Source organism: Chenopodium quinoa, unplaced genomic scaffold (genome assembly GCF_001683475.1).
Source record: "Chenopodium quinoa cultivar QQ74 unplaced genomic scaffold, ASM168347v1, whole genome shotgun sequence".
Classification (NCBI taxonomy): Eukaryota; Viridiplantae; Streptophyta; class Magnoliopsida; order Caryophyllales; family Amaranthaceae; genus Chenopodium; species Chenopodium quinoa.
In genome coordinates this window covers 3,225,290-3,368,851 of record NW_018743175.1, presented here as the reverse complement: position 1 = coordinate 3,368,851, position 143,562 = coordinate 3,225,290, and the positions used below count along the sequence as shown (strand labels likewise).

The 143,562-nt window shown below is 35.6% G+C and overlaps 15 protein-coding genes, 1 long non-coding RNA gene and 1 other non-coding gene across 20 annotated transcripts in view; 8 read left to right on the top strand and 9 right to left on the bottom strand.

Moving 5' to 3' along the window:
- The window catches only part of LOC110732522 (cytochrome P450 710A11-like), a 2,734-nt gene extending 173 nt beyond the window's left edge, over nt 1-2,561 (bottom strand). The window contains exon 1 of the mRNA XM_021912474.1: nt 1-2,561. This exon is cut by the window's left edge and continues 173 nt beyond it. Coding sequence (XP_021768166.1) covers nt 497-2,044 — 1,548 coding nt within the window. The 5' untranslated portion in view covers nt 2,045-2,561 and the 3' untranslated portion in view covers nt 1-496.
- A 4,376-nt stretch (nt 2,562-6,937) lies between these two features.
- On the bottom strand, nt 6,938-11,507 carry LOC110732521 (protein LOL1). Of its 2 annotated transcripts, none has more exons than XM_021912472.1 (6): nt 11,266-11,507; nt 10,638-10,819; nt 10,202-10,315; nt 8,985-9,098; nt 8,759-8,868; nt 6,938-7,296 (listed from the first exon to the last, which is right to left on the bottom strand). In XM_021912472.1, exons 2-6 carry the CDS (start codon nt 10,699-10,701, stop codon nt 7,255-7,257), a joined length of 444 nt encoding a protein of 147 aa, XP_021768164.1. In that variant the 5' UTR covers nt 10,702-10,819; nt 11,266-11,507; the 3' UTR covers nt 6,938-7,254. The 2 variants fall into 2 exon arrangements, with proteins under 2 accessions (XP_021768164.1, XP_021768165.1); XM_021912473.1 differs by having other exon boundaries at nt 10,638-10,816.
- A 19,909-nt stretch (nt 11,508-31,416) lies between these two features.
- Nucleotides 31,417-36,921, bottom strand: LOC110732520 (eyes absent homolog 4-like). Its single transcript, XM_021912470.1, has 6 exons — nt 36,808-36,921; nt 35,609-35,900; nt 35,293-35,460; nt 34,950-35,043; nt 33,499-33,660; nt 31,417-31,836 (listed from the first exon to the last, which is right to left on the bottom strand). Exons 2-6 carry the CDS (start codon nt 35,858-35,860, stop codon nt 31,556-31,558), a joined length of 957 nt encoding a protein of 318 aa, XP_021768162.1. The 5' UTR covers nt 35,861-35,900; nt 36,808-36,921; the 3' UTR covers nt 31,417-31,555.
- Nucleotides 36,922-41,204: 4,283 nt separating this feature from the next.
- Nucleotides 41,205-53,067, bottom strand: LOC110732519 (plant intracellular Ras-group-related LRR protein 5-like). 2 transcript variants are annotated; one of them, XM_021912468.1, is made up of 3 exons: nt 52,294-53,067; nt 41,592-42,508; nt 41,205-41,500 (listed from the first exon to the last, which is right to left on the bottom strand). In XM_021912468.1, exons 1-3 carry the CDS (start codon nt 52,556-52,558, stop codon nt 41,360-41,362), a joined length of 1,323 nt encoding a protein of 440 aa, XP_021768160.1. In that variant the 5' UTR covers nt 52,559-53,067; the 3' UTR covers nt 41,205-41,359. The 2 variants fall into 2 exon arrangements, with proteins under 2 accessions (XP_021768160.1, XP_021768161.1); XM_021912469.1 differs by having other exon boundaries at nt 41,592-42,505; nt 52,294-53,059.
- A 3,996-nt stretch (nt 53,068-57,063) lies between these two features.
- On the top strand, nt 57,064-60,003 carry LOC110732516 (putative disease resistance protein RGA3). Its single transcript, XM_021912466.1, has one exon. It carries the CDS (start codon nt 57,677-57,679, stop codon nt 59,969-59,971), a length of 2,295 nt encoding a protein of 764 aa, XP_021768158.1. The 5' UTR covers nt 57,064-57,676; the 3' UTR covers nt 59,972-60,003.
- Nucleotides 60,004-60,014: 11 nt separating this feature from the next.
- LOC110732517 (putative disease resistance protein RGA3) lies at nt 60,015-61,414 on the top strand. The gene has a single exon (XM_021912467.1). The coding sequence runs from the start codon at nt 60,047-60,049 to the stop codon at nt 61,205-61,207; it is 1,161 nt and encodes a 386-aa protein (XP_021768159.1). The 5' UTR covers nt 60,015-60,046; the 3' UTR covers nt 61,208-61,414.
- Nucleotides 61,415-64,428: 3,014 nt separating this feature from the next.
- On the top strand, nt 64,429-65,406 carry LOC110732851 (putative disease resistance protein RGA4). The gene has a single exon (XM_021912851.1). The coding sequence runs from the start codon at nt 64,429-64,431 to the stop codon at nt 65,404-65,406; it is 978 nt and encodes a 325-aa protein (XP_021768543.1).
- Nucleotides 65,407-65,482: 76 nt separating this feature from the next.
- LOC110732850 (putative disease resistance protein RGA3) lies at nt 65,483-66,886 on the top strand. The gene has a single exon (XM_021912850.1). The coding sequence runs from the start codon at nt 65,483-65,485 to the stop codon at nt 66,884-66,886; it is 1,404 nt and encodes a 467-aa protein (XP_021768542.1).
- Nucleotides 66,887-67,853: 967 nt separating this feature from the next.
- On the bottom strand, nt 67,854-70,350 carry LOC110732849. The gene is made up of 2 exons (XM_021912849.1): nt 70,346-70,350; nt 67,854-68,586 (listed from the first exon to the last, which is right to left on the bottom strand). The coding sequence occupies exons 1-2, from the start codon at nt 70,348-70,350 to the stop codon at nt 67,854-67,856; spliced, it is 738 nt and encodes a 245-aa protein (XP_021768541.1).
- Nucleotides 70,351-71,255: 905 nt separating this feature from the next.
- Nucleotides 71,256-77,694, top strand: LOC110732515 (pyruvate kinase isozyme G, chloroplastic-like). The gene is made up of 12 exons (XM_021912465.1): nt 71,256-71,719; nt 72,006-72,269; nt 73,232-73,397; nt 74,181-74,315; nt 74,407-74,517; nt 74,601-74,689; nt 74,799-74,861; nt 75,356-75,531; nt 75,673-75,778; nt 76,126-76,274; nt 77,078-77,186; nt 77,273-77,694. Exons 1-12 carry the CDS (start codon nt 71,471-71,473, stop codon nt 77,384-77,386), a joined length of 1,731 nt encoding a protein of 576 aa, XP_021768157.1. The 5' UTR covers nt 71,256-71,470; the 3' UTR covers nt 77,387-77,694.
- A 658-nt stretch (nt 77,695-78,352) lies between these two features.
- On the bottom strand, nt 78,353-85,647 carry LOC110732514 (protein NRT1/ PTR FAMILY 7.3). The gene is made up of 5 exons (XM_021912464.1): nt 85,495-85,647; nt 84,785-84,902; nt 80,590-80,807; nt 79,789-80,348; nt 78,353-79,601 (listed from the first exon to the last, which is right to left on the bottom strand). Exons 1-5 carry the CDS (start codon nt 85,519-85,521, stop codon nt 78,725-78,727), a joined length of 1,800 nt encoding a protein of 599 aa, XP_021768156.1. The 5' UTR covers nt 85,522-85,647; the 3' UTR covers nt 78,353-78,724.
- A 17,772-nt stretch (nt 85,648-103,419) lies between these two features.
- On the bottom strand, nt 103,420-103,491 carry TRNAC-GCA. Its single transcript has one exon. It is a non-coding gene; the product is annotated as a tRNA-Cys (tRNA).
- Nucleotides 103,492-103,842: 351 nt separating this feature from the next.
- LOC110732513 (glutamate receptor 2.1-like) lies at nt 103,843-115,563 on the bottom strand. The gene is made up of 5 exons (XM_021912463.1): nt 115,211-115,563; nt 111,967-113,303; nt 111,540-111,852; nt 104,915-105,321; nt 103,843-104,648 (listed from the first exon to the last, which is right to left on the bottom strand). The coding sequence occupies exons 1-5, from the start codon at nt 115,527-115,529 to the stop codon at nt 104,181-104,183; spliced, it is 2,844 nt and encodes a 947-aa protein (XP_021768155.1). The 5' UTR covers nt 115,530-115,563; the 3' UTR covers nt 103,843-104,180.
- Nucleotides 115,564-121,959: 6,396 nt separating this feature from the next.
- LOC110732511 (sister chromatid cohesion 1 protein 2-like) lies at nt 121,960-130,689 on the top strand. The gene is made up of 13 exons (XM_021912461.1): nt 121,960-122,357; nt 125,961-126,222; nt 126,327-126,364; nt 126,440-126,483; nt 127,373-127,533; nt 127,645-127,949; nt 128,122-128,233; nt 128,484-128,620; nt 128,701-129,026; nt 129,785-129,830; nt 129,980-130,004; nt 130,104-130,233; nt 130,398-130,689. The coding sequence occupies exons 1-13, from the start codon at nt 122,123-122,125 to the stop codon at nt 130,500-130,502; spliced, it is 1,926 nt and encodes a 641-aa protein (XP_021768153.1). The 5' UTR covers nt 121,960-122,122; the 3' UTR covers nt 130,503-130,689.
- A 128-nt stretch (nt 130,690-130,817) lies between these two features.
- LOC110732512 (glycine cleavage system H protein, mitochondrial-like) lies at nt 130,818-132,202 on the bottom strand. The gene is made up of 4 exons (XM_021912462.1): nt 132,000-132,202; nt 131,738-131,826; nt 131,367-131,537; nt 130,818-131,074 (listed from the first exon to the last, which is right to left on the bottom strand). The coding sequence occupies exons 1-4, from the start codon at nt 132,106-132,108 to the stop codon at nt 130,949-130,951; spliced, it is 495 nt and encodes a 164-aa protein (XP_021768154.1). The 5' UTR covers nt 132,109-132,202; the 3' UTR covers nt 130,818-130,948.
- A 1,806-nt stretch (nt 132,203-134,008) lies between these two features.
- Nucleotides 134,009-139,832, top strand: LOC110732510. The gene is made up of 3 exons (XR_002513498.1): nt 134,009-134,899; nt 135,895-137,607; nt 138,164-139,832. It is a non-coding gene; the product is annotated as an uncharacterized LOC110732510 (long non-coding RNA).
- A 1,721-nt stretch (nt 139,833-141,553) lies between these two features.
- LOC110732509 overlaps nt 141,554-143,562 on the top strand; it is a 7,141-nt gene continuing 5,132 nt past the window's right edge. For both annotated transcript variants that reach the window (XR_002513497.1, XM_021912460.1), the window contains exons 1-2: nt 141,554-141,831; nt 141,952-142,084. Coding sequence is in view for 1 of the 2 variants with exons in the window: in XM_021912460.1 (XP_021768152.1) it covers nt 141,718-141,831; nt 141,952-142,084 (247 nt within the window). In the remaining variant the exon portion in view is untranslated. The remainder of the gene's footprint in view (nt 141,832-141,951; nt 142,085-143,562) is intronic.

Genomic DNA, 143,562 nt, shown 5'->3' with positions numbered 1-143,562 from the left:
AAGGACTAAACCACTAAATAAATAAAAATTTATCTAGTGGTTAGTATACAAAAATGACTTGGCGGGAAATAATGTTCATTACATTATTAACATTCAAAATAAAAATTGCCCCCAAAAAACAGCAATATAATTCCAAAAAATACAGACTCAATTTCCAATAATTAAGCGAAAAAAGAAGAAAAAAATAAAATAAAAGCAAAGAGCACTCTTTAAAAGAGCAAAATGACATACACCAAAAGACATCCAACTGTTCCATATAAAATATAAAAAAGTTAAAAAAATAAAAAAAAAAATACAAAACGTCACTTACAGTCTCAATAATAATATTTTTACACATTAATAATCAATTTAAATGCTAATTAGTACTTGACTACTATTATGTAGAGACTGAATCTAATGACATAATGTTCTTAGAATTATCTAAAAAAAACATTGAATCTTCTTTAAAAAATAATCAAGGAAAAAAGAATCATACGAGGGTAATAATGTCCATTCACTAGTCTTGGTCAAGGGAGAGCGAAAGCATAGGGAATTTGGAACACCTTTTAGAGAGAGAAACCAAACAATCATCCTTAGGGCAAATAGTGGGACAGAAATTGAGACCATCGCAGCCGTCAGTACGGTGTCGTTTAAAGTCCATCAACGTGGCGAACATCGCGATGAACACCACGAGCAAGTTGAGCGCGTACTTTTGCCCTACGCATTGGTGAGCCCCCGCGCCAAACACTAAAAAATTCCTCTTGAATAGCTGCTCTTCCCTCCTTTCCTCGGAATAGAAGCGGTCCGGGTCAAATCGGTCCGCTTCGGAAAACCCTTGAAAAGAAGACTCGTAAACGGAAGGAAAGACGATTGTACCCTTAGGAACAGTATAATCTTCTGAAATTTGAAACTCCTCGCACGCCACGTGTGGAACGAGCGTAGCGGGGGCGCGGTACCTCACGACCTCACGCGCCACAGCTTGCGTGTATTTCATTGAAATTAGCTGATCAGGTGTAATGAATGAATTCAATTCAATATTCCATATTGACTCAACTTCTTCTCGGACCTTCTTCAGAACTTCCGGGTGTGAATCCAACAAAGCGACGGCCCACAATAGCGACGACGTCGACGCATCTTGCGCCGCGAATAGAAAGTCAAACACATGAGCTCCGATCTCACGGTTGCTGCAATTCGGCGGCGGAGAATGCGGCGGTTGTTCCATTTCTCTCTCCTCCCTCACCATTTCCTGCATCCAAAAATCAACCAAACACTCAGGCTCTTCATTCTTCTCCATCTTCTTCTTACTCTCCTCAACGCAACCCGTAAGCGTTTCGACGAGTCGATCCACCGCGAGCCTCGCGTTTCGAAACGCGAAACCCGGGAAATCAAGTGGAAGAGCAATAACACCAACATTGAAGTAGTTATAATCAACCTTAAACCTCTCACGCGCTTCCTTCCCTAAATACGGCCCCGCGAAAACATTCTGAGAAGTTTCTAGATTCATCTCACGAGCCAAAAGCCGCAACCCTACCGGACAATGCGACTGATTTTCACTCCAAGAAATTAGATGCTTGAGGATCACTACTTGCTGGATATTCGAGTAAGTAGCCAACGCCTTCGGGGTGAAGTTCGGAGCAATCCGACGCCGAAGATCTTTGTGTTCTTGACCGTATAAATAGATCATGTTGTGCTCACCAAATAGCTTCTTCCCAAATGGGTGGCCTACTAGTTGGAATGCATTAGGCCGGACATTGGCGAATATCTTGTGACTCATCTCGGAGTTTCGAATGAAAACGAAAAACTTTCCGATGATGTAATTGACGGATATTCCGAGAGGGGTTGATTTGGCGTAGTCCGCTTGCTCGTCCCAGAACTTCTCCGGATCCCGAACTAACCCGACGACATTACCGAGAAATGGGAGTACCAGGGTTGGCCCTGGTAACCTTGATTTCTTCCTTAAGTACACGATTTGCTCGATTAGAATTATTAATGCGAGTAATGTTGCCAAATATGGAGTCGCCAACTTAAGAACACCCCAAATTTCAGATAAAATGGAGTAGTTCATGGCGGCGAGGAGATGATGAAAATATGTAATATACCAACAAATTTATTTTGGTTGTTGGGTTAAATAGGTTTAGCTTTAGCCCTTTAGATACGGGTTTTTTTTTCGACAACAATTTTTTTGTGGGTGTGGAAGGTTTTGAGAGGAGAAAAACAAGGAAAGGGGTGTTTCAAATATTTTTGATTCAAATAGGGTATGTGAATTCGGGTTAACACTTTTTCATTTATATTTATAATTTTAAGAAAAACGAATTAATTTAAGAATTTGGACCTCTCCTTCTCTCTCACTAAAGCTGTGGGAAGATGAAGGAAGATTAAGGAGAGAGAAAGTCAGAAGTTTTGAGCTGGAAAACGTTTTTCAATGGAATGCCAAAGAAGAATGGTGACTTGACCGACTTTAATTAAATAATATAATTGCGGAATAATATACACAAGCATTCCTTTCGCTTGCTGGCATGGGCGCACGGTAGTACTCCGTATTATTTTTGTTTAATTACTTGTTTTTAATTTAATACGAGTAGGAATTTATTAACATTGTAATGTACGAAGATAATGTAATCCATCAGTTTATGTGTTTGTTATATTGGAATTAATTAATAATCTTTTGCATATGATGTTAGTTGTTCACTTACCTTTTGATTTGATTGCGTAAATAAGATTTTGTTCGAGTTGAAATCAACCTCACAGGCTCACAGTACAAATGAAATCATGAGATTCATCGTTGACAATGTATTTGATCACATTTTTTGTATGGGATTCTTGTTTAATTGTTTGAAATTTACAGATAGTAAAGCATTTGATAAAGTCACAAGAGGAAAGCTTTATAGATTTGTTTTTTATGCCAAATGCATGTAATAAAGCGCTTGTCTTGGAGATTATATGGTAATACATAAATTAATCATTTCCAGGTGATACTTCATAGTTCATACTGCATTTCACTGGATGAGGGAGTGTTAAATAGTACATCCATTTTCCATGTTTTCCAAAGTTGCACGTTATTGTTCTCATTTTACATACCTGATTGCTTTGCATTTCAGGATAATAAACCTAGTACTTGGTATATATTTGACGTCTTTTCTATTTCTTATTAAGTGTACTGTCTACATTAATATTATTTTAGTTGTTGCCTTGATATTCATTACTACTTAATTAGGTAAATGACACAGTCTGACATTGAATCGGCAACAAATTATTCCTTAGTGCTTTAAAAGACAAAACACAATCAGATAGACTAAAAACAAGTTAGGTGGATAGGTAACTAAAGATGGAGTATTGTCTTGGTCATTATTGTCTCATTAAATCAAATCTTAGAGATTGGTTTATTAATATGATGCCTCACTTTGGTAAGAAAGTATAGCATTTTTTGTTTCTTTTGAATTAGTATGCCTCACTTTGGTAAAAATTAAATTGGTTCAGTTGGAGATGTAAGCTTAAAATAGCTTTTCTACATTATAATGTACTTCCTTTACTGTCCCTTGGAACGCTTTTATGTACTCCATACATTTTTAGCAATCCGGCCTTGTATTTATTGAGTGAACTATGAGATTAAGGTGATATATTCATATACGACTAATACGAGTATATATGAGGTTTAAGTTTCATGTGTGACCTCATAGACCTGAACAAGATCAGCTGACTTAAATGAGACACAGAGTGACTTAACATGCCTCACTCTATATACGTTTATCTAATTTAAGAAGCCTTTCTTTTCTAATACATATATTTCTCTTAACTACAGGTATAGTTAATAATATAAGGGGTTTGTGTACCCTTTTTCGTCATAATCTGAGTTATTATGCTATTAATGGTATGTTGGGTTCCTTTTTTTCCCCTTTTGGGAAATGGTTGACATGGACACATGGTTGGGATTTGGTCGAGGAGGGGTGCAACTAGTGCAAGCAAGAAGAGGAGAATGAAGCTCCATTGAACATTCTTAAGTACTTTAATCTTGTATTATTCTTGGATTTGTGGGACATTTTTCCCTGCTCGTAACCTGTTCCTATATATGAAGAATCAATGCAAGTATGTTAGCAATTGCAGCCCTTGCTATTGACAAGCTCTTTTAATAGATACTTTGTGCTGCAAGTTGTTGTACTAGCTATGTTGTCCGTGTCAAATCTGGACAACTCCGTCAACCTTATGCACTCGGAATATCTGCTGAATTAAAAGCTCAGGTAGTTTGGGTCAAGCTAAAACAAGTTTGATGTTGTACACTAGAACATCTGTTTGAATATTATATATTGAACCCACAAGCTGAGGGTCTTCTATATAATTGGACATTTAGTAGCTAATGAACTCATCAATCCAATGTATTATATTTCTAGCAAAAATCATTCTCAGGATACAAATCAAAGGTGAAGATATGGATTTTGACTGATAAAGAAGCCTTTTTTACGATAAAATTCTGATTAATTGCTGCTATTCTGATGGCATTGCGAGAAGCAGGGTTGATACTTGGTTGTATATTTCAAATGAGTACATAATTTTGGCACAATGAATTAAGCTAAAATGTAACATAACTGGATTGGACCAGTTTGTAATTAACTGAATGTGAGAAGATCCTGTAAGCTATCCTGTATTCCTGTTTAACTTCCTAATAGAATTTAGGAGGCTACATTGGATCTATATGATACATGTATTTTCTTGTATTTATCCATTTTATATCCACATTCTTCCCCCCATTTGTGTAATTCTTGATGTAAACCAAGTGTTTATAATTTTTTTTTTCAAATTCTGTATTGGTAGCTTTAGGCTTCATGCTTATTTATTGTTGAAGCCCTTATAATGACTGAGGCACTTTAAACTGAAAGATGTATAATAATTGCAGGTCTAATTGCTTCATTTTGGGAGACATTTTGCTTGTGGTCCAATTGCAAGTTGTCAAATATAAGCCACTCAAAAGTTACATTGTTGTAATCTTGGGGGTATGGTGGGAGAGAGATGTTAAGCCATAATGGTGGTGGTGAACTGGTGACCCTCAACTCTCTACAGCTCGATAATGCTCCTCATGAATCATGTGCAGGAAATGGATGATTACGCATTGGAGTTGGCTTTAGATGATGAATAAACGAGGTCCTCATTTCCTCAGGGCTGAAGACATATTCAAGGGCATGAAGTATTGACTCACTTTTCAACTTTCAGGACTCAGGTGTGTATCTTCAGACCTTCAGTGCAGCAAGCTCACTTAACTGATAACTGTCTAGAGTCTTTATACAATCAGGATTGTGTACTGACATTAGGAAGTCCTGTCTCTGTTGCGTAAAGATAATCGAATTTAGGGGTTCTTTTTTTTCTACAATAGGTTATTCTGATGTAATCCATGTGTAGTTTATAAGTGCATCCTGCTCTTCTTAAGTGCTTACTGATAACTGTAGAATAATTGTTCAGAATTTGCAAGTCATTGCCCTGTTATCACATTTGCTGTTCTTAGTTTTCCCATTGACTTTGCATTTCGTGGTTACGTTAAATAGGACTTTACATCATCTGCTAATCTGCACTTGATCTTGAGCTTAATTATCAGGATCATCAGGTATATGCGTGGATCTAATGGTTGTGTGCATCTATCTTCAGGCAATATGTGTATGTGGTGGTGTAATTCAAAGTGTCAAGTTGATTGACACATTGTACCCATTGGTTAGTTATGCGTACTTCAAGTCTTCAACCCATTAAGAATACAGTTATTAATTATGGTTATGGTTATGAAACTGTGTAAATCTTCTAGGAAAATCTCATTCTAAAGTCCGCAGTGATACTGTGATACTATATACCATTAGGTATACATCTATAATTGTGATGAGTGAAAGATAACATGAACTAGGAAAGTACATATGAGAGTAGAGTTGCATGCTCTTGGACATTACCATTAACCTTTCTACTAATCCACCGTCCATCATCATTACCATCTACCAAACAAAAGGGGTAAGATTAAAGAGTCCGAGTAACATAGATCAATCGAGTACAAGTAGCAAAGTACATATCAGAGTAGAGTTGCTTTCTCTTGGACATTACCATTGATCCTCTTACTAATCCACAGTCCGTCATCATTACCATCTACCAAAACATTATATTAAAGGTCGGATTAAAGAGTATGAATAACATAGATCAAGTTTAGACACCTTGATGTAAATTTCGGACTGTGTGTTCTGAAATGGACACTTTCTACCTGAATTATTACTATGGAGTATTATCTGATAGTTGATTAAACAAGAGGAATTGGCTATTTCCAAATCTGCAGCAAGATATGCAAGAATACATTCAAGTCAAGTGGAAATTTTTTTCATGTCCTTATTGTGATAGAGCACTATCGGTCTAGAAAGGACTTTGTTGCGCTATTTTTGTAACTGTAAGCTTGGTAAAGGAGGGCCTCACAAAATTTTGTCCTGCTTTTTGCTACATTTTCAGAGTTTTGTGGATAAAATGACCCTGTTTTGGCAGTAATCTGGATGTTTCTTTCATTAAGTCCTTACCTCTCAATTAATTTTCCACCCACAAATATCTTGGTTTCCAATCAGTGAGTAAATCTTGTTTTTAGTTTGTATGACGAACTTGTTAACCTTTGTCTGAATTTTTGTAATAATGTCGTTGCTAACATTTGACTTATCTTAGTTTTATCTCTAAACTTTGTTGTAAGGTAAAAAGAACAGAGTCTAGCAACATTGATACGTAATACCTATGATTTAAAAAAGACACATGTTGTAGAATGAACGTAATAATTTGATTTGATTGTAAATTTCATAATCCAGAACTGGGAGAATGGTGAGTTATTGATGGTGACTTTTTTTAGCAACATAATACAAGTTAGAAAAATGAGTAACATAATAAGTATACTATTAATAATAGCTAGAAACTATTTCATACTATAATGAGCATGATGTATTAAGGATTTGAACCCTAATGATGAGCTAGTTGAAGATTAATTTGTATTAACGGAAGCTATAATCACACATCAAAAGACAATACAAACCCATTGAAATTGAAGTTTCTTTCACACAGACTAACACCTTTTAACCTATCTTAATCTACCCTTTTACAAAACGGTATTAGCCACTAGGCGAAATTCGACGAAAATCGCTTATTTTTTCTTGGAAAAACCTCAAGGGAAAAACAGGAAAAGAATATTAACCTCTATATACCAGAAGATTTATGCCAATGGAGACCTAATTGCCGGATAATAATACAAATAAATTTGTACTCATAGTAGTTTTCTCTTTTTTATCAGCTGTTGTTGAACTTCTGTTCTGGAATACTTGCTGATGCCTGCATTTCATTTAGCAATTAAATCAAATCCACAACATATAAATATAATTTTCCTCCAAATCTATACCATCAATTTTAAAATTAATAGCGCCTTTTTACACTTAAAATCATTAAAATTTAATACGACGTAATTTGGAAGACATGTAATAGGAAAAAAACTTTAATACAAGGGGCATAATTGTTATTAGTAATTGTTGGTTTCTTAGCGACATAATGATTTGATGATTCATATATTATTGAAAGTAACATTTGAGGATGATGAGATTGTACAAACAACAACTAAACTGGAAGAAAACAACTTTGTGCAGAAAATTTGTCCAAAATTTGGATAATCATATTAATGTGACATTAATGTTATGCTAACTAAAATTTAGAGATATAATTAAAGGTGTAATTCTTATCACAATATGACGGCATCATGACTTAAGCCTCACTCAAATTAATTATCAAAATAATAAGGGTGACTCTTAAAATTGACACTGAATATTTTTGTTTTAATTTAATTTTCATCTATAGGATAAGATTGGAACAGATCAACAAAAAAGACTTCACATGTCATATGTTATGACTTATGAGTAATCTAAAAAGTTGATTTGACTAGGAAAACTTGACATGATGCCATCAATCCATCTTCTTGTGAGTTTGGAAATTGAGTTAGATACACCAAAATTTAATTTTGGCCAATCTATTATAAGAGCATAATTTTCAATGCTATTTTTCTACTTTGATATGTGTTAATATTAATTTTTAGTGTGCCAAAATTATTTTTTAATAAATTTGTATCACACACTACTCCTAATCCTAAACTTGTCATGAATCAAATTAAGTAGCAGATTATGTTGTTTCATTAAGTCATTTCAAACAAATTTATTTGAATTTAAACTCATTTGTAATTACTAAATTTTCTTTTTTGTTGTTCTCTGATTAGTTAGATTATAGTTTTAAAAGAAGACTCTCTTTAACTTTGTGTATCAATCTTAACTTCTGATAAACTAATACTAGTATTTGTTATGATGTCTTAGGCTTACATCATTTTTATTAATCTACATTTGAAAATTGCATATGAAGTCTCTTATTTGAAAAATCCTAGGCGCCATATAGGAATGATGAATCAAAAGTATTTTCAAATAATTATGTAGAATATGCAAGTCAATTCACATTGGATCCATAGTTCCACAATTGATGGTGAAAAAAGATAATATCCATAATGTGAATACTACATTCTACCAAGAAAAAGAGGAAGAGTATGATCACAATTTTGACGTTGTTGCTTATATAATTATTTTGACCCTCTAACCTCTTGCTTACAACCCCATTCATTTCAATTACTACTGCTAATTCGATAACTTCAGAAACCAACATTGTTGTTAAATCATATCTTTGACACAACACTTAAATTGCACGAGATTAAAAAGCGAGTGTCTAGTTTCTACACCGTTAATTAAAAATCGTATCGACTTACCCCAACTGAAGTGACAAAATTACAGACCGCACATTTTACCGATCGTGCTCCATATTGGTACATCAATAGCATCCTACAATTCCCGCAATTCACATGTGCCACTTGATTTGCTACCAGGACAAAAAATTACGAATTGCAATATTAATTTTTATTTCCATACTCCTGCAATTAATCAAAAAATAAAGATCAAATTATTAACTTGATTCAATTTTTATTTACAATTTACCTTCCAATGCTAGATTAACGGTATGACAACAAGAACATTGTACGCTTGTTGCTCCTCGGATGTACATTAGTAGTGTGTGGCATCCGGCACATACTAATTGAGCCATCTCTGTCCCTGTTTCATCAAGGTACTTTCATCAATTCAACATATTTGCCTAACATTTAGCCAGCCATATTGACTTATACGACGTATCTAGATGGTTCAAGAGGTGGCGATTCACATATCTGATACATACATTCGTATTTTATGACATATCTTATACAAAGTATGTTGTAAATTTTTTAGAAGCTATTTGTCAACGACATATTACAGTACCCTGTTGCGTTAGGAATTTTCCGAAGAAGCCTCAGTTAATCAATTTGATAAACAAAATTTGTTTATCAAATTGCAAAATGGTAAATAAAACAACATAAAAGTCCAGTCAGCATGACATTTTCGTAAATATATCAATAACAGTGGGACCCGTATTTAAAAAAAAGTTGTCAATTTATTTACAATTTTGCCATTTGATAAACAAATTTTGTTTATTATTTTGATAAACTGGTATTTTCTGGGAATTCCCTTAGAAGGGGTTCTTAACGTTTTCCTTATTTGTCTTACCTTTAAAAAAAAAAATATTATAGTACCCTGTACCCATATTGACATATTGTATTCATACATGTGTTCGTGACACGTGGATAATAGTTAGACACCTTAGAATTAATTTATATGTAATTTCCAAATTTATTATTTTCTCCCTTCAAAAAAATAAAAATTTAAGTTCTCATATGATACATTAATACATACTTCGTATTATACTATGATCACTAGGAAAAGGTTTTTCTGATTTGGTTACAAATTCAAATATATTCTGTACTTCATACTTCGTTCCTAGTACTATTAAGTTGATGATATGTTGAAAATTTGCATTTTACAACTAAGAGGTTATGGGATCAAACCCTATTAGAGGCATTTTGGGGTGGGGATTCCTTTATCCTTTTCCCTCACTCCTAAAGTGTGTAGCCTGTTAATTCGGATCAGAAGGACATGTGAGAGGTTCCAATTCAATAGAGCTCTTCTCCTTACTAACAAAAAAAAATAATTGCAAAGTTTCAATGAAAAAAGTATTTAAAAATTGCATCTTTGCATCACATGGGTCAAATTGAAAGTAGCTCCTAATTTAAAATGGCTCATGAAATTAATCTTATAAGAAAATAACAAAGGAAAAAAGAAATTACCAGGGGGTGGGACAGCAGTAACAGCATTGCACACAGCACAACACACTGAAGTAGCTCCAGCAGGGTATAGTAGAAGATTTCTGCATCCTGAGCATACTAATTGACTCTGTGCTCCTGCTCATCCATCATTCAACACTCACATCATCACACTATTTTCATATGCAATCCCAATTATTCTCATTTCTACGTAGGAAAACCATCACCACACTAGTCAGGAAGCCGATATAAACTTCCTTTACATTACCAATTCAAATTATATCATCATCACGACTCTCAAATCTATATAAAGGAAACAGATTTTCATAGTTTCTTATTTTTTTTCAAAGAATCTCATTATAATGAAAAATTTAATCTATATAGAATTTTTATAAGAAAATTCATTTCTATAAAAGAATTTCACATTGTTAAGTAAATAATTATAAGCTAAAGAAATTACCATTTGCAGCAGGTGGAGTGAAAGGTACTGGGGGAGTTGGATATGGAGCAAGAGGAACTGGCATCCTTGGATTTCTTACTCTTTCTTTTCAACAATAAAAACAATTCCTCTCTTTTATTTGCCTTGATTCCTCAAGCAACTTCAATCTCAATTAAAAGAAGTTTGAATTTCATTTTTACCTGCTAATTTTTCATCATAAATAAAGAATAAGGCATGACTTTTAATGAGATTATATATGCTTATATTTGGAATAATATTCAAGAGAAAAAGTACACAATTTCTGCTTTTTTGGACATCTACACACCACAAAAACAACAAAGAAAAAGGTGAAAGCTAAAGAAATGTAGGGGTAGTAGTTTGGTGAATTACATAATTGCATAATTCACCAAACAACAAATAACAAAATGGCAGCTTTTGTCCTGTAAAAAGCCTAAGAAAGAGGTAACATGAATGGAAAGAATGCGAGTGATACATAGCACTTAGAAAAGCAAACATATGTTTTGATTTAATTGATTGCGGGGTTTGAACTAGTAACGTGACAATTGATTACAAGTGTTGACAAGAACTACAAAACTTTTCATCATTGTTTTCATGGGAATAACTTCATGAGGAAAATTAATAGACATACCCATCATCAACAGAGTCATAAATAATCAAGAACAGATTTTGGAGGTGTGGCAGCAGTGGGAGTTGAGTTGGTGTGGGGGCAAAAGCATAGCAGAGAATTGATGAAGTTATGGGGAGTGAAGGAGACAGGGAAAGGGGGGATATAAGTGGGCAAGAGTCATATAGTGGGAAGGGGGGAATTGAAGGGGAGAGGGGAAAAAGGTCGGGCATAAAAAGGTGGAAGGGTGATCTAATATTAAAAGGCGTTACTTTTCACATAACCTCGATATGTTATGTTATTCTTACCTAAATTCGCTACGTGGCAATAATTAGGAAAATAAACTATAATTTACAAACTTTTATACTAGTAATCATTCTATTTCAAAGTCGAATTTTAATTAAGTTAAATGAGATAACAAAAGTTGAAATATGGTTAATAGTCTTTCTACTAGTATACTATGATTGTTTTTCATAATACGATTTAAAATCTATAATTATTCTAAGCAAATTTGTTTGTAGGGATAAAAAAAGGTATAATTAAATCAATAAGGAAATTTGATGTCATATTTAGGGATATAGTTAGTAGACTAGTAGTATACCTGTTAAGAGCTAATTGTACTAGTTGACATCCATCTTTTTAAGTATTTCAATGGAACATACTATTTGTATTGACTGCATAAGAATCTACCTTGCTTATGTTTTAAGTAGCCTCGATACAATTTTAGGGTGCAAGGTAGCCATCAAATTGGAGCAATATTCTCAATAATCTTTCCTCCTTTTCGCTCATATTGGCCTATTGATAACGGATAAAGTAACTTTGCCTTTTGCCTCCATTTTCCTTTTTAAAGTTGAGGGAACTTTGCAAATGTCGAATTTTTTTTTTTTAAAAAAGTGAATATAAATGTCAATTAGACCGTACTTTTTCTTAAGAAGCGAAGTACATAATTTCTGATTTTCTAACCTACTAATTTCGACAAATAAATTCACAATGTATTAAATTAAATGGGACCACATCTTTAATATATGAAGTAGTATATATTGATGAGGCAAAGTAGTACAAAATCTGTAGGTTTATTGGCCACCTCCTCTCTTCTTATTGGCCCACAACCTTTCCTCTACAATACTACCTCCATTTCACTATAATTACGTATAATACTAGCATATGCGTAATACTCCATAATACGGAGTACAATTTTAGGCAATAGAAGAAAGACAACTCAACTTATGAAAGTATGTAAAGTACAAGTCTGAAATAATGGATGATCAAGCTCAATTCACAACTGAAATAAGTTTTACAATAATAAATTTTGTGTAGAGAACAAATTACTGTAAGAGATTAGCTAGATGAATAAACTAAGTTGATGAAAATTGAAGTAGTTGTACTTTGTAGGCTCAAATAAGCGAAATTCAAGTGATCAAAAATCTTCCCCCATATGTCCATACCTAATTGACAACCTAGCAATCTTCAATTAAATACAACCGCAAGGTTTTAATTTGTTAGATGGTAAGATGGTTTTAAATCCTAAAAAGGATTTAAAATACAACTATATGATAATTTTACGTGTAAACAATGTCAGATATATAACTTCACATACATTGCCAGCCAACAATTTCTACTAATGGTGGTGCTAGTGCTCCAAACAATTATTTCGATTAATATGCTAATGTTCATAATATAGCTACTTTGTTTAAGATTGCATCTCATTATATGGTTACTACAAAATACTCTTGTATATATATTAATATATGCACATAAATTACAAATTGGGCTCTATTGTTGGTTGTCCTGAGATATAATGAAGTACAGGGTTTTTTTATTGATACATCTTAAAATTTCTTACAAGTTTTTTTTTTTTGGACATTTCGAAAAAGCGAACAATAATTGAATTAGAAGTCATTTCAACATTATTTCAACATATAATGGATATATACTTCGTACTTAAACCAAACACTATTGAGAGACCAAAAATTACAAGTTTCTGTTCGTTAATAAATGAAGGTAAAGTAAAACAGCATTGCATATAGAAAGAGTGGCATTTTGATATTTATAAAAAAAAAAAGGAAAAAAAACTTTCTGAAAAATGAGATCTTGCTTGTTTAAGAACCAACTATAAATGTATTAATTTTCTAAGATCAAGTTAGTTGTAGCAAGTTCACGCGATTTGTTTAATAGAAACATTAATTTTCTCTAGTGTAAAAAAGATTTGAATGAGTATAGATGGTGATCAAAATAAATTTTTTTCTCTCTAATTTAAATACATGTTAGACCCACTTAAGTCATGTATTTATATCTGATCTCCTTTCTTCTATACTAGTGCAAATTCGTGTTAAAAATAAATGAGAATTTAATTATAAAATAGACAAAGTATTTAAAATTGTTGACATCTACTAGTACGACTTGTAACAATAACTAAAATGAATCGTTTTAAGGATGCAAAAATTAATGGGCACAAGGGATCTCAAGGATGCAAAAAAACAATGGGCACAAACAATAAATAGAATCCACTAAATTAGCTATAATAGTAGGTGTTTGGGTCCAATTTAGTCCAATTGGGCCTAAGCACTAAATGATCCAATCAAAAGCCCAAGGTCAAGGTTCAACTCTCCAATTGTGCTAAAGTCAAAGGTCAGCCCACAAAGCAAGCCAATTGGGCTAAGGCCCAACCTCTCCATGTATGATGAGGTATAAAAGCCATCATATTGATACATTCAAGGGAGAGATTCATTCTGATTCATTCATAGATTCATATGTTCATTCATATATTCTGATATATTCCATGAAAGCCTCAAGCAACAAACTCTCTTGCATAGTTTCTTCTTCTTACACATTGTACTGACTTTAGCATCGGAGGGGCCTTCCTCGGCAACACCCCCGAGGCTAGTTTACGTGTGTTTACTGTGCAGGAAACCTTCGGCCCAACATAACTTGGACCGAATCCAGCCTTCTCCATTTCAGCGGACCTTCGGCAAGGTCCCATTGTTTTCACCCGAAACAATTTGGCGCCGTCTGTGGGGAAGGCTTTCAAAAATCTTTAAGCCAAATTCCTAATCAAGATCATCTTGCAATTATCTTAGCAACAATGGCTAAGAACCGCAAGAGCAAAAGCCTCCGTCAAGGAGCGGGCGAAAAGCCTAAAACCCCTACACCATCGCCCTCGCCGGACCGGAACTCTCCCAAGGGTGCCGGCTCGAGGGGAGGATCACACAAGGAGGATTCCCTATCTCCCGTAATTCATGACTCTCATTATAGGCCGGGCCACTCTCGGTCTAGCAGGGGTGAGTCCGATCATAGGACATATTCAGTGTCCCAAAGCCAACCATCGGCTGCGCGCCCTCATTCCCACACTCGGTCGAGGACCCCTTTGACGGGGCCCAGCTCGGAAGAGGTGGCAAGAGCGCTGGCAGTACTCATGGAGGCGATGAGGGCACAAAATATGCCACCACCTCGTGATCGAACTCCTCCGCATACCCGGCATCAGCGGAGGAAGTTAGACCATGATGGTGGGAAGCTTCCTTCCTTCCGGGAACTGGAAGAGTGGGAGGAGGATTCCTGGAAAAATGAAAAACAGAGGAAAAAGAACCCTCAATTTTTAAAAGGATCCTCATCCTCAAGACCAGAAGCGCATAAGAGCAGCAACTCAGCTTCTCGGCCAGAATCTATTCACCGAGAACCTGAGACTGTTCGCAGAAGCGTCCTTGACCGACTCGGCGGCCAGGAACCGAGCGTGCGTAGTCGCCTCTCGTTCCCTGCAGCCGAGGCCCAGACTTCCCAGCTAGGGACGAAAACCACTCCTACCTCTCTAAGAGGGCGGAGCGCGGTCCCTTCGGCCAGGAACAAGGGCAAGGCCGTTATGCTACCCGCTAGTTCACCATTCGAGCAATGGATACTGGAAGAGCGCGTACCCACGGTTAAAATACCGTCGCACATCACATATGACGGGACCACGGATCCGAAGGATCACGTGGCCTCGTATGAGACTCATATGCATCTTTGCCCCAGATCCGAGGCGACTTGGTGCAAATATTTCCCAACCACTCTCAAGGGGGTCGCGCAAGCGTGGATCTCCAAGGGAGTAAGGCAAGGCTCCGTAACAGGGTGGGATGATCTGTCCTCCAAGTTCAGGAGCAAGTTTTCCACGGCAAACCGCCGAGAGAAGACTACCGCAGAGCTCATGAGTCTGCAACAGGGGGAAACCGAAAGCCTCCGAGACTACCTGACCCGTTTCAGTAACGAGTCATCAAGCGTCTCCCAGCTGGACCAGGGGCTAGCCGTTTTCGCAATGCAGAATGGCCTTCAGCCAGGAAAGTTCCTAGACTTCATGGTCATGCATACCCCGCAGACCTTGGAGGAAGCTCTTAGTGCTTCGGATAAGTTCATCCGAGCCGAAGAATGGAACAAAGCGAAAACCCAACCTCAATCCGGGGGAGGGAAACAGAGGCAAATACCCTTGTCTGAAGGCCAAGGCCATAAGGCAAAGGGAAAGTCAAAGGCCCCGGAGCAATCTTTGGCCAACGACCCAAAGAAGGAAAGATTTGCCTCATACACAGGCAGATACGAGTCCTACACTCCGCTCTCTCTTCCACGCGCCAAAATTTACAGCGTGACGAAGGAGGAGCAGAGTTACCGAAAGCCGAGACCACTCCCAGAGTGGTATCAGCGAAAAAATAAAAATCAGTGGTGCGAGTTCCACGAGTCTTCGGGACACAACACTGAGGAGTGTATCCAACTGAAGGACCAGATAGAGGACATGGTCCGGAAGGGATACTTGAAAAAATACATCGCGGATCACCGCGAGAAAAAAGAATCCGAGAGGTCAGCAAAGGACCCTCGGCAGGACCTCGACTTCCCCCGGAAAAACAGTAAAAAGCCGTAGGGGAAATTCCCTCCGATCAATGTTATCTCGGGAGGAATATACTCTCGGAGGGAGCACAAGCGCCACCTTAGAGCTTTGACTCACCAGGTGAACAACGCTGACATTCAATCTCCCCAGTCGCCGGTGCCGAACATGACGTTCACAGCCGCCGACTGCCGGGGGATTACATTCCCTCATGAGGATCCGTTGGTGATCATCGCCACGGTGGCCAACCACGACGTCAGTAAGGTCCTTGTTGACGGTGGCAGTGGAGCAAACATTCTGTTCCGAAAGGCGTACAATCAAATTAAGCTGAAGCCCAAGCACCTTACGCCGGTACCCTACCCGGTATCCGGGTTCAATGGGGCTTCAACTTATCCAGATGGGAAGGTAACACTTCCTGTCACCATCGGTTGCGATGAGGCAGCCCGGAACGTCATGATTGAATTTTTGGTCATCGACGCTCCTTCAGTGTACAACGTGATTTTGGGGAGACCCATAATTCACGAGATCCAAGGGGTCGTCTCAACTTATCATCAGCTGATGATTTACGTCTCAGACGCCGGCTTCCCCGAAAGGATACAGGGCAACCAAAAGGACGCCCGAAGGTGCAACTATCTCAAGCCATCCAGTAGTCGCCCAGATGACGACAAGGATGAGGAGGAGAAAGAAAAAGAGAGAGAGCCAAGCACAAAAAAGCCAAAAGGCCTAAGTGCTTCGGCCCAAGGATCTGTGCCCAGAGAAAAAGGGCCCGAAAGGGAAAAGGCTAGCTCTTCAGCTGAGCCGCAAGACTCAGAGAGCCAGCCGAAGAACAAAAAGACTGGGACACCTGCTGACATTGGCAGCAGGCCAGATTCTGAAGAGTCCATTCCATCGGCAATGGACATGGACCAACAGACTGAAACAGTTGAGTTGGCCGAAGGAGACGGTGAGAAATGTGTAGCAATTGGGATGGACCTTGATCCGAACACCCGTTGTGAACTTATTCAGCTCCTTCGGGACAACAGAGATGTGTTTGCTTTCTCGGCAGCTGATATGCCCGGGATAAGTTCAGACCTCATCTCCCATAAGCTTAATGTTGACCCGACGTGTCGACCAGTTAAGCAAAAGAAGCGGAATTACTCCGCCAATAAGAACCGAGACATCGCAGCCGAGGTCAAAAAATTATTGGAGGCAGGATTCATCGAACCTTGCCAATATCCAGAATGGCTGGCAAATGTGGTGATGGTTCAGAAGCCCAATGGTACCTGGAGGATGTGCGTTGACTTCACGGACCTAAATAAGGCTTGTCCAAAGGATTTCTATCCCTTGCCGAGGATCAATCAGCTAGTCGATTCGACAAGTGGCCATGCCTTGCTTAGTTTCATGGACGCATTCTCGGGGTATCATCAGATCTTTATGCACCCCGACGATCGAGCCAAGACAGCATTCGTCACGAACGCTGGGGTGTACAATTACAAAATGATGCCCTTCGGATTGAAAAATGCGAGGGGCAACCTATCAAAGGCTGGTGGATCAAGTTTTCGCCGATCAAAAGGGCCGAAACATGGAAGTCTATGTTGACGATTCGATCGTCAAAAGCAAAAAACTAGAGGACCATGTAAAGGACCTGGCTGAAACTTTCGCCACCTTGAGAAAGCATCAAATGAAGCTGAATCCGAAGAAGTGTGTCTTCGGCGTGAAGTCAGGGAAATTCCTTGGGTTCATGGTCAGCAAAAGGGGGATTGATGCCAATCCCTCTAAAGTCAAAGCGGCGCTTGACCTTCCTGAGCCGAAAACGAAGCGGGATGTTCAGCGGCTCACCGGAAGAATGGCAGCCCTCTCGAGGTTCATTTCCAGAGCTTCGGATAAGGGGTTACCTTTCTTCAAAGCCCTGAAACTCCCGAAAACAAAAGAGCTCGTTTGGGAGGAAGAGCAAAAAGACGCCTTTAAACAGCTTCGGGAGCATCTGGCTCAACTCCGAACGCTGGCTAGCCCAGCTGAAGGAGAAACTTTATACCTATATGTGGCCGTTAGCCCAGCCACCATCAGCGCAGTATTGCTGAAGGAAGAGAGTAAGAGTCAGCAACCGATCTATTTCGTCAGTCATACACTGACGGATGCCGAGACTCGCTATCCTCTACTCGAGAAAGTTGCTTTCGCGGTAGTAGTGGCTGCTCGGAAGCTGAGGCCCTATTTTGATTGCCATCAGATAGTGGTCTTAACTGATCAACCGTTGGAAAAAAATCTCGGCAAGGTTGAAAAATCTGGTAGGCTAGCCAAGTGGGCTTTTGAGCTCACCGAATTCAGCATCAGCTACCGTCCGAGGGCTGCCATTAAGGCTCAAGCTCTAGCAGATTTCTTGGCCGAATGCTCATACCAAGAAGCGCTAGACAGTGAAAAGAAAGTCTGGACCGTGTTTACGGATGGATCTTCCACCGAAAACGGTTCGGGGGCAGGGGTAGTGATAACTTCTCCCGAAGGCAAATCCTTTGAGTATGCACTAAAGTTTTCTTTTAAGGCCTCGAACAATGAAGCCGAGTATGAGGCAGCAATCGCCGGCCTAAAATTGTGCATCTCCTTGGAAGCCGATCATGTCTGCTTAAAAACAGACTCTCAGCTAGTTGCATATCAGATCAGTGGCAGCTACGAGGCCAAAGAGCCCTCCATGATAGCTTATCTTGCCAAGATCAAATCAGTCATTGCAGAGCTGAAGGCTTTTGAGGTTCAGCTGATCCCAAGGGGTCAGAATACTCAAGCCGATGCACTCTCCAAACTTGCTAGTTCATCTTTTACCGAGCTGAACAGATCTGTATATGTAGAAGTGCGTCGAGAGAGAAGTGTCGACGAAGCACCTGAAGTGTGCTGCGCTGACCCAGAGCCTAGTTGGATGGACCCCATCCTAGCTTTCAAGCTTCGGGGAGAAACTCTAAAGCTTTGGCCTCCAAGATGAAGAGAACCAGCTCTAGGTTCATTGTCTTCAGGGGGGAACTTCTGAAAAAGTCCTTCTCAGCCCCATTGCTGAAATGCGTGGGACCAACAGATGCAGATTATATCCTACGGGAGATTCACCTCGGCATCTGTGGGAACCACATTGGGGGAAGAACCTTAGCCCACAAGGCATTGAGGGCTGGATATTACTGGCCCACCATGATCGCAGATGCTAAGGAGCTGGTTCGGAAATGCAAAAAATGTCAAAAATACGCTCCAGTTATCCATCAGCCAGCAAGGGATCTTCAGCAGATCCTTAATCCACTCCCGTTTGCCCAATGGGGACTGGATATACTGGGACCATTTCCAGAGGCTGTGTACCAGAAAAAATGGCTGATAGTTGGTGTCGACTACTTCAGTAAATGGATCGAGGCCGAAGCAGCCTCGAACATTACAGAGCAAACTGTCAGAAAATTTATCTGGCAGAATATCATCACTCGCTTTGGCATCCCGAGAGTATTTGTCTTCGATCATGGGAGGCAATTTGATAACTTACCGCTGAAGCGGTATACAGATCAGTTCGGCATCAGACTGGCATATTCAGCGGTATGCCACCCGCAAAGTAACGGACAAGCCGAAGCTGCAAATAAACAGATCTTAAATGCCCTCAAGAAGAGGGTGGAAGATCAAAAGTCCAAATGGCTAGAGGAGCTCCTTGGAACCCTTTGGTCCCTTCGGACAACTGAAAAAGAGGCGACGGGCCGCTCACCTTTTGAACTGGTGTATGGTGCCGAAGCTGTCCTTCTAGTGGAAATTGGCTCTGAGAGCCTTCGAGTGCACCACTTCTCGGCTGAGAATGAGCGACTGATGAGGGAATCTCTCGATTTTCTCGACGAAGTAAGAGACTCAGCCCGAGATAGAATGGCCGCCTATAAGCAGAGAATCAGCAAATTTTATAACCGAAGGGTCCATGCAAGGCTTCTCAAAATTGGAGACCTTGTCCTTCGGAATGCTGCTGCAGTTCAGAAAGGCCGAATCCATGGGAAACTCTCAGCTGCATGGGAAGGACCTTATGAAATTTATGATGAGCTTCAGCCAGGGACATACCGACTTCGGCAGTTGGATGGAACTGAGTTGAAAAATCACTGGAACGCCGATGTACTGAAAAAATACCATGTGTGAACCCTTCGGGGAAGAACTATCTTTGTAAGTACATTTTGAACTAATGAAAGGCCTGGGAGCAGCCATTTATATAAATGTCTACTTTTTATCCTTTCAAAATTTTCTTTGTTCTATCTACTCTTTAAGGGTTTTTTATTCAGCCTCGTCTGAAACCTTCGCCTTCGGGTAACTTGGTTTCAGATTGCTGACAAAACTCGTCTTTTTAAAGAACACTGGTCTTTCAGCTGAGGTCAAACTTCAGTAAGACTTGTTCTCCAAAGACATGAGTCCATGGACAATTCTGGGATATTGCCTTAACTGAGCCTTGTATCCCAGAGAGCCATTATCCGAAACATTGCCTTAAGTTGGCCCTGTGTTTCGGGTATCCATTTTTCAAAGATAGACAGAAAATCAAGGATAACAACAACAGTTGAAAATTTTTAAATCAGCCTCGTCTGAAACCTTCGCCTTCGGGTAACTGGGTTTCAGATGGCTGACAAAACTCGTCTTTTCAAAGAACACTGGTCTTTCAGCTGAAGTCAAACTTCAGTAAGACTTGTTCTCCAAAGACATTAGTCCATGGACAATTCTGGGATATTGCCTTAACTGAGCCTTGTATCCCAGAAAGCCATTATTCGAAACATTGCCTTCAGTTGGCCCTGTGTTTTGGATGTGCGTCTTTTTAAAGAACACTGCTCTTTCAGCTGAAGTCAAACTTCAGTAAGACTTGTTCTCCAAAGACATGAGTCCATGGACAATTCTGGGATATTGCCTTAACTGAGCCTTGTATCCCAGAAAGCTAATATCCAAAGCATTGACTTCAGTTGGCCCTGTGTTTCGGATATCCAACTTTCAGATGAAGTCAATCTTCAGTAAGACTTGTATCCCAGAAGCATTGCCTTCAGTTGGCCCTGTGTTTCGGATACCCATTTTGAAGAAGTGAAGAAATTGCTTATTCCGCTGAAGTCATACTTCAATTTCTGGGGGGCAAGAAGCACTCTCAGTGCAAGTATGTACGGCAGAATTGAAGAAACAGAAACAGTAAAGCATTCAAAAACAAAGCAACTGAAGAAAAGAGCATCAGATTAATAATTCATGCTCAGAAATTGAGCTACAAGTTCAATTAAACTGTATCGGCAGCCGCCCACAAGCGGAAAATAACAGCTGCCGAAATACGTACATAAGCAAAAAAAAAAATAAACTGTTGTACGACAAGGCAAAAAAATCAGAAAGCGGCAAGTCTAAAGTTAAGCACATGATGAACCGCAAGATTCTGAAGACGACTGCCCGAGTTCCTATGCTTCAGCCTGAGGATCAGACTGATCAGCGTTGAGCCCCATGGTGGCCTCAGCCCCAGCAGCAGAAGAAGCGGGCTTTGCACTCTGCCGAGCCTCCCTTTCCCTCTGTTCAGCTTCCAACTCCATTCTCTCAGCTTCCTCTTCGGCTTCCTCAGCCTTAAGGATTTCAGCTTCGACTGGAGTTGCATACTTCATATGAGGGTCTTCGGGATTCTGGACCCATTCAGCACATTTAGACCAGTCCAGCTTCGGTTCAGCATGAAGGCAGACTCTTCGGCATACTCGGAACCCGTTTCTGAAACCCATCTCATATTCCTCTTGGGTATAGACACGGACTTTGAGTAGAGCCTCAGCATCAGCCAGCTTCTTCTGGGTCTCCTCCAAGTCTTCCTTGGATTTCTTCAGCTCGTCAGCGAGCTTGGAGGAGGAACCTTTCAGCTCATTCAGCTCCTGCTGAACTTGGGAAGCCTTTGTCTGAGCTTGGGCCACTTCAACTTTTTGGGTCATCAGTTGATCCTCAGCCTCATGGAGTTTAGCTCTCTGAGCTTCGGCAGCAGCAGCAGCCTCTGAGAGTTGGACATCTTTGGCCTGGAGCAGCTCTTCAGCAGCCATTCGGCTGGCTTCAAGAGCTTCTAGACGTTGCTGCACTTCAGCTTGTGCAACAGCTCCTTCCTGAATACGGCTCTCAACAGCAGCCTTGAATTTGGAGACGTCCACTCCCATATGCTCCTGGAGGAATTTTTCCCCTTCCATCAGTGGGGGAAAAACTTCCTTCTCCATAGCGTCGCAGAAGGTTTTGAGGACTTCAGCAGCTCTTTTCTCATACTCCTCACCCTTCTGCTGCTTCTCTTCAGCTGCTGCTTGCTTCAGCTTAGCAAGCTTTAATTCCTCTTCAGCTACCTTCTTGTCGTGCACAGCAGCGTCTACCCTATCTTGTAGGGTATCTATCAGCTCTACAGTGAGAGTCTGATTGTGCACGAACTGAAAACAGGAAGACAAAAAAAAAATAAATAAATAAAAAATATATAGAGCTGAATTTCAGAGGAAATGAAGACAAGGAAAATTACCTGCATCATCAGCAGTTGGTTAGACCTGGCTGGGTCAGGAACTGATCTGCTGGATTCGCCCATCCCAGCAGTGGCCTTCAGCGACCAGATCCTTGCCCTATCTACTTCGGACATGGCAGCAAAATCGCCGAAGTAGGCTGCAGCTCCTTCTCGGTTCTGACCCCATATGAGGTCCCAGATGTGGTCTGGGATTGGAATTCGGGGGGCCGAGAAACCCATTTCTCCAGATTGCAGAGTCTGGAAAGAAGGGAAGGATGACGATGGAGCTTGATTAGCTTTGGATGGCTCAACATCATCCTTCTCAGAGGAGCCAATTACTATGACCTCCTCTTCTTCAGGGGTGAGGACGAAAGCCTCAACCTCTCTTGCGATGTCTGCCGTGAAGCCCTCAGCACTGGACATCACGTCATCCTTGTTTTCGTGCTCAGCAGCACTCTCCTTAATTTCTTCTTGGACCCCTCCCTTAGATTCGGGAGTTCTCTGATCCACCTCCATCTCAGGAGGTGGCGGAGGGGTCTTTTGAGGTGATTGGGGTGGTGGCCGGGGAACCCTCGGCGATCCATTGCCTTCCTCGGGTTCCCTTATTGCAACGCCGATGGTCATCGGCCTCCGCTGAAAGTCATGAGGGCCGATGATGGTCATCCTTCGGCGCCTTTTCAGAAGGGGCTGCTCGTCCATATCTGAGTCTGAAGACTCTCCTTGTATTTGGTCTTCGGGACGAACAGGAGCTTTCCCTTCTCTATGTCTGTTACTCTCTTCAGACTGTAACAGACAGGGGGGAGGAAGAATGTGAGTAAAAAAAAAAAAAAAAAGAAGAAAAGAAAAAAGAAAAAGTTAAGTCTGAAAGCTCACCGAGGTCTTCAGCAAAGCCTCGTCTTCTTCAGCTGCTCTAGCTGCAGCTTCTGCTTCAGCAGCTCTGGAGGACCCTTCTCCTCCTTCGCAAGCTTCGAGAACCCGTGCAACCTCTTCGGCTGTGCGGGCAGCTTCAGCTTCTTCGTCCAGCAGCTGAAACCAGGGGTCTCTCTTCTTCCACCAAGGCTTCTGCCTCTGATACAGAGCAACAGCCTCAATTTGGAAGTGGGAAGAGTCTAGATGAACTTCCCTATGCCTCGGCTCAGTGATAGACGGGGCCCGTTCAGTTACAACTCGTTCTCGGTTGACACCAAGACGAGCGTAGTTAATGCCAACGTTGGTCTCGTCCCGCTCTGAAAAAGGAAAGGGGAAAGGTTAGTTCAGATAGGTTGGCACAACATAAAAAAGCGAAGCGAGAGAAGAAAAAGAGATAGTTAAAAAGCCTCGGCCCCAGCCGAAGAAGCTTACCATCCTTAAACTTTCGGCTGAGGCCAACAGCTGCTAGCATGTTCTCTTGGAAAACGTAATGTGTATCGGGGAGCCAAGTCTCCGGGATATGCTGCATTCGGCCACTGCCCTCCCGGTTCGGCAGCTTGCCGAAGATATGTTGCTGATCCAGGTTCGGATCCGCCCCGTTATCTGCGGGGGGACCTAGACTTCCCATTTCGGGATCAGGCTCAGCAAGGTACCGGGGAGCGCTGAAGACGCAAGGGTGGCCCGGATCTGTGGGTGCCCTAACCCAAATCCATTGACCTCTCCAGTCCTTGTCTGAAGAGTCGTTTGGCCACATGGTTAGGTATTGGGGCCGGGACTCAATCCGGTACCACCCAGAACCATGGCTTCCGTGCCCACTTTGAATATTTGGCACTAGTCGATGGAGCTTTTTGAAGCAGTGCAGGTTCGGCACGTACTTGAAGAACTTGCAGACCCATAAGTATGTCATCACCCTTCGGATGCTGGTGGGAGTTAACTGACATAGAGAGATGTTGTAATGGATCAGCAAGTCTCGGACGAATACGTCCAAAGGGAACCTCAGCCCGTACTGAAGCTGTCTTGTGTACACCCCCACATACCCCGGGGGTGGACGATGGATTCTATCGGATGCCGAGGGCATTCGGCACCAATACCCATCAGCTTCAAAAATGCCGTAATGCAACTCAATTTGCTCGGCAAATCGATATTGATCGGCATTCTCCACCCACCATGGGTAGGGGCGGTTCTTTATCATGGCCGAAGCAACTTCGGCATTCTCCCATTCTGAAAACCCGGGGAGGATATCCCAAAGGACAGCGAGAACTTCATCATCCCGTCCAGAAGCGCTCGGCTCCTCCGTTCTCTGAGGAGGAGCCGAGGAAAGGGGAGTCGCCCTAATCCCTTCAGCAGGGTCAGACTCTGGCCTTTGTCCATTCCAGGTCCCAATCCTGTTCCTAGGATCGGGAATCGGCCTTGCTCTTCTTGGAGCACGGGCTCTACCTCTAACTCCTCTTGCCATTGATTATTTCGAAGAAAAAAGTCGAAAGAAAAGGGGAAGGAGTTCGAATTCGAAGAAAAATAAACTGAAATCAAAGGAATTTACCTTAATCTGAAGCGAAAGTTGCCGATTTACGAGTTCGTAGTGGCAAGTCTCAGTTTCTAAGCTTAATGCTCGGGGAATTTGCGAAGTTTTGATGCGGGTTCTTAGTTTCTCTCTCGAGAATTCTGGGTTTGTGTTGGTGAATAAGTGAGGAGAGATGACGCGCCTCTGTTTATATCTCCAGGTATGGGATACGAGGAGTCTGCGTTTTAATTTCTCTTAAATACTCCACTAAGTAACCGTTAAACACATGATCTTGTGATTAAACTGCCCATTATCCGTCCAACTTCCACAATCATCTGCCTTAACCGTTGTTATCTCATTAATTACGGTTTAAATTCAAATTTTTGGATTAATTAAATCATTTACATCCCTCCTTTTCTGAATTAAATCAAACCCGACCCGTCATCCTTCCAAATCGGGTCTGGGGGGCAAGTTGTTTGGGTCCAATTTAGTCCAATTGGGCCTAAGCACTAAATGATCCAATCAAAAGCCCAAGGTCAAGGTTCAACTCTCCAATTGTGCTAAAGTCAAAGGTCAGCCCACAAAGCAAGCCAATTGGGCTAAGGCCCAACCTCTCCATGTATGATGAGGTATAAAAGCCATCATATTGATACATTCAAGGGAGAGATTCATTCTGATTCATTCATAGATTCATATGTTCATTCATATATTCTGATATATTCCATGAAAGCCTCAAGCAACAAACTCTCTTGCATAGTTTCTTCTTCTTACACATTGTACTGACTTTAGCATCGGAGGGGCCTTCCTCGGCAACACCCCCGAGGCTAGTTTACGTGTGTTTACTGTGCAGGAAACCTTCGGCCCAACATAACTTGGACCGAATCCAGCCTTCTCCATTTCAGCGGACCTTCGGCAAGGTCCCATTGTTTTCACCCGAAACAGTAGGTAAAGTTTATAATTGAAACAAAAGCAAACACAATATAGTCATCCTCACAATATATTAGAAATGAATAAATCGATTGATTATTTGATATGATATGACATGGTAACATTTATTTATTGATTGTTGCAAATTGCACTGCATTTAGGGTACTAGTAGCCCAACCATTTTAGACATTTCTGTCAGGACTCCACATCCATGAACCTATATAGTTTTACAGACCTAGCAAATGGGTTATTCGGGTCAGGTACGGGTCGGGTCATTTTGGGTCAGTTAACATTCGGGTCAGTTACGGGTCCGGTCGGGTCATTTCGGGTTTCGGGTATGTTCGAGTCAAACCATTTTCAAGTTTAGTATATACGGGTCATATTCAGGTCGAGTCATCTTCGAGTTGTTCCATTTGTGGATCAAGCTCAAATAATCAATAATTTTATATTTTGTTATTGTTATAATAAGAACTATTAATTCGGTTTATGAGTTTGGTTATGGTTGAAGATGAACAATTTGAGTTATTTATGGCACCAAACATTTTTAGTTCAATTATAAGGTAATTTTAGTTCGCGACATTTCGGGTATCGGGTCTATCCAGGTCAATTCCGCGTATCGGGTATGTTCGGGTCAAACATTTCGGATCAATTTCAGGTTGGATCAACTTCAGATCGGGTCAGTTCGGGTGTTGGGTCAAGATCAGATCAACTCCATTTTCGAGTCGGTATAAATCGGGTCGAGTCGGGTCAAGTTCGGGTCGATATTTTTGAGTCAATATCGGGTCATCGCGCCTGGGTCATGATTGCCAAGTCTAGACTTTTACTGCACGATTTTATTTTTGTTATGTTACATGGGTAACCTAGCTTGCTAGAATGATCTCTATATTTACAGTAACCCTAGATTAAAACTACAATACATTCGGTGTCCCACTAACAGTCTAACACTTCATTATGTTATTTTAAAGAAAAATATATACACCATGCAGTTGTTCTCAAATGGCCATAGTTATCAATCGTTATAACCTTTATTGTTTTTTTATGTCCGACAAAAATTAAACATGTTTTCTTATAATGTTAATACTACCTCCGTTTTTAAGTTAATCAGTTATTAATTACGTTGTATAGTTGATATCCAAAATTTAAAATTGAATCTGATCAACATCAGTCTCCCTCGCTCCCCCAAAAAAAAATATCTTACGATGTACCTATTATTTTGTTAATTAAATTTGTTTTAATGTTTTATTCACCGATTCAATAATCAATAGGCTATCAATCGGTTTTGATCAACATTAGCCTCCTTTATACACCCAAAAAGGCCAAACAAAGAATTATCTTATTGTGTGCTTATCTTATTTTGTTAACTTTGTTTTATTCATCAATTCAATAATCAATAGGCTATTACACGTCGATTTGAGAAGGAAAGACGGAACATTCGCAATCTAAGATAAAGTCAAGTGGAAAAATAGTGAGAAAATTGGAGAGTAAGAACAAAAAACTAAAATAAGAAAATGGAAGCATGGGCAATGGCAAAGCGGGGGGCTATAAGAGTGTTTGGAAAGACGTATGAGAAACTCGTGGTGTAAATATAGCCATGCACACTTAGGGTCCACTTTCATTATACTTTTCGTTTTTCTCTGTATCCCACATTTTTATGCACTATCCCAATTTATCGAATTTACTTTTGGAAATTCTTGCCAATTATTTACGCATTATTAGAAACGTCCATCGACAAAATGCCATTATCATAAACTATATACGTAGTATTAGCATTACATAATGTCAAAAACCAATCTCATCGTATGCATGACATGATATTGAATCATGTTATAGGGAGATCTTCGAACCAATGTGAACCCGATGAGAAGATATTGAGTTCTCTTTAATTAGTAGTATGTAGCTAAGGTTCAATCATGTTCAACCTGTATCACTAGACCAAGACAAACTTAATATCTTGCTCATAACAGTTATAACATTGGTTATTTTAATCCGCTAATTAAAATGCACGCACCTATGAAATAATGCATTGAAGCAAACAATACACAACTATATACTTCGTATATGATTTTCAACATTAAATAAGATTCAAACTACAAGTAGACCCTGATGAAATGGTGAATCTAACAACAAAACCACCACCTACAAGTACATCGCCGAGATGTTTCCATATTGGAAACTCCCCATGTAATTGTCTACGTCATTCTTTCACCATTGTCCACCTCTTCCCTTGAACAATACCAACACTTGTTGGTGTCATCACAATTATTGATTATTGTAATTATACTTCTTAATTATATTTTTGTTTAATTTGAATACATATTTCAACTTTGATGATTTTCAAAGATCTTATTGATCACTTTAATAGATTATTTTTAGAAAGATTGTTAATTATGTCAATTCAGAAGTTTGAAAAAATTGTTATTGACATGCCATAATTGCTTACAAATTCAATGTGATAATTTAGAGAGTAAAGCACACAAGAGTACAGTGTGAGCAAAAAATTTTGGTAAACGTATTTTGTCTAGAAACTAGAAAGTAGGAAGATATTTGCGGCATACAAATATAATATGAAAGTAACAAATTGATGCTCCCTCTACATTTTTATTAATTAGTTGTGTTTACTCAACCTTAATTTTTAAGTCCATGTCTCAATCATCATAATAAGTTTTTAAAAAAATTAAAATCATTAAATTAATGGAAAAATGGCACAATAAGCCTATTCAAAAATAAAAATGGCATAATAGGAAAGTAGAACTCTAACATAACATTACAATTGCGCGGTCTCCAACGAACATCTTTGACCATAAATAACTTCGGTTGGGTATAAGTGAAATTTGTAAAAAGTTGATACTTGGATTATTTATAATAAGGGGAATCTAATATGATCCCACATGCTAATTTATTTATATTGTATAGCTCATAAAATGTGGTCAAAGTTATTTTATTTTGATCACATGAATAATAAGTGAGTCGAACTTATCGAATGTAGTATATACTTTATAGACTGTACCAAAAAGTAAAGCTTCAATACTTTAAAAGAAAAAATAAAATCAAATATCTAAAACTGACACTTAAAAAAACATATTTACATGAAATTGAACTTATCGATCCATTTAAATTTGTTTTTCTTAAACTAGACTTATTAATTGAACTTTTTTTTTTCTCTCTTGAACAGGATATATAACATATTTTAATTGTGAATTATAGTAAATAGCCTATTATCATTTGAATGACCGAGCTTACATTATTTGAATTGAGCTTGTATATAGCTAAAATTTTCTTTTTTCGAACTTATTAACTTATTTGAAGCTAATTTTCTACAAAAATTAAGGTGAGCACAATATAGAAGAGCATTAAAAATGGGTTGGGAGTAGTTAAATTGAATATTGACAAATTATAGTTTATCAATTTGACACTCAATAGCACATTAGTTCTCCATCTTTATCTACAAGATAATGTAAAGATCTGGCAGCCAAGATAATTGTGGCTTTAATTAGAGTAAACCTTGGATAAGATAATAATAATCCTATTAACGAATTGTGGCTCTAATTGTACAATATTTGGAGCTAGTCAAATTGTTTGTGCAGAAATCACGATTGGAATACTAATAGAATAGAATTCAGTCCAAAAACGGAAAAAGAACAAGGTTAGATTTATTTTAACATGTGATAATTGATAGCTACATTCATTTATGACTATGGGATACATCAATATATCGATATTTGTAATAGTATCCACTATGTATGAAAATGAACTTTTTTTAATGCTTTGATATATTGAAGTTTATTAATGCTACTTTGATTTGAAAAACTAAATACAATACATAAGGACAACAAATTATCCTAGAAATATACTTCAACGTGTTCGGCAAAATGTAGTTGTACAATAACATATAGTGATGGTTGTTACCTGTGGTAGTAGATGTTAGTTGTGAGAGTAACTATTAGTCTTCAATAATAACAAATCGTTAGCTATGAAGATAGACAATTAAGTATGAGTGTTTGGTAAAATATAGCGATTGACTAGGTGAGACTCAACTTTGAGTATTGAAATACAAAATGAGTTGTTTTTTACCTCCAATGTTGATACCGTACCCAATCCACTTCTCAATTTAGCAACTCATGTGAAGTCTAATTTTCCAATGGCTAGACTCTCTAAAGTATACTAATGTCAATTTCAATTTATTGCCCACCAAATCCGTATTATAAGTTTTTCAAAAAAAAAAAAAAAAAAAAAAAAAAAACCTTAAATAAATTACAAATATATTATAATATTGGTAAAGGGCTCACACTTTTTGTCAAATGAGATTCAAAGCTGAGTATCTAAACTTAGCAACTTTCCTTTGGAGTTGCTTAGTTTAGATATCAGCTTATTGGTATCCTTTGCAAAAAATACTCTCTCTCTTCTAAAAAAAATCCTTCAAGTCTCACTATTGGAGATGGTCTTAGAAGCTTCTACATTACAACTACTACAACCTATCAATTTATTATAAAAAAAAAATGAAACAATTATAAATAGCTTACTAATAAATGGACTCCTACATTGAAATATGATTAGCCAATGTTGAACCGGTATTATATCATAATTTTGATGAAAATCTAACATTTTAAAATTACAAATATTTTTGGACAAGGTGCATAATTCTTATTAATATTTATCCATTTTTTTTAAAATGTACAAATTACAAAAATAGATTTTATATAAACCGTGCATTGCACCAGTTATATCCTAGTGTATGCTATAAAAACATTTTTTATTTTTATTTTAGGATCACCAAATAATACTCGTACCGTAATTGTCAAAATTGGGCCTCATAACAAAACTAAAATACGGAAATTGAGACAAATTGTTTGAAAGAAGGGAGCCCTCAAAAACTCAAATTGAGAAAACAAACAATAAAGAACTTTTGATAAGGTTGTTGCAGCAACTTTAGACCACATTTATGCCCCATTAAGCAAACTGAAAATTGTCAAACACATGAAATATTTCATTAAATTTGCACTAAACAAAAAATCTCTAACGGATAAAACTTAAAACAGTGAAATTTCACGTGAAGAGGCCCATTTAGAACAACCAAGTCACATGGATGAATGCCCACAATTGTGGCCAACACAAGCACAAAGATGGTGACAAGTTTTCATTTGTTTAATGTCAAAATTTTGGCAAAAATATGTACTGTAAGTGATTTAAGAATTTATAATTTCAATTATAAGTTTTGAAAAATACTAAGTAGTTTTAATTATGCATAGTGTTATGACAATGTGTCCAACATGAAACTTTAATGGTAGGTCGTTTATAAAGAACACACAGAGTCAAAACGTATCGAGCATTAAAAAAAATATTTAAAATTGGAAAGCTAATTTCAATTACTCTTAATAACATTCAGTTATGACATGTCATAAGCATCTTGCTCAAATTGGCAAATACGAAGTATGATTTAAAATTTAGGTTAAAAGATCAAATCATAAATATTCATTTGAATTTCTTGATTTCCTTCTTTTTGTAGAAATTGACCAATTTCATAAAATTAAAAAAAAAACAAAAAAAAAATGAAGTTACAAAACAAATCAATGGAAAAGGAAATATACCAAGTGCTGAATACCGAAAAAATGAAGAAATGTTGGTCGACGAAATCATCAAATCCTTACGTTGTTACAATTTGCTAACATATAGACCTGATCTATACAAGAATAGATCTCATAAAAGCTTTCTACGTCGTAGAGGATGTGGTGTCTTGATCTTCAGTTTCAGCATCAGGACGTCCATAAACAACAGAGAGATAATGGCCTACGGTTTCTTTAGTGAGGCCAGGAAACCTGTGGAGGCCGTCTGGTTTTGGGTCAATTTTCACAAACGGCCACCTCAGAAACTCGGCAGCTTCACACTCTTCCCATCCATCCCCAATCACACAGAACTGAACTTCGGGTCCACCAAAACGCTCCTTGATCCACGAGAAACAACGAAGCTTCCCTACATCCCATGCACTATATACTGGGAAAGTTTTATTATACCCAATATCAGTACTTATCTCAGTACATACAAACAGAAGCAGAAGAGAATTAAGGACTCAGAAAAACTATACACGACAGGGAACTCGGATGCTAAGAGGCCCGGCCTGCAAAAAGCCATTTGATTGGTCATTAATACTTGCTTTTGGGCTGGGCCAGTTCATCATCCCTTCCAGTTTCCACAGTACTAGTCTAAGTGGAGAGCTGTACTAAGGTGATTTCCTCACCTACCTTATCATCTTCGCAGATTAACTAGTACCTAAACAGGCCCCTTACAGCAATTAGCATGTTCATGAAGATGATGATGCATATCTATATAGAGAAGTGACATTGGAACGAAAATCCCAACCAAAAAGGCTTTGATACATTGAATTACCTCTTGAAAATGTTATCTTGCTCTCTCTGCCAAATAGGAATTGCTCTAAAAACAAAAAATTCAAAATATCCCATCCTGGAATATCTCATAATAATTCTCATTACATAGCATCTGGCTCCACCCTCTTCAATGCCGTCTCTTTAAAAAGCATTGCCATCCACAATAATTAGCGACGTACAGAGTTGAGCTGGCTTTAAGCCTTACTCTGGATAGGTCCTACTAGTGAACAAAAGCTAAGATTCCTATCATCAAATGAAGCATTATGCTATGAAACCTTTACAATTTGATGTTCAGACTAAGTAAAAGCCCCAACAATATCAGTGTTGATAAGACATAAAACAGGTATGAACAAGGGATATGGGACCAACTTGAGGGAGAGAAATGGATGCATCCAGGAAACAATAAGAGGAATCAGGCTTATCTTCTTTCTCTCTCTCCCTAACAAAGTTTCCATTATTTATAAGCTTAACAGATCTGGAATTTATTCGAAGATCCTTCTTCACTACTTAAACTTTCTCAATAATTGAAGCCATTAATCAATGTAAGGATTTATTGTAGATTTAGAGCATTATACAGAGAGGCATCCCCAAGGCCCATAAAGGTGGTATCAATATAATCGATGAAACTACAAAAAATGGTGTGGAGAAATTCCTAGTGTCATTATTACTTTCCCTATGATACTTCTGTCCTATAAAATTTCTTAGAGCTCGTAGGCAAACAAGTACAATGGAACTATTGAAAGAATGGATAACTTTAGTTTCAAAGGATGAGAAAGATCCATTAAGGTTCACCCACATTATTACTATATTAATATTACATCTGCCAAGCTGAAAAAAGAGTACAGGGACTCTTAGCTGCAAGGCATTTTCTGCAGCAACTAAGCAGGTTTATGCTAATAAGTCCAGATTAATTTCCTACATATTTTTCAGTAGAAAGAGATATGCTTCTTACATATTAAGAAATTATTAGTGATCACATCGTAGCCAAACTTATAAAGATGGTTCCAAAACTAGGAACTAGCATTTATATATAAATTGTCTATCTCATCCACTCAGTATCATAGCCTTATAGGAGCTGTTAGCCAATATCTGACATTTTCCAGGAATGAGCTTTTGACTATCACTATATAGTTGTATAATTCTATGGGAAAACTATATAGCAGAGATATCAAGAACTGCAAGGATAGCATAGAGGCATTATAGGCCCAACAGAGGATGATAATTTCAGCTGGAAGATGATGAGCAAAACGATAGTTAGAAGGGAACTTACTATTTTCACAAGTTAACAAGCTGTCCAATTTAAAGAGTAAACATTTGACTAGGCTCGGAATCAGTGATCCAGCAGTCACTAAGATATTAATACATTGGAACTCTTCACATCCAGTGGTTACCAATTCCCTATCACCTGAACAATGCTGCAGCAAGGCCCGTGCTGCATCAAAACAAGAGAATGTTTTCATGTATGCTGTCAGAAGTTAAGGCCTGCAAGCACTATTAAATAGGAGTCCGCAATGCAACAGTGAGGCAGTGACACCAAAGTGCTTCAGCAGTACAGCAAGTGATTGAGCAACAAGAGTATCATTTATTCCCAAGAGGCCAAGACTACAGAAATAACTAGATATAAAAGTTCCCATCAATGGCATGATCATATGTTTGACAACAGTTTCGGTCCATTATCTCATTTTAGAAAAAAGTTAAATCAAACCATCTCATTAGTAAAATGCTTGAATCAGAATTTGGTATGTTTGTAGAATAGTGAAGACAAGCAAGCACAATAATACTACATTCACAAAACAAGGAAGGTTCATTAAATCATAAGAAACAAAAATCTCAAGATAAGAATCTTCAGGATCCACGTCAATAGTCAAATTTGAGACAATTACTACACTAACTATATCACGTATGCTTTACAGAAAAATATTCCCAGGAAAAAAACCTGATGCTAACATGGCTTTTCCCTAGCTCTTTCTTTTCTTTGTTCTTAGCTACTCTAGCTTATACTCTATGTCCATGTTGCAGATAAAAGTGGCCCAGAATGACCATGACTTCATGAATAATACAGAGTAAACTAATGTTTAACTGCAAAATATTGGAAGCAATTGTTACAACATGCAATGAATTCACGGATGTGCCCACTTATGACATACACAAAAGATTTCAATTCTATCTTCATGCCAAGACAGTGAGAAATGACATTAACCCAAATTTTCAACAAGTAATACAAAAAAAATTATGATTCTATCACAAATGATAAAGCTTATAAAAAGAAACTTGCAAGTAACACCAAAAGGTTAATAAATAGCAGCTGTCACAAGTTATATTTGTATGCAAAATCTTCTGGCATTCAACAGAAATTTTAAGCTTCCTCTCTGTGATTCACTCATTAATTAGCTCTTATATTAGGTTTATTGCGGTGTGTGGAGGGGAAGAGGGTGGATGAGGAAGGTTTATTTAATTACATCATCCACAAGTGTAGTCAGTTCACTAAGCCTTCACGAGGAAAAAAATTAATCCAGTAACCCAGCCTGATGAAGCAACAGTGAAACTCTAGCAGACACTAAGTATAGGTTTTTTCATTTTTTATAGTGTGTGTGTATATATATATATATATATATATATATATATATATATATATATGTTTTTCGTCTTATTCTCAGTTCATTTACGGTGCAGAGGGATGCAGTGACCAAGTATGCATTTCACCCAGAGAATTATACATACCAGAGGAAAGCCATCCATCAGTGTAACTATCGGTAATCTCATACAGATTATTCCAAAGTTCAAATTTCTTCTGGTCAAGTATAGAATGCAAGCCCTGAAAGAATCAGAGAAATTAAGTCATGGGAAGAATAGGAACTAAGAGGTAATAGGAAAAGGAGGAGACAACTTAATAGCTCATAAAAGATACACAATGTCTGAAATAAGTACATATTGTGCCACAAAGCATGTATCTAACAATACAGAAGTGCTATATCCTATACCAATTAGCAAATTATCACAGAAGAAGAAAGCAAACAAAAACCAGAAGAATATTTAATAAGGCCAAGGTGTCCATAGTGAATACCTGTTTATACTTCTGGGCTATTATCCTATGACGATAAGCAAGCTTTCTTTTGTTGATGTCATCTGTTGGAGAACCAATGTTGTCTTGGCTAAAATCATAATTAGAGAGATCAACCCCGTCATCGTACGGGCTCAAAGCATCAATCACAGGCTCATTGTATTGTTCTATCTGCAAATGTAGATTACATTAAGCTTTCTGAAATCGCCAGCAAGTATCTCTTTGGATACCTCTAAGCAGTGAACACTGACTTTAAAAAGGAACCATAAGAGCATGGACAATCGTATGATCATTCAATGTCATAAAGCAGCCAACATACTTGTTCATAGAAGAAATAATCATCGCAAACATCAAGAATATATTTTTCCCACATCTTTCCAATATCAACGCCCTTCTGTACATCCTTTACACCACTAAATGCTACTGCATATGTACCATCCAACAACGACTTCAACAATATCAGTGTCTCATCCATATCCCATATGTAGACAATCTTTTTCCGAACAGCACTACTTTCAGCAACATGATTCTCATTTTCAAGAGCAGACTCACTTTTACTACAATCACTCATAGTGACACTTCTCGAAAACCAGCGGAATCAACACTGTAACCTGAAACACAAAAATAGGGAAACCAACTTCCTCACAACGTAACACAATTGAAATCGACTTCAAAGCATAAGCAATAGCCAAAAATCATTGAACAAGTATAAATGCTCATGAAACACACTTGGTCATTTAGCTATACACTCAAACATTTGGGAACTCAAAGAATACCCAATTACTTCATTTCAAACCACTAGGTATCAGATTAAGGGGTTATATTCATTCTTGAGCTCAGCTAAAACATGGTATTTGCCTATTTGGTATCAAGGTTCCAAACCCATATCGCCCGGGTTTCATTCATGATTCCAAACCCATACCACTCCGCAAACCAAACAACTCTCAAAATAAAAATTACTAAAACATGAGTCATTGAGTCATAAGTATGGGCCATCCCAACTTGCATTAATATAAGATGTGGGAACATTATCCAAGTATAACATATCTGTATAAAAGCTGTTTCATCACAATAACACAGAAGTAAAGATTCCCACGAAACCAAGAATAATTCAAATCAGATTCAGGGTATTTTTCTATAATAAGTTCAATTAAAAAGACCTAGAAAGGAATATTGATACCAAATCGCATAAAAATAGAATTTTTATACTCAAATTGAAAAAAAAAAAAAGAAAGATGAAAACTTGGTAACAATTTTTTGCATAATACTGGTGCATTAGATAGAAAATGATCTCCCAATAATGCGAAAAATTGGAGCAGCCAGTGTGAGATTAATTAAGCAATTTCATAAGTAATTAGCAAAAAATGGATCAAATTAAGTAAGTCAATTAACACTAATGAAACTTATAATCCTAATAGAGTAGTAGCAAAGTACCAATTAACTCAAGCAATTCAAAGTATTGAAATTAGATATTACTCGTATTGAATATAAATTCGTGGAATCAAAAGAAAAGCTCACCTGAATATAACAGTTTGATCTGACTTCAACCGTGGAAATATAACGAGGAGTTCGTTGATGGGGAGAAATAGTTAAACGTTGCCGTCTTGACAAGTTTCAATATTCTCCCTAAATAATAAGCCCACATTTATATTTTGGAATTTATAAAAATCTAGTTTAAGTTCCTTAACCTAATTATAAATTACTATATTAATTTAATAATAATTTTTTTTTAAAAATCAATATTTCTAATTGAAACAAATACTTGAATTTCTTAAAAAAAAACTAACTTGAATTTTATGTTATATTGATATCAAAACTTACTCGTATTGATCATTAAACATTTAAAAAAAACACAAATTTCATGATTATAGGATTTTATATAAAAATAAAATTTTATGTTATTTATAACCCGTGTAATGTTATATCCCTATATGTCCCTATTTTGTTGGCATGTTTTGACCGGCACAATATTTTATAACATACTTTAACCCGCACAAGTGTTTTATACAAATTTATTAAATGACTTATTTTTTGTGACAATTAATAATCAAGCTAAGTTTTTTTTATTTTTATTTTATATTTATAGTTATTGAAATGCAGTGTTATTATTATAAATAAATCAACATATATATAATAAAAGTTATAGTGTTAATCCTGGTTGGAGCAAAAAAAACTTTCAAATGAAAAAATACGATGTAGAATGATACAGAGTATGGGAGTAGTATATTGTTCTAATAATATTCCCTTATATACGTAGTATATGTTGTTTATTATTGAAAATACCTATTATAAAATATATGAAAGATATGTTAAAATATTTTTATTGAATGCATATAGAATATACCTAGAATATAGTTGTCAAATTGAAAGTTAGATATTATAGGATATATCAATTAATATGCATGCAGATTAAAAAAAAAAAAAAAAAAAAAAAAAAGTGAAAGTGGTGGGGAATTTTTTAATCAGAACATGACAAGTGTCATGTCGATTCGCTTTGGACGTACATTGCAATTTAGAGAAGGCAAAAGCTAATGAACGTCTCCAAATATTATATTAAAATGAGCATTAATTACACCGATCGACGCGTGATTTTGGCATGCATTTCCAAATTTATATCACTTTAAAAAATATTTTAAATGCTTATCTAACGTCCGAAGGCGTTCGTTAACAAGATCGTTAGAGAAATTTATATTAAGAAAAAAGTTAATTAATGTGTGTAGGTTGATAACCGTGTAAGATCTATCTTATGAAGAATAATCCAAAACTATTTGTTGATTTGAAAATAAAGTTTAATCAAAAATCGATTTTAAAAAATGCATCATTTATTTTTTTATACTCTGTGTGAATTTATAAGCAACATATCGATTTAGGCAAGTTAATTATTTTGCATGAAACAAAAAATTTATGAACCTTCCCAAAATCCCAACATATATTACATGATTCAAGTTTATCACGTCATTGAAATTGTATATTTGTGAATGTTGTTTTTGGTAAAAAGGCAAGTTTAGTGTGGAGTATCATTTTTCTCTTTCTTTTTTCGGGGATATGTGCCTTTTGAATGTTGATGTAAAATAAATCAAAGTGTTTTTTTTTTACCTAAATAGAAAAAAGAAGGATGATTAGAGTGACATGGAAAAGCATTTAGTGGTGTATTTTGGCCTATATGTTATTACTAAATTTAAGTTTACAAAACATCCGCCTTTTTATTTCATGAAATTATGTAGTATAAACTTTATTACTTCATAAAAAACAAAGAAAAGAAAAGAGAGGGAGTGGGTGAGAAAACTCACATAAAATTAACACGATAATGCCAAAAGATTTAATTACCTCCACTAACATTTTGTTTGGATTGAAGGAACTAGAGAGAAAGAAAGGGAAGAGAAATTGAGGGATTGATAATCTCTCATTTGAATAGCAAATGAGGAAGAGGAAGGAGGAGAATTGGAGGGGAAAAAATGAAGAGATAGAATTACAAGAAATTGATCTCTCCAACAATGAAGGAATTTGAAAGGAAAACTCTTCATTTTCCCTCTCCTCCCCTTCCCTTCCCACCCCTTCTCCTCCCTTCCCTTCTTTTCCTCCCCCCTAATCTATCCAAACACATAGCTACTTCTTCCTAATACTACTGCATACAGAACAATTCTTTCTTGGTACGTAAATTTGAGCGACAAACTTACGTGATTTAATTTAGTAGGAAACAATGCAAGTTTATGGGATTAATTAATTCTCTAATAAGGCTAAACCGCCATTATTAAAAGACAGTATGGGTACGAGTAATTGAAATAAGGCTAGTTAATAATATAAGCTAAAATACACTTAGTATGGGGTAATTTTTTAGGGGCGACTTAAAAAGTTAAATGAGGTAAACTTTAAGAGACAGAGAAAGTATGTATATACGAAATATTTCTTTGACATAATCTACTGCTTTGATAGTTGTTATCTTAATATATTTTTAATACTTGTTAAAACATAATGTAGGATGTGACTGTACATAATTTCTATTTTGGGGAAGGATCAGATCTTACAGGAGTACCAAGCAAGATATTGACAATTAATTGTTCGTTGAGAATGAGAGTGCATAACCCTGCTACTTTTTTCGGCATCCATGTTAGGCTACTATCAACCTTCGTTATTATGATCTCACTATTGCTTCCGGTCAGGTGAGATTGCTTTGCTTCGTTTAACGATTCTTGTTTTTAGGCCGGGTAATCTAGATTGGATACGAGTCAGTTTTGCCATTGTTTGTACGTAAGATATATCTTACATGACTTAATTTGTGGTGTACGTATAGTTGGATCCGTACTATCAACCCAAACAAAGCTGGAGAACAGTGCATGTAAACGTCGAAGGAAGGAAGGTTCCTTTGTATGGGGCTGGTGCTGGTTTTGTGGTCTCCGATAAGGCCGAAGGTGTTCCATTGATATTGGACTTTGACATTAGGTCGAAAGGAGAGGTGGTGGGCAAGTTGGTGAAGACAAAGCATCAACGATATGTTAGGTATTCTTTGAACATCAGCTCTCAAAACACCCGGATTGTCAGACTTGCAGAACATGCTTGTATAGAGCGATGAACTTGAGAGAAGTCATACTAAGTTTATAATCAAATGAATTTCAATGTAAATGATGATGCCTTGAACTATATGAATATTTTGATTGTTCCATTGTTTCAAAAGATGTAAATCCACTTGTCTTTTTTTGGTTACACCATAATTGCATTCACAAGAACCCTTAACGAAGAATGTGAGTGGACACAAGCTTAGCTTTTGGCGCGGGCTGAGGTTTCAATTGAGACGTAACACAAAGCCTGAAAGTTGTGCCTGGCTAAGGTCATGACACAAGGACCAATGCGGCATAACAAGAGTGTTCCACCTTCAATAAAGTATTAACTTAGATTGAAGTCAGTAGAAATAATTCAACTAAATTCTATCATTAGTTGATTCAAAATTTACATTATCAAACAATAGTGTAAAAATGAACATGATAACAGCTTCTATGAGACACTTGATACAGATTTACTGAAATGAATTCAAGAGATCAACTGCAGAGTCAAATTATCTAGATGATCTTAGGATTCTATCGTTGCTCACATTTAGACAAGAAGCAACCAATGGGGCCTCCAAAGTGTGATCAGCAAACACCACTACTTCTGCCATACAAAGCTGTCAAAAACCAATGCCTCTGGAGGCTGAAGAAGGTGGATGGTCCGACCGTCCGATAGCAAAATGAATTGCTGAACCATTCAGAAAAATTTAGGCTTATAATAAGAGAAATTGCTCTCTATGATGATGGCGAAGGGCTCTCCAGCTTTTCAATAGCACAGCCTTCTGGAAGAACTGTACTCCCTATCCTATTAGGAGGCCAATATCGGAAGACTGATCTTCCAATAATGGTCTTGGCAGGAAGCGGACCCCTGACCAAATCCAGCAACATGTAATCAGCAATATTACAGACGACTTACAGCAATGAAATTCACATAGTTGACAATACAGTATCATACACCAGAGTTTTAGGAGAAAATTACCAGACATGGGAATCATAGCTGTTCTTGCGGTACGTAATATTGATCTTATACCCTTAAAATAATTTTTATAGCTGTTATTGCAGTACGCCTCCGGACGTTAGATAAGTATTTAAAATATTTCGTATAGCTTTTGCCTACTGATCTTATACACTTAAAATAATTTTTATGTGACATTTAAATTGAATTGTTTGGCAATTAATTTTCACTTATTTTTCTACACATTTTTTTTTGGGTATGTGCAAACATGGGTCTTTCTAAAGAGTAACACTATGTAAAGGACATATCATGGCATACACTACCCTGCAACATTATCTTATAATCAGACATCAAATAAATGCTCAAGAAAAAGCAAGATTAATGAAGACAACAGGCAGAAAGGGTGAAGACATAAGGAATGCATTAGAATTTATCACCATGTTTACTCTTATTATTCACTATAACATATTTACAGCATTAGTTTTAAGTGTTCAAACATTTGAATATACAGAAGAAAAGGGGAAAACAGATAAACATGGAAGCGGCTATTGTACAGGGTTTAATGTTTTCTTGATTAGTTCCTTTGCGCTGGTATTACTTCATCAAGGCAAAAACAAGACAAGATGCAGGACCATAATCCCCTTCTTCCCTTCAGTATGCGGTTTGGAAACCTGTTTCTTTTATCGACAAGTTCAGCCATGTACTGAACGACAGCCTGATTAACAGAAAGGATGAACATGTTAGAGAATGAGCAAAATACAATTATTAGAGAATCGCTTAATTAAGATACACTATAACAATTTTACCTGAGCTCCCAGCTTAATAATCTCTGGGGGAATTTCAAGTGGTGTTCCATCAGCAAGAAACACCTTCAGCTTTGATAGGAACCTGAAAGAATCCGGCAAAACTCTGATTTGATCATAACTTATGTCCAACTCCTCTAGCATTACAAAGTTTCCAATTGAGCTTGGCAAGGATGTGAGATCAACAAAGTTGTTCCCAATGTTCAATATCTTCAAGCTCGCCATAGAACATAAGCAGTCAGGGACTGATTCGAGCTCATTAAAGCTCAAATTGAGTTCCTCTAAGCTTTGAAGATTGCACATTGTTTCTGGCAGAATCTTCACTTTATTATAGCGGACTGTCAAAATCCCCAAATTCGCAAGGTTCCCAATCGCCTCAGGAAGAGAATTCAACTGATTGAAATTTACTTGCAACACCACCAGAGACATACACGAGCCAATTGCACTAGGGAGCTCTTCGAGTTCATTTTTGTCAAGATTCAACTTCTCCAATGAGCTCAGGTTGCCAATTGAATCAGGCAATTGAGTGAAGAAATTAGAGCTCAAATCAAGATTGACTAAGCCTACTAACTTCTCAAAGGAAGCTGGCAAAGATTTCAGCCTATTCCCATGAAGATCAAGGTCAGTCAGATTCGTGAGCTCTCCAATTGATCTTGGAAGATTTATTAGTTGATTCGAGTGGATGTCAAACTTCTTCAACGCCTTGAGGTTACCAACATCTGATGGAAGAGCCATAATTTCGTTCTTCGATATGTCAATTTCAGTTAAATTTGACAATTTCACAAGTGATAAAGGAAGCCACTCAACTTCAGCCATAAGCCTTCCTTGAAGATCAAGGACTGATGCACCAGTTTTATCATAATTTTGGAAAAGAGTAGCCACTTCCATCAAACTCATCTTCTTTGTGCATCCTCTTCCTACTTTGTAAAAATTCAAATCAAAACTCAACATTAACTTAACGTTCTCAAACAACCAAATCAAACAATATGGTAAAACTTTCTCATTTGTTCAAAACTTCATGTTTTTAAAGTCAACCCATGAACTTGAAACCCTAACATCTACCCTAAAACCCTTATAATCTAGTAAATCCAGATGTTTCGGTTGAAAACAATGGGACCTTGCCGAAGGTCCACTGAAATGGAGAAGACTGGATTCGATCCAAGTTGTGTTGGGCCGAAGGTTTCCTGCACAGTGAACACACGTAAACTAGCCTCGGGGGTGTTTCCGAGGAAGGCCCCTCCGATGCTAAAGTCAGTACAATGTGTAGAAGGAAGACACTATGCAAGAGAGTTTGTAGCTTGAGGCTTTTGTGGAATATTTCTGAATGCAAGAATGAGCATATGAATTGGAATGTCAATGATCATATGTGATGTCCTTTTGAATGTGTTAATATGATGGCTTTTATACCTCATCATACTTGGAGAGGTTGGGCTTTAGCCCAATTGGCTTACTTTGTGGGCTGACTTTTGACTTTTGAGCAATTGGAGAGTTGAACCTTGACCTTGGGCTTTTAATTGGATCATTTAGTGCTCAGGCCCAACTTTGACTAAATTGGACCCAAACAACTTGCCCCCCAGACCCGATTTGGAAGAATGACGGGTCGGGTTTGATTTAACTCAGAAAAGGAGGGAAGTAAATGATTTAATTGATCCAAAAATTTGAATTTAAACCGTAATTAATGAGATAACAACGGTTAATGATTTGCGGAAGTTGGACGGATAATGGGCAGTTTAATCACAAGACATGTGTTTAATGGTTACTTAGTGGGTACTTAAGAGAAATTAAAGCACAGACTCTTCGTATCCCGTACCTGGAGATATAAACAGAGGCGCGTCATTCTCCTCACTTATTCACCAACACAAACCCAGAATTCTTCGAGAGAGAAACCAAGAACCCGCATCAAAACTTCGCAAATTCCCCCGAGCATTGAGCTTAGAAACTGAGACTTGCCACTACGAACTCGTAAATCGGCAACTTTCGCTTCAGATTAAGGTAAATTCCTTTGATTTCAGTTTATTTTTCTTCGAATTCGAACTCCTTCCCCTTTTCTTTCGACTTTTCTCTTCGAAATAATCCATGGCAAGAGGAGTTAGAGGTAGAGCCCGTGCTCCAAGAAGAGCAAGGCCGATTCCCGATCCTAGGAATAGGATTGGGACCTGGAATGGTCAAAGGCCGGAGTCTGACCCTGCTGAAGGGATTAGGGCGACTCCCCTTTCCTCGGCTCCTCCTCAAAGAACGGATGAGCCGAGTGCTTCTGGACGGGACGATGAAATTCCCGCTGTCCTTTGGGATATCCTCCCTGGGTTTTCAGAGTGGGAGAATGCCGAAGTCGCTTCGGCCATGATAAAGAACCGCCCCTACTCATGGTGGGTAGAGAACGCCGATCAATATCGATTTGCTGAGCAAATTGAGTTGCACTACGGCATTTTTGAAGCTGATCGATATTGGTGCCGAATGCCCTCAGCATCCGATAGAATCCATCGTCCACCCCCGGGGTATGTGGGGGTGTACACGAGACAGCTTCAGTATGGGCTGAGGTTCCCTTTGGACGTTTTCGTCCGAGACTTGCTGATCCATTACAACATTTCCCTATGTCAGCTAACCCCCACCAGCATCCGAAGGGTGATGACATACTTATGGGTCTGCAAGTTCTTCAAATACGTGCCGAACCTGCACTGCTTCAGAAAGCTCCATCGGCTAGTGCCAAATATTCAGAGTGGGCACGGAAGCCATGGTTCTGGGTGGTATCGGATTGAGTCCCGGCCCCAATACTTGACCATGTGGCCAAATGACTCTTCAGACAAGGACTGGAGAGGTCAATGGATTTGGGTTAGGGCACCCATAGATCCGGGCCACCCTCGCGTCTTCAGCGCTCCCCGGTACTTAGCTGAGCCTGATCCCGAAATGGGAAGTCTAGGTCCCCCCGCAGATAACGGGGCGGATCCGAACCTGGATCAGCAACATATCTTCGGCAAGCTGCCGAACCCGGGGGGAGTGGTCGAATGCAGCATATCCCGGAGACTTGGCTCCCCGATACGCATTACGTTTTCCAAGAGAATATGCTAGCAGCTGTTGGCCTCAGCCGAAAGTTTAAGGATGGTAAGCTTCTTCGGCTGGGGCCGAGGCTTTTAACTACCTCTTTTTCTTCTCTCGCTTTGCTTTTTTATGCTGTGCCAACATATCTGAGCTAAACTTTTTCCCTTTCCCTTTTTTCAGAGCGGGACGAGACCAACGTTGGTATTAACTACGCTCGTCTTGGTGTTAACCGAGAGCGAGTTGTAACTGAACGGGCCCCGTCTATCACTGAGCCGAGGCATAGGGAAGTTCATCTGGATTCTTCCCACTTCCAAATTGAGGCTGTTGCTCTGTATCAGAGGCAGAAGCCTTGGTGGAAGAAGAGAGACCCTTGGTTTCAGCTGCTGAACGAAGAAGCTGAAGCTGCCCGCACAGCCGAAGAGGTTGCACGGGTACTTGAGGCTTGCGAAGGAGGAGAAGGGTCCTCCAGAGCTGCTGAGGCCGAAGCTGCAGCTAGAGCAGCTGAAGAAGACGAGGCTTTGCTGAAAACCTCGGTGAGCTTCAGACAACTTTTTTCTTTTCATTTTCATTTTCATTTTTTTTTTTTTTTTATTCACTTTTCTTCCCCCCTGTCTGTTACAGTCTGAAGAGAGTAACAGACACAGAGAAGGCAAAGCTCCTGTTCGTCCCGAAGATCAAATACAAGAGTCTTCAGACTCAGATATGGACGAGCAGCCTCTTCTGAAAAGGCGCCGAAGGATGGCCATCATCGGCCCTCATGACTTTCAGCAGAGGCCGATGACCATCGGCGTCGCAATAAGGGAACCTGAGGAAGGCAATGGATCGCCGAGGGTTCCCCAGCCAACACCCCAATCTCCTCAAAAGACCCCTCCGCCACCTCCTGAGATGGAGGTGGATCAGAGAACTCCCGAACCTAAGGGAGGGGTCCAAGAAGAAATCAAGGAGAGTGCTGCTGAGCACGAAAATAAAGATGCCGTGATGTCAAGTGCTGAAGGCTTCACGGCAGATATCGCAAGAGAGGTTGAGGCTTTCGTCCTCACCCCTGAAGAAGAGGAGGTCATAGTACTTGACTCCTCTGAGAAGGACGATGCTGAGACAACCAAGGCTAATCAAGCTCCATCGTCGTCCTTCCCTTCTTTCCAGACTCTGCATTCTGGAGAAATGGGTTTCTCGGCCCCCCGAATTCCAATCCCAGATCACATCTGGGACCTCATATGGGGTCAAAACCGAGAAGGAGCTGCAGCCTACTTCGGCAATTTTGCTGGCATGTCCGAAGTAGACAGGGCAAGGATCTGGTCGCTGAAGGCCACTGCTGGGATGGGCGAATCCAGTAGATCAGTTCCTGACCCAGCCAGGTCTAACCAACTGCTGATGATGCAGGTAATTTTCCTTCATTTCCTCCGAAATTCAGCTCTATTTTTTTTCTTATTACTTATTTTTTTTTGTCTTCCTGTTTTCAGTTCGTGCACAATCAGACTCTCACTGTAGAGCTGATTGATACCCTACAAGATAGGGTAGACGCTGCTGTGCACGAAAGGAAGGTGGCTGAAGAGGAAGTTAAGCTTGCTAAGCTGAAGCAAGCAGCAGCTGAAGAGAAGCAGCAGGAGGTTGAGGAGTACGGTAAAAAAGCTGCCGAAGCTCTGAAAACCTTCTGCGATGCTATGGAGATGGAGGTTTTTCCCCCACTGATGGAAGGGGAAAAATTCCTCCAGGAGCATATGGGAGTGGACGTCTCCAAATTCAAGGCTGCTATTGAGAGCCGAATTCAAGAAGGAACTGCTGCACAAGCTGAAGTACAGCAGCGTCTAGAGGCTCTTGAAGCCAGCCGAATGGCTGCTGAAGAGTTGCTCCTGGCCAAAGACGTCCAACTCTCAGAGGCTGCTGCTGCTGCTGGAGCTCAAAGAGCTAAGTTCCAAAAGGCTGAGGATCAACTGCTGATCCAGAAAGTTGAAGTGGCCCAGGCTCAGACAAAGGCTTCCCAAATTCAGCAAGAGCTGAATGAGCTGAAAGGCTCCTCCTCCCAAGTCGCTGATGAGCTGAAGAAATCCAAGGAAGACTTGGAGGAGACCCAGAAGAAGCTGGCTGATGCTGAGGCTTTACTCAAAGTCCGTGTCTATACCCAAGAGGAATATGAGATGGGTTTCAGAAACGGATTCCGAGTATGCCGAAGAGTCTGCCTTCATGCTGAGCCGAAGCTGGACTGGTCTAAATGTGCTGAGTGGGTCCAGAATCCCGAAGACCCTCACATGAAGTTTGCAACTCCAGCTGAAGCTGAAATTCTTAAGGCTGAGGAAGCCGAAGAGGAAGCTGAAAGACTGGAGTTGGAAGCTGAGCAGAGGGAAAGGGAGGCTCGGCAAAGTGCAAAGCCCGCCTCTTCTTCTGCTGGGGCTGAGGCCACCATGGGACTCAACGCTGATCAGTCTGATCCGCCGGCTGAAGCATAGGAACTCGGGCAGTCGTCTTCAGAATCTTGCGGTTCATCATGTGCTTAACTTTAGACTTGCCGCTTTCTGAGTTTTTTGCCTTGTTTTTTGCTTCAGCTTGCCTTGTCGTACAGCAGTTTTATTTTTTTGCTTATGTACGTATTTCGGCAGCTGTTATTTTCCGCTTGTGGGCGGCTGCCGATACTGAATTATTGAACTTGTAGCTCAATTTTTTTCTTCAGTTGCTTTATTTTTGAATGCTTTACTGTTTCTTTTCTTCAACTCTGCCGAACATAGCTGCACTGCGTGCTTCTTGCCCCCACAGAAATTGAAGTATGACTTTAGTTGAATAAGCAATTTCTGAACTTCTTCAAAATGGATATCCGAAACACAGGGCCAACTGAAGGCAATGCTTCTGGGATACAAGTCTTACTGAAGATTGACTGTCTGAAAGTTGGATATCCGAAACACAGGGCCAACTGAAGGCAATGCTTGGGATATTAGCTTTCTGGGACTAACCTCTTTAGAACAAGTCTTACTGAAATTTGACTTCAGCTGAAAGACCAGCGTTCTTAAAGAAGACGCATATCCGAAACACAGGGCCAACTTAAGGCAATGTTTCGGATAATGGCTCTCTGGGATACAAGGCTCAGTTAAGGCAATATCCCAGAATTGTCCATGGACTCATGTCTTTGGAGAACAGGTCTTACTGATGTTTGATTTCAGCTGAAAGACCAGTGTTCTTTAAAAAGACTGAGTTTTGTAAGCCATCTGAAACCCAGTTACCCGAAGGCGAAGGTTTCAGACGAGGCTGATTTAAAAAGGCTGTTATCCTTGATTTTCTGTCTATCTTTGAAAAATGGATACCCGAAACACAGGGCCAACTTAAGGCAATGTTTCGGATAATGGCTCTCTGGGATACAAGGCTCAGTTAAGGCAATATCCCAGAATTGTCCATGGACTCATGTCTTTGGAGAACAAGTCTTACTGAAGTTTGACTTCAGCTGAAAGACCAGTGTTCTTTAAAAAGACTGAGTTTTGTAAGCCATCTGAAACCCAGTTACCCGAAGGCGAAGGTTTCAGACGAGGCTGATTTAAAAATTTTCAACTGTTGCTGTTATCCTTGATTTTCTGTCTATCTTTGAAAAATGGATACCCGAAACACAGGGCCAACTTAAGGCAATGTTTCGGATAATGGCTCTCTGGGATACAAGGCTCAGTTAAGGCAATATCCCAGAATTGTCCATGGACTCATGTCTTTGGAGAACAAGTCTTACTGAAGTTTGACTTCAGCTGAAAGACCGGTGTTCTTTAAAAAGACAGGTTTTGTCAGCAATCTGAAACCCAGTTACCCGAAGGCGAAGGCTTCAGACGAGGCTGAATAAAAAACCCTCAAAGAGTAGATAGAACAAAGAAAATTTTGAAAGGATAAAAAGTTGTAAATTTTATATAAATGGCGGCTCCAAGGCCTGTCATTAGTTCAAAATGTACTTACAAAGATTGTTCTGCCCCGAAGGGTTTACACATGGTATTTTTTCAGTACATCAGCATTCCAGTGATTCTTCAACTCAGTTCCATCCAACTGCCGAAGTCGGTATGTCCCTGGCTGAAGCTCATCATAAATTTCATAAGGTCCCTCCCATGTAGCTGAGAGCTTCCCATGGATTCGGCCTTTCTGAACTGCAGCAGCATTCCGAAGGACAAGATCCCCAATTTTGAGAGGCCTTGCATGGACCCTTCGGTTATGGGAGATGAGGTCTGAACTTATCCCGGGCATATCAGCTGCCGAGAAAGCAAACACATCTCTGTTATCCCGCAGGAGCTGAATAAGTTCACAACGGGTGTTAGGATCAAGGTCCATCCCGATTGTTACACATTTCTCAGCATCTCCTTCGGCCAACTCTGCTGTTTCAGTCTGTTGGTCCATGTCCATTGCCGATGGACTGGACTCTTCAGAATCTGGTCTGCTGCCAATGTCAGCAGGTGTCCCAGTCTTTGTGTTCTTCGGCTGGCTCTCTGAGTCTTTCGGCTCAGATGAAGAGTCAACCTTTTCCCTTTCGGGACCTTTTTCTCTGGGCACTGATCCTTGGGCCGAAGCACTTAGGCCTTTCGGCTTTTTTGTGCTTGGCTCTCTTTCTTTTTCTTTCTCCTCCTCATCCTTGTCGTTATCTGGGCGACTACTGGATGGCTTGAGGTAGTTGCACCTTCGGGCGTCCTTCTGGTTGCCCTGTATCCTTTCGGGGAAGCCGGCGTCTGAGACATAAATCATCAGCTGATGATAAGTTGAGACGACCCCTTGGATCTCGTGAATTATGGGTCTCCCCAAAATCACGTTGTACACTGAAGGAGCGTCGATGACCAAAAACTCAATCATGACGTTCCGGGCTGCCTCATCGCAACCGATGGTGACAGGAAGTGTCACCTTCCCATCTGGATAAGTTGAAGCCCCATTGAACCCGGATACCGGATAGGGTACCGGCGTAAGGTGCTTGGGCTTCAGCTTAATTTGGTTGTAGGCCTTTCGGAACAGAATGTTTGCTCCGCTGCCACCGTCAACAAGGACCTTACTGACGTCGTGGTTGGCCACCGTGGCGATGATCACCAACGGATCCTCGTGAGGAAACGTAATCCCCCGGCAGTCGGCGGCTGTGAACGTCATGTTCGGCACCGGCGACTGGGGAGATTGAATGTCAGCGTTGTTCACCTGGTGAGTCAAAGCTCTAAGGTGACGCTTGTGCTCCCTCCGAGAGTATATTCCTCCCGAGATAACATTGATCGGAGGGAATTTCCCCTCCGGTTTTTTACTGTTTTTCCGAGGGAAATCAAGGTCCTGCCGAGGGTCCTTTGCTAACCTTTCGGATTCTTTTTTCTCGCGGTGATCCGCGATGTATTTTTTCAAGTATCCCTTCCGGACCATGTCTTCTATCTGGTCCATCAGCTGGATACACTCCTCAGTGTTGTGGCCCGAAGAATCGTGGAACTCACACCACTGATTTTTATTTTTTTCGCTGATACCACTCTGGGAGTGGTCTCGGCTTTCGGTAACTCTGCTCCTCCTTCGTCACACTGTAAATTTTGGCGCGTGGAAGAGAGAGCGGAGTGTAGGACTCATATCTGCCTGTGTATGAGGCAAACCTGTCCTTCTTTAGGTCGCTGGCCGAAGATGGCTCCGAGGCCTTTGATTTTCCCTTTGCCTTATGGCCTTGGCCTTCAGACAAGGGTATTTGCCTCTGTTTCCCTCCCCCGGATTGAGGTTGGGTTTTTGCTTTATTCCATTCTTCGGCTCGGATGAACTTATCCGAAGCACTAAGAGCTTTCTCCAAGGTCTGCGGGGTATGCATGACCATAAAGTCTAGGAATTTTCCTGGCTGAAGGCCATTCTGCATTGCAAAAACAGCTAGCCCCTGGTCCAGCTGGGAGACGCTTGATGACTCGTTACTGAAACGGGTCAGGTAGTCTCGGAGGCTTTCAGTTTCCCCCTGTTGCAGACCCATGAGCTCTGCGGTAGTCTTCTCTCGGCGGTTTGCCGTGGAAAACTTGCTCCTGAACTTGGAGGACAGATCATCCCAACCTGTTATGGAGCCTTGCCTTACTCCCTTGGAGATCCACGCTTGCGCGACCCCCTTGAGAGTGGTTGGGAAATATTTGCACCAAGTCGCCTCGGATCTGGGGCAAAGATGCATATGAGTCTCATACGAGGCCACGTGGTCCTTCGGATCCGTGGTCCCGTCATATTTGATATGCGACGGTATTTTAACCGTGGGTACGCGCTCTTCCAGTATCCATTGCTCGAATGGTGAACTAGCGGGAAGCATAATGGCCTTGCCCTTGTTCCTGGCCGAAGGGACCGCGCTCCGCCCTCTTAGAGAGGTAGGAGTGGTTTTCGTCCCTGGCTGGGAAGTCTGGGCCTCGGCTGCAGGGAACGAGAGGCGACTACGCACGCTCGGTTCCTGGCCGCCGAGTCGGTCAAGGACGCTTCTGCGAGCAGTCTCGGGTTCCCGGCGAGTAGATTCTGGCCGAGAAGCTGAGCTGCTGCTCTTATGCGCTGCTGGTCTTGAGGATGAGGATCCTTTAAATAATTGAGAGTTCTTTTTCCTCTGTTTTTCATTTTTCCAAGAATCCTCCTCCCACTCTTCCAGTTCCCGGAAGGAAGGAAGCTTCCCACCGTCATGGTCTAACTTCCTCCGCTGATGCCGGGTATGCGGAGGAGTTCGATCACGAGGCGGTGGCATATTCTGTGCCCTCATTGCCTCCATGAGTACTGCCAGCGCTCTTGCCACCTCTTCCGAACTGGGCCCCGTCAAAGGGGTCCCCGGCCGAGTGTGGTAATGAGGCCGCGCAGCCGATGGTTGGCTTTGGGACACTGAATATGTCCTATGATCAGACTGACCCCTGCTAGACCGAGAGTGGTCCGGCCTATATTGAGAGTCATGCATTATAGGAGTTAGGGAATCCTCCTTGTGTGATCCTCCCCCCGAGCCGGCACCCTTGGGAGAGTTCCGGTCCGGCGAGGGCGATGGTGTAGGGGTTTTAGGCTTTTCGCCCGCTCCTTGACGGAGGCTTTTGCTCTTGCGGTTCTTAGCCATGGCTGCTAAGATAATTGCAAGATGATCTTGGTTAGGAATTTGGCTTAAAGATTTTTGAAAGTCTTCCCCACAGACGGCGCCAAATTGTTTCGGTTGAAAACAATGGGACCTTGCCGAAGGTCCACTGAAATGGAGAAGACTGGATTCGATCCAAGTTGTGTTGGGCCGAAGGTTTCCTGCACAGTGAACACACGTAAACTAGCCTCGGGGGTGTTTCCGAGGAAGGCCCCTCCGATGCTAAAGTCAGTACAATGTGTAGAAGGAAGACACTATGCAAGAGAGTTTGTAGCTTGAGGCTTTTGTGGAATATTTCTGAATGCAAGAATGAGCATATGAATTGGAATGTCAATGATCATATGTGATGTCCTTTTGAATGTGTTAATATGATGGCTTTTATACCTCATCATACTTGGAGAGGTTGGGCTTTAGCCCAATTGGCTTACTTTGTGGGCTGACTTTTGACTTTTGAGCAATTGGAGAGTTGAACCTTGACCTTGGGCTTTTAATTGGATCATTTAGTGCTCAGGCCCAACTTTGACTAAATTGGACCCAAACACCAGATAACAAATAAAATTGCAGCATAATTTATGAACATCAATAAATATAACAATACATGATAATGGAAAAAATAAAAATAAAAAAGTTTCTTTGAAATCGAACCTGCAAATATTTGAGATATAATAGGACCATCAACAGAATTACTTTCCAAATTCTCATTTTCTGCGAATTTCATCAAAATCCCATCAATAATTTCACAGTTTTGATCAATTTCCTCATCTGGGTATTCCAGATTAATCAAACTATCCATTTGGGTATTCCCAGAATCGGTCTTTTGAATGAGCTCTTCCAATCTCTGAAACGTTTCTTCAAATTGAATCAATTGAATAGGGTCTTTCCTCTGCTCGACGCCATTGAAGAAAGACATGGCCTTTACTCAGTGATTGGAGAAGAGAGAAAAGATCACAGAAGACATAATCTGATGGAGTCTGCTGTTTCTGAAATCTGCTTGAAATTCAATTTTATTTGGATCGTTAAGTTTAGAGGATTGGTAAATGGTACGGAGTACTGGGTATGTATGACTGTTACAAATTGTTCAATTGTGGGAATTGAAAATTGGTGACAGTGATTTGTGAAATTTGGTGGTGAGTTCGTACACCGTTACACAGCTGCTCCTATGTGGGAAACTAATTGGCCTGGATTAGATTCGACCGACAGCCTTGGCTAATTTGGGCATGGACCGGCATCCTTGGTTAATTTGAGGAAACCCACTAATCAGAGACTATTAGACTAATTACAAATTTGGTTGTTAAAAAAAAAAAAAAAACAATTACAAATTCACAAACAAATTCTTATGGAGTACGGAGTAATGTGAAGTAAACTTATAAGCGGGGACCTTAAATAATGTAAAATGGATTTCAAGTTATCCTAAAAACTACAAAATATTAAAAATCATCTTGGTATGGTAGATAATGATGAAGTTGTCTACATTTTATACGATGAAGTTTTTACAAAATTAACTACAATACCTTTTTAAATTTAGATTTTATGTATAATGAAAATTTTACCCCCATTAGCAAGTTGGGACTCTCTTAGTCAAATTAAATAGCACTAAATAGTCGATCTTTCAAAAATGAAAGCGTCATGCAACAAGGTATTGAGGCAATTATCAACATTGCAATAAAACAACATGATTTGCTTTCCTCAACAGCAAATTGGGACTCTTTTAGTCAATTTCATCTTTCAGAAGATGATCCAACCTGTCCTCCAGGTTTCAACAGGGTCATCTTGGTAAACTAAACAACTAAGGCACCTACAGTTTTTATTCTAACTGATGGTGCATGGCAAAAGGCTACTAATAGATTAGGTATGGGTTGGTGTCTTGAACATTTCCTATATCTTGCAAATGAAGATGAACAGAAAAGGGCATCTTTTGGGCACTCAATCCCAACACTACATAGTGAATCACAAGCTTGTCTTTTCAGTTTACAATGGGCTTTACGATTATCCTATATTGCAATCGTGATTATGTAGATTTGTTACAAGTCCAGCATTTGAAGTATATACAGCTCTTATGGACCCTGGCACCCTGCAACAAAGATCTGGGAAAGAGTTTATCCGGTGTAGCATCAATAAAGTTGATCGAAGTAGAGTTCACTAGGCACTTCAACTTGCTGCTATAGCTTGTTTTAGGCTTACTTCTTTTTCCACTTTGTGATGGTTTAACTGTTTAAGCACATGTAAAAAAAGAGAGAGAGAGAGAGAGAAATTTTACCTTTAAATATCATTTTCAATGGTATGAAGATCATCAAATTAAGCTAAATCACCCCAAAATTTTAAATCTAGTTAAATATCAAATACAAGTACTTCGCATATAGGATGTTGTACAACATATATAATTATTTACATACACTTATGGCACAGTGCCACACTAGTTACTTTGTCATTAATTTTAACAAATTGGATCTTATACTGTTGTTGCTAAGAAAAATATATAAAGGAAGTGGGGGAGTCACTTATCGAGTGAGTGTGTCCAAATTGAGAGATATGAGTTCGAACCACGTACCCACGAAAACATATGGCGAGCTTCTCAGAGTGTTTTTGAAAAACCATATCCAACGCTCAAGTCATTATTAATTAAAAACTTCATTAAAACAAATTAATGAAAAATTATAATTACGTGAAATCTTGTTGAATATTTTTTAAATTAATCTTCTACAAATGTCACTATATACCTCCGTCAAAAAAACAATATACCGTATAAATTTTACATCATTTATAATTAAAAATGATTATAAATACTCACTGCAATATTTTATTATTTTTTTTTTTTGACAAATACTTGGTACAATATTTTGATACCAATATAAAGGTACTTACCAATATTAGACCTTTCTACGTTCATCTTTCACAAAGGAAACAACGTAATATTTTTCTCTTCCTCTCTCTAAAACCGGTTAGAAGCTCTCCATATAAGTGGAAATTAATCTCTCCCGTCCAACTAGCATTGGTGGAGGTTCGATCTACGCTTGTGGACCAATAATAGAGGAGCAACAATTGAGGCTCGAATCCGTGCAAGAAGGTTGAAAAAAGCTTGGGAATTCACGCATCAAAGGTTAATTTTAAACTATTAGGTGATCCTTTATTTGTATATGCATGAAATCCTGTTTAGGTGCGTGTGAATGAGATTCATGAAATTCCGCTTAGGGTACCTAAAACTCTTCATATATGTCCCTTAGAATTAAATATTTATGAAGAAAGCAAGAAACTAATGCCTTCCTTTGCTATATGAAATTGGTAATATTAGACCTTTCTAAAAAAAAAAAAATAATAAAAAAAAAACATGAATTTATGAATTTTATATAGAGCACTACACAAATATTGCTGAAAACACACCCTTCAGTCCTTCACAAGGTATGCTGACCTAATTATTTTGCTTAATTGCTGTGTATATTTGAGTGTCTTCTTCTCTCTTTTTTGGAAGATTTTTATTATTTTTCAATTAAGATTATTTATAAATTTATTATCTTTATTAATGTGAGATTGGGAAATTTTTGGGGGATTTTTGGTGCTTTCCAATTTAATTTTGGTTGTTTTTTTTTTCGTATTTATTTAGGAATTGCCGTAATACTCCCATAATTCCATTGAAAATCAAGTATACATTGGGATAAATACGATGTAAATCTTGCAGCTTCATGAATCTCAATGATATATAATGTCGATTTATTTCTTCAGATAAACATTGTATTATACTACGGAGTATTATGGTTCTCTAATTTACTCTATCTAATAACAGAAACGACTTAGTTGTAACGTAACATACACCGGAATAATAATATTGAAGGTTGTCTAGAGTTTTAACAAGGACAACATATGGGAGGAAGTGTTGCTTTGAATTCCTTACAGTTTGCTCTGTCTAAAGGTGTAGGTTTGTGCTTTTATATCACTCTTTCTCCATGGTGTGATTAGCACGTGTGGATGCTAATTCACACACTTTGATGCTACTCAAGACTTAAGGTCTTTCGAGGAATGAGGAGATGGAGGGATGGTTCGATTCCTCGTAGCCCCCATTCTTGTGATAGGGTAGGAGTCTTCCTCGTAGTTTATCTTAAAACTTAAGGTCTTTCAGCCCATGTATTCAATAGACCTAGTTATTAAACCAGGTTTTTGGTCAATTCTTGAAAAAGGAGAATTCTTGAGGTACTAGGCTCGTGATGATATTCTATAAACAAAGTCCATGTACGGATATAATTTTATGCCATGTGCTGGTCCAAGCCAGCTGTAGGAGCGGTACTAATTATTTGTGCTACTAGCAGTGGCGGATCTAGGATTTCCGTCCTTGTGAGTCACCCTGAACAATTGATCACCTGTAAAAGAAAAAAAAAATCGAATCCAAAAATACTAACAAAAATATATAAATGACAACCACCTTCATTTCAATCATTCAATCAAACAAAAATAATCCATACTACAACCAAATAGTACCTAAATAATTCATCTTACAAACTAAAAGTACTACAAATAATATATTACAATCACATAGTACAATAAACTATTACAATTGTTCACAACGAGTTTTCATATTTTGATATCGATCAATAATGTTCATTTGGAGAAGAATTTTGTTGACTAGGAGGATGAGGATTACATTTAGCAAAGAAACTAGCGATATTCTGCATTTTATTTGGAGTAAGTTTCCGCTTCATTGTGAAAATCATTTAAGCAAATAAGCAATTACAAAAAAAAAAAATCAATCATATATACACATTACACAATTTCAGTTCATATGAATACACATAATACATTCAAATATCAATCAAATCTGAATCAAATGACCACCTAATCAACAATTCTGCATTTCTGCATTTCAACACCACAAATCCATACCACAATTCCACAAATCCACAAATCCACAATGAACAGAACAACATTACAAGATTTATAACAAGAAACAAGGCCAACAACCTGTCATTTTGTCAATTTCAAATTTTCAAGAGATCAAGACTATGAAATTATAATTTATAAATGACTAAAAATCTGAAATTATAATTAATTAAGTATTTAACACAAAAATGAACAACAAATCAACAATTCAGTTCAATTTAATCAATCAAATGACTAAAATTATACAAATTTATAATTAACAAAACAAATTAAAAGGTGTAAATCAGTAAATTAGTAAATACCTTGCTGCTTGACTGCTTCACTCCTTCAAAGTTCAAATCCTTCAATCGGTGATTCGGTGGTCTGTGGTAGACAGACGGCTGCTCGCCGTGCTCGGTGGTGTTAGGGCGCCGTCCAGTCGGGCAGTCGGCCGAGTCGGGCCTTAGGGATGAACGAGTTACGAGTGAACGACGAACCACGATTGACGATTCCACCAATAAACTGTTGTTTGAAGTTTGAACGACGAAGGGGACGAACGGATGAACGTGTGAAGACTGAAGGTAGGCTGCTCCGGTGACCGGCGTGGTTGGCTGCTCGCCTGCTCCGGCGAAGTAGCGGCGGATGCGAGATTGCGAGAGAGGGATTTAGGGTTGTGAGGTTTCCGTTGTTTCTTTCACGCGTTTTGGGCTTTGTCGTTCAGCCGTTCTTTCAATCTTTCTTGTTTTTTTTGTTTTTTCTTTTTTTTTTTTTTTTAATTTTTTTTTTTGGCACTGCTGAGTCACGTGACCCAGCGTGCACACGTGTAGGTCCGCCACTGGCTACTAGCATGATTTCTCAAGGCCATAGTGTATTACGAGTAGTTGGAAAAGAGGATTAATAATAGATAATGACCATGACTAATTATAGTCATTCTGGTTATTAATATAATGTATTAATTGTCTGGATTGTTGTGCTAAGTACGCCAATTTTATATATTTTGTTACCTTTCAAACGCGGTATTAGCTGTTGAAATTTGACCAACCAGAAAATTTTAGTGGTATAACAAAGTTCAGATCTGATAACTAGTAACTCGCTCTTCACTTCCTCACCTTATACTTTAGCTAGTCACTCACATACCTTGATATATTTGGCTAGAGGAGAAGTTTGATCCAAAAAAGAGAGAATGGCTGAGGGAATTTTGTTTGGCATTGCAGAGGAAATCATAAAGAATCTGGGGACAAGGGCAATTGATGAGATTGTCTCAGCATGGGGATTCAAGCATCGGCTTGAGAAGCTCAAGAGCACAATCAACACCATCAAAGACGTGCTCCTCGATGCTGAGGAAAGGCAAACTGATAGCAGAGTCATTCGCAGTTGGCTTAACAGGCTTGCCACTGTTGTTTATGCTGCTGATGACTTGTTCGATGAGGTTGCTACAGTTGCATCCCAAAAACAGATCCTTAATGCAAGCAAGTTGACCAAAGAGGTGCACACTTTCTTCTCTAGCTCCAACCAGATCCTGTTCGCATTGAATGTCTCTAAGAAGATTAAAAAAGTTAGGCAAGAGCTAGATGATATAGTCAAAGAGGGTACTGATTTTGCCTTCGTACACCGCCCTCGTGAAGAAGGGGGTATGATACATACTAGTATGAAGAGAGATCAAACTTATTCATTTGTAGATTCAGAGGAAGTTATTGGTAGAGATGACGATAAGAAAGCTATCTTGGATATACTCTTTGCCTCTGGTGAACCTGAGAATGAGGTACTTCAAGTTATCCCAATTGTTGGGATTGGAGGTCAGGGCAAGACAACTTTGGCTCAACTCATATATAATGATCCTCAAGTTGACAAGCAATTCGAGTTGAGGTTATGGGTGTGCGTATCCGACGTCTTTGATATAAAGATTATTACAGAAAAAATCCTCAAGTCAGCAACTAATGAAGAAACTCCGAATTTAGAGATGGATCAGTTACAAGGGCTACTGAGAAATAAAGTAGGTGATAAGAGATACTTGCTTGTTCTGGATGATATTTGGAATGAAAGTCGTGAGGAATGGTTGAAGCTGAGGGCTCTGTTGAAGATTGGAAGAAAAGGGAGTAAGATAATTGTAACTACTCGATCAAGGGAGGTGGCAAAAATTATGGGCACCGTTCCTGCCTATGATTTACAAGGCCTTTTAGAAGAGAAGGCATGGGAATTATTTCAGAAGATGGCATTTGAACCTGGACAAGCTGAACAGAAGCTGCGTCTTATTGAGGTTGGGAAAGATATTGTTCAGAAGTGTGCAAATGTTCCTTTGGCCATTAGAGCTGTAGGCAGTCTTCTTTACGGCAAGAACGAGAGCAAGTGGTTGTCGATCAAGGATAGAAGTCTAGCCAATATACTTGACAGCCAAAATGGCATTATGGACATTCTCAAGTTGAGCTACCAGCAACTACAGTCACCGTTGAAGAACTGTTTTGCTTACTGCGCTTTGTTTCCGAAAGACCATGAATTCAATAAGGAAGCACTGATGAATCTTTGGCTGGCCGAGGGCTTTATTATTTCTAGAAATAATGAAGACCAGAGTCTAGAAGAACTTGCTGAGGAATATTTTCTTATTCTGTTGCAAAGGTGCTTCTTCCAGGATATAAAAAGAGATGAATGGGGGAACATTTCGAGCTGCAAAATGCACGACTTTATGCATGATCTTGCTCAAGAAGTAGCAGGAGTCAACTGCAAGGTTGCAATGTTAGGAGAAAGCAATTCAAACAAGGCAATCTATCACTTATCCTTAGCTTATCGTTTGACTTCAGAATGGAAGATACCAAGTTGGATGCTGAAACTGAAGCATCTACGAACATTTCTTTTGCCAGAGCAATTTAAAGATGGATCGGCCTTCAGCAAATCGATTTGTCAAGAGTTGATATCTGGCTTTGGATGCTTGAGGGTGTTGGATCTACACAACCTTGGAATCAGGAATTTGCCCAGCTCAATAGGTAAGCTTATTCACTTAAGATGCCTTAACCTTTCCCGTACATCTATTAGAGAACTCCCTGATTCAATCACAATGCTCCAAAATTTGCAAACACTTAATCTATTTCACTGTTATAGTCTTCGAACATTGCCTATAGATATGGGATTACTTAAGAATCTTAGGAACCTTGATGTTCATGAATGTCAATTTCTGTACCGTGTGCCTTCAGGACTAGGAAAATTGACTTCGCTCAATAAACTACCTCGATTTCCAGTCGTTTATAAAAATAGTCCTAAAATTGAATACAAGCCCAACACTGCTAAGTTAAGTGATTTAAATAATCTTAATAACCTGAAAGGAGTCTTGCACATTCAAATTTTCGGAGTGTTAAAAAATACTTTGTCAGAAGCAACAGATGCAAACTTAGACGGAAAACATGGGCTGACTAAGTTGCATATAGATTTCGATAAGTGGTTATATGAAGATGTTAGTGGTAGTAATCACGATGAACCTATCTTGTAAGGGCTGAAACCACATCCAAATTTAAGGGAGCTGGAGATTTATTGGTACAGAGGTCAAAAGTTCCCAAGTTGGGCAATGATGGGTAATTTGTGCAGTACTCTTCCAAATCTTGTTCATGTTACACTTCTACGTTGTGGAAGATGTCAGCAAGTGCCTTGTTTCAGTCAACTCCCTTTCTTGAAGCGCCTCACCCTTGTATCTTTGCAAAGTGTGGAATACATGGAAAACAGTGAACCCATTCTTTCCTTGTCCTCCAAATCACCAATAATGAGTAGTACGCTATTCTTCCCATCTCTTCAAGAACTTACGCTGATCTATATGGATAATTTAAAAGGATGGTGGAAAGTAGGAGAAAATGCTGATATTAGTACAATAGAATCATCATATGATCGATTACTCATACAACGCCTTCAATCCATGTCATTTTCCAATCTAACAAAATTGAGGTTGGATGAATGTCCAAAGCTGATATCTCTGCCAGAATGTCCTAATGTGGAGGAATTAACACTAGTGGACACCAACGAGACCATCTCAGTGATAAAGATGGCAACAGCTTCACCATCAACCTCAAAATTAGCGTCTGGTTCAAAGTTGAAAAGGTTTACTGTCAGTAACTTGGAAGACCTCATTTCTCTCCCAAGAGAATGTCTGCACCAACTTTCTTCACTAGATGTCTGGGATAAGAAGCTGGTGAACACTGAGGAAATAGGAAAGCAAGTCTTCATGAGTATGTCTTCTTCTCTCCGTTCTTTGAGTTTCACTCATTGCCATAGCTTGAGATTTTTCGCTCAAGGCCTAGAACATTTGACAGCGATAGAGGGGTTGGTGCTTTGGAATTGTGAACAGCTTCATCTATCAGCAGATGAACATATACCATGGAAATACTTCAAAAGTCTTCGTTCTTTACAATTTCATATGATCCCTAAGCTGTTGGTCCTTCCTAGTGGCCTTCAACACTTGACAAACCTCCGTTCTCTTGAAATAACTAACAATGATGAGCTTATGGAACTGCCAGAATGGATCAGCTGTTTCTCATCTCTTGCATACATGTATTTGCGTTATTGTCCTAAGCTGACATCTCTGCCAGAAGCCTTCTGCAATCTCACTGCCCTAAATCAACTCAAGATCATTAAATGTCCAGGATTGACAGGTGGATGCCAAGGTCCGAAGGGTAGCGAATGGCCCAAGATTCAGCATATTCCTCTGGTTCAAGTTTTAAAGGATTATGGGGGATGACGAGGCTATGAAAGATATCAAATTTACAGTATGCATCATTTAGTTCTATTGTAATACAAGTAACTGATAAGCATGTAAATGTTAATGGTTCTTGTAGCAGTTGAGCATGGTTATTTAACTTAATAAACATGTAAAAGTTAATGAAAAACGATTGATGGTAATTGAGACACCAACTGAATATTCGCTCTTTTTCAACCACTTTGTTAATTTTAAGTGTACTAGAATAACCGTGAGGTTTCTCAAAAGACTACAATTAATGCTATGATTGTTTGTCCTAAACTTTGAGTAGTCTGAGTACCTATTAAAATGTCACTCTAAATACTACTTTAGAGATATTAAATCGTTAAAGTTGTTCGTTAGCAAACGTGATAAAAAAAAACGTGTCAACTTAAAAAGAACGGAAGAAATAATAATGTAATATATTGTTGGATTAGCCACAATGTCTACTTTTCTAAATTAATTTTTATAAAAGCAATTGTTGATCATATCTGCGATGTAATTAATTCTTAAGTGTTATGCACTTATATTGGAATTTTAGATTTCTTATAAGTTGTTTGTAAGTGTGGTTTGACTATCTTTTACTCCGTATTAATAAAATCATTTTTCTTCCTTTAATTTATAATAATTGATGGCAAAAGTGATTGTATAAAAAAAAATAAAAAAAAAAAGACAAAAAGAAAAAGAGAAGAGTAGTGTAATTTATAAACTACACTCCATGGACCTCCGCGCCTTGCTGCATGCCTGCATCTCACGTGCTTTGCAACAGAGACCATTCTGCTCAAGGGAGGCAGAGTTTAGAAGAGGAGATATGAAGCTATCATGTTGCAAAACAAGTCTGTAGACTGTAGTACAACTCCTCAGAAAATAAGACCATCTAAGAGACTGGACCCTTTTCCGAAATTATTGTCCCAAGATTCAACATATCCCTCTTGTTAGTTGTTACTGTATTAAAGGACATTCGGGATGGACGATGTATGTATGTATGACCACCATCATTGATGTTATCAAGCTTACAGCAAGCATCTTTTCTTTATATATATATATATATATATATATATATATATATATATATATATATATATATATATATATATATATATGTATTTGTTAATCTCAAATGTAATAAGCATGTGTATGTTAAGTGTTTTTAGATTAATTATATGAATATTTATATTTTGGAGAAGTTGATTGTGTGTTAGATTTAATTCCTTGAAAATTTCTGCCTGTATATTCCGTTATCATCTGCTGAATGAAAACCGACTTTATGTGCTTCATTCCTCTAAAAGGCTGTGTGTGATTGAGGGTATTTCTAGATCAATGAATTTATTTGATGATTCATTCTTTGCACAATGTCATTTTTTATTTTTTTTAGAACGATTTTTCAATGTTTTGCAAACTTGTAATTTTTAGAGAACATAAACCGTCTTATCACTACAATACCAGTTTTGTAATACCGATCTTATGATAGTAAATCGGTATTAGTTTTGCTTACTTATATGTGAATTGTGAGGGACAAGTTGGATAAGTAAGTACTACTCCCTCTATCCTTTCATTAATTTTTGCACCATTTGACTAATTAGTGGGTCCATTATGAAAAAGACAAATAAAAGAAACAAAGGGAGCAATTCATAAACTTAATAGTTTACCATACCTATCCTAGATTCCTAGATAGGATTGGCAGAAATGTCATTGCCCCATGCCATGTCCTATCTTAGAAAATCAGGAATATTAGCAAGGCATAAAACCGCCCGGTGGCGAAAACATAAGTTGATTGTGCTTTGTGTCATATTGCCGTATATAAAGCCATACTCACCAGCATAATTGTACTCCTGAAAATTTCTATATACACTCAAGGATATTTCATATAGGTATGCGTGTATATCAAAGGTCTTGAGTCTCTTGAAAATGGGCATAGTATTGAAGATGAAAAAGACGGACCTATGATTACAGCGTATTAATAGTGATGTGACCATGTATAGTCAAAACTAAAGTGCATGCTGACGGCGTGCTTATTGGAATGTTGAATATTGACTGGTAAACAGGAAAATAAAAAAAATAATATATATATATATATATAACAGCCATGTGCAGTGTGCTGTACTAGATTATCATCCAAAATAGTGTAATACTTCATTAATTAAATCCCATACAAGTGAGCAATAGGATTATTGTAATTTAAGTAGGGGTTAGTCAACCAGCACAACCTTGCACTACAATAACTCATAGAACTCCAAATTTTGAACAAAAAAGAATATTTGAGAGAGAGAGATGTGGCTGAAGCAGTTCTGTTCGGCATTGCAGAGGAAGTCCTGAAGAATCTAGGATCAAGGGCTTTGGATGAGATCGCCTCAGCTTGGGGCTTCAAGGCTCGGCTCGAGCAGCTCGAAAACACCATCTACACTATCAAAGATGTGTTGTTGGATGCAGAGGAGAGGCAAGCTAATAGCCACACTGTCCACGGCTGGCTTGAAAGGCTTACTACTGCTGTCTATGCTGCTGACGACTTGTTCGATGAGGTCGCTACTGTTGCATCACGACAACAGCTCACAGGCAGAAACACAATATCTAAAAAGGTACAAAAGTTCTTCTCCTGCTCCAATCAGACTGCATATGCCTTCAAAATTTCTCGAAAGATTAAAACAGTAAGGCAAGAGCTAGATAACATAATCAAAGATGGTACACAGTTTTAACTTTGTACATCGCTCTCATGAAGAAGGAAGAGTAATGGCTAGGAAGAGGGTTCAGACTTTTTCATATATAGATGCAAAAGATGTTATTGGTAGAGATGATGAAAAGAAAAGCATCTTAGACATGTTGTTCGCCTCCTGTTCCACTGTTGATGATCAAGTGCATGAGGAAGAGGTACTCCCTGTTATCTCAATTGTCGGGATTGGAGGACAGGGGAAGACCACTTTAGCTCAACTCATATATAACGACCCTCAGATTAAGGAGTATTTTGAGTTGAGATTGTGGGTTTGTGTATCTGACAATTTTGACATCAAGGGTATTACAGAAAAGCTTCTCATGTCAGCAACTAATGCAGAAACCAGAAATTAGAGATGGAGCAATTACAGGGTCAATGGCGGAAGGAAGTAAGTGATAAGAAATACTTCCTTGTTTTAGATGATGTCTGGAATGAAGACCGTGAGGAATGGATCAAGCTGAGGACTCTCTTAAATACTGGATGACGAGGAAGTAGAATCCTGGTAACTACTCGATCAATGGAGGTGGCAACAACAATGTGTACTCTTCCTCCTTATCACTTACAAGGGTTGTCTGACGAGAAAGCCTGGGATTTATTTGAATTGCTGGCATTTGCTCCTGGAGAAGTTCAAAAGAAGCTAAATCTAGCGAGGGTTGGGAAAGAAATTGTAAGGAAATGTGTCAATGTCCCTTTGGCTATAAGAGCTTTAGGGAGTCTCCTTAATGGAAAGGATGAAAGCAAGTGGTTGTCAATCAAGGATACACGTCTTGCCAATATTTCTGAGAACCAGAATAGCATTAGCATTATGAGCATTCTCAAACTTAGCTACCACCACTTATGGTCCCCGTTGAAGAATTGTTTTGCTTATTGCGCATTGTTTCCAAAGGACTGCAGGTTTAAGAAGGAAACTCTGATTGATCTTTGGATGGCTGAAGGCTTCATTATTCCGACCAATGAAAGCCAAAGTTTGGAAGGACTTGCTGAAGAATATTTTCTTGTGTTATTGCAACGGTGCTTCTTTCAAGAAACATCAAGAAATGAATGGGGGGAAATCACGAGCTGTAAAATGCATGACTTGATGCATGAACTAGCTCAGCAAGTGGCTGGAAACAAATGCAAGTTCATAAAGGTCGGAGAAAGTGATTATAACAAGAGAATCCATCACTTGTCTTTCGCTTATCGTTTGGCTTCCGTGTGGAAAATACCCAGTCGGATGCAAAACTTGAAGCTTTTGCGAACAATCCTTTTACCAAAACAACTTGGAGATGGGTCGACCTTTCGCAAATCAACTTGTCAAGAGCTGATATCAAGTTTTAGATGCTTGCGAGTGTTGGACCTACATCACCTTGGAGTCACATGTCTGCCCAGTTCAATAGGCCAACTGGTGCACCTAAGGTACCTCAACTTATCTGTGACACCTATTAAAGCTCTTCCTGATTCTGTCACAGAACTTCACAACCTACAGACTAATTCTGTATTTGTGTTTGAAGCTTAGAGCATTACCAGCAAATATTAAAAAACTTGCCAATCTTAGAAGCCTAGATGTTGATGAATGTCACAGCCTAACTCACATGCCTTCAGGATTAGAAGAGCTAACTTCCCTTCACAAACTACCACGATTTATAGTTGGACATAAATGTTCTCCAAAATTCAGATCTAAGCCCCCTGCAAAATTAAGTGACCTAAAGAACCTTGATAACCTCAGAGGAGCCTTGCACATTGAAATTCATGAAGATTCTAAAGATCTAGTCTCAGACAGAACAGGGGCAAACTTGAGTAGTAAGCAGAGGTTGAGTGACTTGCACATTGATCTGACTGGGCTATATGAAGATGTTAGTGACCATGACAAAGCTGTTATGGAAAGCCTCAGACCACATCCTAATTTAAGGAAGCTGAGGATTGATGGTTTTAGAGGTCAGAAGTTACCAAGTTGGGTTATGATTGAAGATTTGCGCGGTAGTCTTCCAAATTTGGTTGAAATTAAACTTAATCAGTGTGAAAGATGCGAACAAATCCCTAGCTTCAGGCAACTACCTTTCTTGAAGCGTCTTACTCTTGAATATCTATCAAGTGTGGAATACATGGAGGGTGATGTATGTGACCTTTCCTCGTCATCATCACTACCAACCATGGAATCATTGTTCTTCCCATCTCTTCAAGAACTTAGGCTGATGTGTATGCCTAATTTGAAGGGATGGTGGAAAGTTGGAGAAACTGTTAATAATGACTCAAAAGAAGCAACAAACAAATTGGGGCAAGATTTGTCATTAATGTCATTTTCTAATCTATCAAAATTGTGGATAGAAGGTTGCCCAAACCTGATGTCCATGCCACTTAGTCCCAATGTGGAGGAATTGACACTTGTAGACACCAACAAGACCCTTTCAGTCTTAAAGATGGTAACCTCATCTCCTGAATGTAGTTCAAAGTTAAAAAAGTTGAGCCTTGATAACATTGAAGACCTTATATCCCTGCCAAAAGAATGTCTGCCTAGGCTTTCCTTGCTAGAGGTCCAAGACACTAACCTGGTGAGCACTTTTAAGCTAAAAGAAGTCTTCACAAGTCTATCTAGTCTACGTTCTTTGGCATTTTGTGATTGCCATAATTTAGAATCACTCCCAAAAGGCCTAGAGCATCTGACAGCATTCGAGAAGTTGGACCTGTTGAATTGTGAAGAGCTTGATCTATCACCAAATGAAGCACCGGGCGATGAAGATGATATGCCATGGAAAGCCCTTAAAAGTCTTCGTTATTTGCAATTGCGAGAAATCCCTAAACTGTCAGCATTTCCTAGAGGGCTTCAAAATTTGGCAAACCTCCATTCTTTAGAAGTAAGGTTTATTAAAGATTTGAAAGAACTACCAGAATGGATAAGTTGTTTCCAATCTCTAGAGCATATGGAGTTGTTTGATTGCCCAAAATTGACATCTCTACCAGAAAGCTTCCGCAAGCTTACTACCTTAACTCAGCTCTGAATTATAGAATGTCCGGGATTAACAGAAAGATGCCGAGGGCCAAATGGCAGGGACTGGTCAAAGATTCAGCATATTCCACTCGATAGTGTTAGAGAGAGCATTTTTTATTGATATTGTATATATTTGAACATCATTGATGCTAAAATTGCATATGTACTTTTCCCTTTGGCTTAGTTCCAGGCTTCTAGGTATATGAATAGTACTACAAGAAATTAGAGTAATGGTATTCATTGCACTACTACAACTTAAATAAAATTTAAAATTTTAGTGTTCAGCCTGGAAAATCTCCAAGAATACTCATAAACACTCCTGCCTACATGTACATTTATTATATTATGTCATTGTATTTCTGCAGAAAAACATTGTATATGTCTCTCATTTATTCAATAATAGAAACATCTGGGCTGTAACATATACCAGCTAATAAACTCTGACTACATAACCACCAGAATAATACTTTGTATGCAGTTAGCAAACACAGAATAGTATTGAGGGTTGGCTTAAGCCTTAATAAAGACATGGTAGGAACTAGGGAGTGCTGCTTTGAATTCCTTTCAGTTCGCTTTGTCTAAAGATGTATCACGTATGTAGGGTGATGTATCACGTATGTAGGGTTATACGAAGTATCATCTAACATTCTTTCTTCATGTTGGGATTAGCTGTGTGGATCCTAAGATTCCTAACTGACTCACTTTGAAAAAAACATGCCATTAGGTCTTAAAGTCCTTCAGCTCTCATGTAAAGTAAACAAGCCAATCTAAATTGCATCAATAGACAAAATGAACAAGATAACCAGAAATCTTTTTTTTTTTTACTACAACGTCAAAATGCCAACCTTGTAAGCGACAATACCATATAAACTATAGAAAAACAAACCTAAAGTAGGCAAAACTCAATTCATATATATACACAAACAACAACTACAACTTACAAATTGAAGGAAGAAATATATGCTCCAAAACCTTAATTAAGCCGAAGCAGCTTTGATGGCCTTTTGCAATTCATTTTCCACTTCACTCATTCTACTCGTCGATTTCTTCGATTCTCTATGCCCATTCTCTTCATTTCCACCATTCCCATTTCCATTACCACCACCTTTTTTGCTCCTCCATTTATCAAACTCACTAGAACTCTCAATAATAGGCAATGGCATCATCCTCTTCCCCACAACATCCCCCTCTCTCCCATCCCCTCGACTCCTCGAAACCGGAACCTTTCCCCTCATACCCTCCAATGCCTGCTTCATCTCCCTATTCTCCCTCTTCAAATCCTCCACTTCTCTCCCCATCCAACTACACATCCCCTTCAAAAGCTCAAAATCACCCAATTTCCCCTCATCAACCCTCTTCCTCTCATCCTCCTTATCCCTCTTCACCTCATCAACCCTCTCAACCGAAATCTTATTCATCAACAACACCGGAAATTGCGGTTTCACCTCCGAAACGCCACCACCACACTCAGCAGAAGGAAAACTCACACCCCACCTAAAATTAACCATTGCCCTCTTCGTCAATGGCATAGAAGTCCTCGCTGCAACCAAAATCCCAGACAAAATCGACGAATTCTTCTTCAAATCACCCCATACCAACGGCTTACCCCTCAAACCCGACCCATCACTCGACCCATCCCTAACCTCAAAATCCGACACCGACCCAGTTGATAATTCCCCATTTGGTGGACCCCCACCAAGCTGATTAGTACTAAAATCATCGGAATTAACAGATTTGAAGAGAGAGAAATTCCCCAATTGGGGTTTAATGAAGAGAGAGAAAGTGGGGGCTAAGGAATTAGGGTTAAAATTGGCGGTAAAAGTGAGAGGAGAATCATGAGGAGAACCAAAGAGGCCAATACCAGATTTAAGAGAGAGAGAGAAAGGGTAATGAGAGGGAGGAGAGAGAGTGGGGTGGTAAGAGAGAGAAAGAGAAGGGCCGGAAGTGAAATTGGAGCGGAGAGAGAAAGAGAGGTCGGAAGAATCTCCGGCGACGATTCCGGTGAGGAAAGGGAAACCAAGAATTGTGACGGGGATTTTTGCCCGTAAAAGTGGGTTTTGATGCCGGGTTTCTTCTCGGAATTTCACGGATAACTTCATCGTTTTTTCTGGGTGTTTGTTAGTTTTGTTTATGTCTATCTAAATATGGATGAATGGTTGGTTGGGAGAGGTTCGGGTTTACAGTAGCAACTAAAATTTAGGAATTATTTTAGCGTCTTTGTTACGGAGTACTGTACTTTACGGGGTAATTAGGAATTTTTCCTTTAGTGCACTCGGTAAAAGCTATTTATTTGTGTCTTTGAGTTGAAAATGACTTTCTTTTTCTTTCTTTTCTCTAATATAAAAATGTTACGGAGTACGGACTATTATGTAAAGAATAAGATCAACGATAAAGTGATCTCTAAAATTCTTAGTGAGTGTAAATTAGGTGAATAAGAATTTTTTTTTTTTTACACATCAGGTAAATAAGCATCTTATATCATACTCCCTCCGTCCCATAATACATGAAACGTCGGACTTTTTTCATTATTTATGCATTAGCTTTGACCATATTTTTTTACTAACTTAATAAAAAACATATTTTATCATAAAATATGTAGTTAAATAGGTATTAATATAAGGTTTCATAATTCATTAATATTTAATTATACAAAATTAAAGTCAAATTAGTGCATTGACATATGTGCAATATTGATTGTGTCATGTATTATGAGACAGAGGGAGTATAAAAGAGATGACATTTTAATATGTGGTACCAAACGTCTTTCATTAAAAAAAAAAAAAAAAAAAAAAAAGAGAGAGAGATATGATATTAAATTAGAATATGTATCAATACTTGGTAAAAATTGATAATCTAATAATCTATGTAAAAAGTGCATCAAAAACAAAGTAATAAAATTTGTTCAATTTAGTCAATACTTGTGTAAAATTAATCAGTAAAGAGGTAGGTACTCAAAATTCTCTTATTTCCCCTTTTAAAAAAAATCACGAACACTAATTTTAATTTTTTTTTACATTAGGGTTATGGGCTATTTAGTGTACGATTCAAATTGCAAATCAAACCACGTTTTTCGCGATATTGTGTGGTTTAATATTTTGATTAAACTGCAATTTGTTGTTAAGTTGCGGTTTCCAAAATTTTTAAACCAAATTGCACCACAAAATGCAATTGATTAATCACACTGGGCCACATGTTTTTCAAAAAATAAAAGGTTGAAAAAGAAACCACTTATTACTAATTATTACTCATACAAGTAAAACATTATATGAAGCAAGGGTGAAGTTAGATTTGACTGAGGAGGAAGCTGGCACATAACTTTATACAAGTAAAACATCATTGAAAAAAGGGATCAATCTAATATGCATCCATCCTATTTCAATAAGTGCAAAAAACTATCTCTATATTTTAATAAATACAAAATAAAATATTTCATAAATAGTAGTAGTTATTTAGAGCTAGGGCAGCTAACCCCATTATCTCAGCATGAAATATATAGATGTATTTCCTTAAAAAAAAAAAAAAAGATACATTAATGTATCTCAATATGGCATATTTGTAAATAAGAAGAATTATATGAATTTTTTAATATTTTTTTTGTACTATTTCTTCTATGTTTTCTTCTTCTTCCTGCCTCATCTTTTTCATCTTAATCTTGTTCATGCTTCCTCCTCCTCCATAGAAGTGGGTCGTGAACAACTACTGTCACCACCATATTATCAACGAAAACCCTAACTATAAAGGGAGAAAAGAAGGGCAAGGTTAAACCTTACGGGGAAGGTTTTAGGTCGTCCTCCATTGAAGCCCCTTCAACTATTCCATTTCTCCATTGAAGTTCTTCAATGCTTCATTGAAGCCTTCTATTATAGCGTGAAAATACAAAATTTTTTTTGACAAAATTGCAAAACTAACCCAAGTTATGCACTAAAAATGACGAATTTGCCCCTGATATGTATCTCAGGTTAAAATACCTGTGTTTTCTCATTTTCTATAAATTTTTCATCACACCCATATATGATACTCCGTATATGGTTTGATTCGGGTGTCAAATTAAACTACGGACTTACGGAGTACATCAAACCGGACCTTGAACACTCACAGTCACACTAGTCACATACCCCGTACTAGACAGCTAGAGACATTTGGGTAGGAGTAGGACTGTAGAAGTGGCACTTATTGCAAAACAAAAACCAGAGAGAGTTAAGAGTTTAGGAGTTAGGATACTTTAGGAATCTTGAAAGAAAAGATGCCTTTACACATTACAGTGGCATAGATGTTCCTAAAAAAAGAAAGAGAAAATAAGTCACGTGTCACGTGGGGTAAAATACTCGCTCCAGGTAGGTAGGGCAGATACTTCAAATCTGACCCAACACTTTAGGAGCCGTTCAACCCCCTTCCTTTTGTTTCTCTTTCATACCCCTCTTCTCTCTGTAACACTAATTATTTAATAATTAAAATATTAATTACTCTCAATGATTTACACCACAAAAAAACCCCGAATTATTATTAGTTCATAATAAGTAGCTCAAAACCTCAGGAGTTCCGCCCCTCTCTTATACCCTGCATTCATCCATCTCTTTTCTCGAATTCATCAATAATGGCGACTATGAATCTTACGTCGCAAATGTCAATGCTGAAATCCGACGTCGTTTCTGATCGTCGTTTATCGTCTGCTAAAAATGTCAGCGAAGTTTTCTTCAAAGGTGGTTGTTCTAGCAACAATGGTAGGATTCTAAGCATTAGAAGCGCAAAACGATGTTTATCGAAGGAGTCCTTTACTGTTCGATCTGTTAAAAGCACTGAACCTGCAACTAGTTTCGATTTTCCCAACGGCCCTATCTCCCCTGTGAGTTTTTATTTAATTTGTATTTATTTGTCCAATTTTATTGATTGATTTCCATGTGATATTTCAATTCATATTTGACAAGAATATCGCGTTAATGAATGATAGTTAAGTGTTTATAATCAGAGGAATCGATGTTATTGTTTTGAATTTAATGCATTGTTATTGGCTACGAGATTTGTTACGAGTTGAATGGAGAAATTTTTGAATTTTTGTGATTGTGGGTTTTGGATGATTTGGTTGCATCATTGAACTAATTGGAACTTTGTTTATGTATGCTGCTCTATAGGGTCCTTTTGTGCTGCAATCTGTTGATTTACTTTCGGATGAACCGAAATCTAATGCTTGGCGAAAAACTAAAATTGTTTGTACGATTGGTCCTTCGACGAGCAGTCGTGAAATGATTTGGAAACTAGCAGAGGAAGGAATGAATGTGGCGCGATTAAATATGTCACATGGTGACCATGCTTCACATCAGAAAACCATTGATTTGGTTAGAGAATACAATGCTCACTTTGATGACAAGGTTATTTCTATAATGTTGGATACCAAGGTAATATACAATGCTCTTTAATTACTCTGTCATTTTTGTTTAAGTGCCAGATATTCGTCGTTAGTTTTATGATTTATGCTGTTTTTTCTTGCCTGATTTTTGCTCTTATGAACTTCTGGTGTGAGGAATTCAAGCTGAACTCTTTTGACACCTCTAGAGTTGGATGCATAATCTTCACGCTCTTCCATTGGGATTTATTCGCAGTGGAGATTTTATCCTGCACAACCACTAATTCATTATTGTCAGTTATCTTCGTAAAGAAGTAGTTTGCAACAAACCTGCATCACTAATCCATTTTTGCGCTTGAACCACAATCCTTATCTGTATCACAAGTTCATAGACAACAATAGAATATTGGTGTTTTAGCTATTCCATATTTGAAATGGCTATGAAGAGGTAAGACTGTTGGATAGCCGTGTTGCTCAGAAACATCCATTTGGGAAGACTGGATATCTGTTGTGATTCATAATGTATAGGATTTATTGGGTTACCTGAGTGTTAATGGCTGTGTGCTGCTTCTCTCGCAGTGATTAATTTTGATGTTTATTTGGTTGATGTTTTAGCCTGTTCACATGTATTTTAAGCCATATGTTTAAATCATAGACACACCCTAAGTCTCATAAGGTGGGATTTTAATTCTTCCCAACTTAGCCTTAATGGCTGCCTGGACAACCACAGATTCTATTTTGTTATGCAGTAAAGTCTGACGGATTATCTGATCTTTTAGGGAAGTACAGAAGTGATTTATTACCATACTTTATGTGACTTGGGTCATGTTTTCATTTCTGTTTATTAACTCTGTATTCATGTAAAAAACAATTCCTTGCTTACAATTCTTAACCTCATGAATCGGATCTCATTCTGTATTCCTACAGAACCTCTCTCTTCTTTTGCTCTTGCTTTGACGCTTATTATGCGTGACTTAGAGTAAAAGTTGTGCTATTGTATTTGTTTTCATATAGGGTCCTGAGGTTAGAAGTGGAGATGTACCTCAACCTATCTTACTAGAAGAGGGACAAGAATTCAATTTTACTATCAAAAGAGGAGTAAGCACACAGAATACTGTCAGTGTCAATTATGATAATTTTGTGAATGATGTAGGGGCTGGAGATATACTTCTGGTTGATGGTAAGTATTTTAGCTTTTTTTTTTTTTTTGTAAAGATTATATTTTAATAGATGTGATACCCTGTATTTAGTTGCTATAGTAAAGCTACAAATTGTATTATGCTAATTGGCTGAAAGAAAAAGGCTCTTGCTGACCTATAATTGATTGTTTTTGTTTGTGAGGTTTTATATCTTTGCTGTTATGCACACAAGAATGTAGGTGCAACTTTTAGTTACATTGAACCTTCATTCAATTTGCATCTAAAATCTATGAGTGATGAAGGAATCATGGGACCTATTGGGATATGAGAATGGACCTTGGTGTAATATTATAGGAGGATAATAGATGATTCTAGAAATCATAGTGTGAAACACATTTGGCTTGTAGAAAGCGTGCTATGTTTTTGAAAATGGGTCTAATAGTTGATAATGTTGGTGACGAATACAGAGTTAAGTTCAATATGGATGTTAGTACTAGCCATCTTTCTGTCTGGAACTTGATATCAAGTGGTTGAAATGCTATACATATATCAGTGTCATATATCTTATGTGTTACAAATTTTGGTTTCTTAGTTACATACGTGATGTAGTTACTCTAGCCCAGGAAGCAGTATTTCTCACGGTTCTACAACATAACTCAGCCCATGAGAGTTAGATTCTGCACTTTTATAGAGCTGTAATCTAACGGGGCTTTATGTGCATTTGGTTGGTCCAAGTAGAGAGAGTTTCCTATAATTCCTAGTGTGGTAGATATATTCTTCAATACTGGACTCTGGTGTTTATTGAAACTGCTTTATTATGTTAGGTGGAATGATATCACTTGCCGTGAAATCCAAGACAGAAGACACCGTAAAATGCCAGGTAATTGATGGTGGGGAGCTCAAATCTAGGCGGCATTTGAATGTGCGTGGTAAAAGTGCAAATCTCCCATCAATAACAGGTTTGTTTTTCCATCTACTTAATATTTTTCCATGCATCTTCTTTGCATCATTTTATGTGTGATAATTTGTCTTCTTGTGTCATTTTTGCAGACAAAGATTGGGAGGACATTAAGTTTGGGGTTGAGAATAAAGTTGATTTCTATGCTGTTTCATTTGTGAAGGATAAGAAAGTTGTTATTGAGTTGAAAAATTACCTTAAAAGTAAAGATGACATAGCTTTTTTCTCTTTAGAATATGCTTTCCAGCACTCAATTGTTGCTGACTTCGTTTTATCTACTTTATAGGTTGCAATGCTGATATTGATGTTATAGTGAAGATTGAAAGTGCAGATTCAATACCAAACCTTCAATCTATAATTACAGCATCGGATGGGGTAGGTCATTTTTCAATTTTCCTTCTTTATAAGCCTTTCTTCTCTAATGATACCTTTGTCCATATGAAGTCATGGTTTTGATGTTCTGGTCATCTATAATGTTGTCCAGGCAATGGTTGCTCGTGGGGATCTTGGAGCTGAGCTTCCTATTGAGGATGTGCCTATATATCAGGTAAATATTTTATATACATCTCCATGATATATGATATGGGTGAATGAGCTATTCAGCTGGGAAGTGGAATTTATGATTTTTAATGTGATTTTCCAATTACAACAATATGTTTGCTTCTCGTTTGAAACTTGTCAGTGTTTTGTAGGATTATCTTGTATGATTTGAAGTTGATTACTGATAAATAAATAATTTATCTTTATTAACTTTCAGGAGTGACTCATTTGAAGTATAAATCAACGTCCTTTAAGATATCATATAGTAAAACAGTAAAAATTTAAGAATCCTGTTAGTTTATACAAATATGGTTATGTAAATGGAATTTAAAATGCATTTCCGTTTCTAATTAGGTGGAGCTAAAGCTATTGATTCTCTTTTGTAGAGTTTTTCTTTTAGCAATGGATATTTATTTTTTTTCCATGTCCCTCAAGAGATCTTATGTTGTTTCTGTAGCTTTGCATAACCACTGATTAAAATATATGCATGCGAATTTTCAGGAGGAAATCATTAATTGGTGTCACAGCATGCAGAAACCAGTTATTGTCGCAACTAATATGCTTGAGAGCATGATTGATCATCCGACACCCACCAGGGCAGAGGTTTCTGACATTGCAATTGCTGTTAGAGAAGGTTCTGATGCAGTTATGCTGTCTGGAGAAACTGCTCATGGAAAGTAAGTCTAATTGCTAAGGATGTGGCTACTTCATACGACAACACTTGCTTCAGTTTTTCTCTTTGAATGTGTCATATGCATCTTTAAGTCATGTCATTCATACGTTCTAGTTTTGCTCAAATTGCACTTTATTGGCCGAAGGTACCCATTGAAGGCTGTTAAGGTGATGCATTCTGTGGCACTAAGGATGGAGTCAAGTTTGAAACCAACAAATGACTCTCCTCCTGTACCATCTAGTGTATACAAGGTGTGTGGTGGTTCTTTCACTATGCCATCTATTCATTCATATAATATGGCTGTGTGAAGAGCTTTTACAAGAAATTACCCTTTCACTTACTTTCTATGGCTGCTAAACGATTCTGTTTAAATTTCGCTTAGATTGTGAATTCCTGTGATTGCTCTATTGTTTCTTCCTATCCCATCTCATTCAAGTCCTTGGTGCTAATGACTTGCCTATGCACCGCCAAGCCAGAACTGGCTTGGAAAAGAGTTTGAACGTTGGGGTGTTAATCTAAATGAATTAGAATTTATGTCTGTGAGGTAATATGATAGTCTCTCTATCTGTAGATACTGATGTTTGTTCACCTTTTGCAGAGCCATATGGGCGTGATGTTTGCTTTCCATGCAAATACCATGGCCAACACTCTTGGCACTCCAGTCATTGTATTTACAAAAACAGGATCAATGGCTATTCATCTTAGCCACTTTCGGCCGTCTTCTACAATATTTGCCTTCACTAATGAGTAAGTGTGCAATTATTTTCGCAAAGCAAATCTAACAGGCATATAGAATGATATTCTTAAACATGTATACCAAAATCTTGATATTACGGGTTTCAACTTTTAAGTTTTTTGTCCTGCTAAGAGATATCAAATATCATCAATTTTGCATCCAAATCTAGTCAATAGAACCATAGTTAAAAAAGCTTTATTCCAGCAATAATAATGTTTGTGGGCGCTTACTCGCATAGCATGATCTTTTTTAGCAGTCTCTAGGCCTTTTCTTGTTACGAGGACAATTAACAGAACTAAACAGTTTAACAAAAGGTTATATGTCATGAATGTTGATAGATTAACACATAATGATTGAAGTCATTAAGTACTGAAAAATCAAATCAGCTTGTTATGGCAGGATCAGAACCGTAATACCATTTTATCTTCAAATACTATGATGACCTTTGTCCACTGTCATTGTAGAGCATGCAAAATCTTTCAAATATTTTTATGTGTTTTGGGTCATTTTATTTTTTATTTTTTATTTTACTATATATATTTTTTATGCTTCTATCAAGCTTTTCCAAGACCTTTTCTATGACTTTTTGATAATCTTGATTCCAAAGGACAATTATATGCTTTTTTTTTTTTTTTTTTTTTTTGCACAATTATATGCTTAATATGAGCTAAATTTAATGACTTGTTTGTCGTGCTGCATTTATATGACCTGATGTCTTGTCTATCCTGTATTATATCATATTAGAAATTGGTATTATTTTACGGTCCTATCACTATACCTACTGTATTGAGCTACTCCTGTTGTTGCTTTCCAGACAAAGGGTAAAGCAGAGGCTGTCTATATATCATGGGGTGATGCCCATTTATATGGAATTTTCAGATGATGCAGAGGAAACATTCTCTCGGGCTCTAAAGATGTTGACAGTGAGTTCTTTTGATGCTTCAAACTTCACAGATTCTTCATTATTGACATTAATTTCTGATTTTGTGGTTTATTTCATGTGTAACAGAGCAAGGCACTAGTAAAGGAGGGACAGCATGTTACTCTGGTCCAAAGTGGAGCACAGCCAATCTGGCGTCAAGAATCCAGTCATCACATACAAGTCCGTAAAGTTCAAGGCTAATTTGTTCAATACACGTGTTTGTTACATGCTGCTGGAAATTTTGGAGGCACTGGATTCTAGATAGTGTAAGGTCTAATTTATCTAATAATGACAATGCTTTTAGTTATTTTAGTTATCGTAGTCCATGTATGCATCAATTTTTTTTTCATACTTAGGTTTCAAAGGAACCTGTGCATTGCAAAAAGTTTATTAGCTTTGGTTGATGGTTTTGCTTTTGATTTTAAATTTTAAGGTGCTGCCTTATTATACTATACAAGTATACAGCCTTAGCTTGGTTATCTATAAATTTCTTTTAAGCGCTGTCACAATTATTGGGTTTTTTTAGTAACTGTTATGCTTGGCAATTTTATTACAAGTGCCTTAAAGCTTATGGTTATACCTGAATGAACTTCCGTGGTCATGGTCTGCAGTGTTCATTTTTGTTCATATATTTGGGTCGGGGCAGTGGCAACTGGCGAGTGATCAATGTTTTTGATAACGGGAGTGGCTGACATTTCTTAATTTTATTTCAGAAAGGCAACTGAGTGATTGGAACAGGATCCAATTGCTGTTAACTTTGTTGTCCTTCTAACTAATTGTGCACTATTGGTTCGTTGCACAAATGAGTGGGTTTGTTCTTAGCTTGTTCCGGAGATTTTAGGTATTCTGGTTTGTTTCAAATGCTAGTATACTTTGGAACCTAAAATGACTAGAATTTGCAACTTGGTACACCATGTTAATTGTTCTATATTGCTTTAAGATGTTTTGCTTTCTGAGTTACTATGATATCAGTATTCCTTTGTACGTGGTGCCAATTACGTGTTGTTTTTCTTTCATCACTTCACTTGCTCTGTGGTAACTTGGAGTCTTTCTGGGATCTTGATGTGGTCTAATATCTATCCTTTTTTTCCAATTAATATATGCTTCTGAAGCTTAATTATAGGCTCAATTGTGCTGATGTGCAATAGACTTGTTTGCATATGAAAGTTAAAGAAAAAAAAAGACCAATAGAAAACGGGCCGTCTATTAGCACAATTGATTAGTACAATTGAAATACATAGCTCAGTCCCTACAATTAGAGCCCACATATGAGCATTCAGTTGAAAGAGCTAAAAAACAGCAATTCCCTTGAACTTGTTGCTCAATCCTGGCTCTTTAGGAGAATACAGTGGTTCAATGTTATCGTTCAATCATTCATAGGTAAGAGTGACAAGTTCTAATGGTTCCTGTTACTTTCGTCAAATGATCTTCCCCTCTCCCACCCCCTAGAAAACATCGTCAAGGTGTATGGACACTACCTCTTATTCAAGCAAAGCATGAAGGCCTTACTGGCTTACTGTGCAAACCTTGTTGAAGACATCAGACATCATAACTGATTTGACCATGTTCTTCGCCAGATTTTCCTTCCATCTTGATGCGTTTGTAAGATCTTGCACATAAGATGTAGACAACAAAATCTATTGTTGTAAGAGCTGCCAATAGGAAGTAAAACCTGTCTAAATGACCCTTGTTGAGATTCCCTGGTATCCACCCCGGCATATGATCCTCTGTTGAGATTTTCATAACTATTGAGACGATTAAGCTGCTCACATAGTTTCCCAATGAGATTGATGTCATACACAGAGCACTTCCGAAACTCTTTAGTCCATCAGGTGCTTGGGCATTGAAAAACTCCAGTTGACCAACATACATGAAAACTTCAGATGCTCCGATGAACACATACTGTGGAATTTGCCAGAAAATGCTCAGGGTGCTGGGGTTTGGTGCCTTACAATGAGGGCAATCCTTTATGGCATATTTGAGTCTGTAACATTCCACAATTCCTGCTGAGACCATGGCCATTACTGCTATAATTAGACCAATACCCATTCTGTGCAACTCGGTTAGCCCACCAGACTCTGTCTTCCTCAATCTGCTCATAAGGGGATCAAGAACTCTTCTATAGAAGAAAACGAAAACTACGACACTTAGAATGTCGAAGCTGGACATGCTTGCAGCCGGGATTCGAAAGTTTGAGACAGTAGTTTTCATAGCAGCACCCTGCTCAACGAAAAGTGATGCCATTTGAGTAAACACCACTGAGTAGATTATGGTGCACAACCATATGGGAAGTAGTCTTAATATGCACTTCACTTCCTCGACTTGTGTTATGGGGCAAAGACGCCATGGGTTTCGAAGACCTTGCTCCTGGTTGTAGAAATCCCCAGAATTAATATATGCTGCTTTGTCTAAGAATCTGCAAGACACGACCAACTCAGGTTAGTTTTCATAAATGTTCTATAGATATGTGTAATCGATCTTAGCATTGCAGCTTATTAGGAGACTGAATGATGCAAGTAGAAAATACGTGATGAAATTTAGTTCAAATTTCAGGGTAATTTAGTTGTTAGAGTATGATAGTACTTGTATGGTTGTATACTTACTTGAAACCTTCACTATGGAGCAGCTTTCTGCTTCCTTCTGTGGAACATTCCTTTTCTTCTGCTTCGTACAGTCCCTCTCCTTCTGGCATATTAGTCCTCCATTTCCTGATTGCAGCAATAAGAACCTGGCTTAGCCTTGAAAGGGGGTTGCCTGTTGCCTTGAAATGTCGGTATTTTGGTGTTCTGGCAAGGAATAAAACGAGTGCCAGAAAGGCAGAGGCAGCTGATGCCCAGAATCCTAGAGCCCACATCCCTTCATCTTCAAAGTATCCCAGTAGAGTGTTGGAGAAGAGTGAGCCAAGATTCATTGCTAGGTAGAAGTAGCTGAAAAAAGCCACCTTCGCGTGTGATTCCTTCTGATAGTCTTCATCAAACTGGTCAGCGCCAAATGTTGCTATGTTCGGTTGATATCCTCCATATCCCAAGGCCACAAGGTAAATAGAGAGGTAAAACAGTCCCTTCTCCATGTTCGAGTGTTTCCCACATGGAGTGATTCTATCTCCACAACCTTTTGGTCTCAGCAGGAAAAGATACGTGGATAAAGAAAGCGAAGCCAAACCCTGTCATCAAAAGTCATCATGGTAATTTGGTAAGTGCATGTAAGAAGGTTTACAAAAAAAATGAATTTGGAGAACTTGTAGATTGTGTTGATCATGTTATGTATGTTTCCTGGAATACAAGTCCCATTAAATGACTTAGTTCTTTCTGCATTATATATTCGAGGTCCTTGCATATAGTTCCTTATTACATGTTAGCCTATAGGATGAAATCTGAAGTATTCTTATAGTGATGAATACTTACCATGACGAATATTATCTGAAAGATTGCACAAGTCTTGAATCTTCCCCAGTATGCATCACTAAGGAAGGCGCCAACAAGGGAGAAGATGTAGACGGTTCCAGTCCATTTGCTGACAGCGTTTGCAGCATCGGCGTTGTTTTCCCCTAGCACTCTTGTCAAGAATAGTACCAAGTTCACTCCAACACCGAAAAATGCCAAGGTAGCCAATCCTTGATTTACTGTTTTTGATTCATCACATGAAAATATATTAGAAGTAGAAGATATATAGAAACCTTAAAGATAGTAAATAGTAATTAAATTAATCATTTAAGTCTGCTATAAAATTATACAAGTAAAAGACTAGTGGCCTGATAGTCCGATAGCAAGAGCATCCTAATTCAGTAAAACTTCAGAATCCTTGAAAAATTATCAGCCAATGTAGTTCAATCTGGTCCATGAATGATTTTTAATTGATTTATTTGTCTCAGTCGCGATGTTTTCAGTTCATATAGAACACTGAATGTAGCTATTTTTATTCGTTGTCATCTAATCGAGGCTTTCATCTACTGAAGATCGGTCTATTTTTCCCGCCTAACTGTTGGTTAGACGGACTGAACCGATCCCTATCATACACACATCACAATCAATTAACACGCATACACGGTCATTGTTGTTTACGTGCATTTGTCGATTTATGTACCATGTCGCTATACACATCTATGATTGAGTTATGTATTCACTATCAACCCATGTTGTTGTCAGTGATGTGCATATTTCATCTATATGTGGCTGATGAGGCACAATTTGTATGACATACAAGAGAGGAAAACTTATGATCCCTTTTCATTTCTGTAGCCATCTACCTGCTATTTTTTTCTCTAGGTCACATTCTGAAATGTTAGTCCTTATATTCTTTGTCTTTTCTAACACCGAGAATTTACGTTTTATCTTCTCTTTTTGTTATAACAGCACAAGGTTCTAAAATTTTGGTATAATGAATTCTAATGTTTAAATTGGATTGTAATCTATTTTGTTTTCAATTTTTCATTCTTCTGGTTGGTGTCAAAATCGGACCAAAAATTGGGTAAGTTCTATTTATATGGTTTGCTCTGATCATGATGCTTAATTATGGTATGGAAAAGTATGTGATTTTTGAATTATGAGATGATGATTAATTAACATGAAGAAAAATCAACTTAATTAGTAATAAGGTAGATATTATATAGTTTTCCACACCTTTGTATGAAAAGAGAGCTTGGCAAAATTTAAGCCAAGAAAAAGGTTCCCACAAAATAATTTTATGATGTGACCCTTGAAGATTCTTGCTACTCAAATAGGATTTAGATACCACCCCACATTTCATCTATGAATATAGATCATTAATTTTTGGCTTTATGGGTACAACTTCTCAATTAGGTAAATATTTCTTACTATATTTTGCAATTTAATGCAATCTAAGAGTGACAATTAGAAACGAATTTGCCAAGGATGAGATCCAATGAGCATGTTTTGAGTGTCGATCGGTTTGTTATCAATCAATTACAATCTCGACTCAATGTATATCCACATAAGATAAGGATATATAGGAACCCGAGGTCTAAGACCTCATGCTAAGTTGGAACTAAAAAGAGAGGATTAATATGAAACTAGATAACTATTCCATAGTATCCAAATCACTAGTTTATCAATTTGTACTCCGTAAAAGAAGAATAGGGCACGTACTATTAAGGTTTACGATTTAAAACCTCCCTTAATGTATACAGTGTTTAAGATTATTATTCTATATCTCTAAAACGGATAACAACTTATCGATCAAAACATTAACTTTTCTTATAATGAGTGACGAAGGAAGACCAAAATATACAAAATATAAAATCATAAGTTAGCGTTCATATCAACAATTTATAGTTAGAAAATGAGTGCACTTTATTATATATATTTGTAATTATGTCATAAATCTATATGTATAAGTTATATGTTGATGTTGTACAAGGCAAAAGCATATGTCATGGGAACCCCTTAAATTTGTTTTTATTTGGGTGATGTACTTTTATGTCTTTACTTTCTTCTGCATGCGTTGCTCAGTTACATTCTCCCTATTCTTCAATTATATGGGTTGTCATTTTGTCATCTTTTCCATGTATGTTACTACTTCTATATCACACAATTATATCGTACCCCCCCCCCCCCAAAAAAAAAAAAAAAAAAAAAAAAAAAAAAAAAAAAAAAATCTGATACCGACCTATAGTTATATGACTTATATCAGTTGCATCGTTGATACGGTAAAACATAAAATTTCAGCCAATAAAAAAAATTTAAATTTAGACTTAGGACGAATAATCTTTAGAAAAAATTGTTTATGGTTTTACGGTGACGTGGATCAACTACAGTAAATGATTAATATGTACTTCGTACTTTGTATATGATATACATTTGTGTAGTTTTATTTTGACGGAAATATACCATATAGGTTGAGTTTCCTATAAAACTTAGTTTTGTAAACATCTTTTCATATGCTGCATGCCAAACATTGATATAATAAATGTTTCATTTATGATCTGCTAATGAAAAATGCGTGGAACTTGTCTTTTTTCCTGTATATGTTGAACTGGCAAATAAACTGAAATCATAATTATGCTGCAGATACCTTGATTATCTATGATTGGTTGTTCAGTACCTTGGATTCTATTCATATTGAATCTTCAACCATTTTCACAAAAGAACAACAAGAAAAATGCTTTTGATCTATGGATATAATGAAATCCAACTCAAACACATCTTTCCTAATCTTCAATAAGGACAGAATTAAGTAGCATGGAAAACATTCTTTCACGAGTTTCTATTAACCCTTCACAGGTTTTATCATTTTATTAATATAGTCGGTTTATCTTTACGTTAAATTCACATATACCAACTATTAATATTGATAGACGTTTGAAAAAAGTCAAAATTACTAATACGACTTAGCTAAATTAGACTCGCCAAATTTTGAATTACAATTTGTTTAAAAAGTGATTCCGATAATCCTAGCTAAAAGAAAATATAAATAATTGACAATAATTTCACATATTGATTCTAATATAACTATTATTTTTTTTATGTTATTTAATCTTTAGGTGGGAGCAAATATATGTTGCCCTGTTGGGTATGTTTCCCCATTAATAAGGTTAAAAGAATGACATCAAATAAAGTGGAAATAAAACAAGATTAAAGATCCAAATTAACCTAAAATTATGTACTATACATATTATATGAGAACGAATTAATAAAATGGATGTACTTTTAATTAGACAGTGGAATATGAGGTAAAAAGATACTCCACTGCTACGATATTATTTTGTTGTGAGAAATAGTACACGTCTTAACAATTAGACCCCAGAAGATTTGGGACCTTAATTTTTTAATTAGAAATAACCTTAATACCATAATATGACCTTTAAAAAGATTTTAGTACGTCATACTTTAAACCTTAGAGGATCGAATTAAAATAAATAAAAAATACTAATGATTCTCTTAATAATCTCATTAGCGAAAAGGCCATCACGTATGATTAGGCAAGATCTTTAGAATGCTTATACTGTCTCTGACTTATGCTTACATCATTTGACAACAAATTTCAAATAGAAATAATATCTTTACGGTATAATTATATCGATATATATAAAAAAAATAATAATAAATAAAAAATAAAAAAATTATTCGTATAATGTACTGTATATGAAAACGAGTTTGTCTTGCCTAGTGAATCAACAAAAAAAAATTATTCCGATTTTGTATTTGTTAAGTTTTAGAGTTTAAGTTCTTCGTAAGAAATTAAGAACGGAGATTTGTCGAGAATATTGTAAGAAAATTCTAATTAAAACTTTGCTATTATTATTAGTGTTATGTTTACAAAATAGTGTAGAATGTCACTCTAAACTATGCAGGACAAACATCCGAAAATTCTAGTTGGTATCTCAAAGTAATTAGTATTTTTTTTCAATTATGACTAAATTTCTTAATTTTTAGTGGAATAAGTATAATTAAGAGGAGCACGTGGAACCATATATACTCGTAGACCTCACATAATTTTTTTTAAAATTGCACTAGAGATTGTCACAAAAATAAACTATATAGTATTAGCAATTAAAACTGCAAAATTTTAGAAGAGAATAAATTTATTTTGTGTGATAATTAATTAATTAAAGGATCATATATATAAATAAATAAAGCTTACCAAGGATAATATTGCTTGCAAACCATTTCCCAGTTTCTTGGCGGTTGGCAGGATGGCCTCTGCAGTCCACTGTTCCATCCATTGTGTAAACATCATCTTGCTCTTTCTTCATTGTTTTCTGTTTTTTTTAACAAAAAAATTGAAGAAAAAGAAATTATTAAATAATATATAAAAACCATATATTATAAGCATTATATATTTAAAAATGAATGATTAAATCATGAAATCACTCAAAGCAAATTGTTCGAAACTTTTTAGCCATGACTTGCACAATTAATCTTTCCGTTATGGACTACTAGCCTACTACCATATTTTTTTATGTAGTCACGCTAAATTGCCTCATGCACAACTTTCTTTGCATGATCACCAAAGTGATCTCCCTAAAACGAGAAGTACAGGTTAAAAAAAAAATTAATGTATGATGAATGACTGAAAATATATGCTTTCTTGAGCCTTAATCTAATGGTTAAGCTCGAGTTTTTGGTTAGACAATGTTCGAAACTACTAATATATAAGAACTTTTCCGTTCTTTTATGTTTTTTCACTCTTTGATCTCTTTATTTCAAATTTCATGCATGTTCACCCTCGTGTTTTAGGTTAACCCAAGCCATGTTTTATGTGTGGTCGTTTCTTGTAACAAGAATTGAGCGAAAAATGAAAGCTAAGAAGATCGAAGATCATTGAAGAATAACTAAGAGACTAGCTAGTACCTTCTTGGTCACCCCACCAATAGCCATTGATAAAGAATGATGAGGTCTTTGAGAATGAGAAGATTGATGATGAGTAAAAGTTGAAGGAATGAAGCTAAGAAGGAGAATAGAAGATGGTACTTGGGATTACAATTAATAAGAGGCATGAGAATATCCATATATATAGAAGAAATGGACGGTAGAGATTTTAGCTTTAAGGAAATTAAAGTAAGAATGGAAGAGACCCACATGCCCAAATTCACCCACATTTCCCATTATATATAATTATAATAACACAAAGTTATAATTATAACAATATAACCCAAGATTAAGACTTAACAAATTGTCTCATCTCCCCTCAAGCAAAGAAGGCTAGCTACCTAGAAGAAGCAAAAAAGGCAATTCTTTAATTTTATTGAATTATTTATTAATTTAGTTTAGTTTTATTGCTAATAATTTATATATATTGCTTAGAGAAAACATCCAAATCAAGTGGTCCTTTAATATCCACATTGGCATCTTATTGGGTGATAATATTATTAAAAAAAATGGAAGGAATAAGGAAAATAGATAAATATTACGTAGTATATATTGTTGAAATTTAGTTCATGATATTGATTGATTTTAGACATATCATTACACTAGATTTGTAAAATTGTTATAAAATTTTGGTCCACTAGTACCAAAAATAAACTGCTTTGAGAAAGACAATTATATGTGGGTTTTATGTTCACTTGTTGCCACAAGTTTGGGTTCATGTCGAAAGTCCATCCATGGGAAGTTGAAGTGGACTACTAGTAGTAAGTGTAGTCATTTCATTTAATTTCAATAGTTACCAAATACCTAGTTTTTTAAACCTATATATTTCTTCTATTGAAGTTTCATACCATTAGGTGTGCTCGCTTTTGTGAGGAGGGTCTTCCAAGGTTTGGATTTTTTAGCCATTTGAAATGAAAAAAAAAAGCTTCAGTTGAATTGAAGCAACACAAATACTTCATACTATTGATGGCCCTAATAATATACTCATACAACAAAACAATATGATTTACCATTGCTTTCAAATATTTTGTAGAAGTTTTTTCAATTTTTAATCGCGATTGATACGCATGTTGTGCTCTTTTAGTTTCTACTACAAACCTGTTTTCTAAATTGACGTACAAAAAATTTTCTATAAATGAGTTTGATGGGTTTTTTTTATGTGTTTTCCAAAAATGAATACCTTTTTGGTTACAAACATAACTTTTAGAGTCTACGGAGTATTTGTTAATCCAATTAATTAAAGTACATACCATTCACAAGTGCACCATTTAGGGTACGTAGTATATATTTTTGTCAAACTTAATTCAGGTGTGTTGAGCCTTGGCACCTAAAAATTATTCTCATAAACAAAAGAAGCATATTATGTTCTACTAGTACTAATTAACATGCTCTTTTTTATTTATTTTTATTTTTTTAATAGTCGTTTGAAATATGAATACCGTAATGTTTTGATGATTATATAATTCATAATTGACATATTTTTCTCCAAGTAATAAATTATATTACTTTTTATTTGTTATAAAATAGTATTAGCAACATTTTTTTATTTATCAAACTTTAGTTTCATTTATGTAATTTTTATTATTATTTTATAGTTTCTTGAAAAATATTTATTTTATGTTGGATTAAATTTTCAAGAATTATATTTGCATTGTAGATATTAGAAGACTAATTGTGTCCATATTATAATGTGAAAAAAAAACCCGATCATATTGTTTATAATTAAATTAATACGGTAGTCATATTTCAAATGACCGCTGATTTTTTGGAATAAGCATTCTTCTTGTATGTTTTGTTGTGCATGCAAGATAAAAATCTTGTCGACCATAATAACCCTAATCATTTATATATACATTAAATCCAGCCAATTTATCTAAATACATCATATTTTAATTAATTAAACTTATTAGAATTAATAAATTATTTGACTTACATGAATTACTTACCAACTTATTATCAAAAAATTAATTTACAAATCTGAATTTATTTAGTTTTCTTTTCTTTTCTTATTTTATAAAAAAAAATCCCCGAATAAATATATAAGGTGAACAAAATAAGCATAAGATTTTTCCAAAATGAAGCGACGTACAAATTAGCTTAATGTCTGGATGAGGATAATGAATTGATGTTAGTGGTGAAAAGTGGATTTATTTTTCTTTGGATAATTGTGAAAATGAAGTTTATAAGTGCATCATAGGAGTATTTGTTTGTGTTTGTAAACTTTTGGTGGTGGTTCAATTAAGTTAGATAATGATCTCTAAAATGGGTTTACAGCTGGATACAAAAGAATGCCAGAATTATTATAAATCTGCTTCGAAACATCTCCATCTAATAAAAGGATCAATTTTATTTGTCAATCTAATTCTATTCATGACCAATCTAGTTGATGAATTCTTGATTTGATTATTAGGCGTACGCTCCCAACATAACATCTGGATCAAGTCATATTCACGTCTATTGTCATTAACTAGATTAACTTAAAAATCAAAATTTATGGTGTAGTAATTTGATCCAAATGATGTCAATTTTAAATTTTGGTCAAATTGCAAGTTATTTAGTTTCGAGTCTTTAGATTGGTTAATTGGGTAAATAGTAAAGGAAACATTTGCAGTTCCAAATATATCAATCAATTGTCCGATTTTCTTCGGTGTGACAAATTAGTAAGGACCCTATCTATTTATTATTGACGACATTTGACAAATTATTAAATGAATGTACATACTTTTCACGTACACATCAAATTATTTTGAATGAAGACGAGATTGTTTGGCATGTCTGGATCAGGTGACTAGATTTCACTCTATGTGATCACTATATTGTGGTCTATTCTACATACTCTTCTCAGTATTGTTCTCGTCCATGCACCATGGCACGCATTTAAAAATTCTAATCGACACATATATACCGACTGAATTTACCGACGGTTATAGCTAGGCATCAACCAGATACGAGTATAATACTTAGTATTGTCACTGTATATCAATTGCTTTATTTTATCTTATTAAAATCAACTCTGAAATTCTCTATTTTTAAACGTCTTACAATAAAAGGTGTACTTTTACCATAACACAACCGTTGTATAAAAATTCTTCTGGGCGTCAACTAACAAACCAGTGCACCTATAGCTTTTTGTTGTCATTATTTATTCTAGCTTGGTCCCTGAGATTATTAGTTGTATTAATTAAAATCATATCATAGATAAGTGGATGATAAATAATCGTAATTTGCAAATAGACGTACACTAATTAATAAATCCAAATTAATATCTAGAAGGGAAATATCCATCAGATAATCAGAGTCAATTCTTTCGGCTGGACTCTTTTTAATTATTGATACAACCTTTGATCTATTCCTTTCAATAAAAAAAAAATAATAAAAAAAAAGGGAAGGTTCCTGTACTAAAATAGTTGAATTGATAATAATACTCTACCAACATCATGTTATTGTTTATCGTACTATGAAATTTGGAAAATTCACTCAAAATGTATGTATGTTAGGGTTGTGACTAGCAAAAGAATATATAGAATAGAAATTAAAAAGAAGAAATAGTGAAAAATATATTAGTATTCCGTAATAAAGATGGATTGCTCCCAATTGACGCCCAACACCAATATTAATTTATAAAGTAAGTCGACAAGTCAGTGTGGATATGGAGTGGATGAAATTATGAACGTAGTAAAAGCATGACAAAGTTGTAGTATCTTGAAAATGTCATTGTTAGAGGAGTATATAAATCGATCTTGGCCTTCAACCATCCGCTTAAATTTTTAGTCAAGTTATTCCTTTAACATGGTATCAAGAGCCAATATGACAAATTAAAAGGTCAGAGGTTCAAATTTCTTTGATCTCTCTTTTTAAATGGAATTTATTTTACGCTAAGTTTTTTGTTGAGTTGACTCTCTAACAGTCATATATGCTCATAAGTACTCATTTACATTCAAAGTTTGACACTTAGGCAATTAACTACTTTCTCTGTTTCTTTTTAGTTGACACGTTTCTTTAGTCACGTTTGTTAATGCATAACTTCAACCATTAATATCTTTAATTACCAAAAAACAAAAATTATAAAAAGTTGATAATTTGAAAATATATATCGTGATGAATCTAACAAGATCCCACACGACTATATTTTTCATTACGTATAAAGTACAAAACACAGTCAAAGGAGAGTAAGTGAATAGTGCTAAAGTCAAAACGCGTCAACTAAAAAAAACGGAGGTAGTATTAATCTCATTCTCACTTTTTTTTTTCAGAAATTACGGAGTACATCAATTAGTCGTATAAAATAATGATCGTTAATTGATAAGCACATCCTACTATATTTAATCTTTGGCAAACAAGCTAGACCTAAAGCAACTTTGGAAATTAGGTTATCGTGTAAACCAATATCACCAAATCATAACAATCTGACCAAAATATTGATTGTCAATCATATTGGTACATCTTTATACACAAATTAAATACTCGGTATATTTCTTTTATTTTTTTTAAGCAATGATCTTACTGAATTAGAACCTCTCACGGGTGGCGGTTAATCATCAATCCCATCTACACATAGGTCAACATTTAATTTAAGAGCAAAGGGGTGAATTAAGATGGTAGGCCTCGAACTAGTGACCTCAAAATCACAAGGTCAGACAAATGCTCTGTATATACATAAAGACACATATGCATAAGTATGTATCCACGTCTACGAAAAAGAAAGTTATGCATAATTAATGAGATCTATACTAAGTGTATATTATAACAGTAAATAGAACGTAATTGAAGAGCATTAATTCCCTAAAATAATCGCTAATACTTATGTACTTGTATGTACAAGATCATATCTATGATATAAGCAATGACAATCTCTGATTTTTTCTTTCAAGTACTTAGGATTTTGTTAGAGTCATCCTAATTACCACTTTAACTTTATATTAATTATTTGCTTAAAATTACCTTTATTTTAGCTTTGGATTAGGATTCCACTAACGCACTCCACAAAAATCTAAGTGTTTAACATGATGATTATATTAATTTGCCCCTTTTGAAATAGTAAAGCTGTTTATAGATTTATATTACCCATTCGTTAACCTTAAAAACTGTATATGCCATATATGTAACAATTTGAATATACATCTCCTAATTTCGTATGTTGTTTTGCATTATTATTGTTACTCAGCTCGTACTTTTCTGAAATACACTTTATTACTTGAGAAGTTCGTATATTTAATTTTCTTCAATTCATAATTATGAATAATCAAACTTCACCAAAAAAAAAAAAAAGAAAAGAATTATGAATCAAAAGCTTTTTGATTTTATTTTATAATAAAACGAATACCTGATAATTTAGAATAGCCAAACTTAGAACTATATCTTTGCAAAGATTGGGTAAGGAGCAATATGAGCATATTGATCCATTTAACAATCCGAGTATCCATATGATTGTTGGTAATAAATGACAGTAATGGTAATGCTTTTATAAGTAGATATGCTTTATGCTAGCTAGCCCCTCCTTTATTTACAAATTTAGAGGTAGTATCGTGTGTGGTAATTAATATTTATGAACAATAACATATGTTTGTAGGTAAAGCTCTGTTTATATGGTTATGACCATATGTAGGGTTTTCTTGCAAATTGTACAAATCTATTACTACTTCTTCAATTTATGACTGCTTACCAAAATGTCATTATGCGGATGTAGCTTAATTCGAGCATATTGTGTATTTAGGTGAATGATTAATTTCGGACACAAATTATTCTTATCATCTTAATTAAAAAATTAGAATTGACTATATATCATCCTACCGTCGTCCTATGATAATGATCGGTTTTTTTTTTTACACCATTATTAGTAAGATATGAAATTTTTCCTATCTAAAAAATTAAAACACTTTAAACTTTCATACAGTATATAAAATAATAATCTTAGAGATTTTGATATCATCATTAATATGCGGCGGATGCACTTTTATAAGAGGTGGTCTAAGCAAGTGGAGATAAGCCGAAGCTTTCAGAAGATTTGGGCATTTCAACCAATTTTTTGAAATTAAAATAAGATTAAAGGTTCTTTGGTATATATCATTGTAAAACACTAACAAATAAATAAATTTTCATCTTCCAATTAAAACACTAATGCATGCCATGCTAGCTTAGCACATTGCTTAAAACTCTTCCCCTCCAACTTTGGACAACAAAATCATCTATCTACTCAGGCAATGCATAAATATGGGCAACCATATCTATGCTACTAAAAATAACTCATAGGTAATCTTCCCATTACCTGGAATTGTATTATTTCGAGTCGTGTATTAGTAGCTAAGCTGAAGAATAATCGCGAGCATGCTTTGTACTTTGTATAATATATAGGATGGTGACAAATAAGGTACATATACATATCTTGTACATCCCATGCATGCAATTTGGAAATTTTCTTATTAAGAAAATACTTAGAATAATCGTATATATAATAATGATCGATAAGCACATCTTACGTACTACATGTCTAATAAATAGTATCACCCTAATAAATAGTATCTTACCCTGAAGATTAGTTAATAATTAATTAGAGTTGTTTCTTGGTCTTTATTATAAATTATCTGCTAATGAATTGTTAAATCAATTTGCATTAGTGTTTTGATCCCTTTATTGGACTCTTGTAGGATGTATTTCATTATATACTCCAACCCTAATAAGTTTTACGAACTACGTACGAATATACATTACGCATATATTTGGTCCTTTATTTCTTTATGAATGATATTTTCCGCCTCAAAGTGACACAGGACGACACTTTTAAAGATATCTTCTTTCTTTTAGCTTTCAAGCAAATTTTAGTTTAAAAATTACATTATCAATTATAAAAAAGAAGTGATAATTTAATCGAGATTGAACATTTATATAATTGGGATAATGGAAGGTGATGAGTGTTTGTGCAAATAAGTCAATGAATTGAAAAAATAATACAAGTCTCAAAATAAAGCAGTGTTCAGGTTGTTTGAATGATAAATTGAGATCATCATGTCACTAATAAATGTTTTTATTTTTAGAAAAAGTTCTTAGTATAATATGAAACATTATTGTCCATAAAATTAAGGAGTATATGTTTAGGTAAATAAATTATCCAACTGCATCATCTTAAGATCACCTTACTAGCTAACGTAAATTATAATCTTATTTACACTATATCTGAAATGAAAAAAAAACATGCTCTTTAGTATAAAAATTAAATTAGAGCTAATGAGCAGAGGTGTATTTATAATAAGGGTTTATCAGATTCAATAAGGAGGAAACAATCTAAACATAAAACAAAAATCAGGGCTAATATATGTATTTGTATAACAAAAATGTTTAATAAGTTAAGTTCAGATAAGTTTAGGTAAATAGGTAATTAACTTTTGAAAGTGAAACTTCAACGGATACCACTTAGGGCCAAAGTTATTCCACCCCAACCAATAATATTAACCCCCCTACTACTAGATGGGGGTATATCTAGTCTAGCTATCAAACTATCAGTCACATCTTAACCAAATATGGTTTGTTTTCATTTGTTAGTTATGAATTAAGTGACATAATTAACTTATACAACCGTGATTATTATTATAATCTTTATTACATAATATAAAAATGACCAATATAAAAGACACCTTTAATTTGGTATATAATTTGTGTGATGTCTAGCTTAGCCTACGATTTGGAAGGCCGCCTTTAGTTTTTTGTGGAGTTTAGGCCTATCGATGAAAACAACAATGAAAATTGGTTACTCCAATTGCCATTTGTTATTCTACCTGAAAAAAACATTCCAATTATCCAGTGTTAATCATTCCACATTATCACCAACATTAATTTTGATTGGTAATGTATTCTTTTTATAGATTAGACCTAATATATGTGTATCAATATTTATTTTATTGCTGGAAGCTTGCTCAACTTTTATGGAGCTCAATAAAGCTAATTAACGAATTGAAAAAATGATTTGATTAGTGAGACTTTAAAACATTACAAACGACAAGAATTATTTTTATAACATCAAAATTGCACAAAAGTATTCATAGTATATTAGTTTAATTTATAACATCAAAATTGCATAAAACACTATCCATTTTCTAATAATTTAATTTCCTTTGATGAATTTTTGTGAAAAGTTTTCAAACTTCCTCAAAGTGTTTTAAAACTCAAGGTTTTTTTTTCCTTCTTTTTTGTTTTACAAAGTTTTTGTTTGGTCTTTGTGTTGTAAGTAATAACTTGTACAAGTACAATGCTAATTGCGGTAGGGTTTTCTGATTGAAGATTTTGATATAGAGACGACCAAATCTCATCTATGTTACTTTTTTATACAGAGTTACAGGCTTACAAGTAATCATAATCTCTATTAGTTTATAATAATGCCACAAGTTATAATTGGATCTTGATAGATAAGTCTCGCAAATTACTTGATTAGAGTAGTAGTAGCTTGAAAGAAAAATAGGGTTTTGCTTATGTTAGTATGTACGTTTACTAATATGATTTCTTAATACATTAATTAACTCGTACTCATTTGATTTTAATTGCTCTAGTTTAAGATGATAAAATGATACATATATCGCCAACCATCTACATTCTTCTGGGATGAGGTATGACTGAGATTGATGTATTGCTTTCACTTTGCATTGGCATTATTTTGTTGTAATAAAAAGAATTGATTTTGATATGTCAAAAAGTTCTAAGCAAATGAAAGGAAGCTAGATTCTCACAAATTTTACAAAACAAACAAAATTGATGAGTACATATATATGTTTAATTTTCCTGATCACATCATTTTTTTTTTTTTAACAAAAAAATCTACCTATTATTCCAAATAAATGGTATAATCATATTGTGTTGCTTTCTCCCTTAGGACCTTACAAATAAATGGTCCATTTAGCTTACATTAGCTCATTTCTATCTCAATTCATTTTTCCTTTGCATGATAAACTATTAATGGATCTCTATCTATATCAGAAGATTCCGTCATTTAGAAGTAATTGTAATATTGTATGTAGGACCCTTTAGCTTGAATTTTTATGGCTTAAGCTAAATAATTTAAAATCATTTAATCTAAGGCTAACGTACAAATTCTTTAAAATTTTACTCAATCATTAAATTGTTGTATACGGAATAATACTCCACCAGACAAATTAAATAATATTGTGTTGACATTAGAAATTAAAGCAACAAAAATAGCTTATAACTCACTTAAAAAAAAAAAAAAAAAAAGGTTTAAATAATACTCTGTAGTATTTTTTCGATTACCATAGAAATAATACTCCGTATGACATTATTATATACTTTGGTATAACTTATCAATAAATGATGACCAAGTTATAAAAGATCCAATCACAGAAAATACATGTGGATATTCATACAATAATATCAATAAAAAATAATAAAGTCGATTATGCTTCCAATTATACAACGAAAGAAGGTTAATTATATCCCTAACAACGAACTTGTCGATTAATGTGGAATTAGAAAGCAAAATAAAGAAGAAAAGTGAAACAAATTTTACTAATAACCTTTCAAAGTTGCCAAAGGTTTACAAGCATACTAGAACAACATATATATGATCATGACTATGAAACGCAATTGTTCTTATCAAGTAAAAGGTGAATTTGAAACCTAATTATTAGGCCAAGTTGTAGTCAAAAGGTAATCATTCTACTATTTTTGTGTATTTTTTTTCTGTGTCACACAACTTATCTTATCAATGGACCTTCCAAGATCAGAAATCTGAAAATGTCAAATAATACTTCTTATTTTACATGTTTTTACCATACATTATAATTCATTTTTATTAGGTCACATGTCTACATCTCTATACTCAGATTCCACTTATATTATATTCTTCAAAATTAATAATGGTTGGTTTTAACCAGATTATATATCTGGACTATGTAGAAAATGCCAGTTGTCCTAGTTGAATTATTTTGATATAATATTTTGTCAATTTTTACACCTTATTGTGGTCCTTGAAATTTTGTTGCACGATTGCTGGAAATGATTGGATCTTTGTATCCATGGTTGTTCAATTAAAGGTGCAACATCCTTTTTTCGGAATAGCCTTTAGGCCTATAACAACATCGCCAATAACCTAATGTGAATTTTAATTTGTCCGACGAGGACAATCTCTAGAAAAGTCTATCATTGAATTACACCCGACCCCTTCGCCAATGGGACACCTTATACACATAAAACCATACTCTTTTTTTTTTTTAATAATTCATTTCGACTTTTTAAGCTATTCACTCATTTTGAGTTTATAATTTACCTATTTTGACTTTTTTACCGTTCACACATTGAAAATTAAAACTACATTATAGGTATTTTAAATTGATGGTTAGTCTCAATTACATTTTTTTTCCTCTAATATATTTTGGATTCGAAGCATAGTTTTTTGATTTATTAAAAGGTAAATTAAAATAGAAATTTAAATCGAATAATATCATGATGAGTATTTTGTCGTTGAATTCAAACTTAATAGGGATACTCTAGTAACCAGGGGCGGATCTTGGTTAAGGCGGGTAAGGGCCCGGCCCCCCTTAAGCATATTTGAGTTGTTGATTATGAGTAATATAATGTCTAATAATTACAAATAAATTGTTGTGGTATAGTGGTTGAGTATTGTATTTTGTGCAAAAGGATGAAGGATCAAAACTTGGCCTCCTTAACTTTTTGGCCCAAGATCCGCCACTGAGTAACTCAATAAAAGAATTAAATTATCAAATTATAGAACAAAATACCAAATGATTAGTAGTGTATGTACTAATGCTATAAATATAAACCATATATAATTTGTTAACTAGCACATCAATGACTAAATGGACTAATAAAACCACATGAAAGTTAAAGCTCGCGTCGACCGATTTGGCCGACATAATTTGATTCTACGTACTTAGATTGTTGTTGGTTATAAATTAGAGTTTCTTTTGTAAATCTTGGCAGTCCACAAATCCACAATCTTAATGCATATAACTAACCCTAATGGGTTTCTTTTGTCTTTTCTCCCATATTTTGTATCACTTTTTATCTTGTTTTTGTGGCTGCCTCTAAAATAAGTATTCTTTAGTGAACCTTTTTTATATTTATCTTTTGGCTATACACGACTAAACGTAGCCAAATTGGAAGCCAGAATGAACTTGCATTTTCCTTTGTGTTGTTTGTGTATGGTGTGGTATGGAGGATGTTAATTATGGTAAGTTATAGATCGAGTGTATAACAACCCATAGACAACAAATTGGGTTGTATATAGAGGTGATAAACTGATTGTTTGGATTGAGTTTGACTTGGGTGATGATCTAAGGTATGGTATTCAAATTAATAATAAGTTGGGTAAACCTTATTTTATTAAAACAAGAACTAGATGCACATTGTAGACTCAAAGATATTTAATACCCGTACTTTTAAGTTTAGCTTAGGTTTATGTGAGATATCTAATGCTCGTACTTAAATAAAAAAAAAGAATAAAAAAAAATAATAAGGTCTTGTTCTATTTACTTAAGCGTTTATAGTAAGGACTACCTAAGTTTAAATTACGGCTTAAAAAAGTCTTAATAGATATAAAAAGTTAAAATAAGATAAGTTATAATCGGGTGATGAATGTAACGTGCTTTGAGTTAAAAATTGAGGCTTAATTAATTCTTAATTAATGCCTATTATGTATGCGAATGAATATACTTAGTGCAATAAGCTATTAGCTTAAGGACCACACATGTTATTTACATTGAGAATATTATATTGCCATATATTATTATCATATAGGGGTAAGATCAATCTTTTTAATTAATTAGTCAAGCTAATTAATAATGATAATATAAACTAATTATGCAAGCTTCATGTAGTCATAGTATAGTGGATTATAAACTTGATAGTTGATACTACCTAAGATCTTTTGCATGCTTATGACGATTATTTATGATGCATGATCATAATTAAATCATCAAATCCAACACAAGATCCTGCTTAAGACTGTTAAGAGGGTAATTGAGTTGGATATGATTAGCAAAAGAGTGTAATAAGAAATATAAATGGTGGGCAACACTAGAGTTTGGATTTATTAGCATCATCTATCAACTCGATCATCATATCATACAATAATATTTGTAAAATATAATATACGTCATGAAATTTGATTATAATTAGGTAAAGTTATAAAATGTTGCTTTTTTGGGTGACAAATGGTGATTTTCTCACTCATCATCTTGCCTTATCTTTTGTCATTGATTCTATTCTCCTCTTCCTACCTTGTTCTTCGGTCTTGTTTGACTTTTCGCCAACATTAGAGGATTATTGTCAAGTTGCAAATTAACAACCGTTCTTTCATTACCATGATTAGCTTCTCTAATGCACCAATGTATTTCACTAATTTGATCCTCCTAACATTTTTGGTAATGGGTTAAGAGACTTTTTTTGGTGAATATATTTTTTGGTGTTGGCGAACATGATGAAATTCAAGACATTCGATGAGTAGATACTACTCACATTGTTGCATTTTACTTTCTTATATCTTGTACCGTTAAGGTTTTTTTAAAGTTAAGAGGAACTACACTACTAGTAATAATTAGTGAGATAGACAATTTGAAAGTAAGGGCGAACGAATAACAAGGGATATCCACCCTCAAAGTGTCTTGACCTAAATTGAACCTCTAACTTTAATGCAATCTATGCCAAAAGGTACTGTGTATTGTTTACACAACATATTATCAAAACGAAAGAATACGAAAAATCCATAATAGTGCATAATCTATATTAAAAACTTTAATTATTCCAACAGCAACAACAACAACAATAACAAATATATACAAATAAGCCTTAGCTAGCTTAGTCTCAATATGAGGCTTCATTGTTGTTGTTATGAAACTTTTCATGACGCAGAGTATGCACTATATATTGTGGATTTATCTCAAAGATAAAAAAAACTTAACTTGAGATTGATGTGGTCATACATGATTACACCATCATGTATGTAAATATCTCTTTGATCGAAAGGTAAAAGGGTGGATGCATGGTAGTGTATGCTTCATGATGCTGTAAAAATGTAAAATTACTCGAGTCTTGAGAAAGTTAAGATAATGTTGTCATACACCACCCTATATATAATTAAATTACCGGCTTACTATATATCATGTCATGATCAACGGCCTAAATTACGTTCTTCGTTTGAATAATATATATAGGAGTATTGTCCTTCCACTTTCAGTGACTATTGCTTACAATGAGATGAACCGAACCTATGACCACAAGTTTTTCACAAAACGTACTTGTATTGATTGTGTATCCAGCAATCATTGTGTATCCAACTATCGACCTTGATACTCCCTTTGCTTTCTTATATTCTACCTCATTACGTACCGTGATTCAAGAAAACATTATTAAAGGTGAGTGGATGTAAAATAAATTCGGATTCTTCATTTGAAAAATCGATATCTTTTGCCTTTAATATCTGTTACACATATAAATTTTATCTTATCACGAGATTGATTGATAACATCAATTAAAATTGGTTTCTTTGTAACACCCCGATCCTAGGTAAGAGGGGCCTATTGTCACGAAATGCGCATCAAGGGCTAACACTATCCTCACAGACCAACATAAATTCTTCTGATGCATTTTGTCCTCATTTATGCGCACGCTTGGAAAACTTCCCAGGAGATCACCCATCCTAAGACTACTCCCAGCCAAGCGCGCTTAACTAAGAAGTATCTTAGCATATGAGCTCCTTAAAAAAAAATAATTAATTCCCTTAAAATAATCATGAGGGGTATTACATTCTTGGTATAACTTAGAAAAAATAAGTTTTAATAATTTCTACTATCTAGATTGAGATCAAATCAAATAAAACAAGAATGAATTTATTCCGAACCTTGTTAATTTTTGGTTTACAATTACTACTACACCAAATGAAAAGAAATTAGAGGAAGATTTTCTATTCCACTTTACAATGTCACATTAGTGCTTGTGACTATTCCGTCCACTGCATCAAACTCTACATATGCTATACATACAAAGAAAGTACAAACTTAAATTTCTTCAATTTCTTAATCAGTAATGAGAGCATTATAAATTACGGAAAATATATAGGAAAGAGGGATTCCAACAACGTGATAGCCCTCGGATTTTTCCACTAGGCGAAAACCTCATTACTCGTAGTTTCGATTTTTTATACGAGGAGATCTTAACATTTATCAACCCGAAAAAGAAAAAAAAAAAAAAGTAATGGGCAATATAATGCCCATGAGGCCATGACGTTTCCATATAAGCAAAAAATGCTGCCACAGTAGAATAAATAAAGACAGTTCTTGCTATCTATTTATATTGTAGTCATTTTATAGGACAAAAGACGACAAGAGAAAGATAAATTATAAAGAAAACAAAAATACAAGAACAATGCTTATTATTGCACGCTAATTGACATAATAATAATAATAATAATAATAATAATAATAATAATAATAATAATAATAATAATAATAATAATACAAGGACTATGGAAAACTAGCTGTCTCTTTCTCAAAAAAAAGAAAAGAAAAAAAAAAAAAAAAAAAAGGCTGTCTCTTTTCAAAACCTAATTTTATTTGTGTTGGACACACATTAATTGTAGACTTGTAGTCCTCATTCAACAGTCACAAGATTCAACATTAATCTTTCACAAAATGGTGAATTTTTCACCTTAGTATCATACGGATATGAATAAACCTCTTACTCACACATATTGTTTGAAAATATAGCGTTATACAATCTTTAACATTTTATTTTATTTGATAAACCCTTTCTCATCATAAGAAAGTCTCTTTCCTAAGTTGGGGTACGTAGTAAAAATTTCAATCATTTTACCCTAAGTTTGCACGTATGTTACATACTTCATACAGTATAAACTCTGACCGATCGAGTATCCCTTAACTGACCAAGTAACCTTTGATCGAGTGAGTAACTCCTATAGCATTAGCAAAGTAATCCCCATATTGGTTGAATTGGTCACACAGTGTGACCAGCCACATATGAAAGTTTGTATTTTCAAAATACTAATCTTTTATACTGTAATATTTGTTTATTAGTACGGTAGTTAGATATTCGTAGTATTTACAATTGGATTAATGCATTGACAAACACAATAATAAGAAACATATGTCAACTGGAATCTTATTCTCTTTGCCTAATTTTTACTGAACTGAATTTATTTTGTTGAACTAAACTTATTTCTTCCGAGTTTAAATTATTTTTACTGAAATTAATTATTTTTGCTTAACTTAAATTATATTTGTTAATAAAAAATTATATATATTGATACGCTATTATATTTATTCATTAATACCCTATTTTCCTGAATTAACATAATTTTGTTGAACCAAACTTATTTTTTTATTGAACTAAATATATTTTTACTAATTTATTTTTTTATAGATTATAAATTAAAGACGGTATATCCGTACATGTATTTGGTCCTAAAAGGCAAGCTACAACATATGGCATTGTAAACAAGCTTAGCCCAACCTATAACTTATGAGCCACACAAGCATAGCCCATGACTTTGGTCTAAGTCCAGTAGAACTTCAGTTAAGTCTCTCAAAGAGATGACCCAATAATTAATTAATTTGCTTTTTAATGCCCGTAAACTATACTGCAAAGTCTGCAAGACGATCCACAACATGACCAGTATATAAATTTATGCTCCGTCATCTCCAATGCGACCACAGAGGTCCAGTCTCTTTATATTCATACAATGCTTACGAATCAAAGGAATTAACGCAGCTTGACAATGTGCTTCGTTCAACTCCGGCCAATTGTAAAAGACCAAAAGGGAGAATGCGAGTTGGCTGTACTATACACTTCAATTTAGCCAACCTGTAATGTCAGAGAATACTTAGCTTGCAGAGAGTTCAAAATATGTTCACTCACAACATAATCAACTTTGAAAATCATCATAAAGACAAGTATACTTGTAAGCAATAAGCATTAAGAGCAAATAAACATGAGCCATCTATTGCTAAATTTAGAGTTCAGTTTGCCTAGGAGTACTTAAATGCACGCAGCACGCATGTAAGATTTACTGCAATTGACCATGAGGCGTCCATTTGCGTATTTTAAAGTCTTAAACTACTCGTGGTAAAAATTTAAAACTGTCACAAGGATCGCTGATTAATTTACAAAATCTTGAGCTAGAATTCTTTCTCAACTTGAACGATTAGCGATTTAATCTTTTGGAGAAATAGTCAATACAATAACTAGAGGCCGCAAGAAAAACATTACCAAAGCATAATGTCAAACTGCATAAAAAAAATTCTTAAAGAGTATCATAATATGACAACCATCATGAGTGAAACTTACCATGATTTTAAAAATTGACATTAGGTTCTAACAGACAAATAATGGGAAGCAAATGAGTAAAATTGAAGGTAAGTTCTAAATCAAGCAGACAACATATAGTCTCATATGGGACTCAACTGAAGCTTCTCAATAAAAAAATTAACCCATTGACCACTGAGCTGTTTCTGTGGTATAATTAGTTTACGACAATCATGTTCAATTGTTCATGGTTAGAGCTTCAAAGACACTACATATAATTTTTTGTATAGGAAACCGATCTGACTACATCACAAAGACCAATATAACCCTGTGTGCTATATTTCCTGTGATGGCACACTAGCATATGGTTGACACACTTCAACTCAAGGTTGATTGGAATCAGTTACTTCATTAAGAGCAAGACAACCCTCCCAGTGGATGAAAGGCAGTATTATCTATTCTACTTGATTTGTAAGAATAATATAAAAAGGCTGGACCTCTCTGGACGCATTGGAGATAACAGAGCCATATATGCTTGCTTCTCACTTCCCTCAACTTATGCACCTGTATATCTATTTCGGTGCCTCTCACTCGAAAATATTGCTCTTATTGTGCTCCACTCTACTCACCCAACATTTCCCGTGAACATCTATTTCGCTTTGTGTCATGTAGTCATGTAGGAGGCATTGTCGAGCTCAACTATTACAGAATTGATTTGGAATTGTTCACAAGTCACTTTGTAGTTGTCCATTCCTATCCCTCCATTTCCCTATGTGTATTTCTTGAGGTTATGCTAGCAAAATTAAAGTTGTTTTATGAGTTGATATTTAAATAAAACTTTTTAAAGTGAGAAATTATATTGCATTGATAAATTTATAAAAAAACAATGCATTAATATATCAATATGATACATTTATATACTGGTCATGTTGTGGATCGACTTGCAGACTTTTTAGTATGAACTATGAAGTTTATGGGCTAAATTATCAATTGATAATGGCTGAGGTCGACCTCAGCTACTGCTGGCTGAGGTTGCTGCCAAAATGAACATTTACTATGGTAAAAATGAACATTTTCTAACTGAACATATTTTACAATAATTTTATATTCCTCAATAATCACATGTTCAATTTCATGCAGTATGATGTTCAATCTTATAAAATAAATGTTTATTTTCATGTCGTATGATGTTCATTCTTTTAAAATAAATGTTCATTTTATTTTTAAATTAATACAAATTTTTGTGTTTGTTCAGTTGTATAAAATGTTTGTTTTTTTAATAAAGGATATTCAATTAACATAAGCATTTTGTTCATTACTAAAAAAACATATTGTTGATTTATTTAAGGAATATGGGTCTTTTGTTCATTATTAAAAAACATATTGGTGATTTATTCAATTAACATAAGCATTTTGTTCATTATTAAAATACATATTGATTTATTCATCAGCTGCATAGACAACAGTGGTAACACTTTCAAGCCAACCACGAACTGTTTTAAAATAAAATATAACAAAGGAACTATATTATGGGACGGAAGGAGTACAATATAACATAATCGAATATATAGAAGTATGGTGGTGATTGGTGAATTAGTGATTTGTGTTTAAAAAAATACAACTTTCTAAAGGGCCCAACCGGGTTCGAACCGGTGACCTATTGATCTGCAGTCAATTGCTCTACCACTGAGCTATGGACCCATTATTGATGAAATATTGACATTGTATAATATATATCTAAAAATCGTGTACTGCTTTAATATATTAATCGTAGCTTCTCTCTTTAATTCAGTTATAAATTTAAAATAACGATTGGTAACAAGTTTATAAATAATCTGAATAAGCATGTTTTAATGTATTAATCTTGTAAATAAATCTGGTATATTTGTATCAAAATAAATTATTCTTATCTTGTTTCTCATTCATATACGAATACATTCTGATTGTTAACAATTGCAAGCGGCATTCATCTTTGTCAGAGTATATATGTACAGTATGAACTGAATTTAATTTATAATCATACCTTGCTCGTTGGATATTCATAGACTCAGCAGCATCTAATCTGTTATAACAGCATAAAGGCCATAAACTTTGGGCTCAATCTTAGTATGCACAATCAAGTTGTATAATCTAGAAGCAAACAACGCGCTACATATGTTACATAATATCAAATCAGATTGAGCTGTATGAAAAATTACATTACATTACATACTATAGGATTACGGTATATGCATTAAAATATCTAACAAGATCTACAATGTAACTGTGCTATATGGGAGACTAGTTATTTCTATATTTTTCAAATGTTCTATGCTAGTAGTAAGTATATATGTATCCACAGAGTAATGTTACAGTGATCATCTCTAGAGCAGATCAAGTTAATGGCTTCATTATTCTCTCATTGGACTAGGATGGCAGTTCGTATTAGGCATACTTTCAGCTGCATCTTCACTGCGATGATTCTCACAACTATGACAACTCTTTTCTAGCTGCTGCTGAATTTTCTTGATGCTAGGGGATGACCGGTCTATCTCATCATATGTCTTTCCAAGTTCTTTAACTCTATTCCAGATTGAACCATTATTCTGTTTCCATATATGCCAATGTTTGTACATGAACTGCACTAGGAATAGAACAAGAGCGAAAATTGCAGCTAGTCCTGCTATAAGAAACAGTCCCCAGAAGCTCTCAAGTCCGAGACTAAATTCATAATCATAAGACACTTTGCTGGATGAACTGTCGCAATTGTCTTGTGTGTTGAACCATTCTTTTTCGATTTCCACCATCTTTTCCCCTTCTGTGACACTCAAAATTGCCCTTGAAACATCGGGCACCAGAGGAGACTCTTTAGGGAAAACCTGTAAGATCCATGTATATAGTCCTTCAGTCTAATGGAAGGTTTGGTTATATATGATAAAAATCAGAATTGAGAAGAAAGAAAAAATATATTCTTTAATCAGTCAATCACACGACTTTTTCATAGGAATTTGCATTCTTAAGCTAAAGTTAATGATAAAATTGATCCATGAAAACATAATTGTGCATCCAATTTATAGTACAGATGATTAAGACTGCTATATTAAAATCGGAGAAGTATATGTATGAGATTAGAAAATTTACTTACAAAGCCAAAACCACCGGTCTTGTAAGAAGGTTGTACCATGGAATACTTTTGACAATGTTGTGCTAAGAAAAGCCTCATATAAGGAACCTCGTCAAAAACTGCAGAAACACCCCCATTTTTGCTGCCTTTTGACAGTAAATCGTCTAGCTCATCGCACTTTTTGTAGGGTTTTAGTTGCGCTTCTTTGAATCCTAGCTGTTTTAAGAGTCCTTCAACAAAGGAGCCCTGCTGATATGCTACAGAATCCCTGTATTTTATCAGCTCATTTATGCTTTTGACTGCAGGCTGCAACTGTTGGACCGTTAACATAGATGTCAAGCTTGCTGTGTAGCTTTGTGTAAGGATGAGCACCACAAATATCCATACCACCATCACAAACCTTGCTGGATTGCTTAAAATATTCTCACCTGTTCGTGATATACAAGAATTGTTATAAACGGAATTGCACAAATAAAATAGTAAGAACAATGTTACCGAGAATAAGACTGAGTCGCGGACTATGTCGCTCTCTTTAGAACATTCGCGGCACTGCCTCAAACTTGTGCAAGTAGCTCGTACCAAACCGGATGCCCCCAGGATAAAACAGTCTTTCACAAGTATAAAATACCGGCGGTTTTGCACCGAACCACCGGACAACGAACACCAGAAAATCAGAAAGAAACTGCTCGACTGTTTTGAGAGGAAGAGAAAATATATTTTGCAAAGTGGTTTTCTGTATTTTTTCGTGTGTTTAAAAACAAAGCTGGAACCGTCCTTTTATAGGTAAAGATACGTAACAGCTTAAGCATGAAAACGGGAGAAAGATTAGCAACGTTTACTGCAATTAGTGTATCCGTTAAGCAAGAATCAAGGCATTAAATCAGTGTAACGGTGCAACGTTTAGCAGTAAAACAGCAACGAGAATCAAGCAATGTAACGGAAAAATTTAAACCAAAACAGTAAAACGTTTTGTAACTGAATATTAATCAAACCGGTAACAAAAATTAAGTTTGTTTAATAACCCAAACCCGAACCCGAACCGACCCAGCCCAGCCCGGCCCGGCTCGGCTCGATTCGGCGCGCGTGTGTGTGATATATGGTTTACCATATAGGTCCTCCCTCTCCACAAAATGTGGGTAGCCCAAGGGCCACACCCCTTTAGCCCACTCTCTATATTATAAAGAGAGTAAAACTCTCATTTCCCACCAACGTGGGACTTTGAGTTTTTTCACAAAATTCACACACTACACACTTGTTGTTCCAACAATCCCCCACTTGAATTTTTTGAAAACATTTTCGAGCAGAATCCATACATATATAGGTTGCGCATAAACAGAAGTGTTTTTCAACTTGAACTTCTACGTAGTGAGTACGATTCAGATTCAACAAGGGTGACTCGAAGTTTTGAACCCTATCTCTGACAAAGTACCACACACAACCTACTCTTGGTGTTGTTCTAGACCCGTGCTATTTCGGCCATGCACGTCTATCCCAGTGTAGTGAATGCTCTAGAAATGCTGCCACACATTTCATAGGAAGCGGCCTAACTTCCACATTCACATAGGTGAATCTATCAAGAGTACTCCTGTAGCTTGGTACTCCACTCCAAATTGGAGTATAGATTTCATTAAGAGTTCCTATTAACTCATCCTTGATCGCTTCAGGAAATTATGTCTTTTGAACATATTCAACTCATATCACACCATAACTTGTTATTACCCTTTGAACCTATTTCTTGGGATCTCCAGTTCATAGGTTGGGTTACCATTATGTGTGGTTCATTTCAATGGCAATAGTCCCATTTTCTTAGAGGAAAAATGGACTTTCTCCCTAGCTAATCCTTTCGTCAAAGGATCAGCCAAGTTATTCTCAGTGCGTACGTGATCCACTCTAACAGCTCCGATAGAGAGATATTCTCTCACAGTGCTGTGCTTACGACGTATTTGTCGTCTCTTACCGTTGTAATAACGGTTCTGAACTTTTGCAATAGCCGCAGTACTATCGCAATGAATCAAGACAGCCGGTAATGGCTTTTCCCATAGGGGAATTTCACCTAGCAGGCCTCTTAACCAACCTGCTTCTTCACTAGCCGTAGCTAGTGCTATCATTTCTGACTCCATGGTGGACTGAGCCAAAATAGTCTGTTTCTTAGACTTCCAAGATACAGCTCCACCGGCTATAGAAAAAATATATCCACTAGTAGCCTTAGAGTCATCTGATAAGGTGTTCCAGTCAGCATCACTATAGCCTTCTAGTACAGCTGGAAACCTTTCATAATGCAACCCTAGGTTCATGGTCCTCTTAAGGTATCTCATGACCCTTTCAATAGCATGCCAATGCTCATTACCAGGACAACTAGTAAACCTGCCTAACAATCCCACGGCATAGGCAATGTCGGGTCTAGTACAATCAGTGGCATACCGAAGGCTGCCAATGATGCTCGCATAATCAGATTGCCTTACGGCATCACCAGTGTTCTTAAATAATTTAACACTGGAGTCATAAGGTGTATTAGCAGGTTTACAGTCAAAGTAACCATATTTCTTTAGGATTTTCTCAATGTAATGAGATTGATCCAAAGAAACTCCATTTTCTGTCCTAGTAATCTTAATTCCAAGGATTACATTAGCCTCTCCTAGGTCTTTCATGTCAAACTCAGCATTCAACAATAGCTTTACATCATTCACAGCATGAATGTTCGAGCCAAAAATTAACAAGTCATCCACATATAGACAAATTATAGTGCATATGTCATTCTCAAATTTTACATATATGCATTTGTCACTACCATTTATCTTAAAACCATGTGAGATGACTAAGTTATCAAATTTTTCATGTCATTGTTTAGGTGCTTGTTTGAGACCATAAAGAGATTTATCTAGCTTACATACCAGATGCTCTTTTCCTTGAACAACGAATCCTTCCGGTTGATCCATGTAGATTTCTTCTTCCAATTCACCGTTCAAGAATGCAGTGTTTACATCCATCTGATGTACTACAAGATTAAAAATAGAAGCAAGAGATATTAGTACTCTAATAGATGTTACTCTAGTTACAGGTGAATAGGTATCAAAGAAATCAACATTCTCCCTCTGTCTGTAGCCTTTAGCTACCAAACGGGCTTTGAACTTATCAACGGTCCCATCAACTTTCAGCTTTCTTTTTAGGACCCATTTGCAACCAATTGACTTGCAGCCTGGTGGCAACTCAGTTAGATGCCAAGTTTGATTAGACTCAAGTGAGTCCATTTCATCGTTCACGGCTTCTTGCCATAAATCTGCATCAACTGAGTTTAGAGCTTCTTGGAGGGTAGAAGGATCCTCCTCTACATTAAGAATTACAAAGTCTGGGCCGAAGTCTTTTGCTACTCTAGCCCGCTTGCTCTTTCTTAGTTCGGGTTCAGCATCCAATTCTTGTGAGTTAGACCTGACTTTAGGAATAATAGAGGTGGACGAACCCCCACTATTTCTAGATTTAAAAGGAAACATGTCCTCAGAAAAATCAACATCATTAGATTCAATAATTACACGAGCATTTAAATCAAAGAATCTATATGCCTTACTGTTAATAGCATATCCAATGAATACACATTCATAAGCTCTACTAGCTAATTTAACTCTTTTAGGATCAGGAATCCTAACATATGCTAGACAACCCCAAGTTCTGAAATAAGAAATGTTAGGTCGTTTATTACGAAGTATTTCATAGGGAGAAACCTTACTCTTAGTCTTTGGAATACGGTTTAAGACATAACAAACAGTTAGTAGAATTTCACCCCACCAATGATCAGCAGCACCAGAATATAAGGAAATAGCAACTACTAATTCTGTAAAGGTCCTGTTTTTCCTTTCAGCCTTTCCATTCATTTCTGGGGAATAAGGAGCTGTCCTTTCATGTATGATACCATGTGAATTATAAAATTCTACAAAAGCATTAGTATCATACTCAGTTCCACGATCACTTCGTAATCTTTTTATTTTCTTGTTAAACTGATTCTCAAACTCTGTTATAAACAACTTAAACATTTCAAAAGCATCACTCTTATTTTTCATCAAATAAATACAAGTATAATCAGAACAATCATCAATAAAGGTGATAAAGTATCGTTGTCCATTTCTGGTCAACGTTCCATTTAGTTCACAAATATCCGAATGAATTAAGTCTAATGGTTCTGAGTTTCTAATCACTGATTTATGAGGTGTTTTTGTAATCTTAGCCTGACTACAAGAATCACATTTGTCAAAGTCATTGAGAGAGATATTTGGAATAAGGCCTAAATTGCTCACATGACAAAGTCTAGTATGCCAAACATTAATAGTAGAACACAACATATAAGCGGAATTAGAAATTTTATTAACTTCAACATTCAGTTTAAACATGCCATCAGTAGCATATCCTTTTCCTACAAATATTCCATTCTTAGTTAAAGTAAACAAATCAGAACCTATGGTTTGTATAAAACCAGCCTTATTGAGCAAAAAACCAGAAACTAAATTCTTCCTCATTTCCGGAGTGTGTAACACATCTTTCAGAATGAGAGTCCTGCCAGAAGTAAACTTCAACTCAACATTTCCAACACCAACAATGTTAGTGGAATGGGAATCACCCAACAGTACTTTCTTATCATCGGTCTTTTCAGTGTATGTTTTAAACATTCGACGATCATAACAGACATGGCGTGTGGCACCAGTGTCTATCCACCACCCATCTGATCCACCAGTAAGGTTGATCTCAGTAATCATAGCCACAAAAGGCTCTTCAATCATGCTAGCCTGCGCAGGCACAGGGTTAGGCATGTTCCTGCACTTTCGTGCCATATGGCCTGGTTTTCCACACCGATAGCACAGAAATTGACCAGTACCATTCTTAGGGGGTTGAGACTGTTGTCTTCCATTGTTCTTTTGAACATTCGGTTTATTGAAGTTATTCTTCCGGTTCTGAGGTTTGAAATTCTTACCAGCAGGTTTAAGTACTGCAGCAGATCGCCTAGGAGCATTATTAGCAGAGATTTGTAAAATCTCTTCCTTTAGATCCTGTTTTCTGGATTCTTCTTCTATACGTAGCCGAGTGATCAAACTCTCTAAGGAGAATTCCTTAGTCTTATGCCTGAGATTATTTTTGAAATCTTTCCAGGAAGGAGGCAGCTTGTCAATAATAACAGCAATTTGAAATTGTTCATCAAGGGTCATACCTTCGGAAATTATCTCATGGGCAATTTTCTGAAGGTCGTGAGACTGCACTTCCACGGACTTATCATCAGTCATCTGGAATTTTAGGTACCTACTGACAGCATACTTTTTGGCACCTGCTTCTTCAGTATCATACTTTTTTTGTAGGGCATCCCACAAATCCTTAGCAGTATTTTCCATATTATAATAGTCATAGAGGTTATCAGACAGACCATTAAGTATATAGTTTTTGCACATGAAATCAGTTTCATTCCAGGTTTCGATTTCACTATTCAAGTAAGCTAATTCATCTTCAGGAGCATTATCAGGAATAAATGGCCGAGGGGCTGTTAAGGCAGAATTAACCTTTTTGACAGTTAAGAAAAATTGCATTTTCTGTTTCCATCTTTTAAAGTGAGCGCCCTCAAAACGAAAGGGCTTGTTAAGGTCAGCAGACATAGTCATTTCTTCGGTAGACATAGTGTTCACGAAGGCAGAAACGATTGTTCTAAAATTGTTATAAACGGAATTGCACAAATAAAATAGTAAGAACAATGTTACCGAGAATAAGACTGAGTCGCGGACTATGTCGCTCTCTTTAGAACATTCGCGGCACTGCCTCAAACTTGTGCAAGCAGCTCGTACCAAACCGGATGCCCCCAGGATAAAACAGTCTTTCACAAGTATAAAATACCGGCGGTTTTGCACCGAACCACCGGACAACGAACACCAGAAAATCAGAAAGAAACTGCTCGACTGTTTTGAGAGGAAGAGAAAATATATTTTGCAAAGTGGTTTTCTGTATTTTTTCGTGTGTTTAAAAACAAAGCTGGAACCGTCCTTTTATAGGTAAAGATACGTAACAGCTTAAGCATGAAAACGGGAGAAAGATTAGCAACGTTTACTGCAATTAGTGTATCCGTTAAGCAAGAATCAAGGCATTAAATCAGTGTAACGGTGCAACGTTTAGCAGTAAAACAGCAACGAGAATCAAGCAATGTAACGGAAAAATTTAAACCAAAACAGTAAAACGTTTTGTAACTGAATATTAATCAAACCGGTAACAAAAATTAAGTTTGTTTAATAACCCAAACCCGAACCGACCCAGCCCAGCCCGGCTCGGTTCGGCGCGCGTGTGTGTGATATATGGTTTACCATATAGGTCCTCCCTCTCCACAAAATGTGGGTAGCCCAAGGGCCACACCCCTTTAGCCCACTCTCTATATTATAAAGAGAGTAAAACTCTCATTTCCCACCAACGTGGGACTTTGAGTTTTTTCACAAAATTCACACACTACACACTTGTTGTTCCAACAAGAATCAATAAGGTTATATCCATATTTTCAATGTATAATAGGACTGCAGGAAACCATTTAACCTCATAATACAGTTGCACAAATTTTTTACAGTAAATATTTTTTAGCCTGTAAAATAAAGAGCTAGCTAAAAAAAACATAGGTTAAGATGGAGCAGCTTACTATGTGCAAAGACCATGGTTGAGAATGAATGGTAAAGAGCAGTGCCTGCTTGATGTAAGGGAGGGCCTCGAAATTCTTCGTTCACACGATGTTCAAGAACCCAGATTATGAAAGCAATTAACACAAAGAAGCAACAGGTCATAACCCAGAGATCCCAAGTCAGTGGCTTCATAAACAACCATGTTCTCTTTGTATGGTTCTCTTTCACTGGAACAACCATTGTCACACCAGATTCCGTAAATGGGAGTGTATAATCTATATATAGTGACCTGTTTGCTACTATGGTCACATCTCCAACAACAGCATCATAGTCCTGTCAAATAGAAAAATAGTGAATCATTAGTTTATTACTCCCTAAAATAGATATACATAATTTTAATCATACAGAAACTAAGCTGATATACTCATAAAAATGTTCTGTACTCACCCCAAGATAAACCTGGTAAGTCAAATCATTATAAGAACTCGAGGCCGTCTCTTTCATTTGCCAAAAAGGAACATATTCATAGGAAACATAGTATGGAAGCTTTGCCATAACAGCATCGAAAACATCGATGCAGTAACCAGTGACTTTGGTAGTGTCAGAATCAGGATCTTTCTGCACTTTCACAAATTCAGTAAAGCCATCCTTGACAGGAACTCCAATTCTCAACTTTTTGTCACTTGCAGGAATGCCCCAACCTTTAGGAACAGAAAAGGTGTCTCCTGGCCATATGATAGCTCGTAGATTAACCTTTGATGTGGAATATGCAGAACCTGCAGAGAAGTTTACCTTCAGGTCTTTCATTAGTCCATTTTCTGCAGTCCAAATTCCGACATCTTTCCGTCCATTTCCAACCAAATTTATGATTTGGTAGATGGATGGTTTTAGTTCTCCTTCTTTGTTGAGGCTAAAATCTCCTGCAAGACCTCTGAATTCAGTTTTCGATACAGCTTGGAGAAGCTTTGGCCCAATGTTGGAGACTGCAATATCATCTAGATCAGTTGAAGTGCTATTAGTTTTACTCTTCTTCGATGAACTGAAGTCGTTAAAACTACTAACAAATGCTTCCTCTGCTGCTTTAGCTAGAGCAAAAGTAGCATCATAAGCCCATAAACCATACACATTTGGGTGATCATGCTTAAAATTCATTGACCATCTACTAGTAAAATTCTTAAGCTCTTGTGTCCTTGGAACATAAGTCTTGACACCCAACACCCCTTGCATTGATTCGAGGGCATTATAATCGAAAGATTCGAGTAAATCAGTCATCCCATTTGTCAAAAACCAAACATAGTCTTCACTAATCATCCCTGCCTCTTTAGCTTTAAGAAACAACCTAACTCCTGTATTAGGCCACAAATGAACAATGAACACCCTTGTTTGCATTGTTTTCAACTTGTACAACTCTTCTAAGATCTGATCATCGGTTGCTATTGGAGAAATGACACTTTGGTATGGCATACGCGTATTGATTCCTTGTAACATGTCAACAAGATCAGGCATAATGCCTCGACCATATTCATCATTTCCATGTATTGGCACAACTTCTTTCCAACCAAATGCTTGGATAAGCGCCCCGATGGCTCGTACTTGATGTACGTCATTTTGAGTAGCTCGGATGAAGTAAGGACTTCCTAGAGATGAAAGGAAAGAACTTGTTGCAGAGTATGAGATGATGGGTACTTGAGCCTTTGTACCAAGATTTATCACAAATTGGGTTTCTGTTGATGTAAGTGGCCCTATAATTGCCTTAACTTCAACATCATTGATAAGATGAATGGCTGCAACACACAAGTTTAACAAATTAAACGATTAACATTAACATGATATCCTTAATTAATCCTTTGACTTTGAAAATTACTCTTTTTGTAAGAATAGTGCAGGCAGTGCTCATATATAATTGAATGAACAAGTATGTTTAATTAATTTTCAAATAAGTACTTGTATTTCATTTATCCGGAATTATTTGTCACGGGGCATAAATTGTTCGGAAAAAGTTGACAAATCTCTTAAAATTGCGCTCTGCTATGATATTGTGAAGATAACAAGCATAGCATACTACTATACAAAGAAATAATATTGTAAAATCAGTCATTATAATTTTCATATACAATGGAATAGGATACTGTCACATCTAATTTTATTTTCAAATTTATACGTAACCGTAATAATAGTATATTCTACAGTTAGGTGTAATATTACAACTTTCTAACGTAGGTAACACATAGCCACATAGAGAAGTACGTAATAAGATGTAAATAAAAAAAAAAAAATTACACCCGTCGACCGTTTCTAGCGTCAACTTCTAAGTCTTATTCTAATACGAGTAGCAATTATTAATTAGCTGTTAAACTTGTCCTAATCAATACACTTTTGACTTTTCACATGGGTCACTAGATACTAAATACGGAGTACCTTACCCAAAATTTTGCATGCATGTTAGTTTATCCTGTTAAATTAGTGTGCGGATGATAAGTGAGATGCCACAATTAATAATTTTAATTAAGGACTAATTAAGTAGTGGCATCTCAATTATTATTTTCAGCGACATTGATCTTATAACTATGACATAATTTTGGACTGTAATTTGTAATACATCATTATAAAACGGAATAATTTTGTCTAATTGGACAACTAGACCTATGTATGAAGACCATAACTACTAACTAGCTGTGTGAATTTTCCTATACTAGTCAATAGTCGTGATCCCAAATAATGTATTTTCATGTCATCATTTCAGTAGTTGTTAAAAATAAGCTCTCAATATATATAATCTCTCCTTTCTTGAAAGTTCGACAAACTTTGTATTTGCACGGTCTCCAATGCACATTTTTTACCATTAATAACTTCGGCTATATATACGTAAAAAGTTTAAAAAGTTGATATTTGAAAATTTTATCATAAGGGGAGTCAAATAAGATCAAACTTGTTAATTTATTTTGAATGTATAAATCATAAAATGTGGTCAAAGTTATTTTATTTTGACCACTAAATAATAAGTGAGTCGGAGTTTCTGGAACGGAGGTAGTATATATATATATATATATATATATATATATATATATATATATATATATATATAGAACGAGTATAAAATAAGCATAAACTCCCCAGTAGGATATTTCTATTTTGTACTATGGTTAGCATTTTTTTTTTCAAAGGATAAAAACGAAACATAATTTGCTCATGAATTGATCGAATTTATCTCTATGATACTTTCGTATACATATATAAATTATAAATAGCGAATTTTGTACTCTTGCTATGTTTTTAGTTTATTGGTATAGTAAATGTTATCAATGCTTTTGTACAAATTGTAAAATGGCTTAAGGGCCTAATAGAACCTCCCCGGCCCATTCACGGGCCGGATTCAAAATATATATACACGCAGAAGCCAAAAATCACGTCTAGCTGAACCAATTGAAGCGATCCTTAATTCCTTGTATACGTATGATACATTGGAGAGTATAAATTATCATAAGCCCTATGCACAGCTCATTTTCAGCCCTCTCTTAGAGAAGGTGATCTTAGTTCCAGGATATCTTCCAAAGATTTAAAAATAAAATAAAATAATTTGGAAAAAATACAAAATTATGTGAACCAAACATAATTGTGCAGTAGATAGTCCAAAATTGTAAGGGTGAGGTAAAATTTTTAAAAAAAAAAAAAAAAAAAAAGATTTACGTACCAGCAGAAGCAGCACTAATAACATCATAATGCTTGTAATCTTTGGTATGTAAAACTAGCCTGGTGTTGTAATTCTGATGAGTATCGTAGAAGCTCGAAAGCGCCATTTTTATGCATCTATAACCCATCTGCCCAACCCAATAATCTTGTTCATCCAAGATCAATCCCACATTAACTGGTATAATCTTACTAAGCAATGATCTCTTTTGCAACAACTTTGTAGCAGCAGTAATTGCAGTAGTTTTGCTATTTCTTGCTAATAATGCTAGTGCTGCGTTTATAAGTAAGAGATTTAGGAAGATTAGGCGAAGAAACCTCATCTTTGGAACTATTATTGTTTTGCCTTCTAAGGCCTCTTTGTTTGGCTAGAAATAAGATTTTTGTGATGTTTGTGTACTCTTATATACAAGTCCTATGTATGTAGTAGCTAGGCTGAGTAGCATATGAAAATTCTTTCTTGCCCATCTGACGTGTGGCAGAATATTAATATGTACTCCTGTTGGTTCTCAATATTCGCAATAGTTTCACTTCACGTAATAATTTTGAATAACTTTTTTACTATTTTTACAAAAAATAAATAATATTGTGTAATATATAAATTAAATATATTGTTGGATTAGTCAGGACTCCAAATGTATACATTAGTATAGAGTATATTGTATTGTACTTCATAAATTACATAAAATTTATATGTAGTAGTCAAATTATTATGTATGTATTACTATTAATCAAACTGTTTAAGCATTTAGGAATACATGGAATAATACTTTTAATTATAATGCAACCAATTCAATCAATATTAATTATATACAAACTATTAATGGTTAATGATTCATTGATATGACAATAATTAAACTTTAAACCCCTACAACAAAGTTGAAAGGATGGCATTTGACCAACTTGATCAGCCTTGATTCTCTGTTATATTCTAATATTTGTATATGTTAAATTTATCATATGTGTCCGTATGTAATATATGTATATAGTTATAATACAGTAAGCTCAACCAATTGGCTATTGGTGTAGTGGTGATTGGGCCTACACTTGGTAGGGAGAACCGCATGTTCAATCCCCACCACAACAATTGGGAGGGAATTGGAACCTAACCACCCACAACTGATTCTCGAATCCTCATTAGCCCAAAGGGTGAATCGGGTGGAACACCAAAATAAAAAAATAAATAATAATAATAATAATACGGTAAGCTCAAAGAAGCTGTTTAAATTAATATTTTGTAGTTTTGAGTTTTGACAGCTACTAAGTAGGTCAATCAAGCCTTTCAAAGAAAGTCAAATTTAGAGCTCGCACCCATGCAGCCAAGCTGACACGCATGTGGGACGACTGTGGATATTATATACGATGCTCAATCAAGCAACTACTACGGAAAAAGGGAAGAAAAAATAAGTTAGGGTTTAGTAAGGGCAATATTGACCCGTTGCTTGAAATGATGACGGTTTTGATAATTATGAATGTTGGTGTTTAATACCCCATAAAAAATTACAATAAATAAAAATTTTGTTGTACTTTAGTAATGCAGTCTTTGAATTCCTAAATGTGTTCTCACTGATCAACTAACCCTAGCAAGAAGCTAGTATTGTATTATTACACTAAGCCTAGTTAAGCTTTCAATTAAAATTGTAATATTAAATCTCCAACAAAATAAGAGATTAAGACGAAGTAGTTGAGCATATTATAAACAGATTAGGTAACAATCTTGTTTTAGAATATAACTTATGATGTCTTATGAAAGAAAGGACAAAGAATAAGTCAAGAACACATTTGAATATTCCTTGAAGATAGCCAATAATCTCGGGTTGACCAGTTTTCTAATCATTCTGTCCAGTTATATCACTTTTTGTGAATGTATACATTAAGAAGACTAGAAGAGTAATTCTTTATTATTGAGTGTTGACTGAACCCCTAACTGTTTCTTAATTACTCGTACATACGTAGTGAAATTACACATAGTTGGACCCTAAGTTGCATGAAAACAGAAACGAAACATGGAAACATAAATTCAAGAAACGCTAATTCAATTTTCAAAAATAAGAAATATGGAGAATTTAAAATTAATATAAAATTCACTCTAAATAGAAAATATTACGAGTGTAGTTGCTTAATAAAAGAGAAAGATATATTTTAAAATAAATAAATAAATAAAAGAGAAAGATATAGAGTGAGAACAATGAACACAACATTTGGGCTATATTTACCAAAACCTTTTATATATACACTCGAGTGCACATAGTGATAGGTGCACCAAAGGTTTTTTTTTTTTTTTTTTTTTTTTTGCTCATTTGATATATTTTCTCTTTTTTTTTTTGTCATTTTTAGATTTTTAAATGAAAAAAATATTAAATGAATAGTAAATACATTGGATACACCTTGCACCCAAGTGATGTATATAAAAAAAACAATATTTAAGAGATTATCACATGCAAAAGATTGAAATTTTTTGTGGGAGAACATTATTTCCTACACACACACAAAAAAAAAAAAAAAAAAAAAAAAAAAAAAAAAAAAAAAAGGTCTTTGATCACTATGTTTGGTTCAAGTTTCGAAAACCTGAGTTTTAGAAACGAAAAGTAGTGTTGAAAATAGAAATGTTGACCCTAAAGTGGCCCAACTCCAGCAAACAGAGTTAGTTTATGTACACTTTATATGTTGGATCCTGTAACCGCTATTTAGATGTCTAAAATATTGTTCAAAATGTGTGACAAAAATACTATCAGCGCCTACATAAATGAATATATTTTATACCTACTGACACACCATCTTACCACGTACATATAATGCAAATTGAGAAATTTGTGTCACACATTTTAAATTGATCGACAATAGTTGTTCAATCCAAGATAGAACTAATAATGATTAAGGTCGGGATTTTAATTGACTAGGATAAAAGAGAATAAGGGTGTCAGCTTATTACAATTCAAAGTTATAGAGTTACATATATACTTCCCTAATCCCTACTAGGTTTTTGAAAAATAAATTAAGAGTTGTTATATTAAATTAAAGTAATCTGATTGTCAACCAACTTGAATGATGTCTAATTGTCTAGTATACATATAAGAATATCCGTCAGCAAGCTATCAAGGATATCAATAATCTACTGTAACTGTTGTGTTAATCTTCCATGAAATAACAAGGTGTTTGCATTGTTCAATTTATTATCAAACTTAATAATAATCTCTTCTTCTTCTTCTTTTTTTTTTTTTTTTTTTTGACAAAAATATAGTATAATATTCTTCAAAATATGAAAACGATTGAATGGCTTAATATTTGCCACGTACATAAATTATACTCTTCGTATTTTCCTTTTTTTTTTCTCTCTCTAAAGTCAACTTAATTATCATGATTCATTCATGAGTCATGACAAATTGATTAGCTAATTAAAAAATTGAGGAAAAAAAATTAGATTGGATGATGCAATACTTATCCTTGTAATAATTTTATTAGTGTGAATAGTGTCTTTAAAGATAGTTAAGATACTTCTATGATTGACGACTTGGTCAATTCATGATGAATTCTTCCCCAAAACATACGATTACTGGACTAGCTAGTAGCTCGATTGATATATTTATTTATTTTGACGTCCTAAAAGAATATTTGAATAAAATATATCAAGTTACAAAAATGATCAAAGGTTAAGCAAAGAACACATCACTTAAAATAATGGATTTTTTTTTATTTTTTTTTGGGTAAGCTGCTAGCAATTTTATAATCAGTTATCAATAAGCTATTCATGACTGCATGAGCACATAATGGGATAGTTCATGAGGGTAATGTTAAATTGTTAATCCTTACATGTTCAAGCCCAAATGGGACTAGCTTAGCCAAATGATAAGCCATAAGATTGTCATATCACTCGATCACTCTGACTGCAAGCTTTCTCTATCCGTGAGGATCTCACTAGAGCGTCTTCTACTTCTAATAGGCCATGAACTAGATAATAATCATTCTCAACTAACAAGTCCATAAGAAGTGATCCCGTTTTTTTCATTGGGTCCAGGTAGATCCCTAATGATATATGATCACGACACCAAATAAAATGAGTATACTATTTGCATAGATAAAATATCCTCCAGCAAAGTGTGCAAGGTAAATATGATGTCTTCATATCTGTTCAACTGTGCTGCTTGCCTAGTCGATAGTCATTGCCATCGAAAATTATGTTAACAACCATAAGATTTGTATACAAAGAACTAAATATATATTCAAAGGCAATGAGCAATAATGGGTATGTTAGTTTAATTTATTTATCTTAATGGTAAGAATGGTAACCTAGTTTAGTTTAATGGGGAGTGCTACATCTTTATAGACTTAACTACTCTTAAACCCGTGCGACGCACGACGGTTTAATGTATTATAATAATTGTTTTTGTATTTGTATTTTTACCTAGTATTTTAATTTCGTATAAGAATAGTAGAAAATATTTTAATAGTAGTGTCAAATTCAAAAACCCGCAGGTTGCGAAATGAAACAAAACCAAAATTCTAAAATCCACTAGTTGCGAAATGAAACAAACCATATGCGATTATACTAATATGAGAAATGTTTGTTTCATATGGTTATCGAATTTCATTGAACATCTATTCTAAAGTTTCATAGAAATACTTACAACACTCTAAATCCATCATAATGCCAAATACTTCTATATATATTTAAACTCAATTCATATAAACAAAACTTATATGAAAACTAATCAAAATTCTCATAACCATAAATTGATACATTCTATATCAAGCATCAAATTACAAGTTACTGATTAACTATAGTTTTTAAATTGTCTTGATTAATGAAGATATTTGACATCAAAATAAAAAAAATGCAATATAAACCTAAAAAATCCCAAAGCAAGCAAATTGTAACAAATAAAATTAAAAAAACAATGATTAATTAAAAACCAGTGATAATTGATTATATTTCAAAATGCAATATAAATTAATTGATAAGTGAACCAAAACTTAAAAAATATGGAACTTTCAACAACGGCATGTACAATACTTGAAAATAAAAGAATCCATTTTAGCATAAAATACAATTTGTTGAACAAAATAATTCCATCCGAAAGTATGATTAATACTGCAAAAAGAATCATCCATTTAAAAAGTATGAGTATGCTAAGTGATGACCACAAAAAAAAAAATCAATGCAACAATAGCATCTGTGAACCATATAATTTAAAGACCCAAACTTAAAACCAACAAATTTGTCAGATTCAAATTTAATTTATAAGTTCGTATCTGAATTGCAATTTGAGAAATCATATAACAACGACAGCAAAAAAAAAAGAACCTTTATCTTGACAAATAAGTTGAATAGAAACTTTGTCGCAATTACTTTATGAAACTATGGAATTGCCTTAAGTGCTTTGCAAGGAATAATAATTTAGAATGTATCATGTGGTTTGATCGAAATTATAGAATATTGAAGAGGAAGAGAAAGGAGAGGACAAGAGGTAAGAGGGAATGAAAGGAAAAGATTTCCAAATTGGAAAATGAGGATTATTGTTTGGAATGGAAATTGGAAATCAATATTATGTAGTACTCCGTACTATAAAAAAGAAACTAAAAATGTAAGTTATTTATATTATTTTATTTTTTTAAAAGTTATGTCTTTTAAAAAAAATTCAATATTTTTTTTTTTTGAAAATAGAATAGGAAAAGGCCACATGGCACTTTAAAATTCTTGTAAATATTCCTGTTTTAAAATAGTATATAGATATTGATAAGCATTGAACATTTTATTTTTTCGGCCCAAAAATTTAACATATCTTGAGGCTTCTATTTGCCTATTTGTAAGATTATAGTTGTCATTGGGCTGGGCCTAAGTTGTTAAATGGGCCAAATTCTTTATATATTGATAGTATTTGTAGGATAGGAAGTATTTATTGATAGTATTGAAATGATGGTAGGATAGGTAGTTAATACAAGCCATTTTCTTATCCATGTATAATTTCCTTTTTATTTTAATTAATATATACTTGTGTAATTTATAGATACAGAGTACACACTATCTGGTATATATTCTGTACGGCCGTACCTATCTAGCAATAGATTTTAAAGATTTAACTCCATTCAAGAATAAAAAACATTAAATATTTGTATAACAGCGGACTCATTAATGGAACATATTTTCCATCGTGATCTATCATTATGTACAATGATTGGTATATGTGTTTCATATCACAAAAAAGGACTACGTATTAATATTAATATTACATCTAATAACAATTATGTTATGGAATTTGTACTTACTTTTCATAATCCATTAAATTTACTAGTTTTGTATACCTGGGTTTACTGACATACAATTCCATGATCTTCAACCTAGATTTCAATGAGAAACTACTGGGATAGTACAAAACTAATTAAATAAAAATAAAACAAACAAAATACTCTTAGATTATTATTCTTCGAACAATACTCAATACGAAATATGTTAGTAACCAATTAATCCATATTCAAACTTAACAATCTTTATCAAAATATACTTAGATGTTTTGTTATTAACAAATTAATGTATGCTGAATATATTCCGATTTTCAACAACACAATTGTAAAAACGTAATAAAATCAATACATAATTTAAAATTTAAATTACATATCGAGTATTAAAATTACGGAGTATTCCATATTGAATACCAAGCAGTCAACTTACCAAGTATATTCAAGATATTGGATAGAGCATGAATCTTTGTTTACCATTTTCATCAATATCCAAATTGATAACATAACATCCTTCGAAATTCAAAAAAGTTACTCTTTACAATAGTAACACGAGTAGGAGTAACACCAATAAATAATTTATGCGTGGCAACATTTTAGAGCAAGACTTCCTTTGTACACCAATCGACCGTTTCTTTCTTCCCTCTTCCAAACTTGAAAAACCTCTCTTTTCTCTTTTCTGATGACTGCTATAAACCCAGTTTTACCATTTTTGGTAAGAAATCAGAACACCATTTCTCCAGAAAAAAACCCAGAAGAACAAGAAGAAGAAGGAGGAGAGAGAAATAGAACAATGTTCTACTCACAGTGTCTTCTATCAAGTAAAGGACCATTGGGTGCTATTTGGGTTGCTGGTTATTTCTACAAACGCCTCAAAAAACGTCAAGTTACTGACACTGATATCATCACTTCTGTTGGTTTGTATTCTCCTGTTGTTCTCTCTAATTCTACTGTTATTGAGATTTATTGGTTTTGTTTTGTTTAAGTTTTTGGTTTTGTTGGAAATTGATTGGAATTTTATGGTGTTTGTTTTATTGTAATTTGTTCTGCATTTTTGTGATGTTGTTTTAGGGTTTGACTTTGAAAGTTTAGAGATTTAGTGAGCATTTTTTGCCTAATTTTTTATTTATTTTTATGTTAAATTGTTGGTCATTTTTTGTCAAATTGTTGAAATGGGGGGAAAATTGTCATCTGGGTATGTTTGATTTTCTCTCATTGTTGCTCATTTGGATGTCATTTTCCTGAAAATTAATTTATTGGGGTGATTATTTCTGTTTGTGATGTTTTTGTTGGTGGTTTGGTTTTGTGAGGAATTTTAATTTGCTGAAATTTCATAATTTTGGCAAATAAAGATCCCCTTTTTGTTATTTTGTGAGAAATTAATGCGTAATGTTGTGTTGGAAATGGGAAATTATCTTGCTTTTGCTTCATTTGAGGGTTTAATTGAGCGAAAATTTCATGTGGGTTTTATATCAGAGATATTCTTACTCCACCAGTTAATGCTGTTTCTAAAAGTGATTATTGTACGATCCTGTTAAGTAGGTTAAAGTGTCTCTTTTTTTCTTTTTTCTTTTTTTTTTTTTCCTTTTTTTTCCTTTTTTTTTTTTTTTTTAAGTTCTGTGGTACAGATTTTGAAACTGAATTGAGAATGAAGCACTTTCTTCGTGTGGTATCTACCATTAGCATTGTCTTTACTTCGTTGTGCCAGATCTCGAGAATTTAACCTGCCTTCCTTTGAGGATTTCCATTGCTTTGGTGTTTGGTGATTTATGTTTAAGCGTAGAAGTTTTAAGTGTAAGACACTGTTGGGGTGAAATGAAGAGTGAGGAACATAATCATTTAGTTGAGGCATCTTTTGCTTGTTGGCTGATCTGCTCTCCGTGTTATGAGTTATGACTAAGTTGACGTCTCTTGGTTGCTTAAATTCAATTACTTGTATTAGCTTTGCTGATTTGTATTCCGAAGTTGGCTCTAATGTCTGCTTGCTGCTGAACTTAATTACCTCGCCATTGGCATTAATTAAGCTGTCAATTTTTTTTGTTCTTGTTCATCTAGGTTTCCCAGTGATTTGGTGAATGGATGGTTTTCTGGCCAAATTGCCTGTTAAGGTCATGATAGTGCTCCTAGTAGTTTTTAGTTACTACTGTTTTTACACGAGTATTTCACTCGGTGGTTTTTTTAAACTAAACATCCTTTTGCCACATCTTAAGGGTGAGGCCGATGAAATTGATGTTATGCTATACCATTTTGATGAAGTGAGAGTCACTTTCTTCATTTTCATTTAAATGGGTGAATAGTTTTGTTGCTTTTGTTGTAACCATACCATAGCGATCATACAGCTATAGTGAAGGTATTCGGGACTAACAGGAGGAATTTTTTTTTTTTCTAGATTTTTATGGTAGAATATCTTGATTGAAGTGGACTTTGTAGGCTATCTGCAGTTCAACTGATTTGATTTTACCTAATCTGATTTGGATTCCCTTTATATGATACTTTGTATAATTTTCGGATTTGTTTAAACTTTAAATTTTATACCCGTTGCACCTGACCTAAACATTGAAAGGGGCTTACTTTTAATATATTGCTTAAGAAATGTGTTGCACAAATAGTTAATTAGATGAAGTGACTCATTGTTGAGGTTCAAGTGATTGCTAGGTGAAGGTTCAAATTCCATTAACAACATACTTAACTTTTTTTTAATTCATATGGTAATTAAGGTGCATAAAGGCGCAATACACGGTTTTTAAAGAGTAACTAGTGTGTGTCCCGGACGATGCCCCAGATTGCTGGTTTGTACTTTGTACTTCTTTAATTTGATAATTATGTTCAATTGTTTGTATAGCTAGTGTGTGATCCGAGCGTTGCCTAGGATGTTATGGTTTTTTTTTACCTCATATATATTTATTTTCTAATCTTGTGAAGAATAAATAAATTAAATAACCTCTAATTTGAAAGAATTTATAATGTTATTAATGTGAAATTTAAAACACTAATAAAAGTTGGTTGAGATGGTTAGTGTATAACCTTTGTTTGTTGGTGGTTGCGGGTTCGAATCTAGTGAATCCATAATTGTCGCATGTACTTTGAATAGTGACATGGTGTCATATACATTGAAAAGTGCCACGTGGCACCATTCCTTTAAAAGGAACGCCTTTAGATGTCATTAGCTTCATGTTAATTGTATTTTTTAATGTATGAAATTTTCATATTTCCTCCGTTCCAAATTTGATGACACAGTTTCACTTTGTACATTATTCACATAACTTGCTTTGACTTCGTTTTTTTGATTTCATGTTGAGAAAAAGTATAGTCATGTGGGGTCTTGTTAGATTCGTTTCAACATCTATTTTTGACATATCAAATTTTTATAATTTTTTGCTAATATGTAATTAAGGATACTCACATTAGAAAGTATGCAGTGGTAAACATGTCTAAATGAAATGTGTCATCTAATATGTAATGGAGGAAGTAAATTTTTATTACATACTAGGGCAGCTAACACGTGCGATGCGCTCGCAGATCTAGCCATATCCGAAACTCTTTCGATTTGACCTTACATCACAAGCTTAGTTGTTGTCAGCAATAATGAAAGAAAATATGTAAATAAATATACATAAGAGTATAAATGCCTACGCACTATTCTTAAGAATCAAAAAGAAAAAAGTTAATTATCATTAATGAGGGTAGATAAGTAAATAAACATTTTAGAGGATATAATTGTCCAAACACTATTGATTAGAAAAAACTTGTACATATTAATGAGGGTATATATGTAAATACCATTTTGAAGGGTATAATTGACAGCACACTATTCATAAGAGTGATCTTGTACTTTTAATAAGATAGGGATTTAAAAATATTCAGCGATATGTTTTCAAAAAAAATTAAAAAAATAGCAATAAGTAAATGCAAATACAAAGATTTTACTTGAAATTATTTAAGCTAATCATTTTTGTATAAAGCAAATATATGCTTAAATTAGCTGAACTGAATATAGCCATAGTTGTTGTATGGAACACAATTCATTTTCTCAAACTATATTAATGATTGGAACGCAGCACCATCTTGTTCAATTTATGGGCTGTCTGCCTGGTTACTTTTGAAGTCATTTGCATGCAAGATGTTTCCTTTAGATTGGTTTATAAGCTGCTATACTTTTGGGTGTTAATTGTGAAGTGCTCAGCTTCTTTATACCGTCAAATATATATCCCACATTGAGGTTCATGGAAACTGGAAAGGGGTGAAATAGGATTTTTTACTAGGCACTTAACCTATATTGCTTTGACCCAAGCTTGATTTGTGGAGTTTGAGTTGAATCCAATCATCAATCCATTATAATTTTGGTTGATTTGCATCATTGTCACAAACCTCATCTGTGTATGATCGTGGTGATATTTTCTTTAGTCTAGTTCAAGAAGTCCTCTCATTTTATTGTATGCACTTCTTGGTATGACACATAGTGGATAAATTTCTACCGTTTTTGTTTTGCCTTATGTTTCTTATTGTCTAATTTATGACAGATAAAATTGTTCTAGAAGGATTGCCATCTGTTACATACAGGATTTTGGCTTATCTTCTCCTTGGCATCGTGAGAATCTACTCCAAGAAAGTCGAATATTTATTTAATGACTGTCACGAAACTGTTTCCGATATCAATAGATTCTCTGTTGGCAAAAAGGTAGTTTCCTTTAGAGATATTGTGCGATCTTCTCCTTCCATTACCCTGCCGGAGAGGTATGAACTTGATACTTTTCAACTGGAGGTTGCAGATTGTGCAAGCAAGTGAGTATAACATTCAGATTAAGATTTTTTTTTTTTTTTTTTAAATTATGTTCTCATTCACTCATTCTTTCTACAAATCATGTTTTGATTAATTAAATACACAGGTGCAATATTGCACGAAATGAAGATATTAGTATTCAAGGTACCATTGTTCTCCCAAAGATATTAGATTTTTAGTTTTCCTTGGTATTTTAATCATATATTCTTTTTTATGAAGTTGGTGCAGGGAAAGATGTTTTTTCTCAATACTCTTTAGATAAGGTAATCTTTCTTCTTTGTACCTTAAGTAAGTATTCTGAAGTTATTAGATCCATTAACATCTATTTTTAGAGGATTTCTTCTTGTAGTGTAGAATTTTATCAGCTTCCATCAGGTTTCTGAGTATTTGGTATGACTGAATTATATTTGGATATTTTCAACCCTCCTTCAGTTGATGCATCAGTAAACAGCTAAATTATATTTGGATATTTTCAACCTCCTTCAGTTGATGCATCGGTAACATTTGGATTGTTGAAAGATGAGTCACATATAATCAGCACTCATCTCATGTGTAAAAAGTTTTAATTAATCACAAGTAGTCAGTCAAACTAAAAAAAAAAAAATGTGGTGTTTGTTGAGCTCTTTTTGATATTACTTAATTCATCCTGCCTAAATCAGAGATCATCCAAATCATTTATCAATCACTCAATCAAAGTCTTATTCCCATAAGTGTGTTCGGCTACATGAGCCAAAAGTGATTATTTCGTATAGTCATGCACAAAAATCTTCCTCCTCCATCCCCTACAATCAAATACCTCGTCCTCATGCAAATCCATTTGCTTCATATCCTTCCTAACTCCTTCCAACCAAGTCATTTTCGGTCTACCTCTACCTCGTTGAAGCTCTCCATGATCCCACTCTTCGTACCGGTGTACCTTGGGTCTCCGTCTTACATGCATGAACCAACGTAGGCAATTTTCCCTTAGTTTGTCTGCAATGTCTGCAACACCCACTTTCTTGCGAATAGCTGTCCTTTATTTGTTATGGGTGACTGGAGCATCTTTGTACTTAAAATCACTCAATGTGGCATATAACTTCTTGGTTTTGTAGCATATTTTACTCTGTAAGTGCTCTTTGAGGGTGACAATGTCATTGCTATGCAACTTTGCAGCTACAATTTGAAGAGGGCTCTTCTCTCTGGGAAGATCTGAGTGATGCTCAGACATCACAAGGGGTCACTATGCAACAGGAAACTTGGTCGTCCACTCAAACACCTGATAAATCAGCCTCTGAGCGAGAAACATCTGGCCATACTCATACTCCTCCTGATAAGTATGAAAACTGATGTCTAATTTGCGGCATCAATGTTCTAAAATCTAGATTTGTTGGGCTTTACAGCTGTTACTTCTTGAGTGTAATACACATTCTTTGCTTTTGATTCAGAGTTTTTTCACCTCATCGGATGGAATTTAATGGTGCAAGCTCTCCAGACCACTTGAAGGATTTCAAAACAAGCAAGGAGAAGCTTCGAGAGTTAAGATTTACTGAAGAAGATGGTGTGGACTTTGAATTGGATGTTGAACTTCTCAATATGATCAATGAATATCAAGCACAAACTACTGATAATATGGATGAGGATGCCCTAAAGAAAGATCCAATAGAAAATCAAGATTATGTTATATTAAAAGAGAAGGAAGTGCCGTCTTCCACAGAGAAGACCCATGATTCAGAAGTTGCAAATGCTGGAGGTGCATTTAATATCACAATATCTATCTGATCATTACCTATGAACTGCATTCATTTTCTTATGCTTGAAGCTTCTGCTATATCAATGTTTTTTTTTTTTTTTTTGGGGGGGGGGGGGGGGTGTGCTGGGGGGTTTGACTTATTTAAGATCATTAAGGTGTTTGGTTGATGCAGTTACTGCTACTCCTGAGTTTATGGTCGTGCCCACTCCTGCTAAGAAGGAGAAGATTCAAAGACCTTGCAAAAGAAAATGCGTGTATGATGAAATTACAATGTTGGATAATGAGTAAGTTAATAGCTTCCACATAATTTTCATGGAAACAATATTAATTTTGGGTATTGCTTGGGATTTGGCTGGGACTTAAACCTGATGTATTAATTCCTGTCTTGATATTCCGATTATGGAACATTGTTTTTTAAAGGCTTATACCCCTTTAGATGATGATGGGCAACTAAGATATATGCAAAGATTAAGCATCTAGAGTTTTAAATTTTTATGTACTCAGACACTTTGGCAATGATTTGATAATTGGCAGGATAATGAAGCGGGTCATCAAGGGCGCAAGTGGCTTGGTATGTAAGAAAAGGAAAGCTCCTCATACAGTCATCGATTTGTGGAGGCTTCATCGTATTTCAGCCCTTCCAAACAGTTTTTTGGAGCCTTTGATACCCTGTAAGTATATTTTAATATGCTCACATTTGTATTGTAATTTTCATTTGTGTTGTGATAGACTAATAATCCATAACTCACAGGCGATGCTTTGGAACCGGAAGTCATCTGCTGTGAAGTAATGAAAGAAAGAACTGAACCATCTTCAAGTCATGCAATCGAACCTATTGAAATTACCCAAGCTCCAGTAAAGCAGCAAGATGCTGCAACTTCAAGTGCCCCCGCTGACAGTCGATCAACAATTGCTCCAGGAACTCCTATTCAGTGTCCAAATTCTGCCAGGGTTTTTGGAAGCTTCAGGGGTGCAGATTCAGATGGGGAAGGTGCTCACTCATATGAGAATAGAAGGTTGGAGGTGTCTGTGCACGATGGAGCGGAAGACAGTTGTGGTCCTAGTCTGTTGGCTGAGGTAGACCTCTTTCCACAATTTATGTTAATGTTGTTGACTTTATGGGACTAGCAAGATGGTTTATTGATAAACTGAGTGGGCAGAGTAGTTTATAACTTTAAAAGGCTAATTTTATTCATTGGACGTGTCATTTCTTCAAGGAATTGCTAATGAGTAAGATGTCATTGAAATAACTAGTAAATTTTCTGTAAAAAAAAATAAATAAATTAAAAACCTAGTATGAGGACTGCAAAGTGCCTTAGTTTGCTCAAAAGGGGTAAATGTTCATGTAAACATTTTGAAGCTAATTTCTGAGCCTACTCCTTGATGCTAATTACATTAAGAGGGCCATCTGTGTTATTTCATATCTTTAAGCCTGGGTAACTGAAAGTCGGAAACTTGTTAAATGATTTTAGGTGTCAAATAAACAGGAATAGTGCTAGGAATTGAAGTAAGTTGTATAAGACATCTAGGTCTGTCTAGAGAAGAGAGAAATGAACCTTAGTTGGCAGAGGAATTTTGATTTCACAAGAAGCTAAGATGACTTCTAGTATATTCATTGATTCATGTATTCATCTTTTATCTTGATCCATTCCTGGGCTGCCTCTAAGGTTTGTGGTTGGTCCGTAAGTACATCAATCATGGAACGCATGAACCTGGCTAACCTCAAAATGGCTGTTATTTCTTTGATTTTATTTTTATGATGCATGTTCTCACTATCTCTGCTGCTCTATTCTGATGGCGATTTGCTGCTGACTCTTCTTTTGTGAATTATTTAGATGAATGAAAATGAAGGAGATAGTCAAGAACTCCATAGGAACAAGAGTAAGCTCACTTCCTACATTACATGCTACATAAACTTTCACAGCAACAACGATAACAATGCTTAAGTCCCAAAAGTTAAATATTTAATCTTCTTTTTCATGTCTTAATTTCTTTGTACTATAACTAAAGCTTTTGTCTTGTGCTTGCAGATGGAGAATTGTCTACTAGAACCAGGTAACAACAAATGGAGATTGAAGTTTTTTTTTTTTTTTCTTTTTAATGTCCTCATTTACACGAAAATTTATAAATGTTTTTTGTTTTAAATTTATTTAGAACTGTGGCGAGATACCTGCGTCGAGTAATCCAAAGAAAGAAGCAAGAAGGTGTAGAAGGCGTTACCCTGCTACCCATTGTTAAACATAAAACCAAGAGGGAAAATGCATTGCTGTTTTTCGAAATACTGGTGAGTATTAAAAGGCTGTAGTTTTTGGGGTAAAAAATGCAGAGAGAGCTTATATGGAATTTGTTACCTAATTCTGCTTCTGTGCATTTTTCTTTCTCTACATATATATGTAGTATTAAGATTGCCAATTTCATGACCTTGGGTGGTGGATTTTGATATTTCAGGCATTGAAAACTGGCGGACTCATAAATGTAGTGCAAGAGAAAGCTTTCGGAGATGTGCTTTTGCAGGAAACTCCTAAACTTGAAGAAGCTCTGAAGAAGTGCTGATGAACTCAATAGTGCTTAAATAGAACTATAGAAGTGGTAAATATGCCAGTTTTGCAGGAACTACAGTAGATTAGTGAACTAGTTTCTTTTGTTGCTGCCTGCAACAAACACACCCAAGTAGAGTATACTTTTCCTTTTTAAAAAAATTTAATTATTAGATTTTATTAGGTGTTGTAAATATTTAGAAATTTAAATTAAATCTTATTTTTATAGACTGATCAAGCATATGCAGAATTGATTTATTCTGAAATGAAATGTGTTCTGATCAACCGGGTTTCTACTACCAGTTTGTTCCGGTATATTGCTTTGAAAAGCTTATGTTAAGTAATCTGTGAAATCATGGAGAGCAAAATTAGCACTCTAATTATACATAAAGATTTGCAAACTTAACATCAAACACAGCTCAAACAAACGCAAAACATGATTTTATTGTTCAGTGTGAAGTGTTAATGAGCATCTTCTTCCTCGCAGAATTTTGTGTACGCCTTAGGATCCATCAGGCTTTCCAATTCTGCTGGGTTACTTGGCTTCACTTTGATCATCCATCCATCCTCGTATGGACTCGAGTTAATCTGCATTATAAACCATCTTATAAATAACTACACAATGGAGCAACATTCATGATAACTGCATGTGGTAAATAATAGGTCTGCAACTGATTCAGAGTTGTACTAAACTCAATAACTCATTTTTTTTATCTTAATATTGATTGATTTTAATAACAATCTAAATTATTAATGTACCCTAGTATGACTTTACTCGAACTAGCATAAAAACAACTGAATTCAGAACAAACAATTCATTTACCATTTCAACTCCAAGTAATATGCAAACATGTTACACAACATGAAGGGAAAGACATACCAGACCAGGAGTCTCTAAAACCTTGGAGTTAACTTCAACAATTTCACCAGAAATGGGAGAATTAACATCACTGGTTGCTTTCACACTCTCCACCGATGCAAACGCCTTTCCGGAAGTTACACCAGCTCCTTCTTCTGGTAGCTCTGCAAACACCACATCCCCAAGATGGTGCTGACCATATATATTACATATGGACACCCCCACCACAAATATTTTAATTCTTTGATTCCAATCATATCGATACTAACTTATATATAAACCCAGAGTTGTAGTACTAATCATGCATTACATATATACATAAATTTGTTTTCTTTGCTAATTAAGCAGATCTTTCCTTTAGCAAAGTAATCTATAAAATTAAAATAATGAACCTGAGCATGATCAGTAACGCCAATGGTGGCCACTGAACCTTCATGTTTCACCCATTCATGTGATGATGCATACTTCAATCCATCCAAAACTGCAAAACCATTTTATAGTAGAATAATGACAACTAATATTCCACATTAAACACTATAGTTCTCTTACGCCAATAGTTTATAACAACAATAACAACAACAATAACAATAACGACAACCTAGTCGAGTTTGTACTAACATAAACCAAGAGTAACAAAATAAATGTAATACCAACCAGTGGAAAAGCATCTAGAAAGAGAAAATGCAGGGAAAGGAAGAGCTTTAGAAACACAAGAGAGGCCAAGAGTATTAGCTGTAGAAGAAGCCCACATTCTCAACGCCATTTTTGTTTGGGCTAATTCTCTGTTTTTTGGGTGTTATGTTTTTGAGAAGAAAAAAAGGTGGTGGGAAAGCTAAGGCTCTATTTCACCGTCTTTTATCATTTTTGAATGGTGGATAATGAAAGGAGGAATGCCTCATCCTCACTCACTCGTTCTTTGTCCCTCTTTTTTTTTTTTTTTTCAAAAAAACAAAAAAAATCTCTTTGGATGTCAGTTTATTTGTGCTTTTTTTTCCACTATTCAAAAGTCAGAAAGTATATGGAGTACCACATTACCACTGAATATACAACGGCAAAACTTTGTTTTCTTCACCTATATTTTTACTTTTTTTTTTTCTCTATCTTATGGTAAGGAAGACCTTGACCATATCTCAACTCTCACAATTATTTAGTCCAATATTTACATGTCAGATAATTGGGAGTAGAAGGAGAGCTAGTGAACCAAATTTTCATAACTTGGCCGGATATGCTTTTGCTACTGTATGGGTCGGGTCAAGTTCGGGTCAAAAAGTTATCTGGTCAAGTTCAGGTCGGGTCGGGTCATTTCGGGTTTCGGGTTGATTTCGGGTCGAGTGATAATCGAATCGGGTACCGGGTCAACACTTCAGGTCGGGTCAATTTTCGGGTAAACTTCGGGTCAGGTCATATTCGGGTCGATGCATTGGGTTAAATTCAACTTTGTATATATATTTACTTATTTTTTGACGAGAAACTCACTATATTTATTAAGGCTACTTTTTTAATGGAATATAGTGATTGTTAGACTTTTATTGACTTTGTTTTTTTTTTTGGTGTTTAGATTGAGAATCAATTTCAGGATCTCCTGAAACTAAGAGAGATGCTCTAACTAATTGAGTTATTCCTCACTCTCTTATTGACCTTAGTTTTAATACTCTTATTATCATTGTCACTGTTCACTGTTGTAATAATTTCTTTGTATTATTCTTATAATAATCTATAATATAATCTATGTTTTTTAAGTGCTCCATTAATTTTAACTGGACATACATTGATACATGTATGCAGGCATGCCAGTGCAGGAAATTGATCAATAATAGACTTCCTATTATAATTATCAGTAATTTACATTATAGAATTTTACCAATGGAATATTCTTAAAATATTTGTTGTGGTGGCGATTTCAACAAGTACACACAATGACACATCAGTAACAAGACTATATTTTTTCTAATAAAGACTTAAAGAGTAGTAGCGTGGATGGACGCCAAATACACTTACTCGCGTTGTGAACTTTTCTTAACCGATTCGATCAGATATATGTTATGACATGCTTCGTTTGAAATTAAATTAACTGCTAAATTGCAAATTAGGAGGTCAAATCAGCCAACATATACTCAATTTTATTTTTGTGACCGATTCAATCAAAAATAGGTTATAACATGCTTCGTTTGATAAAAAATTTATTGTTAATTAGGAATTCAAACAAGTCAACTTAAACTCAGTTGTAATTAGTTCTTAAAATTACATGCTTTAATGTACAGTAATATATGTGATCAAGTACTTAAACATAAGGGTGGAAAAGGACACAAAATTTTATTATAAAGTTGATTAACAACATTATTGTAAACCTATCCGATTCCAATCAATTTTTTTCAAACGAAACTCATAACAAAGTTTTTCCTGTTCAAGGTAATTTGATCTCAAATTCAAACTTGATAAGATTAGATTAAACCTTTTTCGGGCTACTTAATAGCTTAGTCTCCGACTCTCCGGTCTAAATTACTTCATAGGATGTCTCATCACTATTAGTCTATTATGAACTAATGAATTATGAAGTATTGCAGTTATGCAACTATGCTTGTATCTATCTACTAGTCTACTACTCAATTAAACAACTAAACTAATGTAATAAATGAATATTACTTTTTGATTGAATATAAGATCATTATCGTGCATTATATATTGATGTTTATATTGATAAAAACAAAAACTTATTCAGTTATAAACTTATAATGACTGAGTGTTGGGTAATTGGTGCACAGTTGGCCAGTTGCACACAATATGATACTTCCTTCGTTTCTTTTTAGTTGACATGTTTCCTTAGTCACGTTTGCTGATGCATAACTTCAACCATTTATATCCTTAATCACCAATAATAAAAAAAATATGAAAAATTGATATTTTGAAAATAAATACCATGACGAATGTTACAAGATTCCACATGACTATATTTTTCATTACATATAAAACACAAAATACGGTCAAAGAGGAGTGTGTGAATAAAGTCAAAACGTGTCAACTAAAAAAAACGGAGGTATTATTAATTAAGTGAAATATTCTCATATTCATATGTAAGATTACAAACACACTTGTTGATCAATTAAAAATTTTCAAAATTTCAATTTTAACAAAGTTACAACTTAAAAGTGAAAATTTAAGAGGGAAACAAAAATAAAACATTTAACTTGGTTAAAAATTGTGGGAAATTCTTCCCCCCAAATGGCTAAAACTCCAAAAGTATTTCATTGTGAGGATAAGAGGTAAATTATTAGCGGGAATACTCCCTCCAAATTTCCACGAGTAAAAGTAAAGTGACTAAATTCTAAAATACGAAAAACAAAAATAAAAGTAAAACAATAAGGAAAAAAAAAATCTACAGCCCTAGAATCTTCCTCAGCCGTTTTAATTTTTTCATTCCATCCATTACTCCATTGAAGTCCAATCTCTCTCTTTTGTCTGCACTCTTCTCTAATCTCTACACACTTCACCTCATTTTCCATTGAAGCGTTTTTTACTCAAGTGGCCTAGAAGATTTCGTATTCCCAGAATCTCAGGTAATTTACTTCTATTTCTTAGATCTCTAAAATTAGTTTTTTTTTTTTTAAAAAAAAAATCAATTGGGGGGTTTCTATGGGAAAAATCTTAATGCATTAGGTAAATTTTGACGGTATTTCTCTCTTATTCTAAGTTTATTGTGTTTTATAAGAATTAATCATATTAATTTGTATTGCATTTTGTTTATTATATATAAATCTGTGCTTTATTTTTTGGGGTTAACTTATTTTTGTGTTAGATCTGTTTTAGAGTGATTAATGAGGATAGAAATTGATGTTATGATTGATGGGGTTTTGAGCTTATTTCAATTGTCCATTATGTGGTTGGGTATGCAAATGGAAGAGTCCATTCGATTGATTAAACAACTAAACTAATGTACTCTATCTGCCTTATATAGTTATATTTGATAGGATACTCAATTCAGTGTACCATGTAGGCTGTTGCCGGATTGTGGCAATTGTTGATAATTACTTTCAATTTCGATTGCTAATTCTTTTTGCACCTTTGGCAAGGGTTTTACTATGCGTATACTACGTACTACTTCATGTACTGTGGTTAACTACTCTTATATGTTATTTGGGCATGGCACTTTACCTTTGTTTGCATCGTTTGACTAGACGTTATACTTATATGCTTTGTATGGGCTATTTTAGATTTTTAGTTACATGGTGTTAAATGTTACGGTGACCACTTTTAGAATTTTCATTCTTTTGATTATCTGTTAGTTCAAGCAAGCTGCATTCTAACAAACAAATATCTTTTATAAGTGTGTTTATATGGCATTAATTTGAATGTATATAAAAACATAAGGTTGATTTTCCCTTTTTGATTGGTTTAGATATTATTATTTTGTCTCCACTGCAACATTTCAAATTATGTATGGATATTAGTGTCAGAATTATGATTCAAATCTTTGAACATTATTGAATAAGAGATGCTACACCTTATCTTAATCTGACAATACTAATGATATTATTCTTGCTTTTTTTTGCAGCAATGGATGATCATATTATTATGACGAGCCTATTATTTCACCAAAGGGAACAAAGGATGAGTGGACACCAGAAGAAGAAGCCCATGTTCGAACACAAGAGGAAGAAGCCGGTGATCCTGAACTTACAGTTGAAAACAACAATGTGAGCACTATGGAATCTGGATTTCAAGTTGTAGAAAAGAAACGGAGTCTAGTTTGGTCGGAATTCCAAATGTTTGACAAGACGGAATCTAGTGATGGGAACGGAGGTCAATTTGCAAACATTTCCAAAAAGCATCCTTCATAACCGACCCCCATTATGGAACCCAAAATATGCAACGACATCTAAGAAAATGCAGTGCATATGAGAAATATACGAAAATCCAAGGAGGAAACGGTTCAAACAAAGGTAAAATCTTTAACCAAATTGTGTATAGAAATCTGGTAGCTAAAGCCATATAAAACATGGGTATGCTTTCTCTTGGGTTGAGCATGAGGGTAATAGAAAAAATCATGCATATTTAAGTGATGATGTAAAGTTCATTTGTAGGTCCACTGCTAAAGCTGATTGTTTAAAAATGCATAAAACTTTGAAGGCTCAGTTAAAGGAAACACTTAATAAAGTCTCTAGTCGTATCTCATTAACATGTGATATGTGGACCTCTTGTCAAACTGAGGAATATTTGTGTCTGACAACTCACTATGTGAATGATAATTGGAAATTAATTAGTACGGTGCTTAACTTTAGTCATATTGATTCACCACACACTGGAAATACCATGTATGCTGTTGTGTTGTCCATGCTTCAAGATTGGGGTATTGATGATAAGATTTTTTGCTTCACATTAGACAATGCCTCTAGTAATGATAGAATGCAAGATTATTTGAAAGAAACTCTACTTGCACGAGATGTTTTGTTGTATAATGGTGAGTTTTTTCGTGTACGATTGCACATGTATTAAATCTCATTGCTAAAGATGGAATTTAGGTCATTGAACATATAGTTGAGAAAGTAAGACATTGTGTGAAGAAGGTAAAATATTCTGAAATAAGAAAAAACACTTTTCGATCTTGTGTAAGTCTAGCTAAGATAAAAGAAACAAAATCATTGTGCCTTGATGTTCCTACGAGGTGGAACTCTACGTACATGATGCTTGATAGGGCTATCTTATATCGTGAGGCTTTTAGGGAGATGTCTGAAGTTCAAAAATGGTGTCCTACCTTTGAAGAGTGGGATGTTCTTGAGAAGATTCGAGATTTTTAGAACCCAACTATGAGATAACTAAGATGTTTTCGGGAAGTGAGTATCCTACCTCAAATCTTTATTTTGGGAATGTTTGGAAGATTCTCATACTTTTGATAGAGTTGGAGCACGATGATGATGATATTTTGAGGACAATGACAATAGAAATGAAGAGCAAGTTCGATAAGTATTGGTTTAACTCTGAACAAGATGATTATGGCACGTTATTTGCATTTGCTATGATTCTTGATCCTCGTTGCAAATTATCAGTGCTAAAGTTTTGTTATGAAAACATATTTGGAGATGTTGAGGCTACCTTGAGAGTTAGTGATCTCCATCTTAAATTGGAGAAATTTTATAAGCTATATGCCCACTTGGAACATCATCGACATTGAACAACAACACTGATATGGCACATGCCTCACATTCCAGAGCCTCCATAAGCAGCACTTCAACTGGAAAACCGCAAGCGAAAATTCGACTATTTTGCAGTAATTGTTCTTCTGTTACTTTACTCTTTTTTATTATCCTTCATTCTTAATCTATTGATTAGACTCTTTTTTACATATTTGCCTTCTATTTTTCTTGTGTTTACTTTTTCTTTCTGTCAATTATAATCCTTATGATTACCCTTCATTCTTAATCTATTGATTAGACTGTTTTTTACATATTTGCCTTCTATTTTTCTTGTGTTTACTTTATTTTTTCTGTCAATTATAATCCTTTTGATTATCCTTCATTCTTAATCTATTGATTAGACTGTTTTTTACATATTTGCCTTCTGTTTTTCTTGTGTTTACTGGGTTTTTTTCTGTCAATTATTGATTTTTTTAAGATTATAAGTTAAGTTTATGTTATAAGTTAAGTAGTTGTTATTAAGATTATAAGTTAAGTTTATGTTATAAGTTAAGTAGTTGTTATTAAGATTATAAGTTAAGTTTATGTAATAAGTTAAGTAGTTGCTATTAAGATTATAAGTTAAGTTTATGTTGTTTTGTTTGGTGATGTGTTTTATGGTTTGTCGTTGACTCGTTGTGTTGAATTCAGGAATATGACGATAAAGAGGCCTCATCTTCTTTTGGTGAGAGGTCAATATTGGATGTTTACCTTGAGAACCCTAAACTAGATCGGAAAGCGGAACTTGGCATATTAGCTTTTTGGAAAGAAAATGAGCATCGATATAAAGGCCTTTCTCATTTGGCCAGAGATATTTTGGCCGTGCCCCTGACAACCGTCGCTTCCGAATCAACTTTCAGCATTTGGGGGTCGAGTATTGAATAAATGGAAAAGTTCATCAATTCCTGAAAAATGTGGAGGCTTTAATAACAACTCGTAGTTGGATGTACTCTTTTGAAAGTAAGTATTTTATTATATTTTTTTTAAAATATGTATATTCATATTCCTACATTTTTTAGAGTTGTACATTCTTGTTTCTTTATTTTTGCATTTATAGTGTATTTGCTTATATTATTGTTTTTATATTTATGTGGCAAATGAGGATGATGGATTTTTTGGTTCTTATGTGGATTGGGCGGCGGCTCCAAGTGTTAAATGTCAACAATTTTAAGAGTCGAATATTGGAGTATAATTATTTAGAAGATTTTGTAATTTCATTTGGTATTGAACATTATGTTATGTACGCATTATTATTGTACTGTTTTTTTTTTCTAGACTTGTGAGAATTGTGACTTTTATTTCAAGCTATAGTAAATTTTTTCTTAATCTTATGGACAAACTCCGTAGAATAGTCGTTAAATTTCAATCTTTTTACGAATTTTTAATATTTTATAAAGAGAAAAGGCCGAAGAAATCGAGAAAAGTAATGCTCAAAATATGTAAATTACTTACACTGTTACACATTACAAATTAATAAAAAAAAAATTAAGTCAGTTTGATTGCGGTTATTTTCTATTTCGGTTTGCTCAGGTCAAACCGTTAGCTTAAATAGATTCTGGTCATTTCAAGTATAAGGTAATTTTAGTTCGGGTCACTTTGGGTTTCGAGTCTATTTGGGTCAATTAATTCAAGTTAAAGGTCGGGTCACTTTGGGTATCGGGTCAACTTCGGGTCTCGGGTCACTTTGGGTCTCGGGTCACCTTCAGGTCGGGTCATTTCGGGTTTCAGGTCAAGGTCGGGTCAATTCCACTTCTGGTCGGGTATGGGTCGAGTCGGGTTGATTTCAGGTTTCGGGTCAATTTCGGGTCATTCGAGTCGGATTATCGGGTTTGGGTCAGGATTGCCAGGTCTAATGGTAACCCTTAACAACTCCTATGACTTTATTACTAGGTTATATAATGTTCTAATTAAAAAAATATTTGTGCATTTGATTTATCAAATTTGAATTTATTAGAACTTTTTAGTCTAAATTGAAGTTAGGTGACTGCTATTTACTCTTATTAAAATTTATTAATTTTATTTTTCCTTAAATTAGTGAAAATAAAGTGAACAGAACGTGAACTTGTTTTTTTTAATAAAGAATTAAGGATCGATTAAGACTAAAACTCTTAAAGTTGTACAGAGTACTAAATCTTTAGTTTTAGAATGGATATAAAACAACGCATATTCTTACATGCATCCTCATGCATGTAAGATAGCTGCAACAACATGAAACGCACAACATCCTACATGAAACGCAGCCCAGCTCTACCGTTCTTCCCGCGTTAGTTTGTTTCCTTTTAAAAAAAATTGGTTTCCTTCTTCCCAATTCTCTCTCTTCTCTTTTCTTTCCTAATTCTCATCAAAATTTTCAATCAAAAATTTCATTATAATTTTATTTTCCTCTGTTTTTTCTCCTTCCTTCTTTAATTTCTCTCTTCTTTGTTTTTTTATTTTTCTCTTTTGTTTCAATATTTTGATTGAATTTGTTCCTTACAACATGGAATTAGTTGTTATTCCCGACGAGATCGTCAATGCAAGTTAGTGGTTTGTTTTGTTGATTTGTAATTAGGTTTTTTTAGGTAAGTCTCAATTGTAATTGTTTTTTGTTTAATTTTTGGTTAGCTTCGATCAATTTCGATTTATTATGTATGATTTTTGTGTGAATTTCAATTGTAATTGTTTCGATTTATGAATGAAGTTCGATTTATCATGTGGTGAATTTGTGCTTAATTTCAATTGATTAAGTTTTATCTGATTTTTGAATTCTTATGAATTGAATTTTGTTAGCTTCCATCGACTTCATCTGTGTATGAATTTCATCTGATTATCAGCATTTTTTTATCAATGAACATAATCATGCAAAATATGAACATATGCATAAGTTCCCTTAAATGTGAACATTAGTTTTTCAAAAAGTGAACATAGGCATAACAAATATGAACATATGCATTTCAGAAAGTGAACATAACTATTCAAAATATGAACGTAAGCATTGGTTTCCTTAAAGTGAATATAAGCATTTAAAAGGTGAACATATGCGTAAAAAATATGAAAATATGCATTTAAGAAAGAGAACATATGCATAAACAGACTTAATGAGAATATTTCATGAACACCACATAGTTACATTATGAATATTTGAAATTATCTATGAACATATAAAATATTGTTATGAATATAAGGCATTTAATTATGAAGAAAATAATTGAAGAAATAAAAAATAATATGATTGTGAAACATATGCATTATAAGTATTAGAAATATGTACATATTCAAAAAAAAATGTGAATATATAAATTCTAGAAAAAGAACATAATCATGCAAAATATGAACATATGAATAGGTTCCCTTAAATGTGAACATTAGCTTTTCAGAAAGTGAACATAGACATACAAAATATGAACATATGCATTTCAAAAAGTGAACATAACCATTCAAAATATGAACATAAACATTGGTTTCCTAATATGATTATGAAACAAAAAATTCAAACAGAGTATCGAAAAATTCGGACGAAAATTAATGACGAAAGCCAATGACATTCATAATAATTTACCTTTTATTGGGAGAATCCTTTTGATTTTTCATTCTTCTCTGATATCCATTGTTAAATTTTCAGTTTTTAGTAGTAAAATCATGTAGAGGAGAGAGAACGAACTTTGTTAGAGAGAGAAAATTACAGCATTGAGAAAGTAATTGCAGAAATGTATTATTGAAATTATTAAACGGTTTTCTATAAAAAAAATTATACTTAAAACCAAAATATGGCGGTTGAGAAGTGTTGAAATTGGAGTTTGGGTCGGGTTTGGGAAGTGACGGTGTTGGTAGGTTTCGTTTTTTGTTGGGTTGTGTTTTGCATAGGGGGCATTTTGCAAGTGGGCTTCTCTATGGGCCAGAGTTGCACCTATCCTAGCTGTATAAGGATGCATGTAAGACCAATTGATAAAACAATTAGGACAACCAATAATACCTTTGGAACGTGAGGCACTCGAGTCCAATAGGCCCAAGCCCAATAGCCCAAAAAGTCAAATACAAGAAGTATATACGCTGTCAAGTTTATTCTCCCAAAAAAAAAGTTTTTCCTACTGAGGTAAATCTTCATCAAACGCAGGCAGAACCTTCTTTTTCTGGGTATTTGAGTTTGAATTTGATTGAGTTGAGCAAATAATTTCTTACAAAATTCAATCAAATTGAAACCCTAAAATTAACCAGAAATCAAGAAGATGAGTGAAATTCAAATGGATGAAAGTAGCAGTGATCCTACTCTTGTTGAAATCCTTCTCAAAACAATCGGTCCTACTCGCCCTTCTCGCCTTAAACTTCCTCCTCACATTAAGGTAATCTTTAATCATCCTTTTAATTTTTTGGTATGATTTTTTTTTTTGCGTGAATTTTGTGGATGATTTGTGATTTTTTTTTTTTCTTGGGATTTTTATGTAATTGATCATAAACCCTAGGTACGTGATTTGAGGAAATTAGTTGCTGAAAGTAAGAATTTACCAATCGAAAGTTTGAAGCTAATTTTTCGAGGGAATGCATTGCATGATTCCGATGATGGAGATGATGTTTTTATTCGGCTTGCTGATGGTGGTATGATCTTATTCTGCACATTTTAGGTTTTCCTTAAAATAAAATTACTTGAATTATTTGGCACTGTATTTGTATGTGAAATTAACTGTTTATTGTCCTAATTTGATGAAATTTAAGGAAAGAGGCATTAAATCCACTTAAAACTTCTCGACGAGGCCGGTTGTATATACAGTTTTGGTGATTATACTTTGGAGTATGATGAATAAGTATTTGCATTAGGAACTAGTTAATTTAAAATCAAATGTGTGTTGCATATGTAATGGAAGTTTAGACAACATTTGTAGTGTTTCTTTAGCTAATTGGGGCTAATGAAGTAGATATATGGTGAGTAGATTTATGATTCCTAAATGATCCAAGATATATGGGATTGGCCAAGCAGAACAAGTACACTTTCTAGAGGAAGGAAGAACGAGAGAAAGATACTTGATGCCCTGAAATTTAGTTGCTAAAATATTATCTTTCATGTCATGGAGCCATCACTTTAGGTTATGCCTCTAATTGAATCTTAATTTATAAGCAACTTAAGGAAAAATAATTGCTTGTTACGGACCCTTAAGCTTTCAAATCCCTCAGAAGTCATAAGGGAAATTGAGGCAATGATTTTCTCACTTACAAATTTTCAGCTTTCTCGTCAAGGAGCACTAGGAATAGTCATGTTCGTGGGCTTAAGGTCTTCAATAATTGTCTAGGTTGGATGTAATGGGAGTTTTCCATAATCTACAATGGATTTTCTGAATTGTTCTCATAGTGAAGATGAGATTTCCAGCTGTTGTGGGTAATATGTTATGACATAGTAAGATTCATTAGAAAAACTGAAAATTTGGTATTGAGTTTGATATTTTCTTTTGGAAGTACAAGACTTTCTATGAGATGTGACTCATGTGATTAGTCTTTGTGTGCGTAGTCTTTTTTTTAATTCTTATTTATTGACTTTTTTCCCCTCCTAGTGGATGAATAAAATGAGTAAAATATTTATCCAAAATCATTTTATACATGGATAATGCAGGTTGCATATAGAAGGTATATACTTCGTTGATTCTGTTTTCCTTTTACTTTAAAGTTGGCTCTGTGTATTCTTTTTCACATCTTTTTCAGATTGCACCAAAGCCAATTGCTTTGGTGTACATGTCACATTACCGCTAAGTTTATGAAGCTCAAATAATATATATATGAGCTTGCTTTCCCTCAAAATCAAGTTGAAGACAAAATATAGACCCAGTTTTAGCTGAAGCTGTCAGATAATCAGTTTTGTATGGGTTGTGGATTATGTACCTTCCATCTTTTATGGTTTTGTACCTTTGAATGCATATCTCCTAGTTCCGTACTGTATGATTTGCAAAAGAGATCCTTATATTTATACATTTGATTAGTGGAAGTTGATAAGTACCAAATTAATTATTGTATCTAGATTTTACACAATAATCAGATAAATATGAATATAGTACCCACACACCACTGTATACTTTTCCACCCTCTAG

Coding starts and splice junctions, on each gene's coding strand:
- LOC110732519 (XM_021912468.1), bottom strand. CDS start 52,558: ATGTCTTTCTTCAATGGCGTCGAGCAGAGGAAAGACCCTATTCAATTG. Junction 42,509..52,293: donor TATATCTCAAATATTTGCAG/GTTCGATTTCAA, acceptor ATTTTTACAAAG/TAGGAAGAGGATGCACAAAG. Junction 41,501..41,591: donor TTATTAAGCTGGGAGCTCAG/GTAAAATTGTTA, acceptor TCTGTTAATCAG/GCTGTCGTTCAGTACATGGC.
- LOC110732850 (XM_021912850.1), top strand. CDS start 65,483: ATGCCTTCAGGATTAGAAGAGCTAACTTCCCTTCACAAACTACCACGA.
- LOC110732521 (XM_021912472.1), bottom strand. CDS start 10,701: ATGCCAGTTCCTCTTGCTCCATATCCAACTCCCCCAGTACCTTTCACT. Junction 9,099..10,201: donor TACTGCTGTCCCACCCCCTG/GTAATTTCTTTT, acceptor TTGATGAAACAG/GGACAGAGATGGCTCAATTA. Junction 7,297..8,758: donor ATTTTGTCACTTCAGTTGGG/GTAAGTCGATAC, acceptor AATGAAATGCAG/GCATCAGCAAGTATTCCAGA.
- LOC110732513 (XM_021912463.1), bottom strand. CDS start 115,529: ATGAGGTTTCTTCGCCTAATCTTCCTAAATCTCTTACTTATAAACGCA. Junction 105,322..111,539: donor AACCATGGTCTTTGCACATA/GTAAGCTGCTCC, acceptor TATCACGAACAG/GTGAGAATATTTTAAGCAAT. Junction 104,649..104,914: donor AGACCGGTGGTTTTGGCTTT/GTAAGTAAATTT, acceptor TGGATCTTACAG/GTTTTCCCTAAAGAGTCTCC.
- LOC110732514 (XM_021912464.1), bottom strand. CDS start 85,521: ATGGCTATTGGTGGGGTGACCAAGAAG. Junction 80,808..84,784: donor TGCAAGCAATATTATCCTTG/GTAAGCTTTATT, acceptor AATCAAAAACAG/TAAATCAAGGATTGGCTACC. Junction 80,349..80,589: donor TTCAGATAATATTCGTCATG/GTAAGTATTCAT, acceptor TTTTGATGACAG/GGTTTGGCTTCGCTTTCTTT.
- LOC110732517 (XM_021912467.1), top strand. CDS start 60,047: ATGATGGGTAATTTGTGCAGTACTCTTCCAAATCTTGTTCATGTTACA.
- LOC110732512 (XM_021912462.1), bottom strand. CDS start 132,108: ATGGCGTTGAGAATGTGGGCTTCTTCTACAGCTAATACTCTTGGCCTC. Junction 131,538..131,737: donor GCGTTACTGATCATGCTCAG/GTTCATTATTTT, acceptor ATATATGGTCAG/CACCATCTTGGGGATGTGGT. Junction 131,075..131,366: donor TTTTAGAGACTCCTGGTCTG/GTATGTCTTTCC, acceptor TTTATAATGCAG/ATTAACTCGAGTCCATACGA.
- LOC110732520 (XM_021912470.1), bottom strand. CDS start 35,860: ATGAGTGATTGTAGTAAAAGTGAGTCTGCTCTTGAAAATGAGAATCAT. Junction 35,044..35,292: donor TAGCCCAGAAGTATAAACAG/GTATTCACTATG, acceptor TGATTCTTTCAG/GGCTTGCATTCTATACTTGA. Junction 31,837..33,498: donor CTTGTTAACTTGTGAAAATA/GTAAGTTCCCTT, acceptor AAACTTTCCCAG/TATATAGTGCATGGGATGTA.
- LOC110732516 (XM_021912466.1), top strand. CDS start 57,677: ATGGCTGAGGGAATTTTGTTTGGCATTGCAGAGGAAATCATAAAGAAT.
- LOC110732515 (XM_021912465.1), top strand. CDS start 71,471: ATGGCGACTATGAATCTTACGTCGCAAATGTCAATGCTGAAATCCGAC. Junction 74,690..74,798: donor TAATTACAGCATCGGATGGG/GTAGGTCATTTT, acceptor AATGTTGTCCAG/GCAATGGTTGCTCGTGGGGA. Junction 75,779..76,125: donor TACCATCTAGTGTATACAAG/GTGTGTGGTGGT, acceptor CACCTTTTGCAG/AGCCATATGGGCGTGATGTT.
- LOC110732511 (XM_021912461.1), top strand. CDS start 122,123: ATGACTGCTATAAACCCAGTTTTACCATTTTTGGTAAGAAATCAGAAC. Junction 126,365..126,439: donor TGAAGATATTAGTATTCAAG/GTACCATTGTTC, acceptor TTTTTTATGAAG/TTGGTGCAGGGAAAGATGTT. Junction 128,234..128,483: donor ATTACAATGTTGGATAATGA/GTAAGTTAATAG, acceptor GATAATTGGCAG/GATAATGAAGCGGGTCATCA.
- LOC110732851 (XM_021912851.1), top strand. CDS start 64,429: ATGGAGGTGGCAACAACAATGTGTACTCTTCCTCCTTATCACTTACAA.